The 144,179-nt window shown below is 40.9% G+C and overlaps 3 protein-coding genes across 9 annotated transcripts; 1 reads left to right on the forward strand and 2 right to left on the reverse strand.

The window, feature by feature from the left end:
* Positions 1-432: 432 nt before the first annotated feature.
* TRAPPC11 (trafficking protein particle complex subunit 11) lies at positions 433-40,374 on the reverse strand. 4 transcript variants are annotated; one of them, XM_067722038.1, is made up of 31 exons: positions 39,913-40,139; positions 39,548-39,700; positions 37,537-37,761; positions 35,531-35,700; positions 34,805-34,875; positions 33,891-34,005; positions 32,809-32,908; positions 32,365-32,438; positions 30,446-30,542; positions 28,634-28,767; positions 27,834-27,981; positions 25,856-25,949; positions 24,827-24,906; positions 24,650-24,728; positions 24,513-24,567; positions 24,019-24,164; positions 23,300-23,361; positions 23,076-23,208; positions 22,354-22,484; positions 18,812-18,967; positions 16,873-17,060; positions 16,621-16,769; positions 16,317-16,438; positions 15,677-15,796; positions 12,930-12,995; positions 12,664-12,820; positions 11,737-11,848; positions 8,052-8,143; positions 7,745-7,878; positions 5,932-6,099; positions 433-1,390 (listed from the first exon to the last, which is right to left on the reverse strand). In XM_067722038.1, the coding sequence occupies exons 3-31, from the start codon at positions 37,738-37,740 to the stop codon at positions 1,346-1,348; spliced, it is 3,402 nt and encodes a 1,133-aa protein (XP_067578139.1). In that variant the 5' UTR covers positions 37,741-37,761; positions 39,548-39,700; positions 39,913-40,139; the 3' UTR covers positions 433-1,345. The 4 variants fall into 4 exon arrangements, with proteins under 4 accessions (XP_067578139.1, XP_067578138.1, XP_067578140.1 ...); XM_067722037.1 differs by lacking the exons at positions 39,548-39,700; positions 39,913-40,139 and adding an exon at positions 40,184-40,374; XM_067722039.1 differs by having other exon boundaries at positions 39,548-39,972.
* Positions 40,375-40,533: 159 nt separating this feature from the next.
* On the forward strand, positions 40,534-56,498 carry RWDD4 (RWD domain containing 4). 4 transcript variants are annotated; one of them, XM_067722132.1, is made up of 8 exons: positions 40,537-40,825; positions 43,359-43,439; positions 47,477-47,586; positions 47,692-47,839; positions 49,181-49,298; positions 51,204-51,253; positions 54,718-54,793; positions 55,090-56,498. In XM_067722132.1, the coding sequence occupies exons 1-7, from the start codon at positions 40,802-40,804 to the stop codon at positions 54,748-54,750; spliced, it is 564 nt and encodes a 187-aa protein (XP_067578233.1). In that variant the 5' UTR covers positions 40,537-40,801; the 3' UTR covers positions 54,751-54,793; positions 55,090-56,498. The 4 variants fall into 4 exon arrangements, with proteins under 4 accessions (XP_067578230.1, XP_067578233.1, XP_067578231.1 ...); XM_067722130.1 differs by lacking the exon at positions 54,718-54,793; XM_067722131.1 differs by having other exon boundaries at positions 40,538-40,825; positions 54,718-56,498.
* Positions 56,499-131,309: 74,811 nt separating this feature from the next.
* ING2 (inhibitor of growth family member 2) lies at positions 131,310-137,397 on the reverse strand. The gene is made up of 2 exons (XM_067722081.1): positions 136,712-137,397; positions 131,310-132,131 (listed from the first exon to the last, which is right to left on the reverse strand). Exons 1-2 carry the CDS (start codon positions 136,881-136,883, stop codon positions 131,461-131,463), a joined length of 843 nt encoding a protein of 280 aa, XP_067578182.1. The 5' UTR covers positions 136,884-137,397; the 3' UTR covers positions 131,310-131,460.
* Positions 137,398-144,179: the final 6,782 nt, after the last annotated feature.

Genomic DNA, 144,179 nt, shown 5'->3' on the forward strand with positions numbered 1-144,179 from the left:
ATAAAATATAAGAGCATATAGAAAGTATTATTTCATGAAATTTTTGTTTACAGTTCCTCTTGTGTATTTAATTTTTATCATTCTCATACCAAGTCTATGGGATAGTAGTATCATCATCCACATCTTACAGGTAAGAACAGAGACAAACAAAGGGCAACATGAACAGTCACCGGGGCTGGGATTTGGCCCTAGACAATCCGACAAACTCCTGTGGCCTCCACCTGTAAAGCTGTGATAACAGGGAATTCACGTCCTCCCAGCCCGTCACCGCCCCAGTGTCCCCACAGATGCGCCGCGCCGGCTCTAGAAGGCGGCTCTATTTCCAGTCCTACGCGCCCCACCATCCCTCTGCAACCGTGTTCTTAGTAAAAGCTGCTCCTCGAAGCTGAAATCAAACAAGCGCAAAAGAAATAAAAGATACAGACAAGCATGTCTGAAAGAGAACACATTTATTCACATTATTCTTCTCCTTTTTGAAACTCCTACACTTTTAAACAATAAAAATCTCTGGGAAATGGGGTAGTTTTAAATTAAGATATTTTAACAAAGAGGATTTTCACAATATGATTTATTTACATGAATTTTCAGAAGTTTTAAATAGTTCTTTTCAAATCGCACAACATAACTAAAATCTCTTATTTAGACCTTGCACCTTTCTCAAAAACTTTTAGTTTAGGGAATTATGCTTAGAATCAGAATCTTGTTAACATACTTATAAATACAAACCTGCTTCATAAATGATCCGCCTTTCGGCTGCAAGCTGAACCTATTTGACACATTTTGATGGTAAGCAAAGATATTTTTTAGACATCTTAAATTGCTCTGATTAAAACTTTCTGGAAGTTCTAATCAGTCACGTGCCTGCTTTCCGGTTCCTGTGGATGTATCCTGAGCACAGACTAGATTCACGAGGATGGATTTACCTGTGGTTTAGCCAACTCTGAAAGAGACACTCAGGGATTCAGAACTTTCCTGGGGCAGACACTGGCGCGTGTTCCCCTTGTCCAGTCATATTTCAGATGCTTATCTTTCCTCGGCCACTGCATGTGCAAATCCCTTACTTTGAAAAGACGTTACTACCCATAAAATGACTTTCAACAGTAACAAAGGACTGACATCCTTTCACGTCACACTGACAGATTTCAAATATTTATTAGTGAAAACTGTAAGAGAGGATAGATTTTCCTAATATTTTAAGCATGAGTTCCTCTGAAGAGTTGCTATAACATCCATTAACAAACAGCAAAGATTAACTTGCACCACGATCAAGCTACAGTTCACCATGGAAAACGCATACGTTTCTGTCCGGCATCTCCGTAAGAACAGCCGAGGCCCGTCCTGAACATCACGCGGCAGCAATGGAGGCATCGTCCATGAGTCTGCCCTGGGGCTGCCGAGTGGAAAACAAAACGGGTTTACAAAATGATAATGGCAACAGTAGCGCTATTAATTGAAGAGATTTTGAAGTTCTTGGAACTGTTTCACGAAAACAGAATAGACGTGTGCAAGTACCCAAACAAAATGTGTTGCTTTCCTCCTTTCCCCCCACCCTCTTTCTTCACGTGAGCCGGGGATGGTGATGGCACAGCCTCCGTGCTGCCACACTCCCTCTGTGCCCAGTGGCAGACATCACCAGCCGATCACACCCACCCGCGGAATCTACCTTGTCACTACTTTTCTCTTAACCCGGTGTTCTGGCAGCTACCACCAATCTATCAATGCACCGCGCCTGAAAGGGAACCTGGCCACCATTCCTGCTCAAGCGGTAACGCTCTATCCTCTCTCCCTTGCTCGGCCTGTGTCCCGAGCTTTAAGCCGGCCACAAACCTGAGCTGACAGCAAGCTCTTTGGGATTCAAGGTTTCCCAGTCTCCTGTTTGAGAAAAAGTGATTCACAATGAACTCTAGGGTATTAACAACAAAGATTGCAAGGATTGAAGCAGCAGATAAAAACAAAATTTCCCTTTCTCGAAGTTCAGTGATTGAAAAAATTTAAAACATCACATCAGAAGAAGAAAAACTGAGAGTGATTAAAAGGTATCATGACTGTTTTTAGGTGTAAAATTTCTGACAGGTCAGCAACACCCCAGAGAGTCATCGAGTAGCTAAAAGAATGAAATTCTTGCAAGTGACTACTTTACTGCTGTACGTTAGCAGACCTCTGTGGGAAAAGCATGAGACGGTGTCTGGGACATGAACTAGATTAGCACTGCAACCTCAGCACCACAGCCCACTGCTGTGTTTCAAGCAGCTGATTCCTGTGGGTTCCCTGGAGCAGCGAAGGGGGCGCCCCCGCTCTGATCTGTTGCTGGGCAGCTTTATGTACGTATGTATGTATGTATGCATGTGTGCGTGTGTGTGTGAGTCAACAGGCATCTGAATGGGATGAACGAAAGAACAGGTCGCTGGTCTTTCACACTTCATGTAATTTGTAGGACTCATGGAGGACGTTTAGCTTTAGAAACAGAATAAATGGCTCCACCAGGTCAAATCCTTAACAAACACAGCTTTACAAACAGGGACAGAGAACAATGAATCTGTTTTCTTATCATGCAATAAGAAAACAAATCTATTTTGCGAAGGAAGAAAAATATGGATCCAAGCTTGCTCTAGGCGGCACTGTCCAACAAGACTCTCTGTGAAGAGGAAATGCTCCACATCAGTGCTGCTAGCTGCACGCCTACTGAGCGCTTGCGACACGGCTAGTGCAACTGGTAACTAAGCTTTAAATTAAGTTTTAATTAATTTGAATCTCAATAGGCACATGTGCTCGTGGCTACCATACTGGAATAGCACAGGTCTAAAGGTTAATAAAGGTATGACGGGATGTAAAATTTTAGTCAGTGATTGTTCATGAAGTGGAAAAAGGGTAGTCCTCATTCACTGCCCTTAGTGTGACAGGTAAAACAATTTTAATTATTGAGTTTTCCCAGATGATAAAGGAGCTGGCTCTGAATAATGCAGTCAATGATTTTAGCAGCAGTCAAGTTACTAGAAGATGGTTCTTAAATTTAGAGAAGAGATCATGGCAGTTAGAAAAGGGTGTGCTGATTAGGTTAAAACTTATGAATGTTTACTTTTCTGGAACCTTTCCTTATGGACTTAAAACACCACCACCCAGAAGAGGTTTACTGTGAAAGAAAATCAGAAGACGGAACTAGATTTATCTGGGATTAGTTTGGGTGTTCTGAGCACTTCAGGGAAAGGAATGAAAGAGATTAATTGATGGGAACAAAATGCTGGTTCCTCAACATGACCAACTCTCTCATCTCAAACAAGCTCTGTTTGTTCGGCTAGAATACGATCAGGTCTGTACATCGATACATACTTTCAGGCTGATGAAAGCCATACTTCTGAGTTTATTAGGAAGAGCAAACTTCGGAGGGTCAAACAGCTAAAAGGACATCAGAGACCACCCATCCCACCGCCACTCTCCAACCCAGTCATGACTTCTCCCCTGCAGGGTAACCTCAGACATGACAGTGAGGAACAGCAAGGGAAATGGCTTTAGAGTGTGATGAGGTGGAAATGTTAAAAAAAGCCAGTGCTGTGTGCAGGCGGGCGGTATATGGGAAATCTCTGTACCTCCCTCTCAATTTTGCTGTGAACCTGAAACTGCTCTAAAAAAAATAAAGTCTTAAAAAAACAAAAAGGCCACTGTTTAAACACAGGAGATCCAAAATTATGAGATTTAAAAAATGATAATTTAAAAGTATGGTATAAAAGGGAACCCTTTTGCACTCTTGGTGGGAATGTAAATTGATACAGCCACTATGGAGAACAGTATGGAGGTTCCTTAAAAAACTAAAAATAGAGCTACCATACGATCCAGCAATCCCACTACTGGGCATATACCCTGTGAAAACCATCATTCAAAAAGAGTCATGTGCCACAATGTTCATTGCAGCTCTGTTTACAATAGCCAGGACATGGAAGCAACCTAAGTGTCCATCGACAGATGAATGCATAAAGATGTGGCACATATATACAATGGAATATTACTCAGCCATAAACAGAAACGAAATTGAGTTATTTGTAGTGAGGTGGATGGACCTAGAGTCTGTCATACAGAGTGAAGTAAGTCAGAAAGAGAAAAACAAATACCGTATGCTAACACATATATATGGAATCTAAAAAAAAAAAGGTTCTGAAGAACCTAGGGGCAGGACAGGAATAAAGACGCAGACGTAGAGAATGGACTTGAGGACACGGGGAGGGGGAAGGGTAAGCTGGGACGAAGTGAGAGAGTGGCATGGACATATATACACTACCAAATGTAAAACAGATAGCTAGTGGGAAGCAGCCACATAGCACAGGGAGCTCAGCTCGGTGCTTTGTGACCACCTAGAGGGGTGGGATAGGGAGGGTGGGAGGGAGACACAAGAGGGAGGGGATATGTGGATATATGTATATGTATAGCTGATTCACTTTGTTGTAAAGCAGAAACTAACACACCATTGTAAAATAATTATACTCCAATACAGATGTTAAAAATATAAAAATAAAAAAATAAAAGTTTGGTATAGAATAGAAGCTTAGAGGGTTAATAAAAATGATTTGTTTTGCAGATGCAAAAGAAAAACACAACAAAACTGTGTAAGTCTAGAAAGGTAACAGGTGGGATGATTATGACACATACATGAACACAGGCTAACTTACAATTTACCAAATCCCAGATTATATAAACAAGGCTTCCCCAAAGCCTGACAGATACAAAAACGGAAATTGTAACTTGTCATCCAAAAAGGGGGTATAAACTTAAAAAGAGAACATACAAGGGACTTCCCTGGTGGCACAGTGGTTAAGAACCCACCTGCCAATGCAGGGGATACGGGTTCGAGCCCTGGTCTGGGAAGATCCCACGTGCGCGGAGCAACTAAGCCCGTGCGCCACAGCTACTGAGCCTGCGCTCTAGAGCCAGCGAGCCACAACTACTGAGTCTGCGCTCTAGAGCCAGCGAGCCACAACTACTGAGCCCGCATGCCACACTACTGAAGCCCACACTCCTAGAGCCCGTGCTCCACAACAAGAGAAGCCACCGCAATGAGAAGCCCGCGCACTGCAACAAAGAGTAGCCCCCACTGGCCACAACTAGAGAAAGCCCGCACACAGCGGCGAAGACCCAGTGCAGCCAAAAATAAAAAAACAAAACAAAACAAAACAAAAAACAGTGTGATCCTCTATCAATTATTTTAAAAAAAACACAACAACAACAATAAAAAAAGAGAACACACAGGATTCATATATGTTCATGTATCTCTGGTTACCAAGGGAAACCAGAACTATCTGGAGAAACAGCCTTAATTTAGGCATCAAGAGTGGCTTAACCCGAGGCAAAGCGATGACAATCCTACAGGGTCCTTTACTGAAGGAACCTGGAAATCGTATCACTGTTAAAAAATCAAAATATTAAACCAGAGTATAGTTTCTGACTGGTGATCGTTTTCAGAAAAGACCCAAATCCAGTAGTATTACATAGTTAGAATCAGAAAAGTTCAGGGACTGTATTCAGAAAGTTAATCCATTTTGATTAAAAAATAGTTACAAATTAACTACAATTTTAAAACATACTTTTAAAAAGTAAACAAAAAATTAAAGAAATTTAAAAAAGAAAAACAAAAATAGAAATACACGTTACTAAACGCCAAAGAAAAACCATGTTTAAGGATGCCAGAAAGATAAACCTTTACCCAAGGGAATAAAAATCTTTGAAATTACATCTAGAAATATCTATAAAATAGAAATCTAAAAAAAATCTATAAAATAATAACTTTACAGAAATGAATAGCAATATTGCCAAATTTATACAGTAACAGTCAAAGTCCTATCCTGCTAGTCTCCAAATACTTAGTGAAGTTTACATGAAAAGACATCTTCTTTTGTTTGTTTTCAAGACAGTGAATTTAAAAAGCAGAAAATGTCTAAGCCTCACCTTTACAAAAATCCTGGTGGGTATAAAACGCCTGAGCAGTTGATTTGTGAAGTTGGGGAACCTGAGCAAGTTGATGTTGAGAGACGGTAGCTGCTGATACCCGGCCATCAGAGGGTAGAAATTATATAACATTTCCTGTTCGGTGCCAGGGAGGATACGTAATCGAATCTAAATCACAAAAGTTATAGAGAAAGATGATCAAATATAGATATCAAATATATCTATACGACGTTACCCATACATTACTAGCAAATGATAGGACACCTAAATCTTTCTGGTGAAATATTCACACGCTCTCCTATCCCTTCTTCCAGACAGATACCAAAATATACAGCGAATTAATGAGGTCAGGATCATGCAGTTAACAAACGTAACAAAAACATGTGCATGATTTCTCAGTTTCTACCAACATCTAAAAGGCAACCTGTACCTGCTTAACAATGGGACCACAGGGTGGATCAGTATTTCCTGTGCCTTAGACCAGGCAGGCTTTATAGGCACGGCACAGGGCGCTATGGGATAACGTGCGGAAAAGCATCTTTGTAAACATTATGTCAACATGAGACAAACATTGTTTCCTGTGTTTTGTGTTAGGGACTCTACCTTTGAGGTAAGGTAAGTAACTTCAGGGGAAGAAAAGATGTTTGTACTTTAGGAAAGAACACCAACAGGTAAGGTTTTTGGTATCTTACATTATCTAATTATTTTTAAGTCAATATGTGAAAGAGATCAAAACAATCAAGAAAAGCTTACTCATTTGCAAATGAGTACATATAGGTGCGTGTTGCGTCAGAGATAATACATGTGTGTGTAACCAACATATTACAGCTAATATTATATTTGGTATACACTATAAATTTAAATTACTGTACAGATTTACAGTATACTTCATGTGTAATTCTACTTTCATTTAACTGCAAACACAGCACTAAGGACATGCCCAGCCATGGCATGGCTGGTGAGTCAGGGCGGATGCTACGAGGTGTTAAGACAAGTTTGTGCTCTAATTACATCCTTATCTTACTGACCACTGAGGTGTGTCCCTGTTGCCACTCTTTTTTGTTTTGTTTTTGTTTTTGTTTTTGTTTTGGCCACACTGCACAGCTTGCAGGACCTCAGTTCCCTGACCAGGGATTGAGCCCAGGCCCTGGCAGAAAGCCCAGAATCCTAACCACTAGGCCACCAGGGAGCTCCCCTCTGTGGCCACTTTGAAGAGGAGGACAGTATTCTCACTGCAACATGGTTTTGCCTGAGAGTGTACGTCCCACTCAAAAATCTGATGAACTTTTCTATCCCTGATTTGAATAGATGAATCAAAACATCTTAATCACTTATTTTTATGTATAGATACAAAATTGTGCCTACACGAAACAAAGGTAAGTAAATTCTATGCAAGATCAAAATCTCTTAAAAACTGTACTGATAGTTCAGAAGGGAATTAAGCTTTGATCTGTGTGGTCATGCCTCAAGGCCTCAAATTAAAAGACACACACACACACAAACTCATTAGTGATAAAAGGGATATTTTTAAATTTTCAGGAATTCTGTTGTAGTCCAAGAATTTGTGAACTCCTGTTTTATACGGAGAAAGAACCTATATGTGTGATCTCAAAGCAAAAAGGGTTGCCCATTTAACTCAGTTCTATAGCCAGCTGTAATTAACCTTCAAAAGTGACTGAAGATTCCCCACTATCAAAACAACAGGGACCACAGTCAGCCTTATCAATTCATTTGTACACAAAATGTACAGCTTTCCACTTCCTGGCCATACTTTTGTGTCTTCATAAACAACCCAAAGAGATATGACCTGTACCTGTTTAAGACCTGAGAACATGAAGGCGTCACTGGGCTCCACAGAAATCTCCACATCTTGAACTAAGTCAGTCTTATTCTGGAGGTGATACTTGACTGGTAACGACTCTCTAACACGCCCGAATGATGGCAGATCTGCAGAGAAAGATGACACATTACTCTTGGTTTAAAAAAAAAAAAAAAAAAAGCTCACCATTTATGGGTTCTTTTTTTTTTTTTTTTTTTTTTTTTTGCGGTACGTGGGCCTCTCGATAAAATAAATATTCTTACTGGATTTTTTTGATCAAATAAAATGTGAGTGCCGTTACCTGCGTTCACATGGAGAGGGATATTTTCTACAATCACGTGTGGCAGAGTGATGACAGTGCTGATGACAGGGATGTCGGCCATGGCTGAAGTCCTACAGCAGAAAAAGGTACCTTTTAAATCCACGTTTCATGTGAGAAGTTAATAAATCAAAACCAGGGAACACGTATATTCACCAACTAATTACGAAGGAAATATAAATTATCCCTTTTCTAAAAGTTTATTAATGGAAGGAGTTTTGTGAAGAGCTTTTACAATCCCATTTTTGTTTTGAGGATTTCCGATTAACAAATGTTGTAACTCAAGGCTGCTGTTTGGTCCCAGTGATGAAGTAAGGAGTTGCGTCAGAATGTAAGTCAACTGCACCACGAGCACACCACGTAACACAGTGTTTTGGCAGCAAAGTGTTCTCAATGTCAGCAGCAGTGCGGTGCTTTACATTATGACACAAACACCTTCTCACACCAAGGACCATCTCCAGACGAGCACCAGACCACTGGACATGCCCTGCTGAACTGCACTGTGGGCACACAGGAGAAACTGAAGACTAAAAACATTTTACTATCAGTAGACACAGTGGCATTCCAATATTCCTGAGATAAAGTGAGTTACATTATGAGACTGTCAGATATTTTTCCCTGTAGTACAGTCCGGGTGGGAACTCCAGGGGCAGCTGGCATCTATCTGACTGCTGAGCATGTACGTAGAGGTGGAACCGCTGTGACACTATTACAGTAGTGCAAACCACTGACGGGCAAAAGCACCCAACCTCTCACCATTAAGAAATACATGTCTTTTTTTTTTTGCGGTACGCAGGCCTCTCACTGTTGTGGCCTCTCCCGTTGCGGAGCACAGGCTCCGGACGCGCAGGCTCAGCGGCCATGGCTCACGGGCCCAGCCGCTCCGCGGCATGTGGGATCTTCCCGGACCAGGGCACGAACCCGTGTCCCCTGCATCGGCAGGCAGACTCTCAACCACTGCACCACCAGGGAAGCCCCAAGAAATACATGTCTTTATAGTAACACAGCAGAGTAATTAAGCAGCACCTTCAAAATGCTGTTTTAATTCCTATAAACATGTGAATTAAACTAAACATCAATATGGTAAATTCAAGGGGGGGGGGAAGAAAGACAAGTCAATTTTTTAAAAATAAAATTACCTATTTTTCCTTTCTCATTTTTATTATCTTAATTACTGTCTCAAGACTTATAAAATAATTGAGCCATGCCAAGAAAATAACACATGAAATACCATGCATCTACCTCCTGGCCTAAGAGAACATAAGAACATAGCTGAATCTCCCTGTGTACCCCTTCCCACTTGCATCCCCCCAACCTCCACTCTAGAAGTAACTACTAGCCTGAATTTGGCTTCTATCATTCCTATGTGTTTCTTTATGCTTTTCCAAATTATACGTATAGCCCTAAGAAACATGTTTTACGTGTTTTCTAATACTATATATATGCAATTTGTTCATATTCTGCAGTTGCTTTGTTTCATTTAGTATTAATAGGCTGATAGGTGTAGCTCTGGTTCCCTCATTTTCACTGCTATATAATATTCCACTGTGCGAATGTGCCACAATTTATCCAATTTCCTGTTGGTGGACATTTATTTTCTAACTTTTAACTACCATAAGTAGTGCCGCTATGAACATTCTCAGACATGTCCCCTTTGTGTATGTTTTTGAATCTTTTCTAGGACTGCAGGGTATAGCCATCAGCTTTACACTGCCAAATATATTTCCAGAGCAACTGTTCTAATTTATACTCCTCCTCTTGACAAATTTTGCACTGTTTAACCTTTTTATTTTTTCAAAGTAGTGGGAGTACAGCTGAATCTCAGATAAACTTATAAGGCTGAACTTCTCTCCCCCTACGTTTACTGGCCATCCAGCTTCTTCTGATCACTGTACTGCCTACTCAAGTATTTTTCTCAACTCTCAGTTAAGAGACTTGTGTTTTTCTTATGATCTGAAGAAGTTCTTGATCTGAATTCGAATCCTTTGTCAGTTTTAGATGTTGCAAATAGCTTCCCCCAGTTTGTATTTTCACTTTCTTCATGCTGTTTTCTAATGAACTGAGAAACAATTTTGAGAAATCAAATTTATCCATTTTAGTGGCTTGTACGTTTAGGGTCTTATTTAAAGAAATTCTTTCCTATGCCAAAGTCATAAAATGATTCTCTTATTTTTCTACTAAAAGTAATAAAGTTTTGCTTTTTACTATTAAACTTTAATAAACCTGGAATTTTTATATACAGTATACAGTGGTACAGCAGATATCCCATTTTTTTCCCAAGTCAATATCCAACTCTTTACCACCAATTATAAAGCAGTTGCTCCTTCCCCTACTGATCTATAATGCTACCTCTGTGAAATGTAATTTCCATGTGTGGATCTGTGGAACTATGTCTAGACTCTCTCTTCTGTTCCATTGGTTTATTTACATCTCCCAGAGCCAATACCATAGTGATGACTACTTACAATAAGTCTTAGAATCTGGAAGAGCAAGTACCCTTGCCTAGTTGTACTTCTTCTGGAATATTTCGACTATTACTGCCTCTTTGCCTTTCCATACAAATTTTAGAATCAAGAGTGTCAAGTTCCACAAAAACAAAAACAAAACAAAACAAGCTGTTGGGATCCTGAAGGACACTGCATTGAATCTATAGAACAATTTACAATATTAAATCTTATCCAAACCCTATCAGAGATTATTTTGTATCTCTCCCATTTATTTAGGTCTTCCTTTAATGCTTTAAATTTTTATAATTTTCTCCATAAAGGTGACATCTTCTACTAGATGTATTCCTGTGTATCTTACCATTTTGTTGTTATGTAAATGACACCTATTTAAAAAATATTTTCCCTAGACGTTTATTACTGATATATAGAAATTCAGCTGATTTTTGTATGTTGATGTTATATCCAGCAACCTTGCTGAGACTCTTTATAATTCCAATAACTTGTTGATCCCCTTGGGTTTTCTATGCGAACAATCCTATTCACTGTAAATAAGGGCAGTTTCTCCTAATGTTTTTAATGGTTGGTTCTATCATCAGAATTAATTTGGCTAAAATTGCATCTGTAATAGTTCACAAATTGTAACAAACACAAACGAAAGTTTATCCTTTTAAATCTTTGTGTTTTTGACAGAAGGTCAATGACAGCATGTGACTTCTAGTTTGTTCTCCAGGCTGACAGAAGCTCTCAACTATTAAATGACAATGAGAAGGACTTCCCTGGTGGCGCAGTGGTTAGGAATCCACCTGCCAATGCAGGGGACACGGGTTCGAGCCCTGATCTGGGAATGTCCCACATGCCTCACAGCAACTAAGCCCGTGTGCCACAACTACTGAGCCTGTGCTCTAGAGCCCGCGAGCCACAACTACTGACCGCACGTGCCGCAACTACTGAAGCCAGCGTGCCTAGAGCCCGTGCTCCACAACAAGAGAAGCCACCGCGATGAGAAACCCGTGCACCACAACGAAGAGTAGCCCCTGCTTGCCGCAACTAGAGAAAGCCCATGTGCAGCAACGAAGACCCAACGCAGCCAAAACTAAACATAAATAAATAAATTTATTAAAAATAAATAAATGAATAAATAAATAAATGACAATGACACATAATAAAGGCATTAGAATAACACAAATAATGAAGAAAAGGTAGGGCTGATACAATTTTACCTCTTCCAGGAGATAATATAATGCCCAGTTGCTACTCCACCTTCAACATTTCCAACAGATGGGCAACGAAGACAAAAGCATTCACTGGCACTCTCTGCAGTCCGTAAGACAACTACAAGAAAGAGACTCATAATCCTCATGTAGTGATTTCATCTATAAAAAGAGAGCTTTACATCCAAGAAATACAACAAAAAAGAATACCTTATCAATTATACATTATTTGTAGAAACTTGGAAACTAAGGCTTAGAGATGTTAAATGACTTTTTCAAGGAGACAGGTAAACAGAGCAAATGAAATGACTCACTTAAACAGAGCAAATAAAATGGCTCACTTATATTTGGTCTTAAGAATGCATCATGATTTTTTCCCCTCACAATATCTGCCCTTATAACCTAGTTGAGCACAAGTTTGCTTGGGTTAACATTCAAACTAATTTTTATTCTCTCTAACAGCTCGAGAAATATACAAAATCCCAAAGTACCCTGAACCAGAAAGGTAATATCGCCTCTATAAACTGTTTTCAGTTGGATAATTTAGAAAACTTATCGTCTGCTTTTCTGTACTTTCCAAAGTTTCTTTGGTAAACATCTTTTCCCATTTCAAATTATAAACAACAGTAAACATCAATTAAAAATTATAAAAAACAATCTATAAAAACTCCAAATATGAAAAAACACTTTATTTTCAATTACATTTTTCAGTCACTTTCTTACAGTATCAAGAATCTGATTTTTTAAAAAATAAGGTATACTCAAACAAATTGTAAATGATGCTAATTCTAACTTAATTCTAAATGTACCTGCTTTTTGTGAGTGTACGTCTCAAATTCCCTTCCTTAGCAAAAAGCTAACTCTTACACCACCAGCCTACACACGCACACACACTACTGTCTCCTGCTAGTTAAGGGGGATGGTCCACATTCTCACCGTTGTCCACCTGGGACTCCAGCTGGTCCACGGGTGTCATGGAAGGAGCAAGCTGCAGCTCACTGGAGACGATGGTGAGGGCCCAGGGCGAGGCACTCAACAGGTCCGTCATCAGCAGGAAGGGGATGTCGGCATAAACCCTTTCCAGGTGCTCAAACTGTCACGGATGGAGACAAAGGTCTGTCAGGAAGTAAGTTAATCCATTTTCTCTTTTCTGTTAATTTCTACAACCTCAATGATTTCCAGTATGCTTCACAGGAACATACCTTTGTAGAAACAAATTTAACTGCAACGTCAAATGGAAAGACGGTTTCTATTGTTACAGTTTCATCCTGCAAGGAAATGTAAAGGGCACAATCAATGGCTTTTCTAAATCTTAACAACAAATGAAGTTTTAAAAACAGAAGGCATACAAAACACAATCGATTACTGATCAATAAATAATTCCAATTTAAAAATTAAGAAGCTAGGATCTTTCCCTTAGGTAGTATTTGTAAGAATCTATGCAGAGAGCAGACTAATAGTTCTAATTATCTGTGGTTTTGTAACAGTTCACACTGCAAAGTACTTTCTCATACATTATTTATCTCAGGATCTACCAACAGTGGGCAGGGTAGGCACTGTCACCATTTTACAGAAGAAGAACCAGAAGTTAAGGAAGGTTAAGTGATTGGCCTTAAGCCACAAAACTAGTGGTGCAAAGCCTAGAATCTGGGTCTTCTTTTTGTCTAAGTCCTTCACCTCACCTTGACTCAAGACAACTAAAACAATGATAATAATAATAATAATAATGTAATATGACATAGCATTATAATCACTGCACACATATTAGGAAATGCTCACAGTAACTCAAGGAAACAGACACCAGTATCACTGCCATTTTAAGATGAAGTGGTCACACAGCTAGTAGGTGACAAAGGCAGAAACTGAACCAAATCTGACCCTGGAGCCTGGACTCAACCATCCTGCTCCATCTCCTCTGCACAGGGCTGTTCAAAAACCAGTGGGCTTATAAAGCAGAAACTAACACACCATTGTAAGCAACTACACTCCAATAAAGATGTTAAAAAAAACCCAACAGAGAACGAACAGTGGGCTTACTACATCTTTTTAAAAAACAACCCACACTGTTGGTGAGAAACCTTTAAAAAAGACCACGTTGGGTTAAGACTCCGGCTGTAAGGCCAAATGGATCTGGACTTTATTCCTGGCTGGATACGTACTTACTAGCCATGTAGACCTTGGACACAGTGATGTGACCTTGGGAAGGGTATATGGTCTCTTTAAGTCTCAGTCCTCCCAAGGTTGTTGTGATAATTAAATGAGATAATGCACACAAAACACTCAGTGAAATGCCAACATCATTTTTATTATTATTATATGCTTCAAATTATTTCCTCTCTCAATTATTATCAAGCTATCCCACCCCTCTAGGTGGTCACCAAGCACCGAGCTGATCTCCCTGTGCTATGCGGCTGCTTCCCACTAGCCATCTATTTTACATTTGGTAGTGTATATATGTCCATGCCACTCTCTCACTTTGTCCCAGCTCACACTTCCCCCTCCCAGGTAAAATAATTTTGAAAAATAATCATTACAGCCTTTTGCGAAGCTTCACAATACACACTAGCAAATTTAAATGCTGTGCTAAGTCCTGAAGTAAAAATACCGGTTTAACACCCTTTAACCCAGTATTTTCCAAACATATTTGACCAATTAATTCTTTTCTTGTGTAATATCTATTTCTATTCCTCAGAATTAGCGTCCCTTACAAGCACATCTTGGTAATGTACTGGCTGATAGAAGAATAAATACATTCTTCTCTAAAAAAGTGGCATGTACCTCGATGATCTCATGTCTTGAGAACACTGCTTAAAGATGTAGCAGCACACTGGTTTCGCTCGAGTTCAGGATAGTTCCGAGGTAGCAAACGGTTATTTCAAAGTACATTCCAAGTCTACCATCAGCTTCATTATCAGAAGTAGAAACAACATCCAAGGCTTAGGACTTTAAATGTGCACAGAACTTTAACATTCTTATTTTCTAGATGAGGAGATGGAGGTCGAAAGGAGTTACCTGGCTGACCTGGGTTCAGGATTTAGGAGGCAGTGCTGAGACTGGCACCCTTATCTTCTAGTTCACCAGCAGGGTCTTTTAATTACATCAGGCTGGTGAAATTTTTGACAGTGTATTATATGCCTTCCTCCCTGCCACTTGGGGAATCCTCCTGAACTCTCTTAGGATGGTTTTGTTTCCCAGTGACGTATAAAACAGCCTGCGACCCAGCCCTGTGCAGTGACCAAACTACAAACCCCCAAATTCCTAGGGCTTCTCCTCTGCTGGACTGAGGACCCCATTCCTAAGAAAAGGCTGCCAGGACTAAGAAGATACCAAATATCATCATTTTCCATTAATAAAAGGGGATACAAGCATTATATACAATGTGGTTAAGTCTATATAAAAACACGTCCCCCTGCAATCTCTTGAAACAAAAAAGACCGATAAGAAATTCATCAAGGAGTTAATAGCAGCTGCCCCGGAGTTGTTGGACCCGATAGCTTTCTTATTTCTTCCTCACCAATGTGCACTCACCAAAAAGTGATGTTCAAAAGAATCTTTTTTACTAACAGAAGAAATATTCCACAAAGGGAGACCTCCCTCCCACAAGATCTTCTTCATATTAGCCAACTTACAGATTTTATCTAATGTGTGATTTTATAAAGAAGCAGATAGGTTTAGAGTCTCAAGACTTTTTTGCATGAGATCTTAAAGCTTTTGGTTCTCTGTACAAAAAAACCATATAGGCCAATTTTCTAATGTTTGAGCAATGAATACCATATCATCACATCATTTACAATAAACATAAATGATAAAAAAAATCAACAGATGTTTCATTAAAACTTGTAATGGACTGTAAGCACCTATGCTGTTTATTTTACAGGTTAACTAAGATAATACAAAATAGGAAACACTCCAAATATGGTATTTCTCGAAGTAGCTATGAAATAAATACCTTGTGACACTTGCAAACAATTTCTTTTTCTTCAATAGTTGTATTGATCAGGTAAGAAACATACACAAGAAACATTCTTGAGCCCACTGTTCCACAGCGAACATATAACATTTTTTCCAGCTGCAACAAAATAAAAGTATTTTAGTTTAATTACTATTACAGAGATTGCCTCCTGATATATATTCTAGGATAATGCTCCCACCTTTCAGAGTTTACTGTACCAACTGGCTAAATTCTTGAACACTTTTTATAGCTGTTCCTGTCGCAGCATGAGTGGGATCATTACTACTCCATCTTTTTTTTATTACCATTCTCAATTTCCCAAGAATTCTTTGTGTTTGGCTTGGAAATAAAAGTTGACCGAAAGGTTATTTAGCTAAGCTACAAATTTTGTGTTATTTAGTTATTTTATCAGGCAATGAATTCTCCACATTAGCATCGTTTGTTCTAAAATCCCTTGTATGAAAACTGAAGACATTTTACACATTAAATATGTGAAATGTGAATAAAACGTGCATTAGTTGAATCACTTTTTTAGTTTCGGGATATGCTGTTAAAATGCTCTAAAACTAAAACTCACTACATATTTAACACTACAGCCTAACCGATTTCCTCTCCAATCACAGTTGGCCAAGTTCACCTGCTCCCCGGGATGTAGGTCTCCAACAGGAATGTCAGTGAGTAGAGCCGGGTAGGACTCATCACACGGTTCTGTTCCATGAAGAGTCACATGAGTTTTCTGAGTTAAATTGGCATCCTGTCCTAAAAGTATGAATGTTGGCGTTTTAAAAATACAGGAAATTCAATCGCTATCTTGACAATTAATACTGCATAGAGAGCACTAGATCATAACCATTTTTTAAACAAACTTCCTGAAGTTGATATCACTGATGTTTATTTTATGTTGGAGCAACACGGCTCAAATTTTAAAAAGGCAAGTTTACCGGGTTTTAAACCAGCAGTGAGCTTCACGTCTCTGATGCAGGTCTTCTCGTGGGATTGCACAGTCACAACCAAACAGTACATTTCGTTAGTCAGGGCAGGAGGGTCATGTCGCAGATGGACAGAAATGTTTGGAACTCTGGAAATGATCCTTTGGGAAAAAATGTTAGCTAAGTCACTGATTTTTTAAAAGAAACAAAGTATTCAAAAGAAGTGAGGTGACCTTCTCCCATCTGCCCACCAGGCTGACTCACATGGTGCTCGCCTGGATCACTATGCTGTCCCAGTGAAGCTCGCTGTCGGGGAGTCTGGGCCTTCTTTTGAAAGAACGGGCGGCCTGTAAGGCTTCCTGGGTGGAAGCGGCATCTCCTCCTCCCCCCTGCCAATTCAAGACCACGCATCTTCCTGCCTCGCTGCCCAGAACCAGATCCAAGGATGTGATCTAGGAGGAGGAGGTCTGTCAGAAACGCCATCTCATACCAGTTCGTCACCATCCCCTCCCAACAAATTACAGGGTGGGCTGCTGGGCTGTGGCGTTCCTCGGACCCACGACGTGACACAGGTTGGAACACCTGCTGTGGGAGTCCAATCCCAGACCCTTCTCAGCTGTGACACTGGCTAGCCGTGTGTGGAGTTTCAACCTCTTCACCTTTAAACAAGGATAATGAGCTGACTCCCCAGCTCGGACACGACGGTGAGGTGCTGCTATCCCAGTGCTCGGCGTGGTGGCTGAAGGAGCAGACACTGCAGTAGTGGCTGCTGAGTGAAATCAATGAATGTTCTGCTAACCGTTAACATACTCACAAGCTAACTCCTAGTGGCCACACGTATTCTTCCCGACGACATCAACAGTATTAGCAATGAAATTCTTTATTAACTGAATAAATGTCCTTTCCACTAAATCCCTTAACAAATATACTCAAAATAGTATTATTAATTATGATTTACACCTGGTAGGCTTCCTTAGGTACCTTGTAAAAAATTAAAACATGTCACGAGGGATTTAGCCAAAATCATGCAGAGTTTTTTTTTTAATGAATAAGCAAAAACTCTGGATATTGGTAAATAATAAAATCAACAGATTCACAGAAATTGTTATGAGAACATAGGGGTACAGCCTTAAGTTTCTGTCTTGGAAATGGTCTCTAGTTCACGTTAGCCGACCATTCCCGTTCCAGCCATGGGAGAGCAGCACTTCATGAGTGCTCACCTCGTCCTAGTCACTATCCCAGGAGATTTACGTTAACTAACTGATTTAATTCTCATGAAACACTGAGAAGTAGGTAATGTTACTATCCCCACTTTACAGATGAAGAAATGGAGACGCAAAGAGGTCAAGTGGCCCAGGGCCACAAGCAGGTGAGCCAGAAAGCTGGCATTGAAACCCATGTAGCTTGGCTCAGAGTTTATGCTCAATAAAAATATGACTTCCATCACGTATTTCTGAAAGCCATTTTAATTATCTACATTAAATGAATCCTTTGAAGTATATATCTTCATTTTTTCTTTAAAAATATGCAATCAGCAATGTTTAAAGGTCAAAATGATATAGCTCTTTACTGTGAATTATGTCATATTTTACAAAATATAATTACTACATTATAATTATTAAATATAATTACTATATATATATATATATATATATATATATACAGTTTAAAATTCCTTAGCTGATTATGCAGCCATTAAAAATGAGGTTGGTCTCATGTACTAACAGGAAATGATGTCTAATATATCACTATCAAGTGAAAAAAGCCAACTACTGAATATTACGTATAACATATTCTCACTGGGCTTCCCTGGTGGTGCAGTGGTTGAGAGTCCGCCTGCCGATGCAGAGGACACAGGTTCGTGCCCTGGTCTGGGAAGATCCCACATGCCGCGGAGCAGATGGGCCCGTGAGCCATGGCCGCTGAGCCTGCGTGTCCAGAGCCTGTGCTCCGCAACGGGAGAGGCCACAACAGTGAGAGGCCCGTGTACCGCAAGAAAAAAAAACAAAAAAACAAAAAAACATATTCTCACTGAGGGGAAACCTACCAAAAAACCATAATGAATGGGTTCCCTTGGGAAGTCCAAGTGGAAGATTTTCATTTTTTACTTAATAAACTTCTGTATTATTTTTATTATAATTTTTTCTGACATACACATTATTTCATCACTTAAAATATTTTTTAAACACATTTCATAACTAACCTCAATTTTCTTTCCCACATCTTCAGTTTTTGCCACAAATTTAAATAAAAACTTCCTTGTTTTACCAGGAACTAAGCACATCTTTCCCTGAGTCAAATTTTCTAAAACGTCACTCGCTTTGGATGCTTCTTCGATTACACAGAACTGGTTGTATTCCTGAAAAAGAGGTGAGCAAGGGTCATGGTTTATGAACTCAAATGTCATATGTTTTGCTAACACTAAACACCGAATTACTTGGAGCTTGTTAAGGTTAACTGCACTGATACTGAAGCATTATGAATTTTCTATTAATAAAAGAAAAAGTATTTTTATGCCAGATGGTAGCAGTTAACCACTCACTGCTGCCACAAGATAAAGACGGTTCACACAGAAGCTGACCTCTGAAAACATTTATTTAGCCATCCCTTTCCTGGAGACAGAAACAAAGACTTTTTGTTTTGCGTCGGATGCTACTATCATCTTTTAAAGAGCTTCCTTTTTACCTGGCTTCTGTGACACTATAATAGCTCCTGTTTCTCACTCTCCTGCTTTTCCCTCAAAGGTCTTTTTTCCCTCTTGTTCCCCTAATTCAGAGGTTCCAAAAGTTTCAGTCCTTAGCTTTTGGTTTTGCTTTTCTCTTTATGTTTACTTCACTGCAAAGTCTATCCATGTCTACGTATTCGGCACCTCTGTGCTAATATCTCCCACATAAAAACTTCTAATTCTGACCTATTCCTTAACTAAAAGCTTATATCCACAATTGTCTCAGGGATAATTCCACTATCACTTCAAGCTACCTTCCCAGAAAAGCACACTCCTTACAGATGAATAAACAGAGACATCTTTCATATACATATCTAAGGGATCACCATTCTCATCCTTTCAATAAATACTGAGAACTTTCCAAGAGCCATCTTCTATCCCAGCAGGTGAATTATCTTCACAGAAGATTCTAATACAGTTAAGTTTTATACCTTCCTTCTAATTTTCATTTCTATTCCAGGCTTATGAAGCCTCGTACCCGCTACTTTTTTCTTTGTGATTTGCATCCTGCATTTCAAATAACATATATTCAGAATACAACTTTAAAAACAAATTGCTTTATATTTCATTTTAATATTTTTATTAGTTTAATTACAGATGTGGTCTGTGTTGCTAAAAGGGAAAAAGAAGGAAGGAAAAGAAATGCAATAGTAGGCTATGATGTGAAAGGTAAAATGAGAGTGCCTTCCTTGACCCTCTAAATTCCAGATTTAGAATATTTCACAGTGAGTGAAAAAAAAAATATCTGTCCTCTTGGAGCTTACATTCTAGTAAGAAAAACAAGCAATTTACCAAATAATCACATGACAAGAGTGAAACCACAGCTGTGACAAGTACTATGAAGGGTTATGTGAGCCTGGCTAGGTCAATCAGTCATGTAGGTCAGGCGAGGTGTCCCTGAGGAAGTGAGGCTTTTAAAAGGATAAAACATGAGGAGGAACTAAGCAAATAAAAGAGGAAGGAAGACCAATCCAAGCATAAGAAACAGCACATACAAAGCTCCTGTCCTAATACTGTATGATCTTACTTATATGTGGAATCTACAACTTATAGAAATGGAACTCATAGAAACAGAGAGTAGAATGAGGATTGCCATATGCTTGGCGTTGGCAGAAATGGGAAGATGTCGGTCAAAGGGTATAAACTTCCAGTTATCAGACAAATAAGTTTTGGGGATCTAATGTATGGCATGGGGACTATAATTACTGTATTATTTACATGCATGTTGCTAAAAGAGTAGATCCTAAATGTTCTCACAAAGACAACAACAAAAAGGTGATAATGTCAGGTGATGCATGTGTTAACTAACCTTACTTTGGTAATCATTTCGCAAAATATGTGTATCAAATCATCATGTACACTTTAAACTTACATAATTTTATATGCCATATCTCAATAAAGCTGGAAAAATAAACAAACTGTTTTGGGCCTGCAAAAACCAAATAGCCCATCCTTTATCCATCCTATCCCCATTCTGTATCCTCTGTATACACTCAGCAATCCAAACTTACCTATTTTTAAATGCCTCTTATCCCTTTATCTCCATTCCCATCACTAGCATGCTAATCCAAATCCTCATACTTTTGTACCTGGGTTCATACAAAGAGCCTCTGGTTTCTAAAATATCATTTCTTTCCCTCTATTTTGCTACTGGAATAAAGTTTCTTAAACATAAATTTCATGCTCTTGCTTTAAAATTCTCAAAATAATTGGAATCCTTGGGTAATGGTTTGAAGTTGAATAAAACATACTAATCTTCAAGTGACCCAGGTTCATTTAACCAATTCTATTACAGGGACATTGCTCAGTTCTTATGAGTCAAAAAAAAACCTATTTAAACCGATAACATTCTTTCTTTACCACCATTCAATAAATAAACAGATAGATAACGAATAAATGAATGAATAAATCCATCTTAAAAGGCTTCTATTGATACTTCCCAGACTGACTCTGCTTAACTCTCCAGGTTCCTCTAAGCCACCCAGCCTGACTCCCACTCACCCCACCTATGATCCCTCTGCTCTCGTGAGGCTGCTGTCTTCACTTGCCCAAAAACACAGAACATTCACTCCTGTTTCCATTCAGCGTTTCCTCATTGCCAAACACATCCTTTCCCTCTCATCTTTTTAAACCTATCTTAATTGCATCTTCAATTTTGAAACTTCCTCTTTTCTCCAGCATGCCTGCCATAACAGTATTTCTAGGCTACACACACATTTAGGCCATCTGTGAGCCAGTCCTGGCCTTGCTCCCAAAACGCTTATATTTTAGTGGGGTTGATACATGCTAAACTTTTTCAGGTTCACCATGATGCTAAGAATATTGTAACTCTCAATAAATGCTTGCTGGTTACAGCTCAGTACACTTTCTGTGTGACCAGAAAATTAGAAGTGAGCTTATAACTGAAACAGAATGTAATCAAGCACTTGACTACATCACACTATAAAAATGTTCAAATGTAGGAAATATAGTACGATCCCAATTCTGGAGAAAAAAGTTGCTTATATATGCGTGCACGTAAGATGTCTAGACTATTCACGAAGTTAATTGTGACGCCCCCTAAGGAATGGAATTGGAGGAACACACATTTACTTTCTACTTTATATCCATCTATTCCACTTTCATTGCTTTAACATCAAACATATAACAGTTTTATAATATAAAGCTAATACCAATGTTAGAATAAAACAAATGGTTTTGAAAATTATATTCATTCTGAATATATCTTATTTGAAATTCAAGATACATGTTACAAAACTTTTTGTCTATGTGTAGACAAAGTTCTCAGGTTTCCTAAGCAGGGAGTGAAAACAAAAATTAGAATAGAAAAGTATAAAACTTGAATTGTGGATACAGAAGTTGAGAACTATAAATACAATTATTCTTAAATAGACTCTATCAAAATACATTTGTTAATATGAAACCATTAAGACCTAAAATTCACTAAGCACATTTTACCTCATTTAATAAGCTAAAATAAGATACACACATGGTAAAAACACCTTAAAAGGTGCCATTACCTGATTATTAAAGCTGACACAGAGCTTAGAAAACCTAATGGGATGTGGGCAGTCAGCCTTCAGATAAATATCGAACTGCACGGGAACGTCGACATGAAAACTGGGGGCGTGGAACTTGGCTTTGCATTGCACTAGAAATGAAACAAAAAGGGCCGAGTCAGACACCACCAGACACGCTAGACACACACACATTATTCTCTGGTCCACATCTGCTCTTCAGAAAGAAAACAGCTACACTGGATATTCTTACTGACTTCTGCACCTGAAGCATTTCAAAAGACATAAATCAAGCCAAATTTAAATAAACTCTAGCTCCAAAACCTCTCTAATTTTAAAAACATGGTTCCCCCTAAAATGTAACTGACATAGGATTTTAAAGAAAAAAGAACCATTTTGTTATTTTTAACTTATTTCAAAATACCTGCCTAGACAATAAAGCATAAACTTTTTAAATAACTGTCTTTCCAAATGCATTTCAAATAACATCTGAACTACAAACGAACAGAGTAAACGTTAAGACCTCAACTAAGTATTTAAAATTTTGACCATCTTTAAAGTCGATGGGCAGAAAATTAAAAAAAAAAAAAAAAAAAAAACCACACAGTTCATCTACAAAGTGACCGTACTTGGAAAATTCTTTGACTTCATTATTCTGTGTCTATTTATTTTGTAGAAATAAGGACGATTTCTCTAAAATAATACTGTAGACGTTGGTTACCCACCAAATGGCACAAAGTCCTGTACGCCTATTGTGAAAAGATTGCTGCCGGCCAGAGAAATTCGGTCCGCCCACAGCTTCTGAGCAGTTTTCACAGCTAATATGTCACAGTCAGGTTCAGGAGCAGGACTTTCATTCTGTGCCAACATGGAGTTAAACATCTGTTCAGCTAGTTTTATAATATACACACAACCAGATACAGATGTTATATAAAGAATTCCAGCCTACCATTAAAACGTTTATGAGGTTCTTCTCTATCCGAGATTTCTGGTCATCTTTCAGAGTTGAAGCTAATAGGAAGGAAGAAGGAAGAAAATTAGAACTATAAGACAGGCAAGTAAGCCCACTACCCCCATTTCAGGTATTAAAACCCTGCAGATAAATCTCTCTTCTTTTTTTTTTTCTTTTTTTTTGCGGTACGCGGGCCTCTCACTGCTGTGGCCTCTCCCGTTGCAGAGCACAGGCTCCGGACGCACAGGCTCAGCGGCCATGGCTCACGGGCCCAGCCGCTCCGTGGCACGTGGGATCTTCCCGGACCAGGGCACGAACCCGCGTCCCCTCCATCGGCAGGCGGACTGTCAACCACCGCGCCACCAGGGAAGCCCGATAAATCTCTCTTCTAAGATGGCTAAGCACAACTCTGGAAAACTGACAGCACAGCTTCCTAAAAGTCAGCCCCAATGCCTTATGTATGTGCGTTTGAACTCTATGTGAAAAATTATTTTATGTCATATTTTAAAAAGGCAGATTTTTCTCAACTACAATAAGACCTTCAACTCTAATAAGTTCCAATAAAGTATAAAACCTCTTCACTCCGCAAAGTGACTTGCATGTGATAACAGTACTACCAGATATTTGACACTGAATTATTCTTCCAATTTAAAGAAGCTTAAAGATGCTATGTAATTGTAAAGATTCAGAATTTTACTGAAAGAACATCGAGTTACCTCTTCCAAGGAGTTCTAGGGAATAAGTGATGTAATCTTTCAGTTGGGCCATGAGGTAGGAACACTTCAGAGCTGTGGTCAGTATAGACGTGAGCAGGGTCCACCATCCTTCACTCCGATAATCACACATCACATAATCCAGCAACCTGACAGAGGACAAAATGTCAGACGGGCCAAGACAGCTTCACGAGGAAGGGTTTGAATAGTTCATGGAGAAACTAAAATAAAAGTGCTTTACTCATTTTATATAAACTTCAGAAAATCTTACTGAAATAGTTTAACAGGTATTTTCACATTAGGTAAATGTGAGGTTTCCTTAGACTCTGATAATGACTGTACCTGCAGACAATACTCGAAAAAATATCACGGAAATGGTGTTTAATAGAAGTAGGAATAAATATGGAAATAATAAATCCTTCAATACAGATTTCCATGCTAATTGTGCTGCAAGAGAATCAGAATACTTGTAAAAATAAATAGTGAACAGAACTCACTTCAAAGCTTTGGTATAATCCTTTGCATAATAATATTCCTCTCCCATTTGAACCACTATAAAGGAAAAAAGACTGTATGAACATAATTTAAAATTACTCAAAGTTGCACAAAGTTGTGGCATGTTATGGATACCTACTCAGATGACTTTTCATTCTTGGACACTTATATTTCTTAAATTGTGCAACAGCATTGCTCAGAAGAGTTATTATTATTTCCTGTTAGAAAAGATAAAATGTGAAACATTCCAATAAAAATAATCTCATGTTTTCCTGGAATACTGTAAAAAATAGTTTATACTGGAAAAAAGACTTACAGAGTGAACAACACTTCTCTCCTTCAGCTGAATGGCAAGAATCCCCACCTTCTCTTTTTCAGGATCAGAAAGATCAAAACCTGTATAAGATAGGACACAACCCATTTTAGATAGCTCATTTAACACAAATCCTTCACACGAACACTGGACGGGTACACTCCCTGAGTCCTTCGTATACAATGTACTTAAGATTCTTAAACTTTCTAGAATTCTAAAGATTCTAACAGACAGCTTTATTAGCATGGAATCTTCTCTGTGGTCTCTGTTCTGAAGGGTACGTTACTGAGCTCTGTACTCTTTTGCCCAGTGGAATCAACCACCTCAAAAGTAATACCAATATCATTTTCTAGACAAAATACATTTCCTGTAGATTAAAGTAAATAATTTCTTAACAAAAAGTTTAATGGCCACAGAAATTGCTCAAATTAAGTGTGTATAAAACAAAAAAGATAGAGAAATCATTTTTAAGGTGGTTCAGGTAATGATGTTCTAAAATGTCAAACATAAAAAAATCGTTAAACTTAACTGGAATTAAAATATTTAAATAGACCAGAGTGGCTTACTAACTGTGTCATTTAAGACAACAGATGTCCAAATATTTTAGTCACATCTACATCTTTAATTATAAGTCATTCTAAGACGTAGTGATAAAAACAACACATTTTTAAAGTAGGTCTTAAAAAGTGTTTAAAAAGCACATATTTTTACCTCAACATATTTTTTTTTTTTTTGTGGTACGCGGGACTCTCACTGTTGTGGCCTCTCCCATTGCGGAGCACAGGCTCCGGACGTGCAGGCTCAGCGGCCATGGCTCACGGGCCCAGCCGCTCCGTGGCATGTGGGATCTTCCCGGACCGGGGCATGAACCTGTGTCCCCTGCATCGGCAGGCGGACTCTCAACCACTGCGCCACCAGGGAAGCCCTACCTCAACATAATTTGTTATTATGTTGTGCAGCCATGGAAAAATTATGATAGCAACCTTGTGCTTTTGAGGTTGAGAGGAAGGGAAAGAGGAAAAAATTATTTACTTAGGATTCCTTGTCGCCATGGTCGCTGTCCATAGAAATCAAGAACTCCTGTCTGTGTTTCTAGGGGATCAGGACTGGGGTGCGCTACAGAAGCCTGTAAATCAAAACACAGCCCATCAAGACCAACTCTCCCTTGATCTTTGTTAGAATAAAAAAGCTTTCATAAATATGAATAACACATTCAAATATCAAAGTTGTGAATATTTTAACATAAATTAAATTTCCATAAAATTAAACAAGAAATGTTTCATTTAATATTAGGTAGTCTTATAAAAATTAAATTGAATAAATCAACCTGATTCTGACAAATGATTTCATAGTAACTAACTGCTCTACATTTTCTTTTAATTTATAAACCAGTAAAACTACATTACAAATTAAATTTGATGGTTATTCCATATGTATAAGTGTTTTTTGTGCAAATAAAAATAATGTTATAGGAGTTTTCAAAAGAAGACACTATTTTCCTTTTTTATTGCATGTGTATTAAGTCTTGGTATTGATGGGGGGAGGATACTTTTGGCACCAGAATTTACAAATTTATACCGCTTTTCTTTTTTATAACTTTTCCCTCTAAAACCAAAATGTAATACAAGTAATTGTTAAAAAAATGCAGAAAACGTCCAAAAGGAAAATGATAAAAATTTAAATTACCTATAGAGCTACTACCACGGTTAACAATGTATATACATTATTCTTCCAGATTTTGTATGCAAACGTTTATTCGTCATCAGCTGAAATAATTTTTCAACCTGCTTTTTTCTTTTAAATACATTCTGTATATCTCACCATATCATTAAAGATTCTTCCAAAATGTTATTTTTCTTGGCTGCCTGCTGTTCCACATTGTAACAGATTCCCTATAGCTGTTCACACTGTTATTTTTATTTTACATTACAATTAATAAATCTGTCAGAACAACTCTATAAATAAATTTTAATACTTATCTCTTAGGATCTCTTACCTGTCTTAGGCTTCCTGAATATGAAATTCTGGGTCAAAAGAAAGGCATGATTTTGAGGCTTCTTAATTTATTACTTGACAGAATATTATTTTACATTCCAGCCAATATTTGCTAATGCCCATTTTCTCATAGCCATACAAGACCCAGTTTTAATCACCTTTTAAAATACTGTGCTCAAATATAATATGCCAAACTTTTAAAATATAATACATGCAATGAAATTATACATCATATACAAATAACATGGTAGAAAATAGTCTAGGTATATCATGATTTAAGGGGAAAAAAATCCAAGCATTTAAAGTACTAATATGCAAACTGTTTTTTTTTTTGAAGTTTTTTAAGTAGCACTGTTGTTAAAATTCACCTATCTTCAGAGAAGAAATCTGAGGTTTTAAGTGAAAATAAACTGATATAACTATGTGAATGTAAATATCTCTATCTATATACACACACCATGTTCTTATTTTAAAGGTGCTTATGGGGAAACTGGTATTTAAATATAATCATCCAAGAGAAAGGCAAAATGAAATGTCAAGTTTAAGAAAATATGCAGTTAACATTCTCAAATAGATTCTTTAGAGTTTTCCATGGAGAACCCCAGGAAGAGAAAGAAGGCCAATGTTATGCTCTCCAGTGGGTCAACATAAAGCACATTTCTCAGTGTCCTTCAAACTCTAGCAGTGATCACAGAAACAAAACAATGGATTTACAGTATGGCATGGACTAAACTGTGGCTTTTATTTTAAAGTAACTTTCTCTCCTCTAAATCACTGACTTATCGCTAATCATAAATCAGTTCTTCAAAGAAAAACTTCTGCTTAATTCACAGGTGAAAATAGAGTACTCAGGCTAAAACTGAAAATAATCCTAATTCCTGAAAATATAAAAGATAAAAACTTGTTACATGCAAAGGCTTGGAAAAAATTATCAACACCAATCAGCATTATCTTCTTTCAAGAGAAGGTTAATAGATTTCCTAAATGCCAGCTAATACAGGAGTCAGTGACTTACTTCATGGTTACAGAGGGTTTTCGTAAGCTGTTTCCGCTCCTGGGCATAGTATGCTGCCTGCTGGTAATAGAAACCAGGATTCTGAGTTTGAATAGCTGTCAACCCCAACTTGATAGCTTCATCAAATAAATCTCCAAAGGCCTGGAATCTTAAAGAAAAAAAAAATCAAGAAATAAAAAAATGGAATGAAAAAGAAAAAGGAAAGAAAAAGCAGCTTACTTCTAGTAGTTATTCATCCAGGAACCATAACCTCAGCAGACTGTATCAAAATAATGCTACTGCTGAACTATTAATTGTGGGGATTTCATTGTAAATACTAACACACTAATCGTAGGTTACAGAAAAATTCTTTAAGTCAACTCCTCTGTGTTAGCAGGTCTTTATAAATATACCATCAAGCCAGATGTCAACATAGTTCCCACCACTCAAATACATCCATGTTTCTAGGAAAATTTTCATTTTAGCAATTTTTAGTCATCAGTCTCAGAGGGCAAGTTCCATGTCAGTAGGGATACTGTCTATTCACTGCTATATTCTCGGTGTCTAGACACATGGTGGAAACTTGATATATATATATATTGAATGAAAGAGATGGTCCCAGGAACTAGCTAATTTCCATTAAGAAACTGTATGAATCAGTATCTACCATTACTGGGAACATACTTATGGTGGATCATTAAAAACCTACTTACTGACAAAAATCTTAGTTCGATTTAGAACCAAAGTCCATGCTTACTCCATTCCTCCAAACCCCAAGTATTTGTTTAAAAAACATTCTGAAAATATAATTTAAAACATACTGTTTAGACATCCATGCAGCATGCTCAAAAGACAACTCTGCACTTCCGATTTTTTTCTTACACAAGTCGATGTGCTTTCGGAACTGAGCAATTGCGTCCAGTGGGGTGTTGTGCTGAAAACACAGCCTACAGATCTGGAAGATGTAAAATCAACCCCAAAGTAAAGAAGAAAACCAAAGTCAAAAGGCGTATTCATTTAAAAATATATAAAAATTGAGACTAACTTTAAAAAGAGTATGGAATTTCCTTCTCTGAAGTTCAGTAGAACTGAAGTGCAACAGAACTGATTTTCTCTATTACAAAGGTTATGCTAAAAACAGAGGATGTCCCTTTGATTCATGAATAAAATTATTCACTATTTGTGATGAATCTATTCTATACCTTACAAAGTTTTTTAAAGTATAGAATAAAGAAATATTAAACCCAATGAAGGGCATAAAGACGGGCAAAAATGAAGTATTTGCAACAGGTAACTGAGAAAGGACAGATTAACTTTCTAGTTTTAGAACTGTCAGAAAGCAAAAGATTTTTTGTAGAACAATTAGAGCACAGTAGACTCCATATCAAACAAGGATTACAGAAATTCTTGAAAAATTATCTGGGATGTTATTTCAAAGTAATAATCTATATGTATGTAGGGTAAATGAAAAAAAAAGAAGAAACAAAGCCTAAATTTATTTCCACATGCTTATTACCGCTTTTAATTTTATTTTTTTAGGTATAAGGGAATACATGAAAAGTTAAATCTCTCATCCATCCCTGTCCCTCAGCCATCCAATTCCCCTCTCTAGAGGCAACAAGCTCCCAGCATACATTTGGTGATATATTCTGTCCACAGACAAGTATGTGCATTTACAAATAAACTATTATTTTTATACAAATAGCATCACACTAAATATGCTGCTTTGTGCCTTACTTTTGTCACCTAACAATATACCTTGGATATCATTCCATTTCAATGCACGGAGCTGCTTCATTCTCGATAGTTGTATAATATTTCGTTGTTTGGAGTTATAATTTATATTGACCAGTCAGTTATTGTGGGGTTGTTTCCAACCTTTTCCTATTACAAGAGGCAATAAATATCCTTACATATGTGATTTGCAAGTCTTAGCACATATGTGGGATAAATTTCCCAAAATGGAATTGCTAGGTCAAAAGGAATATCCACTTTAAATCTGCACTGTCATTGCAAAAATAGCCTCTGTAGAAGCTGTACCAATTTACACTTACACATGCAGTGAACAAAGTGTCCCTCTACCCTTACATCACTAACCCAGTGCCAGCCTCTTGAAAAGATGAGTGTGGAAAGATTAAAAGCAAAAGACAAAGCCTCATTTGCCTTCTGGGGGTGTCTATTTCTACCATATACAACTTTAAAATGCTCACATAACAGATATAAAAGTTTTCTCTAAGGGGAATAGGTACACCTTTTCTATGGCTGGCCATTAAACCAAGGAAGGCTTACCCAGTTCTAATAAGTTGCAGCTTATAAAATTCAATACTGTAGGCAGCTTTCTTCTCACTCCCTCCTGCACCCACTTAAAAACAAACAAAAGACCCTCCTCAAGGAGTTTTACCAAGATAAAACTCCTCTAAATGAGAACTCTGGGACCATAGCTCAAAACCAAGCATTACAATTAGGCTGCTAAGAACCAGGGTGCTCCTGGAGATAAAGGACATAAAATAGCATAGCATAATTCATCAAATACTCACTTTTCAGAGCAAGTGAGTCATCTGGATTTCCAAACTTTAAAAAGATACTCCAATATTTAAAGCCAAATTTTGTTTATTTGGAAGTAGAACTATTACCTTGTAGTTTATAAATCCTGCCATGGTCTTAATTTCCAGAATATTAGTTTCATGGGCTCTCAATTCATGTACAAGATTATAGGCAGTCCTGTAATTCCTAATATAGACATGGGGAAGGTAGTTAATTATGATATAAATTAATTTTAAGAAAAGATTCCTAAGAGCAAAATTATTAGAAATAACAGAAACAATATTTACTCAACATTTCTTAGCACTCAACAGCTCAATAATAACATATACATAACAATCTCTGATGTCCTGAAAAATGATATATTGATTCACTATGTGTGGGAGGAATCAATGACTTTTCTCTAAGAACAGAACCACTGTACACTGCTGTCATTAACATCTGCCTATAACTGATAGGAGTTCAGCTGCAAAATGAAAGTGGAAAAGTGTCCAGAGTTACATGACAAAATTAACATTGTTAAAAACAATTAGTATTTTTTAAAAGTACCATGTTGAGCTTCCCAAATAGAAATTGTATTAGCGAAGAAGGTGCTATCAAGACAGAGATGGGTCAACAGCTTTAAACCCAAGTATCTCCACAACTGAAACGGGTGTCACTGGTCTCGGGTAGGGGCTGCAGTGCGGATACCCTCAGGGCAGCTAGCGCTGAAGGAAAGAATAGTGTGAGAAAGGCAAGTCTGATAGAAGATGGAAGGTGATGAGAAAATCTCAGTCTTCTCCAAAGAAAAGTGTTTGCTCCTAACTTCTCCACGTAACATTTTTCTTTCCAGAACTGTGTTTGAACAGAATTGGAATTGAGGGTGTTTCACTAATACCACAGATAAAAAATGAACTACATTAAAACCAACTAAAACTATATGAAGTTTGAGATTTATAGAACACAATTTGGTGCTTAGCACCTCATTAGCAACAAAAGAGAGGAGGTTTCTGCAATATTCCTCTGAATGACAGACTTATTTATTTCTCTGTTCCACCCTCCCATGTATATTTAGCCTCTCCCCAGTTTTAGGATATATAGCTGGTTTTTATCCTTTTGCTACACTGGCACTGTTAATCTTAAAAAACTGAGTTAAAGCTAGAAAGAGATGTTTTATTAAATTGTGTTTAGTAAATTAAAAGCAAAGGGATAAAATGCCTAACCACTGCCAACACATCGCAACTACTCTTCAAAGCTCTAAGCAGAGCCTTAGAATGAAAAATGGGACTTCCCCGGTGGTGCAGTGGTTAAGAATCTGCCTGCCAATGCAGGGGACACAGGTTCGAGCCCTGGTCAGGGAAGATCCAACATGCTGTGGAGCAACTAAGCCTGTGTGCTACAACTACTGAGCCTGTGTGCCGAAACTACTGAAGCCTGCATGCCTAGAGCCCATGCTCCGCAACAAGAGGAGCCCACTGCAACGAGAAGCCCGCGCACCGTAACAAAGAATAGCCCCCGCTCGCCGCAACTAGAGAAAAGTCTGTGTGCAGCAACGAAGACCCAATGCAGCCAAAAATAAATAAATTTTAAAAAGAATGAAAAATGATGCTACTGGCGGGTATTATAAACTGAAAAAAAATTAAGAAATTCAGTCTGATTCAGATAATGTTTAATACACATGAAACTTTGAAAATCAGTCTTAACACAAGGATTTTACTGAGTATACAAAGAAGAAGTAGGTAACAGAATGGGAAAAATTTTAATATGTTTCTTTAGATCATGAAATTTAATTAAATTATACCAGAAAGCTTTCGGACACTATAAAATTTACTTCTGATAATAAAATGGATATATTTTTTAAAAGCTCAAATATATTCCATTTAACTAGAAAAATTAAAGTGAATATTACAAACCTGACTCTAACCAACATAAACGTTTTAAACTTAAAGTTTGGTTGAGATTCAGAAATTGCCACTACTATGTTATTGTTAACATAAAGAAAAAATTAGTTTGACAACTGTTAGAAACTTACTTCAGAGCATTTTGTGTATCTTGTTTCAACTCACTGAAGAAAGCTATTTTGAACTGATGTCTAACAAATAAAAGCTGAAAAGAAGAATGGAAAAAAATATCATTATTACATATATTCTCTTAAAAATGTAAAAATTACAATAATGTTTAAGAGGAGACCTAAAAGTATGAAGGCAAATATCCAAAATTAAAGTTCAAGAATTATTCCAGTAAACAAGTGTAGTTAAGAAGGCTACCAAAATCTGTCTTCAAGAGCTTTAAAGGCAAAGAGGACAAAAGACAAAATAGTTTTTAAACGCTTTAAAAAAAAACTTCAAAAGCACAGAAGCCATTTAAAGACATCAAAGTATTAAAGACATTAAATCATCTCCTCAAAAATAATCAACGATGAATAATCTACTCTAGAATGCCGCTATTATTTCCTTCTTTAGGAAAAGACACGTACCTGGTGTGTTGTTTTATTCAAAAATTCTTTATGAGATTTCACTCTTCTAATCTCAGTGTAGTAATAAGTCTGTGCATGTTCATAAAAGGCGTTTTCTAATCTGTTAAAAGAGACCAACATTCAGTGGGCTTCCCTGGTGGTGCAGTGGTTGAGAGTCCGCCTGCCGATGCAGGGGACACGGGTTCGTGCCCCGGTCCGGGAAGATCCCACGTGCCGCGGAGGGGCTGGGCCCGTAAGCCATGGCCGCTGAGGCTGTGCGTCCAGAGCCTGTGCTCCGCAACGGGAGAGGCCACAGCAGTGAGAGGCCCGCATACCGCAAAAAAAAAAAAGACCAACATTCAAACACTGAAGTTATTTTAAACCAAAGTGTTTCAAGAATCATATTTATAAGACCTGAAAGTAAAATCCTGACAGAGATAATGTCTGCTTTACTTCATGATTAAGATAAAAAGTAAAGCAAAATATAAGCTAAATTTTTAGATTAAAAAATCTAAAAAGAAGACCCACCAAAAGCCATTTAAAATTTTACAATCTAAGAAATAACTGATAAAAATAACTTTCTTGTAATTTGTAAAACTTAGGTAATCACTAATAATCTCCTATTATTTTATAATTTTATAAGTATGAAAGAAACAAATATCTAATACTCAACTAGATTCAATTACCTTTTGTGACTCTGACATTTAGGGTTTAAAGATTAAGGAAAATAATGGGAAAAGGACCAAAAATGAGAACTGGCAAATGAGGTGAAAATAACATTTGTATAAATTAAATCCTGCTTCATTCTATAACTATGAGACTACAGAGGAACCAAGAAAATTTGCCCAGAGATGGATAAACAACTCAAAGTTCTGTTTGTGAAAATAAGTACATATCAGAAGTATCTTCCTAGGCCATGAAAGAAAGCTGAATTCAAAGTCAGATAAGGATTGAACTTCAAGGTTCTTCCTCCTCAGAATAAAACAGAGTTCTGAAGCTGCATTCAAAGGGTTTAAATACATCTAAGAAAAATATGTAAAAAAATGAAATAAAATGGAATAGTCAAAACTTAAAAGATTCAGTATATATTCTAGGTTATTTACCTTATAATATAGCCCACAAGGTGGTCTGTATGGGGCAGTACAAACAAAGACTTCCCCGAGAGTTCACACGCATTGCACAAGGCTGCAGCCCTTTCTGAAGCAATGACATCTTCTCCTGTTGACAACAAGTGCCATAAAGAGAGAAAATAATTAATGCATTTTTTCTAAATGGACATTTCCCCAAATCAGGACAATGTAATTAAGAAAAAAAACCCAAACCACTTTTCACCACGTCTATAAGACCCCTGGAATCCTTGAGAGCTCTGTGGGGTGCTTAGAAGTTACACAGTACATATATGTTAGGAGAAAACTGGAATTTTCTACTAGGCCAAGACAGGCCGAGTAATGCCAACAGATATACCGCATAACTGTAACTAAAAATGGAAGCAACAGTTCATGAAAGTTGTTTCCAAAACTATTTAAGATGCTTCAAGTTTCAAGATAGAAACAAAAATAGTATTTTGGCTTCTCAAGTCTGAGATGGTAGAAGAAATACGCATTTGAAACCAGGCCATTTTCTTATAGGAAACTAGAAATCCTGCAGCATTTTTCTTTGCTCTATTGCAAATTAAGAAAAAAATATTACGTAAGGAATATAATTTCAAATAGATCTCAGATAAGCAAAAAACCTTCTTTTTTAAAAATCAAGTGAATAACTCTTTTGTCAATTGACATGTGCCTCCCTGGAGGGAAGGGGAACCAGGCAGCAGGACTTGAGAAGATCTACACTCTTTAATGTTTTTAATTTTTAAAATAAGCATTTACTCATGCATTACTGGTACTTTTTAAAGTTAACACACCATATTTCCCATAACTGAATGCATGAAAGATTTCAACATTAAAAACTATGCCTCCTGGTAATAAGAATTGGGGGGATACACAAATCAATTGGTTATTAATTAACCTTTTGCTACCTGGGGGCAAAGGGGTTTTCTTCTGAATCAGAACCACTGCAACTTTTGTGTTTCTCCCTTGTAAACTCTGCCTGCAGTGGAAAAATAACAATAAAATTAATTAAGTAATTAAACTGTTTTAACTTAAAAAATGTATTCAAGACTACATAAAATACAAGCTTGACAATTCAAAGAAAAACAAACTGCAACTTAAAAACCCCAAGATTGGGGGAACTCTTTTCCTACATACAAAGAAACACACATGCCACAATGATTTAAAATTTAAAAGTATAATCTCAGATCAAGCTTCTGTTCCTTACAAAAACCTGCTTTAAAGGCAAAAGTTTAACATATACTTCAATGTAAAAGTTACACTGCAACTTGTTTCTTTATAGTGATATATTAGTCATCCAAAAGAATTACTTTGAAATAAATGGTGATAAAGCAAAAAGTGTTTTATGAGACTAAACAGCAAATCACTATATCTCCCCCCCAAAAAAAATTATAAATGCAAGAAAAAGCATTTGGAACTTCAGGTCAATTTGTCTTAGAAATTTCTTCACATTGCTTACCATTCCTTAAGTTAATATTAATGCTACCTGTTGGAAGTGAACAGGTTTCATTGGAGGCCAGTGATCCCCAAATGACCACTGCAGACTTAACGGCACTCAGCTGCCTTCGATAAATGTCAGTAAACTCCAGATGTGAGTTTGACCCAACACAGTCAACCTGACAAACGGGACATACCTAACTATTTCCACTCTGGTCGCGCACTCAGACTGCTTTTCTTTCCACTGGGGCTCATCCCAGTCTAGTTCGTAGAACACAACCACCAGGGCTGGCACCAGATTCAGATGTTTATTCATCCAGCCTGTCTTTAGGATCCCTTTGGGAATGTACCATTCATACGAAGTTCTCTGCAAACATTAGCCAAAGTTGAAAAGAGGTATTCTGACAACAAGAGCAGCAGAAATCACGTGTTATGGAGTGCAGGCACTTTCTCTGTATTTATCTCATTCAGTATACACACGCCGCATTTCTAAGATGAGGACGTTCAGGCTTACAGAGATCAGGTAAGAGCCAGCAAGTACTGGAGGTAGAATCTCAACCCTAGAGCCAGTACCGTTTCCATTTAAAGACTGACCAAAGCCAAAGCATTTCTAATGATGTCAAGGCTTTCAAATACCCTGGAAGTAAACAGCCTTCTTCCCAATAAATTCTACTTATATTCCTCCCCATCCCAGATTCCGTTCTTGTAAAAGCTGCTCAAATATTCTCTAAAACCCAATATGGCTTCATCTGCTTCAGAGTCGTGTCACCAGGATGGCATTACACCTCACTTGTGGGTGAAAGAAAAAAATGAAGGACAATTCTTAAATACAGAAGCGTAAGGGCAGTCACTGGGGGTCAGCGCTAAGTGCCACGTCGTGGGGAGGGGATGCCCTGAAGAAGCCGGGTGAAATCTCAAACTACCCCCAAAGCACCCACACTGGCCAGACTACTCCAGTTCACGCTGGTCCAACGGTTATTCCACGTGAGGAAAGAGAGGACAGGAAGGAAGTCTGACACAAAACACCTTGGGAACTCAGGAGAGAACCAGGAGGAAAATGAGGATTCTGAAGAATGAATCCAGGAGGAAAGGGGTGCATCCTGCTGGGTCGCTGGGCTTCCTTGACACAAACACCGCATTAAAAGTAGTGTGTAAGAGCCAGGGGTGCTATTGCTCCCCCAGTTTCAGAGAAAGCTCATAGTTCCTGGCGCTGGATATATGAAACTGTGTCTGTGGTGTGTGAGTCTCAAACACATGCAAAAGAATCAGCAGGTGACCAAATCTACAGGTCCTATGCTCCCCCGAGTTTAACTGAGGACAGCCAGTATTGACATGCTTAATAAACACCCCAGGTGATGATATACTTGGTCCAAAGACCAGTCTGTCAGAAACATTGCTCTAGGGGGAAAAAAAAGTAGGCAGTTTATTTTAATCAATGTGTCTTATTAACTGACTTTCAGACCAACCTGAAAAGATTACAATAAATGACAAATCAGTCAATGTACACAACTTTCTTAAAAAGCAAATTGACATAATAAGCAATACACGTGTATGAGCTGCTATTATTAATTCATACTATCATCATTCTAAGTATTTTTTTCTAAGTAAATCAGAGTCTCTACCATGATGTTCATTCTAAAAGTCAGTTTTGAACTTAATACCCCTCCTATTCCACACTGAATACACTGTTTTAGTTTATGTAGAACTCATCAAGGACAGAGAGTATGTATTATTTACATTTCTATCACCAGCCTGTTGCATAGTTCCAGGTACTCTAAACCAAAGCAAGTGCTCAAAGTATGTCTGTGAAATCAAACCAAGCTGCAGAGACTATGGATTTGATAATGACACTGGCAATGGTGAGACCTTCCTTTTAGAGAGGCCTTTGTTAAAATTATGGAGCCTTGGGGTCTCTTTTTAACAACAAATAAAAAATGGAAAACCTAGGCTCATAGGATAGAAAGCTTAATAATTATAAAGTAATTATTCTTCTGGAGTAAAAAAAAAAAAGGGATTATTAGATACATCTGTAGCATATTACATACAGGAAAACGTCTGGAGTTTTCTTCATGCACCACTATAACCATACCCTTGATAAACTCAGGGGTTTTCCTGCACAGATATAGGAACAGAAAAGATACACACATGCAAAGAAAGAGACAGACGGAGAAGGAGAGTCCCCTTGCAATCATAATGTCATTACCTTGGGTCTACATTTGGGATACTCATGGTCACCTGGGAGCACCTTGAAAGAAATCGGTACCCGATCAGCCCTCCGATTGGCACAGAAAGCATCCCAGACAGCTCGATGGACAGCATTATAAACCACATCCAGGCCTGTGAGAGTAACAAAAGCCATAGGCCGACAACATAATTCCACAGGGAAGTCCCATTGTGTGGGGCTCATGTTCAAGGTGTCAGGAAAATTCTGAAATACAAATGTTAATACGTTAATAATTAATTTCTTAAAAGCCCACATCCACATCTAACATATGAACCTCCACCATTTGTAAAACATTACAAAAAGACGAAAGTCTTTGAGTGTCTACAAACTGTCAAGCAAATCCAAAAGAGAGCAAAAGGGCAAACTTTAATTCTTGAATTGGACCTATTAAAATTTAATAACTATTGGTATAATATTTTTAAAAATCTTTCATATACAAGGGTTCCAGTCAACTTTAAGACAAATCACTATTTCCAGTAACATCTCAAAACCACACAAAACTTTGGGATAAACAGACCAGGAAAGCAGGAGGGTGATCAAACTTCTGATTTCAGTTATAAAGAAAAACAATGATTGATTTACATATATAATAAAGTGCAACTATCTCTAATTTCTCTGTAATTGCTAACATCTAATTTCTGATTTCCTGAGATATCATTAAAATAATATGCTAATTATCTAAGTAGCTATGTTTTCTCATTTCTCCACAATTAATACAAATGTACTACTTAAAGGAAAATCTACAAGGGAAAAGCTAATAATGAATGGAAACCTCTAGGAGGACATGTTTCTACTGTGCCCTTTAGCTGAGAAGCGGTCTATATCAATCCAAGATGCACTACGTTTTGAAAAGCAATTATATAAAAGTGTTTATTGCGAACAAAATTATTATATTTTAAGAATAATTTCTCATTTTCAAAAACATGTATCACATGGTTGGTTTAAAAGGTGATCTCCACCAGTATATCATACAGGACTCAAATACAACTTCTGTGAGAAGTTAGGAGCACTTAGGCCACCACTTGATTGGCAAAACAGTATTTTTAACTGAAAAGTTAATTTAGTAAAGACTATTAGGCTTCTCACACTTAAGTACTGACGGAACAATGGGTACTAGATAATTGGTTTGCAAAGTCTATCAGAAACGACAAATGTCCACAATAGACAGAAGTTTTAGAAATGCTTAAACAGATATTCTGAGGACAGGATTAAGGTACGAGGGCAAAGGACTGCATGTTCAGAAACAGATTCTAGTTCTAGTGAATTTGGGGTGAAAATAAAAAAGAGATGGGTCAGAACACAATTTAGGTACCACTGCTTGATCCCAAAGAGTCTAGATTAGAGCCCTAAATACCCACTTCCTTTAATAACCCCAGAGGCGCAAGAGAATTCGCCGTGTCCTTTGAATATGGAGTGGAAATAAGGGGAGACAGAAATTACGTTTAAATCACTTAAAATCACAATCCTGTCCAAGAGAAATATAATATAAACTACATAAATAATTAAAAATTTTCCAGTAGTCACATTAAAAAAGTAAAGAAAGGGATGAAATTCATTTTAATAATATTCTACTTAACCAATATGTCCAAAATATTATCATCAATTCAACATTACTATAAAAGTTATTAGTAAGATGTTTTACGTTTTTTAATACTATGTCTCCAAAGTCTGGTGTGTATTGTACACTCAGAGCACATCTAGCCTATTTCAAATGCTCAATAGCTACCTATGGCGACTGGCTACTATACCAGACAGTGCAGCTCTAAATTACGGTAACTCTGTCCCAAAATAACTGTACGAAAACTGTATCAGAAATTCTTGCCACATTGTACCTTAAAAGCTTTGGCATTTGAAATGGTTGTGCCTATTCGGTGGCAAAAAATGGGAAGAATATCAGCAAAGGACAAGTGCAGAGGTTGTATGGATCTCGATGACAGCCTATAGGAGAAATTTCCAGATCTCCTGGAAAAAAACCAATGAAGCAACTAACCAAACCATGACCTGGAAGGAGGTGCAGAAGTAGGAAGCGAACACTCTGGATGGGAGATCGTGTAGTGCAATGGAAGTCGTCTGGAAGCTGGCGTCGTCATAAAATTATAAGGAAGACTCTTAGAAATAATGACGGACTGCAAAGAAAGGTGACCTAATGAAAGTGACAGGTTAAAAAAAATAATGCAGTCACTATTTTTTAATTAACGGAGGTTCGGGATGCAGGACACAAGGCCAGTAAGGATGGGATTCAAAGATGTCCAACTACAAAACAATCAAAAGAGGAAAGACAGTTTGGGGCCGGGATGGCGAAACAAAAGCTGATGCTGAGGATGCGAAGCAACTGCCCAACTTAGGAAAGGATACCGCCCCAGGGTCGCAGAATCCTGCTCCGGTAGCTCCAATGAAGAAACGCTGCAGCTCTAAAGGCAGACGCTATCTTCCTCCACTCCTCCCCTACCCCCCCTTAAACCTGGAGTCCCTAGAAATAGGTGTGTCTTTTCTTTAGAAGCTAAAAGAGAAATGCACTCGCTGATGCTGTACGAAATCACAGGCCCCCCAAACCAGCATCGTTACGCGCTAGCAATCTCTCTCGGCGGTCTCGCCCGGCCCCACTGGTCTCCCGACCCGGACTCACCCAGGCCGCACGTCCCGAGCCCGCTGCAGCTGTGGCCGGTCGCCGCCAGCCGGGGGAGAACCAGGGGAAGCAGGCGGGGGGGTGTGGGTGTCACAAAACGCCGGGGGCCGTCCCTACCACCACCACCGCCCCTGATCCGGTGCCCACAAGCGAGACTTCCCAGGGCCCATCCGCGCAGGCACAGGAAGCACTTTCTGGGCTTGACCGACAGCGCCCTAGGCCAATCGCCGTCCCGGAACTCTACGCTGCTCCACGAAACGTAAGGAAGACGCTCCGCTTCCTAGAGGAGCAGGAGCTGGGGGCGGGGAGAGAAGGAGCCAATAGGAGAAGCGAGAGGGAGGGGGCGGGGTCTCTGCTGTTAACGCCTTTCTCTCTCTCCTGCGACTCGCTGGCTCGCCTGTTGCGGAGGCCGCTGGCTCCTCGCTTGCAATCCTCCGCCGACGGCTTCGCGCTGCCCGGGGATCGGGAACCTGCGAGACTCTCGTCTGCGGTGCTAAGGGTGTGCCTCAGCAGCCCAAGGCGCAGAAGAGGGACGCCCCGGCCTTGGGGCCACTGCCCTCGCATTATTTTCGTTGTCGCGAACGCCGTCCGCCCGGGAGGCGCCCCGTGACCGGCGCGATGAGTGCCAACGAGGACCAGGAGGTGAGTCCGGGTGGACGCTCCTTTCCCGCGCAGGCGGGGTGCCCCTCTCAGGCCCTGCACGTGCCCTCGCCTCTACGGCGGCAGCCTCGCTGAGGTGCCCTATGTTTGCGGGTGTCCTGCGCGGAGAGGCCCAGCGCGCCTACCTGGGTAGGGGACCACCTCTGCCCTTCCTCCCCCGCACTGCAGTTTTGAGTTTTGCAAACCCTGGGGTTCCCCCCAGGTCTCCTGATAACGAGGGCGAGTGTCCTTGGCCCGCGACCCGGTGCACTTGGCTCGCCTTAAATCCCGTGTGTTGTTCAGCGCCTGTGTTCTGAGTTAGGCTCTTTGGGAATCTAATCACCTTTATATTTTAAAATCTGTTGGCTGGTAGAGAAAGTTAATTGAGTTAGTTAAATTTCTGGTGCAGGGAAATAATGACACTAGTGTCTTCTGGCTATATTGCGTGGTGGAAGGAATCATTTAATATATCCATCTGATAGTTGTCCAGTGGATACAAAGTCTGTTTTGACCATCCATGTACTACCGGAATTGTATGGTTTACACTCAGATATTTTCTCGTGAAATGCCACTTTGACATTGAATCATATGATATTAGAGTTGTAAGTAGGTGTTCACTTTTCCTTTAGAGTATACTGCTTTAAAGTTAGTACTTTTACATGACACATGTCATGGAATCGCGGTATTGGAAGTTACCTTTAAAGAAGACCCAAAGTTCAATAAGCTGTGATGTCTGAATCCTTCTAAAATATTCTTGCCAGTTGAGTTTCTAAGCTAAGGCGTGAACAGTTATTACTGTGTAGCATGAAGCGTATAGTGTAAGGTTTCTCAAAGTTTGGCCCATGGACCACCGCCTAGAACCGTTTGGGTGGTTGTTAGAAAAACAATTACCTGCACTCTAGCTCAGATTTACTGAATTGAAATTCCTGAGGTGAGAACCAGCCATCTCCATTTAACAGTAAAATAGCATCTTCTTCCACAGGACAGTTTTTCAGATGTTTGAAGACCATTTTCCTGCCCAGTTTTTCAGACCTCCTCCTCTCATGCCAACTGGTTCCTTTTAGCTCTTCTCCATTTGTTCATTCTTTTTAGTTCCTTCACTCTTCTGGAATTGTGTATCTGTGGACACATTATAAGTTTATTTATGTTCTTTTTTTTAAAATTGGGGCATTGCAGTTTTCTACAGTTAGATTTACTGTCAACAAAAACCCTTAAAGTGCTTTATGCAGAGCAGTTTGTCTTTCATCTTCTGCTCTGTATGTTTAGGTACCTAAGGACAAGTTCTTCTTATCCTGTAAAGTTTCATCTTGTTAGATTGTTTTAAAGGGCTTTTAAAATTCTTCTGCTGCTCCAGCATGATTCACTATCCCATCAAATTGTCATCCACAAATTTGATAAGCCTGCCTCCAACTTTTGTTCCTGTCCAAGCCATTTAATTGAAATATAGGGAAGGATTAAGGACAGAAGGAGTAGCACTACATTTTGAGTAATGTTGTTTTTCTAATCCCATCTCAGTTATTCCTCGATCCAGTTTGAATTCTTATATTTTTTTTTCCTGTGAAGGTAGCAAGAGAAACCCATGGGGCCTTGCTGAAATCCAGGGAGACTGTTTTGTCTCTTTCCCTAATGTACCAATCCAGTCACTCTGCCTAAGAAGGGTTGTGAACATATACCTTGTTTTTCATATTCTTGCCAAGTCGTAGGGGCTACTCCTTAACTCTGCTGGGTCCTCACAAACTCTTTCTTTAGTGATCTGTCTTAAAATGTTGTCCACGTAGGTCAAACTCACCATCCTGTAGTTTGTAGAATTCTCAACATGCATCTTTTTGAAAACTAAAATATCTGCGGAAGTGCAGTCTTTCTTTTCTTTACCTCTTCTGAGGTCTTTGTCAGTAAACACGACAGTGATTGGGTCTTCTCATTTGTAAGCCCACAGCATTCTAAGAAGTATTTCCAGCCAAGGATTGCTAGTTACATTTTCTCTTGCAGTCCTTTTTCCCATCTTGGATAGATACTTGTCAACCTCTTTCTAACTACCATTTTTTAAAAGTTCTTTTTATTGTCCGTAAGTGTTTTTTCAAGTTTTGTGTCCTTCTGTGGTAGGGATTACAAATATAAATAGTATGTGTAAATCGTGGGGAATGACTGTGTTTCATCTCGTCCGCAAGTTTAATGTTCTTTCTACCCCAGGCTAGCCTTTAGCAGAGTGAGAAAGCACAGGCTCTGGAGTTGCTTTAAACTGAATCTTATTTTCCTCCCTAGTAGGAAGGAGAAAACAGTAAGATCTTCATAGGATTGATGTGAGAATTAAGTGAGATAATCCACTGCAAAATGCTTAGCGGTGCCTGGCGCATAGTGTTAAAGAAAGGATTAGGGTTGTGATGTGTTAGTATAGCACCTGGGTCATAAACGTCGAACGCCATGTAAGTCAGCCAAGTTTTACGCTGTTGAGTGGACTTGAACCAGAAACAAAAGATCCTCTATTTCTAATCCGTTTATATGACTAAACAATGCTCCTGTGATTCATTTCTTTCAGATGGAACTGGAGGCATTGCGTTCTATTTATGAAGGAGATGAAAGTTTCCGGGAATTAAGTCCGGTTTCATTTCAATATAGGGTAAGACCTGGCATGAATAGAAGCACTTACTACTTTGTGGGAAAAGACGAAAGTTGCTTTTTAAAATGCTGGGGGGTTTTTTTTGTTTTTTTTTAATTTAGTGGTTTATATTTATTATGTCTTTGGATTTGCTGAAGCATTTAAATGAAAACTCATCACTATGACATGAGTTATTTTCAACTTTTGAAAACTTAATTCAGAAACTTTTAAAAACTAAGATAAACGTTTTTATTGTAAGAGAATTTTAGAATGTTAGAAACAGAAGAAACATTAGAAATTATGTGGTTTTACCTTCTAATCTTAAAGATAACTTCTCAGTCCTTACTTCCCAAGCTCCCACAGCTGATATTGATAAATGTTAGGGTTAAAATCCAGGTCTCTAGTCCAAGTCTAGCATTCTTTTTACTAGCCTATAATTTAGTCAAGAAAAGTTGATATTTTCTTAATTCTGTATTACCAATGTGCATGAATATTTTATGAGTATGTGAAATGTCAATTTTTCTTTAAAATAAAGGTTGCTTATAACTCTTTTTCAACGTGGAACAGTACCAGTATTTTATTTTATAAATAAATAACATAAACCGTTTATCTGAATGATTTTAAGTAGTAGTGGGTGGTATGGAGAACTTTTTTTATAAAAGACTTATGCAAGATTTATGGTTGTTAACATTGTCACCATTTAAAATAAATTGTTTGATGGGCTTCCCTGGTGGCGCAGTGGTTGAGAGTCCGCCTGCCGATGCAGGGGACGCGGATTCATGCCCCGGTCCGGGAGGATCCCACATGCCGCGGAGCGGCTGGGCCCGTGAGCCATGGCCGCTGAGCCTGCGCTCCGCAACGGGAGAGGCCGCAACAGTGAGAGGCCCGCGAACCCAAAAAAAAAAAGGTTTCTCCATTCCTATAGAATGAGGACTAAACTCCTCAGCTTGACACCCAGTGCCTTCTGTTTGCTTTGGACTGTGTCTCCAGACTTTCCTGGCACTGGCATCTGTTAGACGTGATACCTTGTTAAATGTTCCCCTGCACTGTCGTTACTACTCTGTCTTGGGACACGTTGTTTGCTCCTGCCCTCGCCTCTCCTCCATCATGCATCCTACCCTTCCGTTAATGCTTACCCCAAGCCTCCTCTGTGGCGTACGTGCGCCATGTCTCCTCTCTGTCCCCTGACTTCAAAGTAGGATCGACTAGTCCCCATTTCCTCATGCTATGTTCTGTCGCTTTGGAACTTTTCCTAGTGCTGCAGTTTAGTCAGTTGTCTGAAGGTCTGTCTCCCTTGAAGACAGTAGTGCTCTTGTCTCTTGGGTGATGCACAGTGTGAGGCGTGTGACAGTTTGTTTCTACTTATACTTTGAGTAAGGGTTTAGTGACTGCATAAAGCAAGTAACTTTTATTACTTTTTTTTTCCTACTGTACAGCAAAGTAGAGTTCCCTGTGCTATACAGCAGCTTCTTATTAGTTATCTATTTTATACATGTTAGTGCATATATGTCAATCCCAATCTCCCAATTCATCCCACCCACCACTTTTCTTACTTTTTAATTATCTCTACTTAAAACACAAGCATAAACCGATGACGTCCATTATGCAGGTAATCAACTTGTGTAAGTATAGCAACAGATCCCGAAGTTCATTTGACATAATTTCTAAGCCTCACCTTATATTGATGTGGGGTATGATTGAGGGTTAGGAGATGTGAATAAAAACATTAGTGGTCAGAAAATAAAAGTGAGTCAAGTAACAATTTAGGGTGAAAATTTTTTAAGTATTTTGACTGAAGTTTAATATTAAGTATTTAAAAACCCACAAAGCAGCACATATACTAAAAATACTACAGAAGAGATTAGCATTGCCCTGTGCAAGAATGAGATGCCGATTCATGAATCATTCCATAGTTTTATTCGAAAATCATCGTTCTGCAGCAACCAGTGTGATGATTGTTTCAGGCAAGGATCCTTAATGGATACTGAAACCTTTGGGTGAAAAGTTGTTGAGAAACAAGCTATGCACATGGTTTTGTAGTACCACCCACAGATTTCTTCGTAATTACAAGATGAAAAAGATACCTTTCCATTGAAGAGGTCTGGAGAATATCACCCTAACCAAGTGATCAAACTTGGTATCACCACTAATGATTCTGGAAGGTCTTACGTGCCTCATTATTTGGTGCTGGGGGAGTGCACCACATTGCCTCCCCAGTATCTTTATCAAAGCCATTTACCAAAGCCGTTTAGTCTGAATCTGAACAGAGGAAACAGTCAGTCCTGATCTGGGGACTTATACAAGAAAACTGGCCTAGGTTCTTTTTGTCATGAAAGACATTTAGGAGGTGGGGTGGATACTGGGGACTGTTCTAAATTAAAACAGAATAAAGAGATCTGACAACCAGATGTAATCCACGATCCTCAACGGATTATGGATTTGGGGGTTGAGGGACTGCTTTGTTAAAGGACACTTTAGATACAATTGGTGACTTTTAATATAAGTTATGAATTAGATAATATTTTTGTATCAGTGTTGAATTTCTTGGGTGTGTTAATGGTTTTGTGGTTATAAAGGAGAAGGTTCTTATTCTTAGGATACTTTAGTTTAAGGACATTTCATGATGTCTGCAGTTTACTTTCAAATGGTTCAACAAATGCCAATGGAAAACAATCACATACATTGGGGAAAGGGAGTTGGTCCTATAGTGGAAGAAAGAGAAGGCAGGTGGAATAATAGGTATGTGGTGAATAAGATACGTGTCAGTGAATGTTCATTGTTCTTTCAAAATAAAAAGCTGGGGAGAGCAAAAGAAATAGAAAAGACATCTTAAATTCAGGTCAAATAGGTGATCAAAACATACAAACTTCCAACTATAAAGTAAATAAGTTGTGGGGATGTAATGTACAACATGGCGACTGCAGTTGATAGTACCCTATTGTGTACTTTGAAAGTTGCTAAGAGAGTAGATCTTAAAAGTTCTCATCACAAGAAAAAGAAAATTGTAACCATGTGTGGTGATGGATGTTAACTAGATTCATTGTGGTGATCATTTTGCAATATATACAAATATTGAATCATGTTGTATACCTGAATAATATAATGTATGTCAATTATACCTCAATTAAAAAAAATTTTTTAAGTAAAGTTACTTATTTATTTTTGGCTGCATTGGGTCTTTGTTGCTGCACGCTGACTTTCTCTAGTTGCGGCGAGCGGGGGCTACTCTTCGTTGCAGTGCGTGGGCTTCTCACTGCGGTGGCTTCTCGTTGCGGAGCATGGGCTCTAGGTGTGTGGGCTCCAGTAGTTGTGGCTCACGGGCTCTAGAGCGCAGGCTCAGTAGTTGTGGCACATGGTCTTAGTTGCTCCGCGGAATGTGGGATCTTCCTGGACCAGGGCTGGAACCCGTGTCCCCTGCATTGGCAGGTGGATTCTTAACCACTGCACCACCGGGGAAGTCCCTAAAATTTTTAAAAACTTTTTCAGGAGTTTCTGTCCAGCCTAAGGCACTCCTTTTCCTTATCTCTCTACCCTTTCCTTTTTTCTATAAATGTTACATTTCATTTTCTACTTTCTTGGGATCGTGCTAATGCATATCGGTTTACCTGTTCTTAAAGCGTCTTATGATTTAGCAATTGGAAAACTTAAGACAAAGATGAGGTGTTTCAAGTTTGTGGATTTTCATTTTTGTCCATTCTCTTCTTGTTCCCATAGTTGATGTCTTATCTTTGTCCTCAGAAAGCTTTGATGAAACAAAAAAATACATGTGTCAGACATAATCTTGAGGTTCGAAAAGATTGGAGGGCTGATGAGAGAGACAGGCCATGGACATCAGCTAAAGCTGTTTAAAACAGCCTAGGAGTGAGTTAAAAGACAGATTAATCAAAGGCTGAGCCCTCACCCTCTGCTGGGTCTTAGCCCATACCCCGAACTTTTCAAGATATGACATGACTGATCTGATCACGAGCATTGGAAAGAAGTCAGCATTTTAAAGATCATCATTTAATATTCTGCCTTTGTAGCACTTTTTACAAGCCTAAGATTTCCCTTTTCTTCAGATAGGTGAAAACGGTGATCCCAAAGCCTTCCTAATAGAGATTTCCTGGACAGAAACCTATCCCCAGACACCTCCAATCATATCTATGAACGCCTTTTTTAACAACACCATGTGAGTAGTGTTCCGTTTTCATGAGGTGTTTTCTGTTGGGGGGCGGGGGCAGGGTAACTGTCTCTCTTACTTTTCTCTTAGCGATGTATATCTTGTGCATTGCAGATCATCAGCTGTAAAGCAGAGCATATTAGCCAAGTTACAGGAAGCAGTGGAAGTCAATCTCGGGACGGCCATGACCTACACATTGTTTGAATATGCCAAGGACAGCAAAGAGCAGCTCATGGAGAATCACCATCCTGTCCATTCGGCTGTGAGCAGGGCATTCAGTTTCACCATACTTTGTTTGTTTTGGTTTCACTCTGCTAGTAATTCATTTTTGCTAGTTATTATTGTTTAAAAATTGGAGGGAGACTTTGTGTTAGATTTAAAATGATAGTCACATCTGAGTTAAATAAGAACAGTGAATTTTAGATTTCTCAGTGTCTGCTTATCTTTAAAAATGAAATGATATTCTCTAGATTTTGCCCTTCACATAAGCCTAGAACACTTCGTGGGTGTGCCAGAACTGAGCTGTGTACAACCAAATACTTTTTCAAGTGTATTTAACATCTTCATAAAGCTCAGATAGAAGATTTCTTACCTAGTGCTGAAATACATATGAAATTACGTACTTTCTCCACGAGGCTTATTTAGTTGGAAGTAGTCCTGCCACAGTTCAATTGGAAAGTGTTGCAGCTTAAGGAGACTTCATTAAATAGGAAAAAATTATTTTATTTGTAGAATTATTTTAGGAAATAATCATCTTTTATGACCTTAAGCAGGTATGTGTTAGACCCCTCTGCACCAAGTCACGCACTCCAAGACTTTCAGTGGTCAGTATCAGTTGAGTTTTGTCTTGTAAACCAAAGGCCACGAGCAGTTCTGGCTTCCATGTTCCCCATGACCACAAGTGGACGCTGACAGGCAGCTGGAGACGCAGTGGAGGGCGAGAGCTCCTGGACTGCGAGAGCTCCTGGACCGGGGGCCAGACCGCATGGCCCTGAGCATGCACTCCTTTGCTGTGTGATTTCGGGCAGTTTCTTAGTCTCTCTGTGCTCTGTTTTTTCATTTGTAAAATGGGGATTATAATAGTATCTACCTCGTGAGATTGTTCTAAGGATCAAATGAGGGATGCTGTACAGCATTTACGGCAGTGCTTGGCACGTAGTGAGCATTTTAGGTTTTGTCTATCTGACTACATGACCCCAGATATTTTAAAAATTTCCTTCATTTCCTCTGGGAACCAGGAGGTTCTAAGTAGGCATATGTGATTTTTCTAAAGACATATTTAACTTTCACATACTAGCGCATTAACTGAACTGTAACATTACCTTGGCACTTCAGAGCTTCAGCATAATCCTGGGATCAGATCTTGTTTCTCAGGGACCTGGTTATAACAGTATAACTAATATTATGGCCTTCAATGCGAACTTTTAGGAGAGTGAAACCAATAATGTGCTAAGGTTCCTGATCTAATAAACGAATACAATAATAAAGGATTCTTTTACTTCACAAACCTAAAAATTGTCAACTCATTTCAGGATATAGCCATATTTAGTGTAATTCAGTAAGTTTTAAGGCTTGAGTCTAAGAATTTGTTCTTTTTTTCTAGGCGTCCATAAGCAATATCATCTCAGTTGAAACTCCTAACACAGCCCCATCAAGTAAGAAAAAAGACAAAAAAGAACAACTCTCAAAAGCCCAGAAACGGAAGCTGGCAGATAAAACAGGTTTGTGTTATTTTTTTTCTTTGATAACACACGTAACTGGGTTGCTTTTTGGTATGATATGAATGCTTAATAAGTATATTTAGATTTAGAAGATTAGTTCTCTATACTCTTCATTCTTGGAACATTGGGATCAGAGACTGTTTTAGGTCACAGACGTACATTGAAAATATTTACTACTACTTTACCACAAGAGATAAACATTTGAGAAGAAGGTCAAGTGGCAAAGTAACTATAAATGAGTCTGAAGATTGTAGACCATTAGAATAGTGTACAGATGTGTGTCCTACTGGTACCCTCTCTGACATGTTTGGAATTTTCCTGTTTGTTTACCTTTATGACAGATAAGTGTATTTTTGAAATTTTTTTGAAATATAGCTTTTATCTGAAATGAAGTCTGGTATACCATCAAATCTTAACACAATAAATAATTTAATGTTTTCGTCTGTAGTTGACTTACTTATACAACAAGATTTAAGAATATATATTTGGTCCTTTTTCTTTATTTAACCTAAAACTTTGCAAATTGACATCAATTTGTAAACTTTTTTCCCAGTTAAGGAAAATGAGGACATTATCATGTGTGCGTATAGATATTTCTATCCACGTACACAAGTGTGTACCTATACTTACGTCTGTATGTGTGTGTTATTGCTGTATGGTTACAAGCTGCCCTTTATTAAAAGAAGTGACCCCTTTACTTTGATGAAGAGGTTTAAAATAACACCCTTTCTTTTATAAAGTTATGGTAGTTTTTGGTTGTTTATGTTTTGTTTAATGTCATTTGTGGCAAAATAAAAAGAAAGCAACTGTGTTGGCCCTCAAAATACATTTTTTGAGATCGTATTGGTTTATGAAATAGAAAATCTGGGACTCCATTATACCTACTGTCAAAGCAGCATTAAAGTATAAACAACTGAAGCAGTAAATTGTTAGCCATTATAATCTGTTTTTTAGAATTTTGGTTCATCTCTTTCCAGAATGTTTTAGCATATATGTCAGTTAGTTTGTTACTGTTGCTTTCATACATAATGACCTACACTTGTTCCCTTCCATTACTATCTCCCTACCTCCCTCTCCTTGGTGATGCCCACCTAAAGTCCGTATCTTCCTATCAGTGTGGTGCAGGAGCTTGTGACTTGAAACTTGCATTCTAAATAAAAATTTAATGGGACAGTCATGGCACTGTGGGTGAGTTTTGGTTACCAGAATTGGTGATCTGTCCCCGTTCCCCCTTATAACCAGTGAGGTAAGATTCTTATTGGCATGAAGGAGAAAAGAGCCATTAGCATCTAAAATTGAGCTCCAGTGATACAGCTTTTCTCCTGTAAGAATCACAGGGTTAGTTTCTGTTTCTCTTACTATACAATTAGTGTCCTTTATTTGAATGCAGATTTTGAAGGTTTCATAAAATGAGACATATATAGATACATGAAGCAAAGAGGAAATCAGGACAGTTTAGATTGAAAATTTTTAGACTACATTTATTAAACTATTTTTCAAATTTGAATAAAAGAGTGAAATTACTTCATAAACTATAAATTCTTATAAAAGGGTTGAGCTTGCTTTTAAGCGCTCCCAACAGATTAAAGCCCTGATTAAAGAATGTCAGGTTAAATAATGGATATTTTATCAGAGCACAGCAGTTAATAAATAAGTTGGCCCGGCCTCCTCTTAGGTTTGCAGGCAGACGTGTTCAGAAGGCCTCTTGTCTTGAGCCTGCTTCCTGGTATGAACACTAACTCACAAAAGAGCAAACTGACCCAACTTCTCACTTCAGTAAGCAAGGACCTTTTATTATTTAAATTTTTAATAACATTTGTTGTGTAGAGTAGTATATAAACTCTTATTTAAATTTAAATATTACTGATTGGTCTTACATATAAAGTTACTGTTTTCATCCTTTAGATCACAAAGGAGAACTTCCTCGAGGTTGGAACTGGGTTGATGTGGTGAAGGTATGTAATATTTATATTTCAGTCTTCAAAAAATTGTTACAGTTATTGCCGTCAAGTAATGAAATTTATATCTTCCATTTTCTCCCCTTCAACCTTTGGATTTTACTGGGATGTCTGTTTCCTTTTTCACGTTCAGCATGTAAGTATCTTTGAAATATCTTTCACATTTTTCTCTTCCCTACACCCTCAGTTTTAGGTTTTCTTTTTTTAATAATGGAAAATCTGTAGAAATGAGTTATAACTACAGTAAAGTGTGCCTGTTTATGTAAGTACATCTTAAGAATAGATGTGCTAAAATATGACTCTAAATTATAGATAATATGGAATTTGAAACAAGTCATGAAAAGGAGTGCTTTGATTTCTTAGTAGAAGTTAAGTATTTTTTTTACAGCAGACCCTAAATGAAATTTCCCACCATCGTCAAGAAAGATTTTCTGGTTTTGTTGTTGAAAATTGTTTACTTTCCACTTGGAACTTTTTTTTTTTTTTTTGTGGTCACGGGCCTCTCACTGTTGTGGCCTCTCCCGCTGTGAAGCACAGGCTCCGGACGCGCAGGCTCAGCGGCCATGGCTTACGGGCCCAGTCGCTCCACGGCATGTGGGATCTTCCCAGACCAGGGCACGAACCCACGTCCCCTGCATCAGCAGGCGGACTCTCAACCACTGCACCACCAGGGAAGCCCCAAAGCAGTGTATTCTTAAAGTTTATTTTGAAGCCAGCTGTTTGGGCCATAGGATGCCTTTTCTGTAGAACCTATTTGAAGTAATTTTTGTGCTTCTAAAATCTAGTACAAAAATATTACCTGAGAGTAGGGAGCCATGAGCCACAACTGGAATAAAGAAACACAGTACACGCAGACCTTGTTTTATTTCAGTTCACTTTATCTTGCTTCGTAGATACTGTTTTGTACAAATTGAAGGTTTGTGGCAATCCTGCATTGTCAGACGATGGTTTGCATTTTTTAGCAATACAGTATTTTTTGATTAAGGTATGTGCATCTTTTTTTAGACATCATGCTATTGCACAGTTAATAAGCCACAGTATAGTGTAAACATTTATATGCACTGGGAAACCAAAAAATTCGTGTGTCTTGCGATGTTTGCTTTATTGCGGTCGTCTGGAACCCAACCCGCAAAATTTTGAGGTCGGCCTTTACTACTTCTTGCCTTCCTGGGAAGAGGCTGACCCTATACAAGCGATCGGTGTGGGTGAAGCTTCTCTGGCGTTCTCTCATTGACTTGGGCCCCCGCCACTGATCCTTCATAGATACTTACCATTGTCCCAGGTGCACCTGTATTTATCTCACCAGCTAAGTCTGCTCTCCCCTTAAAATGCCGCCTGCTCCAGAAGGAGCTGTCTCCCAAATCAGAGTAAGGATCCATCTTTCTGGTGAGGCCCATCGCAGCCAAGCATGAAAAGGAGAAGAATATGCATCATCTTAAGTGATCATGCGCCTCTTTCCCGAGAGCCAGAAGTGTCGTTTTCAGTTTTTTTTTTTTTTTTGATGTGGACTATTTTTTAAAATCTTACTGAATTTGTTACAACATTGCTTTTGTTTTTTGGTTTTTTGGCCGTGAGGCCTGTGGGATTTTAGTTCCCCAACCAGGGATCGAGCCCACACCCCCTGCATTGTAAGGCAAAGTCTTAACCACTGCACTGCCAGGGAAGCCCCCAGTTTGTTTTTAAGAGAGACTTTCTTAATATAAATTAGAATTTTAAGCCAAAAAATAAAGTAAAATTCAAATAATCCAGTAATCTTGGGAGATGGGAGAGATTTTTAAGGAGCTTACCACCTAGACACGGTTTGGACTCAGAATCCATTACTCTGAGCTAGTGGTTTCCACATGTGGTCTTTGGAGGCCCTCTTGGAGGGACTGTCAGGTTCAGACTATTGGCATCAAAATAGTAAGGTGTTTTTGCCTTTTTTACACTTCCTCTCGCACATGTACAGTGGCATTTACGAGAGGCTGCATGAAGTGTGATGATGCCATCACTACGTTCTCTATCAGAGCACTAATGGAATGTGTGCTTTTACATTCTTGCGTTTTCCAGAATTTTCTAAGATAGTAAGTGGGTTTAGGATCTAAGTACGTTCATTTCTGTGTTCACTCCGTTTGTTCCTAGTACTTGGACTGTGTTTTTGTTGGCCATTTTCCATTATATCTGCCTTACTATAGAAGCAGATTTGTGAGCACCCAGCTATCTTCTGTTGAGCTCGATAATAAAGAGATTTGCAAAAATGTAAAACAACACTACTCGTCACTTTAAGTTTTGGTTTTTTGTTTTAGAAAATGCAGTTTTTCATTTTTTTTTTTTTTTTTTGCGGTACGCGAGCCTCTCACCGCTGTGGCCTCTCCCGTCGCAGAGCACAGGCTCCGGACGCGCAGGCCCAGCGACCACGACTCACGGGCCCAGCCGCTCCGCGGCATGTGGGATCCTCCCGGACCGGGGCACGAACCTGTGCCCTCTGCATCGGCAGGCGGACTCCCAACCACTACACCACCGGGGAAGCCCAGTTTTTCATTTTTAAAATGTGACTGGGTTATCATTATTGTTATTTTTATTTATTTATTTTTAAATTTATTTACTTTTTTTTTGGCTGCGTTGGGTCTTCGTTGCTGCACATGGGCTTTCTCTAGTTGTGGCGAGTGGGGGCTACTCTTTGTTGTGGTGCGTGGGCTTCTCATTGCGGTGGCTTCTCTTGTTGAAGAGCATGGGCTCTAGGCATGCTTGTTTCAGTAGTTGTGGCACATGGGCTCAGTAGTTGTGGTGCATGGGCTTAGTTGCTCTGCGGCATGTGGGATCTTCCAGGACCAGGGCTTGAACCCATGTCCCCTGCATTGGCAGGCGGGTTCTTAACCACTGCACCACCAGGGAAGCCCCTGTTATTTTTATATGAATTAAATTTCTCATTTTTCAAATGCAGGTAGGTATAATGTACATTTTAAAAAACAAAAAATCTCTTTAGGATCCTCAATTTTTAAGAGTGGGAAGAGGTCCCGGAGCCAAAATGTTTGAGGCGCACAGTTTGAGACTTATGTCACATTTTCAAAACTGTAAGAATTATGTAGTTAAGATGATAAGTCTTAAGTGTTTTATACATTGTTAAAATTTTAGAATTTATTGTTTGTAAAAAAACAAAAATAGAAGAATATCATTCATTTTATAAATGGTACCTTTTGTGTACTCTTGGTTCCAATTATTCTTGGAAAGCTTCAAGGGATTTTTTTACCCCTCTTGTTTTGTCGAGGTTATGTTTTCAAAGAATCCTGTTTAAAGTAGCTGAGGCTAAAGTTGAAAAGTATTTCCATATGGTGGAAGCTGTAGATGGTGCAAGTTACTTGAACCTTGTTGCCTGTTGTTCTATTAACTGTAAATGTTGACTTGATATGATGTGGAAATAGTGAACTCAAATAATATGAAAGCTTAAGTTTGTTGACTATTTCTTTCATCTTTTTTTATAGTTAAGCAAAACTGGCTCTAAAGATGATGAATAGCACTTGGAATTTGAGACGAGGGAGGAACAGCATCCTTTAAAAAGTAAACTGGGTTCAAAATCTTTCATTACTCTTTTCTGGTATTGAGGTGGCTTTCTATAAAACAATTTTTTTTTGTATGTTTCTTATGTAAAAAAATGTTTTAAGCTGAAAGTTCATGAAGAGATCTGGTTGTATTAAATTACTTTCACAAACTTGCCTTAATAAAAGGTGAAAATGCTACTGTTTAGTATACTTTATGAAGCCAATTGGCCTTTATAAATGGACAAGTATGGAGAATTATAAATCATCAGTGTTAATTTATGTGATCTTATTCTGGTGGATGTGATTTTTTTTAAGGAGTATGAAGCGCTTTTCAAATTCTCATCCCAATGGAGCAGAAGACTGAGTGAACAGTGAGTTCACAGCGTGATCCATATTAATAGGCTTCTCGTCTTTACGTCTTCATCCCTTCTTTCTCTTAATTACTGAAGCATAAATTGCTTCAGAGAAATTTAAATACTAGTATTTGAACTTTATACATAATATTCTTTGTAGTTCCTTTTTATTTTTCAAGGGTGAACTGCTTTTTAATAAATGAATATCTGTTTATGCTTTCCTCCTGGTTTGGGTTATGTTTGATCATGAGAGCTTTCAATGGTATGTGGAATAGGAGAAAGAAGAAAAAACCAAATCTGCCAAATACATTAGAAAGCATTTGACTAGAAGTGCTGGTTCCTATTTAAAACCGTTCCCTTTGCTGCATATACCAAAATGGGAGTAAAAGATGCCTTAATATTTAATTTTTATATTGTTAGAGACAGTGGTTTTCGTAAATTCCTATTTATCTGTTGTTGTGTATTTTTAGTTGTTTGATAACTGAGTTCTTCTAAGTGGTTTCACATAAAACCACATTTCAAGCATTGTTTCTTTTCAAGTATCCAAATGTGCGTCTGAGCCCACTCATCTTTGTAAAAATAGACATAGAAGTCTTTCAAATGCTGTTTTAGCAGGAAGTTACTGGTGTGTATGTGCGATTTACAGTGACTCTGTATATACTCCCCAGCTTGGAAAGCACTTAGAACTACTGCTGTGGTTTCTGGAAGAGTCAGTTGTCGGTTCCTCAATTACACCTGTGCAGCTCGGGTCTGAGTTTTTAAAGAATAGTTAACTTTTAAAGAAATTTCTTTGAGTTATATCCATGGTTTTTGCTGGGTTAACATTGGCTTCAGTTAAATCGTTTCAGTTATAAAGTAAGTATAACTATGGTGAAGAAGCTTGTCTCATTTTTAAATGCTGAGTCACATTTTATTTCTTGAATTAATACGATAGAAACGTCGAAATTCAGGGCCACTGGAATATGCCAGCTTTCTTGTTTGGGGTTGTGTGTATAGTTTTGTTGTGCTGACTTGTTTGCTTGTTTTTTAAAGAAACTGAAACTGCCATGTCTGCTAGTGGAAGAAAATGCTTTGTTTTGCTCTGAAGATTCTGAAATTATTCAGGCATATTGTGGTTCATAGATTACAAAGAATAATGCTAGTTAAATGCCAATGAACTATTTTTACTCTTTTTATACGAAATGTACAAATTTCGGGGCGGGGGGGGGTGATGGTGGCAGCGGTGCCTCTTACTACCTTATGTAAAACACTTGAACATTCTCATCAATATTGCCATCATCTGTTTAATACTCCCAGTATATTTTCTCAACGTCTGTTTACCTAAAGTTGTATGGAATGACATAATAAGCAATAAAATCTGAATTACACTCAGTGATGTTTCTACATGTTTTATTTCACATCACTTGGAGAGAGAATTGTTGGTTCTGTAACTGCACAGACTTATGGTACAAGATGTACCATCCAGCTAGAAACTGTTCCAAATGTTGGACTAAAAAAGGTTTTTTAAATGAACTGATGAGGGTAAGATATACCCAGAGTCTACAAAATTAAATGGAAGTTGGAGGTTAAGGACAGCTTCAGCTTTCACAGCCTCAGGGGGCCCAGAGACAGGAGGTGAAGTCCAGGGTCACCCCAGGGTAGGGAAACATAACACACGCACACGTGCACAGCATGCGTGAGGCTGAGACCTGTCCCCCGTGGGGGCCCTGAGGAAGAGTTCTGGTCTTGAACTTTGGTTCTGGGTATAGCAGAAAATGTCAGTATACATACATGTACTCTCCTGCACCCATAACAAGTTATCTCGTACTTGGATTTCAGCCCAAATTCCTCCCCCATGTGGGCAATCTCAAAAAAACCCTCAAGCCAGGATGGTACCAGGTGGGTAGAACCTCTGGACAACTGGTAGAAATGACCACAAATCCACTCTGAAATGTTGAGCCCACCTTCAATCCAGACCTCCAAAGAAGCCCCATGGAGTGAAAACAGAACAGGAGGTGTTATCTGGTAGGAATTACCTGGTAATCTATGATTCTGAATTTCAGTGTTTTTGATTATTTGACCAAATCAGGAAGTGATGTATGGTCTAAAGTGTTTTTCAAACTGCAGTTTGTGATCCATTAGTGAAGAAATTAATTGAGTGTCTTTACCAGAAGTTTTTCTAATGGAATGGACTAGAATAGGATTACACAGAAAATACCAGTATATACTACATGTTATAAGGGTATTTGGGGGTGTGTATGTGTAAGTATTATGTAAAATTTATTTCTTAAAGTGAGTAATGGTGAAAAAAAGTTTGAAAACCGCTGATGAAAGTATACAAAAGATGGAACAAATTTTATATGAAAACCGTTAATTTTTAAAAAGACAAAATATGCCTTTCAGAGTGCTAATAACATTTGTCATTAATTTTGCATTATTACCGAAGACCAGTTAAAGCCACATTGCATAGTATAATGGGAAAGGAGCAAAACGTTGGATTTGGAGTAGGACTTTTTTAATGACTTTGTCCTGCAAGAATTTTCATTATTACAGATTTACAGTGTTTGCTTATATGAAGAACTGAAGAGAACACCTAAGAGCTAATACCTGAGTAAATAAATAAATAATTTTAATAGCTTTAATTTCATACTGAAAAGAACCCAAAATAAGAAAATTAGTTCAATTTTCCCACCATTTCTAGAGGTGTGAGCCTTTTCTTCCTGGGTTTCCTGTATCACTCCAGTTTCCAAAATAAATTATAACCTGCTGATGGTGGTGATAAGATAGACAGGAAACACTCCCACCCCTGCCCATTTTCCCCTATTTGTTACTGCTGGCAGCTGGGAAGTTCGAAGTGACCTTGCTCGTTTCTCTGCAGCCTTCTGGTGCTATAAGAGGTCTTTTTAGATTTGGCCTGTTGGGACACTGTTCTTGATGCTTTAAACAGCAAACCGTCTCTATGATCAGTTCTTAATTATTTCATTCATAAAAGAGAATGCAAATTATAAAAGGAGGAAACTGTCCCCAGGGTTGGGGGAGGATGCAGATGAAATCATTTTGCTTCATAATTAAGTGGTTAGAAATTAGCCTTGAAAGGTTTAATCTATGACAGCGTTTAGAATGCAGAAGGAGATAAGAAAGGTTTTCATGTATGGAGTTACAGAGGACAAGCTTCAGCAGCCTCACTGTGTGTAGACCGAAGAATCCTTTGCCCTTACATGCTCCAGAGTTTCATTCTGCGGCTACCGCAGGGTGACACTGCATGTGTTTCTACGGAGGGCAGTAGGTGCTCTGGATCACCGCCCACCTCATTTGCGAAGGAACATACTAAGACTTGGACCCTTGTATCCTCGGAAAATCTGAATCCCTCTGAGGTTTCAGTGGATGCAAACACTTTATTAATTCCTACATTCTTTTCACTGTTTTGAATTCTTAAAATCACACCTTTTTCAAGTTCTACCCAATAGTGTGATTTTTTTTAACACAAATGTGAAAAATTAAAAGTGAAAACTTTTCCTCCTTTTTCTGTCCTATTTCTCTGAAGATTGCTAAATCTAGGATTTGTCAGTTGGCCGTTTCATTCGATAAATGCAGACTACACTAAATGTTCCTCACCTTCCAGGGGCTGCTCAAAGATAAAACTTTAATTGGTAGATGCTATTTATTTAAAATTCTCATGATAACGGAGAAATCATGGAGTGGTTACAAGAATGGCCATCCATCTGCTAAGAGAAAAACTTCACTCCCACTGCATGCTGACAAATGCCATCTGTTAAGTTTTTCCCTTAGTATCTTTTTCTCCAAGTCTTTTTTTTTTACTCTGAGTAAGGTGGACAGCCTCTAGAGGGGTTTTTTCCCCCAGCTTTATTGAGCTGTAATTGACATATAACGTTGTGTAAGTGCAATGTGATGATTTGATACACTTATCACACTATGATTATTTAACACCTCCATCTCTTCATATAATTATTTTTGCGTGTGGTGAGAACAGTTAGGATATCTATTTGCCTTGCTAAGTATAAAATACAGTATTGTTATAGTCACCATGCTGGACATTAGATCCCCAGAACTTATTCATCTTATAGCTGGAAGTTTGTACCCTTTGACCAGCATCTCCCAACCCTCCAGCCCCTGGCAGCCACCATCCACATTGTTTCTACGCGTTGAGCTTTTTTCGGATTCCACATACACATCATACAGTGTTTGTCTTCCTCTGTCTGGCTTATTTCACTTAGCACAAGGCCCTCAAGTTCCATCCATGTTGTCACAAATGGCGGGATTTCCTCTTTCTCATGATTGAATAATATTCCATTCTGTAGAGGGCTTTGAGCAGAGGAGTGAGGCTATCTGACTTTTGTTTCAACGGTTTATTGTGGCTTCTGTGTTGGGGATGGACTGAAGCGGAAGGGACGGCAGGGAGACACCAGTGGGGAAGCTGTCGCAGAAATGCGGGTGAAAATAATGATGGCTTGAACTAGGATGGGAGGTGGAGGTGGGTGAGCAGTGATCAGCTTCTGGATGTGTGTTGAGAGAACTGCTCACGGGATTTGCTGACAGATCACATGAAGGATGTGGGAGAAATAAATAGATGTGTATCAACAATGATTCCTAGGGAATTCCCTGGCGGTCCAGTGGTTAGGAGTCTGCGCTTTCACTGCTGAGGGCCCGGTCGGGGAGCTAAGATCCCACAAGCCCTGTGGCGCCAGCCAGAAGTCATATAATAATGACTCCTAAGCTTTTGACCTGAGCAATTGCAAAAAGTCGGTTTTGTCCGAGACATTAATTCTCCCTAAATTATCCTAAAAATTTAAGGTAATCTCAGTGAACTCGCAACTTGATTTTTTATTTTTTTGCAACTTGATTTTTAAAAGGAAAAAAAAAAAAAGCTTATTCTGAAGTTCTTAAGGAAAACCAAGCACACTAAAACAGCCAGAAAAAAATATTGAAAAGAGTAATAAAGCAAGATTAGTTCTACCCATTAGTAAAACATACTTCAAGCAACAGGAATTAAAGTGATAAGGTACTGGCACCTTCTGTGTTCAATGAAATAAAATAGAATCCAGAAATGGACCTAAATATATACAGTAATTTATGATATCTCTGTAGAAAATACAGTTTCTTCAATAACTGGTATTAGAACAACTGGATAGCCACCTGGGGGGAGGAAAGGAAAGGCATTCCTGTCTCACTATTTACATCATAGTAATTCCATAGGTCAAGAAAAAAAAATGATTCTTAAGTATATAATTTCAGAATGAGACGACCTTCCTTATGTTGGCCACAAAACCCTGAAGCCATAAAGAAAATGCTAAGTTGGATGATGTAAAAATGAAAAAGCTCTGCATAGAAATAATTTCCATAAATAAGACAACAAACTTTATTTTTCTTTTTGAAAAAAACTTATTTTTTGAAAGAAAAATTACTTTCAATATATATACATAGAAAAAACTCTTAGAAATGATCAAGAGAAGAAATTATCAATAGAAAAATGAGCAAAGAATGTGACAGTTTTAGAAAAGGAAATGTAAATGACTTAAAGAAGAAGATGTTCACTCATAATAAGAGAAATGAAATCTGCAGTGAGATTCCATTTTTCTCCTATGAGGTTGGCAAAGCCTGAAAAGTTTGGTAATACCATTTTGGAAGGTGTGAGGAAACAGGCTTTCTCCTACAAAGTTTTTTGAGTGTAAATTATACAACCTTTATGAAAGACAATTCAGCAATGCCTGTCAAAATCACAAATACCAGAAATTCCAGAAATTCCACTTCTAGGAATTGTTCCCACTTCTGTGCTTGTCTATGTGTGAAATGATCCGTGTGCATGGATAATGTCCTTTACTATTACTCATCCATAATCAGTAACAGTATCTTTAGGTATATCCTGAATGAAAGGCACCAGATTGGATTTGGGATCAAATCCAATGTGGTGGAGTGACTCTTAAGCTTTGACCTTAGCAACTGCAAAGAATCAATTCTTAGAGATATTAATTCTCCTTAAATTATCCTATAAATTTAAGGTAAACTCAAGGGTAGAGTGAAAAGGGCATTTGCATCAGAATCAAGCAGATGTATTAAAGGTATGCCCTTCTGCATTATTCGTGTGAATTTAAGTAAATGATGTCTCTCAGCCTCAAGTACTTCAACTGTAAGATGGGGACTTCCTGGGAGAAGCAGACCACCATGAGGCCCGAGGGCCCCACGTGTCTTTGCTGAGATGCCAACCTACAAGGCCTTCCCATCCTCCATCCCGAGCCCTTTGTGTAGCTGAGTCACACGGGCAACCACAGCATGACTGCAGTGCACCCTGCTCGCCCTGCTGGTCGTGGGACTGGCTTGTCCACTCTTGCTGTAAAGGGTGCTGGGCCCTTGGCCCTGGACCTCAGCTACAGCACAACCCACAGCTGCCGTCGGGCCCATCCCATGGGATGTAGGGTCAGGGACACTGGTTCCATCACGCTGAGCTGCTGTCACTTGCTGTGCTGAGAATAACAAACTACCTCACTCTGGTCCACGGAGTCTTGTTTACTTCCCAAAACTATGGCGTTATGGCCAGTCGATCGGCTGGCTTGCTTTGTCACTCCTTTGGGGGCTCGTTACTTCTTGCCGTCCTCTATGAGGCTGGGGTTCTTCCCTTGACAGGAGTAATAAATAGTACCTTGAACTGAAAAGTTGTTATGAAGATGAGAGGAAACATTTGTGAAGAGCCTAAAATCGTAATGGGTACAGAGTAAGCAACAAGTGGTAGTTATTATTTTAAAAACAAATACTTTGTCAACTTGGTTCTTCAAATCAGATGTCCTTGAAGATCAATATCAAATGTTTTCTAGTTTATAATCTTGGCTATCTGTCATTGCCCTGTATAGATAAATGAAGTAGAGAAAAATGCATTTTTTAAATTTATTTTTTATCGAGGTGACATTGGTTTATGTTTCATGCGTCCAACATTAAAGTTCTACTTCTGTATACCCTACAGCCTGCTCACCACCAAAAATGTGGTTTCCATCCATCACCATACAGTAGACCCCCTTTACCCATTTTGCCCTCCCCAGCCTGGCCCCTGCCCCTCTGTTAACCACTACTCTGATCTCAATATCTGTGCGTTTGGTTTGGTTTAGTTTGACAAATACATTTTCCAAACCTGTGTTTTCCTAACTGGTTCACAACCCAACGCATGAGTGGGTATAAATTCAATTGTGGGCTTCCAACAGCAAGTTTTTTTAAATGAACAGAATAGAGTAGAATAGAATAGATCAGAATACAATATACATGTAAGAGTAGATAAAGTTCTGTGAAACATTTCCAGCTTGTTTTAGAAACTGTGTGTTTATATTCTGGGCTGTGGTGGAAGATGTACTGTGAGTTCTGTTTTCTAGAAATCGAAAACCACTTTTCTAAATCCTAAATTGCTGCTTGCCTTAAACGCCTGTGAGGATTTCCATGGAATTCGATCAGATAATCCTGTGTTTAACCAGAACACTGCTTAGTTGGGACCAAAGATGGCAGAAAGTCTGCAGGAGTGAATTCTAACAAACCAGCTGACCAGAGCGTGTCTGGGGTGCTTTATTCTGATACCAGTCCGTCTAACAGAGTCCTGAGAGTTCAGTTTAAGAGATCGCAAGAAACATTCTACCACTTTCATTGTCAGCAAATGGATCCTTGCTTTGAATTTTTAGTTTCCTTCAAATTTATAGCAGAATCATGCATTTTATTTAAGCTTCCTGTGTCCTTCATAAGCTGCAGAATTAGCTAGTGTCCCACGGTTTCCCACCTGAGCTGTCCCTCTGAGTCATTCTAACCACATCATGCTTTATGGCAGAACTGTTACTTTACTACTGGGTTGAGTCAGTGATTAAAAAACAAAAAAATACTCCGTTCTGCCACCCACACTGTGATTCTGCAAGCAGAAGGAGAATGTCATTCCGGAGCAACCTGATAATCAGTTTAACATTTCTTTCTCCGTCTTTCTAAATCTCACCCTTCAACAGTGTGCTTTTTCCATACTCACTGGTTTTATTGATTAGTGAAAGGAATGCTGAGTGACAGTGTTTTAGTAGGAAAGGACTGTCAGGCATCTCCACTCAGAGAGCTGTCCCAGGCCTGTCTGCAAAGGAAGCGCTTGAATCTGTGTCCATACATGGTGACATGGACTCTGGTCCCTCCTCCTTGGGCCATCGGGCTGAGGCATGTGCCCCAGCTCTTGTCTTATCTTCTCTCCCCCGAGAGGACTATACTTTCTTGACCTTGTTGATTAACTCAGTAGAATTTGGTTTCTGCAAGGATTTACAATTTAGATCAGGAAAAAGCAGTCTGTGGGCACTTAGGTCAAAGATTCTGGCGAATATTCATTAGCTCAGCCCTAGCATAGGCAGCCCAAGTAAAACCACAAAGAGAGGGCTTCCCTGGTGGCGCAGTGGTTGGGAGTCCACCTGCTGATGTGGGGGACGTGGGTTCGTGTCCCGGTCTGGGAGGATCCCGCATGCCGCGGAGCGGCTGGGCTCGTGAGCCATGGCCACTGAGCCTGCGCGTCCGGAGCCTGTGCTCCGCAACGGGAGAGGCCACAACAGTGAGAGGCCCGTGTACCACCAAAAAAAAAAAAAAAAACCGCAGAGAGAGAACTGTACTTCCCCCCGGGGTCCCCCCTTCCCTGTCTCCCTCCTCTGTTCCATAGACAGCGCCCACATGCTACTGGGGAACCCCAAAGTTCCCACTTCCCGTCCCCCTCCTCATACCTGCCCATATCCTAAGTTCCGTGTCAACATTCCCCATGAAAACTCACATTAACGCCTCTGATTAAATGCCACTCCTCAGTTTAGGGGAAAACCACTTGCTTAAAGTAACTCATCTTCCCACCATCACACTACCCCCTGGGCTGCGAGTATGCTCAGGTTCACCTATGTTCACTGAGTTAAGGACCTCCGTTCTAGCCGAGGCCCACCTCCCCACTTGGGTTCTAAATCCTGTTGCCTCTCACAGTCTCCAGGACTTCGCTGTCACCCCTTGCTTGCTGCGTCATCAGTTGCTATCTACCGGATCCTTCCCTTGGGCCATTTCACTGGGTGCCCACTGCACCATGCTGACTAGCAAACATCTTCTTTGATTCAAAACGAGACACATTTGCATACACAGTGGCTCCTGGAAGGCTTGTGCTCTACAGAGAGCGCTGGAATACTGGGGAGCCTGACCTCACCGGCTTCTGGATATCCCCTGAAGGCCAGGGAGTGTTAAAGCCCATAGGGGGTCAAAGTCAGGTCTTCCTTCTCTAGAATAAATTCATTTTCTTGTTTCGTCTTCCGCGGGAGATCCCTAGAACTTGGCCTTCAGCCATCGGGACAGATGGCCTTTATTTCGGCAAATATTTCTGACTGAGGCTTACAGAAGACGTGCATCGCAAATAGCTTCAGTCTCCGTAGAGGGAGGAAGAAAGGCATCGCCAGGAGAGTCTTCAGGAGTGCCGGGCGCTTGTTCTCCTTCGCCACCCTGTGCACAGATTGTGCTTCCTTGTCCCAGCCCCTCAGTCTGAAATAATCATCCAGCTCCTAGGTTCCTTCACCTTCGCCTAAATATAGCTCAGGAACAATGCCCTCCTAGAAACTTTACTCTGCCTGAAATCTAAACACAGTGTAAATCCATTATCCTTCCTTTAAGCCACCATCCCTTAAAGATATGAAAAATGTGAGATTGCAAACAAATGGAAGTACAGAAATGCAACATTCAAGACATTCACGTGCTGTTGTAAGGTTTGGTCTGGCCCTACTAAGAGCCAATAGCATGCAGCGAGATACGGCAGGACTCAGAGATGCTCTTGCTTTTTAGCCTAAAACCAAGAGCCTGTAAGGTTCGAACTTGCTGCTGTGTGTCACCTTGTGATCAGAGAGACAGATTGTAACACGGACGGGATGCTTAAAAGCCTACGGGGGCTAGGCAGTCACAATATGAATGAAGCTGGTTGGGTTTAGGGAAAACAATACAAAGCATTAAGGAAGGACGCTTTCTACTTGGCCTTTGAGTCTTCTGCAATGGGCTGATGGGAAGCACGGAGGTCTGCAGAGCAACACGTTAGCAGCACGGCTTGACTCCAGCCTGTTTTTGCCATGGGAGAAGGAAGGTGCGGTGTTACTAGATCTTTAAAGAAAAGCAAAAGTCTGTACTTTTACATAGGGTCTCCTGAATTTCGACCATTAGTAAGTAAAATATATTTAAAACAGGCCAAATAAACCTCGCCATGGGTTAGGGCCTGGGCCATGAGTTTGTGATCCCAGCAAAGCAGAGCCATCCTGTGTGTTTGTGCTTTTCACAGGGCCTCAAGTGGGGTTAAAATCCGTGTCACACACTAATCGCCAAGCTGCATGCCCAGGCTTGAGACTGCCTTCCGCCAGCGCGGGAGAAGGAGGACGCTTTTCTGGTCGGTCTGCCAGAAGGAGGGATCCTCTTTTCCTAATTTGCACGAAGGTGCCTGTACGTACCAGCAGTGATCCTGCAGCAAAGATAAACAACAGAATAGTAAAGCTACTCTGGGACACAGGACTTCCAGTGATACAACTGGAAAATTCACAGACTGGTTACTCTATGTACAGCTGTGGCCAGCCTCTGTTCCTGGTGTTAATTTCTTTGGTGCTGAGCATAGCTTAGTTTATATCTGCACAAGCTTTTATGTTGGAAATGAATAGAAGTGCTTTTGCTTATAATTATAACTTACAGTAAATTTTAGAGGAAGAATCAGGGTTTTATGAGCTAGATTGACCGGAAGGTCCCGCTCTTGTTAGGCGATGGCCAGGTGGCAGGGTAACTGCACTCCAGGAAGAGAGAAATAGGTGCTTTGCCCAGCCCTTGGATTACCCATCTTTACACCGGGAAGGCAGCCTCTTCTGTGGGTACCTGGGACTCCAGATGTGCCAGCCTGGCTGCTGGGGGAGACATCCAGAGCTGATGAACTAGTAAATGCACCGGCTGTTTCGATTGTCAATTGTAGGTTCCAACGGTTGACCCCAAAACCACATTTCTCTACTCAGTCTCTTGGCTTTAAGTTTGCAGTTTGTATCAGTCTTTTTTCCCCAAAGGACAATGAGGGGGGAAAAAAATCACCACTCATTCTACCACTTTGACATCTTTACAGCATTTGTGACTCCCTAAAAATTTTTTCTAGCCTGACCCAGTTCTTCTCCAATATGATACATGAGTGCATCATCCGTGAATGTAATTGGTTTGAACTATTTATATAAAACTTTCAGGGAAAATACTCTTTATTTTGCTAAAGTTCCCTCTCTCTTATGATGTATTTCCACATGCTAATTTTATATTTATTTCCCAGACGGTTTAACTCTTGCCTGAGAACAAACTCTGTGCGGAGAGGACCTTTGTGCGTAGATGAAATGACTTCCCTCCCTCTGATTCTCACCTTTCAAGAAGCAATACAGTTCCACTTTGTTAACGGCTGCAGCCGAGGGGACCAACTGCCTAGGTTCAACCCGCGGTCCCCCCGCTTCCTAAACTCGTGAGCCTGTGTTCTCCTTAATACCTCCGGGCTTCAGTCTCCCCATCTGCAAAATGGGGAGAGAAGTATTAGCAGCCACCTGGTGGGGTTGTGTGTCCATTAAATAAGACAGAGGGTGGGCAGTACGGAGAGCAGGGCCTAGAATCTAGTGATGCTGAAATTGAAGTTGTCATGTACCTGCTGCTTCGGTCCACAGAGGATTCGTGGCAGATGAATAAACACACAGACAACCAAAAAGACATCAAATATAAAAAGCATAGCACCAACGGGGATAAATAGAACACAGAGAATTTCCTATAGGGTCTTATATCGTGGCTACAGTTGGCCAGAAATTTAGCTCTGAGCTTTCTGCAGCTCCAAGTGAAAAGGAAAACAGGTATACTTTTAATAGGCAACAAGAGAAACGAAAAAGTCTTTGGGGGGACACAAAGCTTTTCTAGCTTTTAACTCTAGAAGAATTTTCTCATATTAAGTTTCACAGCAGAGATGCAGAGAAGCTTAAACCTCCCACAACAAAAATAGTAATGGATTTTCATGAGGTCATTTTTTTTGTTTATTTCCATTTTGACGTAATTTCAGACCTAGAGAAAAATGGCAAAAACAGTACAAAGTCCTTTACACTTTCACCCAGACTCTCCGAATGTCGCGTGTGTTATACTTTACCATATATACTTCATCATTCTCTCTCTCTCTCTCTCCCCACTCCTCCCTCCTTCCTCACCCCAATTTCTCTATTTCTCTCTCTATGTATGCATACATATATACAAATATATTTCTAAACCATTGGAGACATTATGCCCCTTTACTCCTAAACACTTCAGTGTGTATTTTCAAGGACAAGGATGTTCTCTTTTTTTTCTGCGGTACGCGGGCCTCTCACTGTTGCGGCCTCTCCCGTTGCGGAGCCGCAGGCTCAGCGGCCATGGCTCACGGGCCCAGCCGCTCCACAGCATGTGGGATCCTCCCAGACCAGGGCACGAACCCATGTCCCCTGCATCGGCAGGCGGACTCTCAAGCACTGCGCCACCAGGGAAGCCCGACCTTGACATTTTTGAACAGTACGGGCCAGATATTTGTAAAATGGCCCTCGATTCTGGTTTGCCCAGTGTTTCTTCATGATTATATTCAGGTCATGTTTTGGCACGAGTATCTTGGTAGTATCGCGTTCTCAGTGTGACCCGTCAGGAGACACAGCATACCTACTCTTCTCATCCTGATGATGTCAACTCTGAACACTTGCTTAAGGTAGTGTCCGCCAGCTTTTCCCCACTGTGAAGTCACTATTTCTTTTCTTTCCTTTTTTTTTTTTTTTTTGGCTGCACCGTGTGGCCTGTGGTTCTGAGTTCCCTGACCGGGGATCGAACCCGTGCCCCCTGCAGTGGAAGCGCAGAGTCTTAAACACTGGACCGCCGGGGAAGTCCCTGAAGTCACTGTTTCTTATAATTGAGAAATATTTTGTAAATAGATACCTTGAAATTAAGCAAATATTTTGTTCCAACTTTCCCCCTCTAGTTTTTATTGCTGATTCTTGCTTGAAACAGCTATGACCATGGAGGGTGTCAAGTGGTGATGTTCTAATTCCATCATTCCTTCTGCATTTATTTGTTGGCATTCTATGGTCCAGCATTTTCCTCCACACATGAGTGTGGACTCATTTCCATGCTGGATTTATTCTTTAATCCATTTTATCCTGTTTAATTTACTGCTCAGTTTCTCCCAGATTTGGCTGGTGAATGCCCTCACACTGGCTCTCATCACACCTGAGTGATTCTTCACTTTCTGGCACAGCAATACACGCGGTTATAGCTTAATGAGTTCTTGGACAAAATCCCAAAACGTGGTTCAGTGCAAGCAGCTCTGTAGAGAGCCAGGACGATGGGATCCAAAAATGCTGTTGACGGTCTTGCTCGGTTCAAGGCTAAAGCTCAAAGAAACCATAGGAATGGGGCTTCCCTGGTGGCGCAGTGGTTGAGAGTCCGCCTGCCGATGCAGGGGACACAGGTTCGTGCCTTGGTCCAGGAGGATCCCACATGCCGCGGAGCAGCTGGGCCCGTGAGCCATGGCCACTGAGCCTGCGCGTCCGGAGCCTGTGCTCCACAACGGGAGAGGCCACAACAGTGAGAGGCCCGCGTACCGCAAAAAAAAAAAAGAAACCATAGGAATGAACCCTCTTCCACCAACCTTCTGTAAACATTGCTTCTCTAAACAGGCTTTTGATAAGATCTGGACATTGGACAATTCAAGGTTTTGTTTCCTGGCAAAGGTCAGTAGCGCTATCTAACATAACTTTCTGATGATGGAAATGTTCTATAGCCACGTTATCCAGTGAGGTAGCCACTAGAGACAGGTGACTATTGAGCGCTTGAAATGTGGCTCGTGTGACTGAGAAACTAAATTCTCAATTTAAATGAGTTCATTGTAACTTTAATGTATAGAACCGTATGTGGCTAGTGGCTACCATATTGGACACACAGGTCTAGAGGGAAGGTTTCCTATGGCATTGATAGAGGATGGATTTAAATATGTTCCAGACAAAATGATGAAACGCGGCCCTAAATGATTAAATAGTTAATTTTGCGAAGTTTTTCAACTCAAACCACTTGAGTAGTTCTATTTATGCATCCTATAAGTAGTAGATAGTGAAATCACCATGCTCCACTGAGGCTACTCCTAATTTGGGACCATATCTTCACAGCATAGGCTCAGGGGGTCCATTTTTTTTTTTTTTTTTTTTTTAGAATTTCTAACAATGATAAAGTTCTGGTTTAATTCCTCCTTTTGCATTTAGGTAAGACTGTTTCCCATACCAGTTTTACACCTTCTAGTATAGCTTCAAAAACTATAAACACACTAAAATTAAAACATGAACTATTAGGAATCAAAAATACCACAAGGGCCAAAGACCATGGTATGAGGCAGTCAGTAGTGTAGCCTATATGCACATCACCCCAACCCCCGTGGTCTCTCTTGAAGTGACTGTGTGTGCAGATCATCTAAAAGTTCTTTCAAATCTGTAACCTCTGTGAGCAGTAATGGAAGGGAGAGAGGCCCAAAAAAAGTCCTATATAATGTTCCCTCAACAATCTAAACTTTACTTAAGGTAGGCTTTCTTTACGAATTGTCTATATACTTTGCGGAAAGACAAACAGGATTGTCTGACCCTGAAGACTCAGGTTGCCTGACAACAGTCTGAATGGGTCCAGAGCCTCCCCTTCCCCCAGCAGGAGGGGCTGTGCCCAAAGGCAACTTCCCACAGGTCAACAGGTGCTGGCAGCAGGCGCTACAGACAGCTAACTTCCTGAACAGCTGCCATCTAACTTCAGACTGCCCGATGCCCAGGCAGACACTGCATCCCAGTTGGCAAGGCCACTCCCATGCCTGCTCTATAAAAAGGGAATGCAACTGAGTGGGGGTGGGAGACTTGAGTCCTTCTTCTGGGGTCCCAGCCCAAGCATCCCTCCACAGAGCGCTGAGATCACAGACCGTGCATCTGCCCCACATTTACCCGTACATTCCCACTTGTTCCGAAAAACTCTCACCTTGTTTGCTCAAGGACAATGTGAAGGACACATTTTTAATAAAAATAATCTGTATTTTCTCCCAAGTAGCTGACATCAAGGAAAATCGTCAATGAAAATTCAATATATGAATCATAGAGAAAAGAATGCACTTGAATGAGGTCCGTGGAGTAGATGGTATGAAGATTTCACTGTTAATTTCCTGGTTTTGATGGTGGTCATTTCGCTTAGGTAGGAGAATGTCCTTGTTTGTAGGAATTACAAACTAAAGAATTCAGGGGTGATGGGGTATCGTAACAGCATCTTACTCTCAAGTGGTTCAGGAAAGTTTCTTCTATTCTTGAAACTTTTCTGTATGTTTGACATTATTTTAAAATCAGCAGCAAAAGAAGTGTGCCAAATAAAAGGGAAATCTATACCCCTCCCCAGGGAAAGCCCTCTGCCTGGTCACACGCTTCCACTTCCTTTCTGCAGGAAGCCTGTTTGTGTACCCCCATACTTGTTCCCTTCTCTTCCTTTCCAAAAGAACCTTGGTTGGGTTTAGAGTGGAGACCTGCGTGCAGGCTGGGTTCCTTTGCGGCAGGGACTGGGCGTGGGCCTCTATTCTGGGCAATGAGATGTAACCTGAGGCTTTGTGGAAAAGCTTTTGTTTTCTTGATACAGGTGACACCTCTAACTGTTACCCTTACCTTTCTTCCTTCATAAAAGGTGGAAATGAGGTTGGCAGTGTAGCCCTTATCTCTGCATTTCCCCCTAGTCTCTTGGGTCATGGTCAAGAGCACATTTTGAAGTCGTGTAGTAAAGTAACGGAGTGTTACCCCCAGAAGGAAAGTAGTTCAAATACCAAGAAGAGCTAATTTGTGGATTTTTCAGAAAAGAGGGAAGATAAAAGTCATTTCATCCTAAAGGCTACTATATGCTCAAGTGGTTAATAATAGACTAATACATTATTAAATAAATGTCTTCTCCGGTTGTTTTTAATTAAATGTGAACATCCCTGGGATACTAATAGTGGGTCCGATGTTAAAATTTCCAAATGATGGTCAACTTGACAACAAGATTAGAATATCAAAAATTAAAACTAAGGTACATGACTGAAAGTCTGTACCAGAGTTCAGGCAATAACTTGAGGAGAACGAAAATTCACACTATGAAGTCTTTATATCTGTGCCTTAGAAAGAGAATTTATTTGAACATAAAAATGTACTGATTTTTTCCAAAAGGTGGTCTTTATGATAACTCTGAAGGTGATTAGAAACAACGGCTTCCCTTAGAAATGTGTTCCAAAGCCTGGGGAGAGGACATAAGACCGATGCTAATGGCCCTGAAAGATGAAGCGCAGGTGTTTAGGACAAGGGGCATTGTCCAGGTAGCAGGAGATATGGGAGCAGGGGACAGAGAGACGTGAGAGAGTGACAGCACACGTGAGAATGACCTGTGTATGCACAGGACCAGCCCTCACTGAGGTGGAGAAGATACAGCAGACCCCATACTCCGGTGGTGGCCGGGGAAACAAAGGTACCCATGAGAGGAGGGTGGGGGACATGTAGGTGTCACATGGCAGCCAGAAGAGTGCGTGCACGTATGTGCTGTAGGAAACGGGGCCACCCAACCCCTCCCATATTAGTCGGTTTCTCCAGAGAAATAGAACCAACCAGATATATAGAGGGACAAATTTACTTCAGGGAATTGGTTCACACCATTGTGAAGCCTGGCAAGTCCAAAATCCGCAGGGCAGGCCAGCAGACTGAAGGCCCAGGGAAGAGTTAATGTTGCAGCTCAAGTCCAAAGGCAGTCTGCTGGCAGAATTCCTTCTTCTTCAGGGGACCTCATTCTGTTGACTCTTAAAGCCTTCAACTGATTGGACGAGGCCCACCCACGTTATGGAGGTTAATGTTCTCTACTCAAAATCTACTGAGTTAAGTGTTAATCTCATATAAAAAATACCTTCACAGCAACATTTAGACTCGTGTTTGAACAAATATCTGGATACCGTGGTCTGGCCAAGTTGACACATAAAATTAACCATCATCAGATTTAGGGAGGCCCTAAATCCAGGGACTGGTGTCCGAATAAGAAGAGGTTAGGCACAGAGAAGAAGGTAATGTAACGATGGAAGCAAAGATCGGGAAGCTGCATCTACATGCCAAGGAACGCCAAGGATTGCTGGCGAAGCTGGGAGAGACACAAGGAAGGGTTTCTTGCTCGGAAGCTCCGGAAAGAACCAATCCTGCCAACACCCTGATTTCAGACCTCCAGAGCTGTGTGACAATACATTTCTATTGTTTTAAGCTGCTCAGTTGGTAGGAAACTAATGCAGAGTGTTTTGCAGAATTCAAGGAAAAGTTGAACAGAATGGGCGTCAGGAAAGGTGGGAACCAGGGTCACCTCAGCAGGGCCCCTGCAGCAGGCACGTGGACCCTCGGGATCATGCTCCTCTGTGTCTTCTGCTCCAGCTCTTTCAGCCTCCGTGACTCAATTTAAATAAAATGAGAGAAGCAAATATGGCCCAAGTTATGCCACAGTCCTTCCCTTGGTCAAATCACCATGGCCTAGAAGAAAGTCCAGTACTGAAACTATACTAGTCAAGACCCACCCCTTGTGGCTAAGGGAAGAGTCCTCAGTAAAGGGGGTCTCAGGAAGGCTGGATATTCCTAGACCTCACCTACTACACTTTTGTCAGGTAACAGATCATGGAGAAAGACCAGTGGCTTCTAATTCTGCCTGATCATAATCCCCTAAGAAACTCTAAAAATTATGAATGACTGGGCTCCACCCCAATATCTTCTTATGGGAGTCTCAACAAGTATGGCCTGGGATTTTTTTTCCTCCCAAACTCATTTGGTGATTATCATGATGAGCCGGTAGGAACAGTGGGCTAGGGCTAAATTAGGTTGTTGAAGAAGATTTTTTTAAAAAATAAATTTATTTATTTTTGGCTGTGTTGGGGCTAGTTGCGGTGAGCGGAGGCTACTCTTCATTGCGGTGCGCAGGCTTCTCGTTGCGGTGGCTTCTCTTGCTGCGGAGCACGGGCTCTAGGCGCGCGGGCTTCAGTAGTTGTGGCATGCAGGCTCAGTAGTTGTGGCTCTCGGGCTCTAGAGAGCAGGCTTAGTAGTTGTGGTGCACGGGCTTAGCTGTTCCGCGGCATGTGAGATCTTCCCGGACCAGGGCTCGAACCCGTGTCCCCTGCATTGGCAGGCAGATTCTTAACCACTGCGCCCAGGGAAGTCCCAGAAGATTCTTGATAAGTGTGACTTGAACTTCCTTAGAGGAAGCGTAGGATGGCTGAAGGATGGAATTCCACGCACATCCTTAAAAAGATTCTCTGGGTCCTCATAAATTAAACTGCTGTATGGACCCAAAAATAGCTTCACAGGAAAGACACATGGGCGTGCAAGACATATTCGTGTTTACAACCTGACTTTCCTGCATGGGTTCGTCTTTGGATTTATTGCGTGCTGTCATACTGAAATGGAGCAGGACCCTGTGGTCCTTGCCTCTCTGTGTCCTCAGCCCGCCTTTTGTCTGTGGAAAAACTTTAGCCAAAGTTTAATCAGAGAAGTGAGATAATGCAGAAACAGAGGAACACAGTCAAAGGGAACCAAATAATAATAGTTTAGTCATTAAGCATAGTCAAGGACCTCTAGTTTCTCCTCCAGGGCTATAGATAATATTCTGGGCCGTATCCTGTGAGCTGTCTTGTAGATACTGAAACCCACACCAGGTGGAAGAAGTTAACTACATGATGACCAGGCTGTAGCCATGACCTAAGCTGCCACAATTCCAAGAATCGGCTTCAAAGAAATGGAAACAAACCAACCCTGGAACTGAAGATTAACTGTACCTAAAACAATGGAGATGATGCTGGTCAGACCGCCAATGACCAATTTCAAGATGACTGTCAGAGCTGACTGTGCTGTTTCTGCACGTAGCCCCTCCCTCCGTCTATAAAAGCTCCTGTCCCCTGATTGTCGGGGGGTGGGGGAGGGAGTTGGCCTTTGGACAGGGATCTGCCCTCCGTCACCCCCCCCACCCAAATATAATTTTTTTTTTTTGCGTCCAAAATAAAGCAAACTTTCCTTTCCACCAAACTGACCTCTTTATTTGCTTTTGAGCAGCGAGCAGCCAGACCCCACTTTCGGTTACAATATCGTCATGAGTTTAATGAATCAACCGATTTTATCCCTGTTTCAATGAGAATTGTGTCACACCCTGGGAGAAATCAAGGTACATGTACCCTTGAATTCAAAGGCATTAATGGAACACAGTGATCTCTACCCTATATCATCTGGATTTGATAACATCTTCTAATGGAAATACTGACATTCTGCCAGCAACCAGGAACATAATTCACTTAAATATCTTGGCCAAAAATCATTCATCAATTTCTGATTTGGAAAGATATTTTTTCTTCATGCTTATCGAAAGCAAGGGTTTAGAACTTATCTGTACATATTACTGTACTGATAGTAATAACTGAAAGCCTAGATATACTCTGTCTAAATATTGGCATAATGGAGGGTGGAGTTCTCTAAATGTCACTCACGCACTTGCACACACACACACATGCACACACACACACACACACACCCTACGCTATGCAGTTTCCCCATTTAGAAGAAAGGACACGCTAACCAAACTCACCTCTATCTAACACTTATTAAACTACTTGCTGTGAATAATATGAAATTGAGGCTTTTACAGAAGCCCTTTGGAATTTAATCTCTGGCAACAGAGGGGTTAGAATTTTATCTTACAATGGGGTGAACCAGGGAGTGTGAATAGCAATTCAGCACTTTCAGATTGCTTCCTGTGCGGCACTGTTCTAAGTGCTTTTGTTAACCCATTTAAACCTCACAACAAACCTGTTAGGTTGGTTCTATTATTATTACGACCATTTAACAGATGAGGAAACCGGGGTACATGGAAATGACTTAATGCTCCGGAGTCACTCAGTTCATAAATCGTGGTGCCTGGATTCAAACTCAGGCAGTCTGGCTTGGAGACTGTGGTATAATAAGAAATACGTTTGGTCTCTGTCCCTGGTCCTTGGAATTTCCTGAATGATAGGGATGTCTTTTGTTATTTGTAATGAACCCTCTGCCACCTTATCTAAGTTTATGTTGCTGCGGTGATATAGGGTGGAGCCCCTACATAGCCTCAGGATGGGGCTGGTCACCAGAAAGACCAAGTTATTAGAAGGTTGGAACTTCCATCCCACCCAGCAACCTCTGGGAAGGGGAATAGTGGCTGGAGGTCAAGCTCAGTACAAGCTCTGGAATAACAAGATTTGGTGAGTTTTCCAGTTGGTAAACATACTGAGGCATCGGAAGGGTGACACCCCAGGGAGGGCAAGGGCGCTCTGGATCCCCCATCTCGCCACCTTGCCCCGTGCGTTTCTTCCATCAGGCGGCTTCTGAGTTGTAGCCTTTATAATAAACCAGTAAACCTAAGGAAATTGTTCCCCTGGGTTCTACTGTTCTACCAAATGCTTAAACCTGAAGAGAGGGTCATAGGAAACCCTGACTTATAGCTGGTCAGTCAGAAGTACAGGTGGGTAGGACTTCCAACTAGCATCTGAAGTGAGAGTAGTCTTGTGGGACTGAGTCCTTAAATCTGCGAAATCTGATGCTAACTCCAGGTAACTCCGGACGCTCAGGCCCAGTGGCCATGGCTCACAGGCCCAGCCGCTCCGCGGCATGTGGGATCCTCCCGGACCGGGGCACGAACCCGTGTCCCCTGCATCGGCAGGCGGACTCTCAACCACTGCGCCACCAGGGAAGCCCCTATTTTTTTTGAAGATGTTGGGGGTAGGAGTTTATTAATTAATTTATTTATTTTTGTTGTGTTGGGTCTTTGATTCTGTGTGAGGGCTTTCTCTAGTGGTGGCAAGCGGGGGCCACTCTTCATCGCGGTGTGCAGGCCTCTCTTTTTGCGGAGCACAGGCTCCAGACGCGCAGGCTCAGTAGTTGTGGCTCACAGGCCTAGTTGCTCCGCGGCGTGTGGCATCCTCCCAGGCCAGGGCTCGAACCCGTGTCCCCTGCATTAGCAGGCGGATTCTCAACCACTGCGCCACCAGGGAAGCCGAGAAGGTCTTATTTTAAAAAATAAATCCACAGTAAATTACATTAATCTTCATTCATGATTTAATCTATTACCCAGGAAAGGGGTATGATCAAGAGAAGCGTTAGGGAGAAAGCCTTGCAGATTTATAAGGTAAAAAAGCATTATTTTAAAAAAAACTCTCTTCTGCACCGCTGTATCCTGAGCACCCAGCACCCTGTGCAAAGTGAGCATTCCAGAGATACTTGCTGAAGAATAAATGAGTAACTCCAAGCCATAAATTATTATAGTCTGCTTGGTAATGTTTATTGATGCTGACATACTTTTTAGTCGTGATGAAAAGGAAAAAGTCGTGAAAGAGAAAAGTAGCTCTTTTTTTTTTTTTCTGGTACGCGGCCCTCTCACTGTTGCGGCCTCTCCTGTTGCGGAGCACAGGCTCCGGATGCGCAGGCTCAGCGGCCATGGCTCACGGGCCCAGCCGCTCCGCGGCATATGGGATCCTCCCGGACCGGGACACGAACCCGCGTCCCCTGCATCGGCAGGAGGACTTGCAAACACTGCGCCACCAGGGAAGCCCAGAGTAGCCATTTTTCAAAAGTACCTTCCATAACTTCTTGTTTCGTTTTTCATACGAAGATTACTTCTTTAAAGCATCTAAATCTAAGGGATATTCCCCACTGTCCCAGTCTTAGTCCGTTCGGGCTGCTGCAACAGACACCATAGACTGACTGGCTTGTAAGCAACAGGAGTTTATTCCTCGCAGCTCTGGAGGCTGCGAGTGCAAGCTCGTGGTGCCGGCAGATTTGGTGTCTGGTGAGAACCCGCTTCCTCATCCGTGGCACCTTCTCACTGTGTATTAACGTGGAAGAGGTGAGGGGTCTTGCTTAAGTCTCTTTTCTAACCACTAATCCCATTCATGAGGGCTCTGCCCTCCGAATTAATCATGCCCAGAGGCCCCACCTCCAATACCATCACCTTTGTTAGGATTTAAACACATGAATTTGGGGGGACATGTTCAGACCATGGCAATCTCCAGTTAGTTTCCGGTTTTTTCCTCCCCTTAAGTGTTACTTGCTGTGTGTCTGTGTATGCATGGTGTGTTTTTTTTGGTTTTGGGGTTTTGTTTTTGTTTTTGTTTTTTCCCTAAATGATCTATGTTGCTGAAACAGCAGAGGGAGCTAAAATTAATGAATTGAGGTTGCTGCTATCATCCAATGCTTCCAAGCACAAAATATTTCAAAACCAGTCCATTCCACTAGAAATGAGGTTTGAACAGGGAGTAGGGGAAGTGCGGCAGCCAAAATAAGGTGCTAGAGTTGAAGTATTGCTTTCCTGGGTTGAGAAAGCCTAACTCATCCAGCAATACCTTCCAGAGGGGACCTGAGGGAGCAGTACTCTCACTTCTAGACCTGCGAATCCACACACTAAACTTCACGCATGTGGGAGAGAAGTTAGGCCCAGAGGCCTCTGTTAGTCGGCTAACTCACCTCCAAAGGATATAGTGGTCAAGTTGGGCAAAGAGTTCTGGGCCACAGAAGTCCTTTAACTATACATATAGTCCACTTAAGTGTAATGTAATGACGACATATTTGGGTTTAAATCTACCTTTCTATTTGTCCCACCAATTCGTATATTTTTGTGATGGTTAATTTTATGTGCCAGTTTGACTGGGCTGCAGGGTGCCCAGGTATCTGGTCAAATATTATTCTGGGAAGGTTTCTGGGAGGGTGCTTTTGGGTGAGATTAACATCTGAATCCACAGAGTAAAGCAGGTCATCCTCCGTAATGTAGGATGGGCTCACCCAACCAGGTGAAGGGCTGGATAGATCAAAAGACCAACCCTCTCCCAGTGAGAGAGAATTAGCAGGTAGACTGTCTTCGGATTTCATCTACACTGTCGCTCACCTGGGTCTCCAGGCCGCTGATCCACACTGCAGATGTGGACCCGCCCGTCTTCATAACCTTGTGAGCCAGTTCCTCATAATAAATTTCTTATCTCTTTCTCTATATATCCACACCTTCTTGGTTCTGTTTCTCTGGAAAACCTGAATAAGAATATATATGCATATATCTGAATCACTTTGCTGCTGTGCACCTGAAACCAACACAACATTATAAATCAAATATACCTCAGAATAAATAAATGAAAGCAGTTACCTATGTGATGTTTTAGAGAAATTTCCTTCAAACTGATAAAATTAACATTTCAGAGCTTACAGAAATAAGCTTCAGATATTGGGAAATCACAGCCTGTTTGTGATGCTGACTGCCTGAGCTGTTAGTGCCTGCTTATTAGCCTATTTATTGGTCCATAGCCCTGTCTCACTCCAGGAGGAGCATAGCTGAGAATTATGAGGTCACATCATAAGTCTCTGGTGGAGTAGGGGGTATTGCTTCAATCTTTTGATTTTCCATTTACTGATCCAGACACTAAACTAACTGAAGACAGTGAATGAGCCTATTTTTTCTTGCTCTATCTGAGAGAGTTCTCAGCATTTTTTATCAGTGCCATCCCTGCTATTACAGAAAGGGCCAGTGCATTGCTCTTATTAATATGCTGAAAATATTTGCTTCTGACATCTGCCATTTTGCAAAACTATGAATACAAACCGTAGACACCATCTGGGATGTCAGAACAAGGGGGAATGTGACTGCTTGAAATTCCCTTCCAATTTAATTTCACAGTTTTTGAAACTCTTGTTTTTCTTCTGTGATAATCATAGGGGAAGATAATTAACAGTTATTCTCTGAGTGATAAAATTACTACAAATTAAGAAACTGTTATGAGTATGATTTACAAATAATTATGTGACAGGAGCATGAAAAATGCAGAACTAATGAAATAAAATTAATTAAAGCTACTAAGAGATCATTTTGTTTTTTATTTGTTTTGGTCCCTTGAGGGCAGACTGTCCCAAGATGCTTTACAACAGTGAGAACCACAGTGCAAAAAGAAATCTGAGGAACTTCCCTGGCAGTCCGGTGGTTAGGACTCCGAGATTCCACTGCAGGGGGCACAGGTTCGATCCCTGGTAGGGGAGCTAAGATCCCGCATGTTGCGTGGCATGGCTAAATAAATAAATAAGAAATCCGAACAGCTTGCTCAGAAATGTATGTGGCAAATGTGTTGGGTTGTATTGCCCGTGGTGCATGGTATAGGTCTCATCAGAACCTTCAAGAAAACAGAGGTATCATAATGCAAAACGTTAAATTTATTGACATGAACATGAGATGGGGGTGAATGTGTTGATATCTAAACCAGTGCTTTCTTATTGGGGGTTGACATCAGGAAAATAAAGTAAGACCTCTGAAAATTATTTCCTCTATAAAAGCAATGAGCAAACTGTTAAAAATTTGTCAGAATATAGTCTTTTCAACAAACGGTGCTGGAACAATTGGATATCCACATGCAAAACAATGAATCTAGACACAGACTTCATACCCTTCACAAAAACTGAAAATGGTTCATAGACCGAAATGTAAAATGAAAAACTATAAACTTCTAGATGATAACATAAGAGAAAACCTAGATGACCTTGGGCATGGCCGTGACTTTTTAGATACAACATCAAAGGCACCATCCATGAAAGAAATGATACGCTGGTTTTCATTAAAATAAAATAAAATAAAATTTAAAACTTCTGCTATGTGTAAGATAGTATCAAGAGAATGAGAAGACAAGCCACATTCTGGGAGAAAATATTTGCAAAAGACACATTTTATAAATGACTGTTTCTGAAATATACAAAATATTCTTAAATATTCTTAAAACTCAACAATAAGAATACAGTAACAGACACCTCACCAAAGAAGATACACAGATGGCAAATAAGCATATAAAAAAATTGCTTTACATCATGTGTCATCAGGGGAATGCAAATTAAAACAATAACAAAATAGTTTGTTTTATTTTTCCTCCAGCCACCTTCGAGATTTTATCTTTCTCCTGGTTTTTAGCAATTTGACCACGAAGTGCCTGGGTGACCTTTTTTCTTTCTCCAGCGTGGAGTTCTCTGAGTTTCTTGAATCTGGGATTTGTTGTCTTGCATTAATTTTGAAAAATTCTCAACAATTATTTCTTCAAGTATGTTTTTTTTGTTGTTGTTGTTATTCTCTTTCTTTTCCTTCTGGGACTCCAACTTCACATGTATTAAGTTGTTTGATATTGTCCAACAGCTCTTGTTACTCTAGGCTTAAAAAAAAAAGTTTTCTCTTTATGTTTCAGTTTGGATAATTTTTGTGAAACTCTCTTCACATTTCTTGATCCTTTCCTCAGCTCTTCCCAATCTGCTGATAAGCCCATTATAGGAATTCTTCATCTCTAATATCATGGTTTTTATTTCTCGCATTTCCATTTTACTCTTTTTTTTAAAATTTATTTATTTTATTTAATTATTTTTGGCTGTGTTGGGTCTTCGTTGCTGCACACAGGTTTTCTCTAGTTGAGGCGAGTGGGAGCTATTCTTCATTGTGGTGCACAGGCTTCTCGTTGCGGAGCATGGGCTCTAGGCATGCAGGCTTCAGTAGTTGTGGGCACGAGGGCTCAGTAGTTGTGGCTCGCAGGCTCTAGAGTGCAGGCTCAGTAGTTGTGGTGCACGGACTTAGTTGCTCTGTGGCATGTGGGATCTTCCTGGACCAGGACTTGAACCCGAGTCCACTGCATTGGCAGGCAGATTCTTAACCACTGCACCACAAGGTAAGTCCCCCATTTTACTCTTTTTTTATAGTTTCTATCTCTCTGCAAAAATTTCCCACTTGTTTATGCATGCTGTCCACATTTTCCTCTAGTTCCTTTCCTTTAACATATTAATCATAATTATTTTAAAGACCTGTTTGATAGTTCCAACCTCAGGGCTATATCTGGATCTGGTTTTTCTGATAACTTTACCTCTTAACATATTGCTTCTTCTTGCTTTTTTGTGTATCTCATAGTTTGTCATTGTTAACCAGCTTTTTAAAAATAGACTATTTAAAAAAATTTTTTAAATTTTACTTATTTGGTTGCACCGCATCTTAGTTGCAGCTCACCAGCTCCTTAGTTGAGGCACACGGGCTCCTTAGTTGTGGCATGAGAACTCTTAGTTGCAGCATGCACATGGGATCTAGTTCCTTGACCAGGGATTGAATCCGGGCCCCCTACACTGGGAGCGCGGAGTCTTATCCACTGCGCCACCAGGGAAGTCCCAAAAATAGGCTATTTTTTTTTAAAGAGAAATTTTAGATTTACAGAAGTAAAGAGAGTTCCCACATACTCCCAGCCGCCCCAACACATACACAGCTTTCCCCACTATCAGCATGCCCCACCGGAGTGGTGCATTTGTTATAACTGAGGAACCTACACTGACACACCAGTATCACCCAAAACCCGTGGTTTGCATTAGGGTTCACTCTTGGTGTTGTACATTCTGTGGGTTTTGCCAGATGTATAATGATATGTATCCACCATTATAGCGTCCTACTCTGAAGATCCTCTAATAATCGCTCCCTCCCTACAACCCCTGGCAACCGCTGATCCCTTTATGTTTTTATGTTAAACTTCTATGGTTTTGCTTTTTCCAGAATGTCGTATAGTTAGAATCATACTGTATGTAGCCTTTCGGATTAGCTTCTTTCACTTAGTAATATACGTTTAAGATTCCTTTATGTCTTTTCATGGCTTGATAGCTCATTTCTTTTTTGCGCTAAATAATATCCCATTGTCTGGATGTACCACAATTTATTTATCCACTCACTTACTGAAGGACATCTTGGTTGCTTCCAAGTTTGGGCAATTATGAATAAAACTACATAAACATCCATGTGCAGATTTGTGCGTGAACATAAATTTTCAAATCCTTTGAGTTAATACCAAGGAACATGATCGTGTGTTGAGTATCATACGTTAAGCGTATGTTTAGCTTTGTAAGAAACTGCCGAGCTGTCTTCCAAAGTTTCTGGACCGTTTTACATTCCCACCAGCAATGAATGAGAGATCCTGTTTCTCCACACCTTCATTAATAGCTGGTGTCATCAATGTTTTGGATTTTTACCATTCTAATGGATGTGCGGTGGTCTCTAATGCCGTTTTAATTTGCAATTCCCTAATGCCGTCTGATGCTGAGTATCTTTTCGTATGTTTATTTGCCATCTGTACGTCGTCTTCTTTGATGAGGAGTTCAGATCTTTTTCCCACTTTCCCCCCTTTTAAATAGACTTTATTTTTTAGAGCAGTTTTAGATTCACAGTATGTATGTAGCCCTTTCAGATTGGCTTCGTTCACTTGGTAAAAATACATTTAAGTTTCCTCCATGTCTTCTCATGGCTTAATAACTCATTTCTTTTTAGCCCTGAGTAATATTCCGTCATCATAATTTTATATAGTATGGTAAATAATGATACTTTTAAAATGTGATACATTGACTTAAGATTTTTCTGGCTTGCTTTTCTGTAAATTCATTGATTAGATCATCAAAAACTATCCTTTTAGCAATTTCACTTTCAATCAATATAATTGAAAGCAACATCAGTCACTACTACCAGATGCAAGATCACTAATAATTTTTGATGATTTTTTTATTTTGAGAAAGAAGAAACTATTTCCGGAGCTGTTAAGAGAATTTGCAGTCTGTAACAACATGATAAATTTCTGATACATTATTTTGAAATTTAAAGTTTAGCACATCTAGAGATTATTTTCACAGGATAATTTTTCTAAAAGAGATTTTACTCAATACAAAATCAATTTTGTGTAAGTCTGAATTCTATTAAGTTTTAAATTTCCCACTGGCATTTTAAGGTTTTCCCTGGTATTTCCTCTAACTTGTGGAGGTTTTTGAAATTGCCTTCATGATTCTTATATAACTTAAAGCACTTATTTATGCATTCTATACTTATATCTTCAATTACAATGAAAATTTAAGAACTTCTCTCTTATTGATAATTGGTTTACTTGAAGCTTCTTATGAAAGCGGTGTTCTTTTCCGCTGAACGCAATGACCTTTAAATTTAATTTTCAAGCCTGTGGATGTTTGCTTTGCTTTGCAATGTTCCAGCAGTTTTAAAAACTGGAGATCCTAAACTCTGAGACTTCTAATAACTTCCTGATATGCTTTGCTGCAGTTCCCATGTCTATGATTTCCTTTTGTAATAATTTGCTGACAAGCTTTACTGCTCCCCGCCCCAGGTGCTGGCGCTGGCTGCATACCGAGCCACTATTTTCTCCCCACGGCTGCAGCTGGTACCGCTGCCACCACTGCTTCTGCCACAACTGCTCATCACCACCGATCAGGGCCAGGTCTTGGCCTGGCCACCTTAGGACCCCATGGGGCCCAACTATCCACAAGGCATACGTAGGTGTGCTTGGCCGTGAGGCTCAGAGCCTGGCCCCCGGCCTATCTCTGCTGCTGACACGCGTATTCCATTGTCCCGCAGGACTTCCTCGCAAAACACAAGCTCAAAGAGGCAATTATCAAAAATTTCAAGGTGGCAACAGCAGAGCATAAACCCCACACCCTAAGCGAAAGACCACGTATCACGTGAAACCAAGTCGCGAACTCAGGAAGGCAGCAGTGGCTTTTGCTTGACCGTTTCCCAATGTGGGACCACCTCCCATCGATAGCACCGGAGGGCCACGGGGTTGCTGGCAGGCATCCTTTACCCTGTGTAAACTTCTGCTGTCCCCCAGGGCAGTCACCCTGTCTCTTCCATAGGCTCCACGTGTCAGGCAGTCCTCCACAGTTCTCGTGCCCAATCTTCCCCACGGGCTTTCAAGACTATGACTCCATGGTGCCAAAGGGCCCCTCCAGTACGACGGCCCTTCCGATCCATGTTCTCTCGTGCCTGCAATCCACACCCTGCCGGTTTTGCCAGATAAAGGACTGACATTCCTGGCATGAACTGGTCCGCTCTTCTCTTCCTGCCCACGGCCCCTCCCTGCTGGTGGCAGTGTCTGGAAGGTAGGGGTGCAGACGACATTCAAAGAGATCACATTCTAACAATGCAGGGATTACAGTGTAAGGAGTGCAAGAGAAGACCTGTTCAGATGATGAGTTGTTCCATGTTTAAGCTGTAACATTCCAAACAGAAAAGCCGACCTGGCCAGAGAACACATCACTGTTCATATTTTCCTGCAAATGCTGGATCAGACTTGCATTTGTGGTCACCATCAATGAAGCACAGTGACAACCTTTAAGGTGGTCATTGGAAGCCCAGTGGATTAGGCAGCCTCATGAGTAATGACGTAGCCAGCGTTCCCTGTGGGGAGGAGCAGAGACTGAAGATCTATGCTGTTTCAGTGCATTCCGGTTCTGAAGAGCCGTGCGTCGTGAATAAGAACAGTGCTGTTACCTTTTTCTCACGATGAGAGATGTGAAGGTGGTCAGGAAGGGGGCATCTGGCAATAGAGAACACAAAAGATGATTCCTGGACGTGAACAGAAAGAGATGGGGCTTGGACGCTAAGAAGAATTTTTATGTGCACTGACTGGGCAATAAGCAAATACTTTAATATCTCTCCTCCAACTATTATTCTGAATCTTCACTAATAAATCACTGTAGCTCATGGGTCCATAAATTTTCTAATACTTTTTTTTTTTGGCAGTACGCGGGCCTCTCACCGCTGCAGCCTCTCCCGCTGCGGAGCACAGGCTCCGGATGTGCAGACTCAGCGGCCATGGCTCACGAGCCCAGCCGCTCCGTGGCACGTGGGATCTTCCCAGACCGAGGCACGAACCCGTATCCCCTGCATCGGCAGGCGGACTCCCAACCACTGCGCCACCAGGGAAGCTCATCTAATACATTTTTAAAATCAAATTGTTTATATAGACAAGGAGCTTGGAAAAATGTATTTGCCCAGAATGTGCACAGAGTAGGAATAACCTTGACTTTCGGTGAGACTATAAGCTTCTTGAGAACAGGATTTTTGTCTGCTTTGTTTATATGTATCCTTGGTTCCATACTGGATTGAACTGATTGTTTATACTAATCAACTTCTAGTGAAATTCCTGGGTGTCTCTAAATGATGTGATATGTTGTGTAGGAATTGTTTTGCTGGAAACTGTTGCAATAATCAGGATTTAGAAATTATTTTGTAAAACAGAGATTGCTATATTGGTCTTTGCATAAGCCCAATTGGAATCATGTAGCTTTTCTCCGATTCAGTTAATGGTTTACAGAACGCTTGCCAGATTTCAGGCACTTCTATATCTATAATTTCAGTTCGCCACTCTGACAATCAGTACACCATCCGAGTGTACAGTGGAGTAAACAGACATGACAGCTTGGTGTCACCATGTCATTAACAGAACAGGCGTGAAAGCAGAGCACTCGAGTTTCTAGGGCATTCATTGCCTGAGAGCTGCTGGGCAGCCCCCTGTGCTTGCCTCTATAGCCTAGGCTACAATATTTTATTCATAAGTCTTTCAAATTAATCCAAGAAGCCTCTAACTGCTTTGAGGGTGTCATTTCGTTCATACAGCAGGTGATGCCATTCACTCGGGGATTGTAATGATGGCTATTCATCTGCTCCTGCTGCCGCTACAGCCAGTGCCATAAGTACTAATCTTCAGTCAATGAAGTAGCATCCTTTGTGAAAATGATTATTGGCAGGTAGGCTACACCTCTCTGCAAAAATTGTTTGAGGTTATGTTTGCAAATGAGCCCCAAAGTGCCCTTTATAGACAGTGAGTCATCACTTCTGGAAGGGCCCCATTCAGACCCTGCATCTCTCTGCAGCCTAAGATTGCACGCAAATCTTCCCTCACCAGGGTCAGAGCAGGGCAGCCATTTGAAAGGCTTGAATCTAGAGAATGGGTTTCGTTTGGGAGAGTCTGGAAGTTCCTGGCTACTTAGAACAACCTGGATGAAGCATGGACTTAGCTTGTAAACTAGAACCAGAGACTTGTTGAAAGTGAAGTGTGCAAATGTCAGAGGAAGGACTCTACTAATTCAGAAATGCCTGAATAAAACGCCACACATTCTACAACTCATTTTCTGTATCCTAATTCATAACCAGCCTTCCAGGTAAGTTACACTTCAACTAGGATTTAGACGTTGCAACAGACAACCAAGATAAATTTCATGATTACATATGCGCCACTATTTTTCTTATATGGATTTTTTTATTGACTGTCCACTAGCTGATGAATGGAGAAATAAAATGGGTGTACCCACAAAACAGAACAGTTATTATTTTGGCAATAAAAATAAATGAAATACCGACACATGCTACAACATGGATGAACCTTGAAAACATTATGCTCAGTGAAAGAAGTCAGTCACGAAAGACCACATATTGTATGGTTCCATTTCTGTGAAGTGTCCAGAATGGGCAAATCTGTACAGACAGAAAGTAGATTCATGGTTGCTTGGGGCTTGTGTATGCGGGCGGCAGATGGGGGAGTGGAGGGAGTGGAGAATGACATCGAATCGGTACAGGGTTCCTTTTAGAAGGGGCGAAAATATTCGAAAATCTGATAGTGGTGGTGGTTGCCCAATCTGGTGAAGGTACAAAAAAAACATTGCGTTGTAGACTTTGAATGGATGGATTGTATGATATGTGAATCATATCGCAATAAAGCTATACAACTTTTTGTATTTGGGTTTTAAAGTATTCATGGTTTATTACAAATTACAGGCAACCCTCATTTGATCGCACTTTGGAGACGTTGCAATGTTTACAGATTGGAGTTTCATGGCACAAGCCTATGGGCACCACTCTTCCAACAGCATTTGCTCACTCTGTGTCTCTGTCTCACATTTTGGTAATTCTCACAATACTTCAAACTTTTTCATTATTCTCATAGGTGTGATGGTGATCTGTGATCAGTCCTCTGATGGTACCATATAATTGTTTTGGGGTCCCATGAACCGAACCCGTATAAGACAGAAAACTTAATTGATAAATATTGTGTGTGTTCTCACTGCTCCACTAACTGGCAGTCCCCCATTTTTCTCCCTCTCTTTGGGCCTCCCTATTCCCTGAGACACAGCCCTATTGAAAGTCGGCCAATTAATAACCCTACTGTGGCCTCTGAGTGTTCAAGTGAAAGGAAGAGTCCATCAATGTGACAAACTTCATTGTTGTCTTATTTTAAGAAATTGTCACAGTTACCCCAGCGTTCAGCAACCCCCACCCTGACCAGCCAGCAGCCACCAACGTCAAGGCAAGACCCTCCACCAGCAAAAAATTATGACTCGCTGAAGGCTCAGATGATGGTGAGCGTTTATAAGCAATAAAGTATTTTTAAATGAAAGTATGCACATTTTAAAAAAATTAATTAATTTATTTTGGCTGTGCTGGGTCTTAGTTGTGGCATGCATGTAGGATCTAGTTCCCCCACCAGGGATAGAACCCAGGCCCCCTGCACTGGGAGCATGGAGTCTTACCCACTGGACCACCAGGGAAGTCCCCTGTACATTGTTTTTTTAGACATAATGCTATTGCACACCTGATAGACTACATTATAGTGTAAACATAACTTTTATATGCACTGGAAAGCCAAACAATTTGTGGGCCTCACTTTATTGCCATATTGGCTTTATTGCGATGGTCTGGAAGTAAACCTGCCATATTGGTCTGGAAGTAAACCTGCCATATCTCCGAGGTCTGCTTGTATAACTCTAAACATTAGAAGACTCTCACTTCAGAACTGGGTTCTTTAGACCAATAACTTAGGTTAAGGCCATGTTCATAGTACAGAACATGACCAAAAAAAATGGGCAAAGTTATAAATAGGCTGGTTCTCAGGCTCCTCCCTCTCTGGAACTTTACTACTGTTCTTCCCTGACGTCTTGTCAAATTCCAGCATGAGGATCTCGTGAAAGCTGTGGGGACACTGGGGAAGGCGGACTGGTGTAGTGTGGCGTGTGCCTGGCAACTGCAGCTTATAAATCAAGCTGAGAGCTGGTGGATCCACGAGATTTATAGCTCATGTGAAAATATGCTAACTCAACTGCAAATTGATACCACACCAAACTGGGCTCCATCTTCTTACGTAACACCGCTCAAACTGTCAGGCAGTCTTTGGGAGAATTTATTGCAGCATGTTCAATGGAAATGGAGTGTCTGGAGACTTGACTGAGCCTTTCAGATGCAGCTCAAAATGATCTCCAACCAGCTTGCAGAAGAGATGGACAGAGCCTCCAACACATGCCTTCAGCCAAAACAGCAGAAGGGATTTGAAAAAATTAATGCATGGAGTCCATAAAAAAGCGATGGGAAATTTTGGCCTTAAATTTAACTTCATTTAACCCTTTAGGACAAGTGTAAAGGCACCCTATGCCTTTACTTATGAAAGCACAACTTGGCTTTAAAATCATTTGAGCACGATGCGAAAGGATCACAAATTAGGACGGTTGAACAAATTAGGAATCATGAATGTCTTTCTCTATCACTCTTCTTTTCCCCTTCTGTTTCTCTAATGGAAATTACAGCGTTTGAAATTCCTTCTTGAAATAGCTGGAGTTCCAGCCATCTTTCAGGAATCCCCATTTTCTGAGCAGATTTTGTCTCCTAATCCTAGGTCAAGAGGGCGTGAACTCTCTCTGTGATGAGCCATTCAGAACTGGCTAAAAGCCCACATCCTCTGGTCTTTGTTTGTTTCTGGCTCACTTTTGGGGGGACTTCTGTCCCATCCATAGAGTGCCTTTGTGTCTCTTGGTGACGCCCGGCCTCCCCTCATGATAGTCAAGAGTCATATGAGCAGCAGCTCCGCTTAAATCAGAAAGGGCCTCCACGGAACCCTCTGCCTCTGAATCTTCTGGTATTTTGAGTAATGACCTCAGATCTAATCTTGTTCATGCAGTCCTTCTGCATCCTGAATTCATGGCATAGGTCTTAGGATTTGATAGCCTGCATTTCAAATGCTCACTTTCTGTAGTTTAAACTAGTTTATGGTCTTATGCTATCAATCACGAGGTTGAGTTATTTAGTAGGACAGTCTGCTTTCTTTATATACTATCTCTGACAAGAAATTTGAGAGCTGTTTTTCACAGATTCATGTTCCTTCCGCCCTGACTTGGTTATATTTTAAGCTGTGTTTTAAGGTCTGATGAACACTGGGATTCCAAGATTCCGGCGATCCTCTTCTTCCCTCTGTCTCCCTATCTCCTATGTGTACAGCTCTCATTCTCTTCCTCTGCCTCTTTTTTTAAAACTGGTCATAAAATTTAAAATATAGCTCACTATTTTATATATGCCCTAGGAGGTTTTGTGTTCCCTATTCTTTTTTTTTAAAATTTATTTATTTATTTATGGCTGTGTTGTGTCTTCATTGCTGCACATGGGCTTTCTCTAGTTGCAGCGAGCAGGGGCTACTCTTTGTTGCAGTGCACAGGCTTCTCATTGCTGTGGCTTTTCTTGTCATGGAGCACGGCCTCTAGGCGTGTGGGCTTCAGTAGTTGTGGCATGCAGGCTCAGCAGTTGTTGCGCACGGGCTTAGTTGCTCCGCGGCATGTGGGATCTTCCCGGACCAGGGCTTGAACCCGTGTCCCCTGCATTGGCAGGCGGGTTCTTAACCACTGCGCCACCAGGGAAGCCCATGTTCCCTATTCTTAATTCAGGAAATGGGTTGATTAAACACTGTTTACTCCAAACCTTCATTTATTAAACAAACTTCTAATCTAATTTGATCTTCTGAGTGGGTTTATTCACACCATCACATTAGACTTATCTTTCATTGTTAGTTAATACATGGGGAGTCTTGTTAATTAAACTTTAGAACGTGGAGAAAGAAGATGTGAAGGACAATAAAGAGATAAAAAGACCAGTTGACTAAAAAATCCGGTCTAACCTTGACATTCTCTAATCCCTAAGAGTGGACGAGTGGAACGTTTCGTGTCTTTAAAGCAATGCTTATTCAAAAGGCTTGTTGTTATTTGTTTCTTACAATAGCATTATCAAGATGCATTTCACATACCACATAATTCACCCACTTAAAGTGTATAATGTAGTGGTTTTTAATACAGGCACAGAGTTGTACAACCCTCACGAAGTACGTTAAGAACTTTTCCTCACCGCAAAAGAATCCCCGTGTAGATTAGCAGTCAGTTCCCATCTCCTGGCCTCGTCTCCCAGAACCGTCCCACTGGCCCCCCGCCCAGCTCTAGGCAACTACCAACTTACTTTGTACCGCTATGGATTTGCCTATCCTGTGCACTTCATATGAATGAAGCCATACTATATGTGATCCTTTGTGACTGGCTTCTTTCACAGAGCATAATGTTTTTAAGGTTCATCCATGTTGTAGTATGTGTCAGTACTTCATTACTTTTTGCTATTGAATAATATTCCATTGGATGGCTATATCTCATCTTATTAATTCATTCGTCAGTTGATGGACACTGGGCTGTTAAATCTTTTGGGCTATTATTATAATGCTGCTGTGAACATTTGTGTACAAGTTTTTGTGTTCACATATGTTTTCAGTTTTCTTAGGTATATACTTCGGAATGGAATACTGGGTGACAGGGCAACTCTATGTTTATAACCTTTAAGGAACTGCAAGACTATTTTCCAAAGTCTGCACTATTTTACATTCCTACCACCAGTGGTTGAGTGTTCCCATTTCTCCACATCATTGCCACCACTTGTTATTATTTCTTTTTCATTGTAGCCATCCTAGTGGGTACGACATTGTGACTATTTTTAATGGGTTGATAAAAATAAGCAGACCAAAGCAAGTAAAAAGAAAAGAGACTTTGCCGATTATGATCACCTTTGTCATCTGGTAGAGTTTATGTTCTCTGTGCTGATTCCATCGTCTTTTAGACTAGCGTTTCTCAATCTTTTTTTCTTTTTCCTAACCTATGCCCCCTTGGAAAAATATAAAAGCTCATGACACCCCAAGTTTCTCATATACCTCCTAGGTTGAGGATCATCTTAATCTGATATCTGAGACTTTCTGATTTCAAAGATCAGGAAAACAAATTTGCCAACTTTGTATTTGGTCAATTATCAAATACAGTAAACATAATTTCATCAATTAAAGGACAATTTAACCCTCAAAACAGTAGAAGAAATACTTCAGGCTAAAAGATAGTCTTTGCAATTTTACCTGCACACACACACACACACACACACACACACACACACACACACACACCACCCTACTGTCCTTAATTTCCAACGTTAAAATGCTAGTTTCCCGTATGGATTCCTATGAACCCCCTGGTGAGGACTTACATTAGAACAATGCTGTTGCTACTCTAACAGGCCGGTGCCTTTTTTGACAAGTACACCCATCTGGAGGCAGGCAAAGGGGTGAGGGAACAGAGAGGCCGTGGAGAAAGAGATTTTTCCTACACCCAAGCAAAGACTACTCCTACAGCCATGTCCATACTACCTGACACAGCTCTGTGCTGAAAACACTGGCCCTGCTTATCCTCGTAATCTGAGTACAAAATGGTCCTTTGTTGACAGAGGCCAAAACCATTAGATGAAATGTTGGTAGGAAACTTCATAATGGACGGATCAGTCTGACAATCTGGCCCATAATGATCAGTCTTGGCCTTTCTAAAAGTGGAACAATAAGCCATTATGTACCACATAATGTGATGCCAAAAGAAGTACACAGCACCTCGGATAAAGGATTCTTGACCGTAAAATTGAACCTAAGTTCATGTACAGGAAATACACGAGTTTGCAGAGTAAATCAAATGACGCCATGAGGAAACAGTCAGCCAGTACAGATTGTAGGAGAGTCTATAGTCAAATGACTCATTGTCTTTTACGTACCATACACAGCATGTAGAAAAGAGTCGGCTATAGAATAAAAGAGAGACAGCGACCAAACGTAATGTGTGATACTCGTTTGGATCCTGATTCAAAAAATAACCTGTAAAAAAAGGCATTTTTAAGATAAAGTGGGGCATTTCCAGTATGCTCTGAATTTAGATTATCTTAAGGAATGGTTAATTGAGGTATAGTTGCCATACCTCGCTATATTAGTTTCAGGTATACAACATAGTGGTTTGACATTTGCATATATTGTGAAATGGTCACCACAGTAGATCTAGTTAACATCTGTCACCATACATAACTACAGATTTTTTTCCCTAAGGAATGGTTATTAATAAATGTGGTAAATGTCAGAGTGGTTATGTTTTAAAATCCTTTAAATTATCACTTAGACACGCACATCGAAGTATTTATAAAAGGACACATTGTTTGAGATCTGTTTCAAAATGCTCCAGAAAAAAGAAAAAGAGAAATATATGGGGAAATAGATGACGTAAGATTGGGAATGTTGTGACAATAGTTGGAACTGCATCATGACAGATATATGGGGACTCATTATACTATTCTCTTTTCTGTTGTGCATGTTTGAAAGATTTCATAATAAAAAGTTAAATAATAAAATAAAATAAGCTTTCCTCCTAGGAAATAGATGTAGATTCAAATTTTAAAGTACATGGTTTATTAGGGAAACAAGGGAACACTGAGTGGGGAATAAATTTCTCTATGCATTATTCTTTTTTTTTTTTTTTTTTGTGGTACGTGGGCCTCTCACTGTTGTGGCCTCTCCCGTTGAGGAGCACAGGCTCCGGACGCGCAGGCTCAGCGGCCATGGCCCACGGGCCCAGCCGCTCCGCGGCATGTGGGACCTTCCCGGACCGGGGCACGAACCCGTGTCCCCTGCATCGGCAGGCGGACCCTCAACCACTGCGCCACCAGGGAAGCCCACTCTATGCATTATTCTTTTGCATTGTTACAGGGAGGTAATTCGGTGTTAACTCACTGATTTAAATATTATAAGAACTCATAACTCTACAAGTCACTGCAAGATTAAAGTAAAACAAAAGTCCCTCCGACTAAATGGAAGGTAAAGTATAGAAAAACTCCCAATGATCAAGCCATGAAAAGGAGGTGTTGTGACTGAAAGCCCAAGAGATCCAGCTGTGTAGCCAAACGGAGACAGGGGAAATAGCGTTTTTACCCTGGAATTATACAATTAAACGGTTTTTAGTTGATGTTTTTCACACTGATCCCCTAATCCTGTTACTCCTGACAATGAAGCTTCCTGCTCTAGGCTAGAGTTATACTTTCAGGTGAGTAGAATGAATGCCTTGGACTGCAGCACGCACAAGCCCTGAATTTAATTTTGTTCCCCTGGTAGTTGCATAACTTACAACATGTCCAGTAACCTCTTATGCAACTGGCATCTCATGCCAGGTAGGCTGGAACCAGAAGCTAGTCATGGGCTCTAATCTCTACTAACACCCAGTTGCTTGCTTGGACAATGTTTGACAGAGGTGATTAAGCCACAGGAAAGAACTCACACCAGTGTGGACGAGATCAAGTGTTCTGACTGAGGTGACCGGGCAAGGAATTGATGCCAGGACACCCAAAGCCAGCTTCTAGATCAGTGTTGTCTACAAGAAATACGGGAGCCACAAAAGCAATTCTAAATTTTCTAGTAGGCATACTTGAAAAAGTAAAAAGGAATAGGTAAGGTTAATTATAATAATATACTTTATTTAATCCAATATATCCAAGATGTTACCTCTTGTACAAGTAATGAATATAAAAACCATTATGAGATATTTTACACTCTTTTTTATACTAAATCTTCACAATCTGGTGTGTACCTTATGCTCTAAGCACATCTCAGTTTGGACCAGCTGCGTTACACGTGCTCAGTGGCCACATGAGGATATTGGCTACCATATGGGACACGTTTTTAAATGACTGATGGTGGAATTGTACAGATAAAACCCAGAAAACTTTCAGCAATGCATCAGTACAAATTAAATATTTTTATTAGCAAGGAAAAACATTCAATATTAAATACACATTCACTTCTGTCTCGTGGATAGTGAGATGAGGAAGGAAACTCTAGTCAGTGTTAGACACGAGCTAAGCCTTCTCCTCTTAGGTCAGAGGACTGTGCACTGGATATAAATAACCTCAGGAATGACAAAACTTGTTCATACAGGCTTATAAACGTGGGTCCTGCTGAAAATATAATTTGTAAGTCCTAGGAGGAAAAAGAATTGGTAATAGCTCGGGAATTACTAGGAGAGAATCAGACGGAAACTCTTCCCAAACTTTATGGTTTAATAACATTTACAGAGCCTGACCTCTGGCTAAGAACCAAGTTCTACCTGGAAAGTTACAATACCCAGATATACTCTCACAAGGGTCAGCTCATCCTTGTTATTTTAGTTTTATTAAATTCACAACCGTGCCCTCCTCCCACTGGCCCACTGAGCACATCTGCGACACTGTGTGTACACTACTAGTTTCGAAAGAGTGTGTTTTACAAGATGTACTCTCATGCCTGGCATCCTATTTACTGAGATTCAGGAAAAGACATCTACCTCTCCTGCAGGAGTAGTGGGGTACCATGTCAGCCCATTGCCGGACAGTCTGAAAAGACCAGGCAATTCCAAGTTGTGGTCAAGAAAGTATCTGCACCAATTAAATTAAACCTAATGAAGTTGCCAACAGTGCCCCTCTGAGGGCCACAGCCTACCAAGCTACGAAAACTCTAAGTAATGACACTTTTTTTTTGGCTGAAGAAAATTAGCATGTATCAGAATACAATGCTTAGGTAAAATTCCTGAGGACCGGACGTGTCATCTTTGGACTCAATGAACTATGGCAAATTGGGAGCTAATTTAGTTTGAAAACCATTTTTATCAAGATCCAACAGAACTAGAACAATCTTACCCAGTGTTATGTTAAAATTTAATACAAACATCTGCTTTCCATTTGTGAATAGTGGCTTGCTGGGCGCTATTGTCATTAGCGGATTGAGTGTCATTATTTTACTAGTCCTATGATGTTGCTGAGACAAAAAGACACAAGCCTCCTTCTTTGATTTTCTCGTGGGAAATGTCAAGTACAAGAACTGGCCATATCTTAAGAGAATTGCGCCCGAATAGTCCCACTGCATGGGAAATAGTGAAGGTAGTATATGGCCGGGGAACCCAAGGAAAAGCCCTTTTAGGGACTCCTAAGCCTTTTGCTCTCTGTGACTCTCTCCTTCATCAGGGAAAACCTTGGCTTGATAAAGTGTTGCTAAAGTCCCGAGAACAAGATGTTGCCAGGCCTGGGCTGTACCGCTTCCCAAAGATGATTAACAGAATTTTTAGCGAAGGAAGGTGTACGAAGTATTCGAGGTTCTGCAAAACTTGTTTTTTAATTCTAAAGAACTTAGATTTATTTCCTGAAGTATAGTTGATTTATAATGTTGTGTTAATTTCTGCTGTACAGCAAAGTGATTCAGTTATTTATATATATGTATATATAGACATACACACATTCATTTTTTATGCATATATTCTTTTCCATTATGGTTTATCTCTATAAAACTTTTTCACCTAGCCATGCCCAAGTACTACTTTGTAAGCACAAGTAAGCATGTCTTACTTACTACCTCTATTAGAAAATAGAGTGGGCCCTCCTGCCAGTGTTCCTAACGAGAGGAAAAGTTCTAAGTGGATGTCGTCACTGTCATTGACCCCAGCTATTTATTTTTAAGGGTCAGGGACTCACCCAGAAAGGCAGGGACCAATTCATAGCCTCTAAGCTTGACCGTGGATGACTTCTTTTTGCTGGTTCTACTCCTGAGACAGAAGGAGCCTTCAGTATTTAGACTTTTAAGACAGAAAGAACCTAGCAGAGGGCTGAGAAATTGGTGTGTGTGGCAGAATATTGCATAGAAAATGAAAGGGATCTATGAAGAAAAATGAAATTGGGTTCTAACTTTAGACCATATACTAAGGTAGACTCCATATGGAAAGAAGTCCTAGGTGTAAATGATAAAAGCTATACAGTTAACAGAAAACAATATAGGGGAATATCTTTGTGACTTCGAGATGAGAAAGAATTTCTTAAGCAAATCCCCAAGAGCTTTAGGCATAAGGCAAAAAATGGATGGAATTGGGGACATTAAAATTAAAGGTTTCGGTTCAACAAAGAACACCAAAAATAAAACTCACAGACAGATCACGAATTAGAAGAAAATGTGTACAATATTAATATCTTAACTATTTTAGAAAGTCCTGCAAATCAACAAGGAGGCTGGGGACCTCTTTCACACCATCTGTCGCTGGTGTGAAGCACCATCTCAAACCAGGAGAATTTTCTCCTTTCTGATCTTGCTAAACACAAGCCTTTTGCTTAAAAACCCATCTCGGCCTTCAGCAGGCTCACTGGTGAGTTCATAACTGCAACGGGCTCGGAGGGACGTCACATAAACAGTAAAATAAACCCTGCTGTGTTGCAGAAGCACAGGCTCGTCCCACATTCTGATGAGGTGGGAGGTGGAGCAGGACAGCCTGGGGAATTCCCTGGGAATGGCAGTCACTGGGGAAGACCGTGTGGGGAGAAAGGATTTCAGTCGAAAATCTGTGCAATGTCCCGGAAGGGAAAAAATGTAGGACGTGGAGAGAAGGCAAGGGATGGGATTCTAAATTATGAGAGGGTAAAGAGCAGAGCCAGACCGGCTTTCAAACCCGTGTCAAGGAATTTGGACTTTATCCTGAGAGCAGTGTGGTGCGGCTGAAGGATTTTAAGCAGGGAGAGATTTATTTGTATCTCAGAATGTTGACTCTGGCGAACGTGCACCGCAATGATCTTTAAAGCGCAGCACAAGCAGCCTACGAGGTGTGCAGAGCAGTCTGCTGAAGAGTGGGAAGAAGATATGAGATCTCCTTTTTCTAAAAAAGGAATCCGTTAAGCTTCCTTGAAGTTTAATACCTACAGGTTTCAGCATATAATTGTATGCATAATTTAGAAATAAATACTGTTAATCCTTGAGCAACTCAGGGTTAGAAGTGCCCACCCTCTGCTCAGTCAGAAATCTCTGGGTAACTTCACAGTCGCTATTCTGCATCCAGGGGTTCCACCATAGATCAGGTAGGTAGTGCGTATTTGTTGAAAAGATTCCGCATATAAGTGGACCCTCACAGTTCAAACCTATTTGTTCAAGGGTCAACTGTATACATCGGGGGTACATGCTCAAAACATTTTCGCTGATAGGGATGTAGCATCAAATACATTTAGAGACCACGGATACAGAAGATGACCTGGAAGGATCCACGGGACGTTGTTCCTTTTCAGTTCCTAGTAGACTTGATCCTACCTTTGGGAAGAAGGGCCGTAACCAGGGTCTTGTTCACAGCTGAGGCCCGCACCAGATGCCACCAGGCCCCAGGATGGAGGGACGACGTGAAGGGGTTTCACGGCTGCCATCCCAGCAGTGGCCGCAACAGAGAACTTTCCAGGGAATGGAGGAACCCCGCTGATGCAAGATAGAAAGGACAGACACAGGCAGTCCTGGTGGGACCCACGGAAGGAAGCTAGCGGGGGCATTTGGCTGACACCCCCAAGGTTGAGGGAGTCTCAGACTTTAACAGCTGTTCAATGACAACTTTGTGCGAGGACCAGGATAAGGCTTCTTCACAAACATAGAGTTTGACCTTGAAGTATATTTTTTTCTAAGAGGCGCACTGCTAACCTTTACAGAGGCTGTTGTCATGGTTACTCATGGCTGGTCATTCAGTGCAATAGTGAAGAGCTTTTGGTGGCCAGGCTGTACGGCAGGGAGAGAGAGGGTTTTTTCATGTGAAAAACACTCCCTCACATTCGATAACCTATCTCCAAGAGAGCACTCTGAGATACGAAAAGACTGATTTAATTGTCTGCGCTACTGCAGACTGTGATAGCATTGCTTGATGAGGCCCCTTGGAAAACACATATTTTTCTCATTTGAGCCTGCTTTGTATTAGGTTTTCACTTACTATTTACTTTTCTCTTAGCTTTAAATTGAGGATTTGGAAAATAGGATATTGCACTCAAGTTCTGTTTAATGGTGGCTTCCCATTTTTAAAAATCTGCTCTGTGTACGATTTTCAGCCTATTTAAGCTTTATAATACTTATCACTTGCCACCTAGTAATTAATTGTTGTCAATCAAACACTAGTTTTTTCAAATGTCAGCCTTATTCAGAATATAATTTAAGTAAAATGTAACCAATGAATAATGCAAGGATTTAGTTATTGCAGGTTTATAATTTTTCAATTTGTTCATAATATAAAGTCATTATGCAATGACTTTATTGTTATCTCAGGGTTCATTATTAGATCCTATGGAAACCCATGACCATTAGTACTAGCTAAATGTGAGGGTAGAAGGATAGTTTTGAGAGAGCGGGACCTCAAAAAAACCTGTATGCTACCTGGTTTCATTGAAGTTCCTTAGAAGTTGTTTAGACTAGCATGTGACAGTCATGCTAGAGGAAAAACAGAGGAAAAATCCACTATTTAGGAGGTTAAATCAGCAGAATTCTGTTGTATTACATTTGGAAGATAAAGATAAGTGACAGGTTGGGCATGACACCTAGGTTCTCGCTTGTATACCTGCCTGGTGGTTCCAATCACAAAGCTAAGAAACTGTGGAAAAGAACCAGCTTTCAGCAGGAAGATAAACTCAGTCTTGAACATGTTGAACTTGAGAAACTTTCGAGATATTCAAGTAGAGAAGTAAAGTAGGCAAGATCTAGTGTTGAGAAGAGAAGCTTGAAGACGTCAATTTGGGAGTCATTAGCATAGACAGTGATTGAAGATACTGGCAGAGCTGAGATTTACCCAGAAGAGTAGAGAAGGGGAACAGCGCTTATGACAAAGCCTTAAGGAGTCCTGAGATTTAATGACCAAAAGATGAAAGTGTTAAAAGAAATAGCTATTGTGTTAAATGCTGTTCAAAATGAGGTAAAATGAGCGTGGAATGATATCAAGGGCACTGCAGACCCTGACGTAAGCTGCATGGATGTGACGGCGGCGGGTCTATACACATCTGTCAAGAAATCTAGCTATAAAGGCAAAAAGAGAAACGCGGTGGTTGTTGGAAAGGGTGCAAATCAATTGGAAAGAGAGCAAATCAAAGCAGAGATTTTTGGTTTAGCTTTGCTTTGTTTTAAGATGGCGGAGCACGTCGTGGAAAGACTGCAGTTGAAAGCGAGAGGCTGAACCAACAGAAGGGCAAAGGGATCCGTGCAAAAGGGATAGGGATGGAGGTCTCCAGGTCAGGAAGAAAGAACGCCTCCTAACGGAGAGCAGGAGAGGCTAGATATGGGGGCAGGTGATTAATTCACAGCGTGTCAAGAGAGTTCTTGGCTGATGACTTCAATTGACTCTAAGAAGCTGAAGAAGGAAGGTGAAAAGATTAGAGGCTGGAGGAAAGTGGGAAAGTTTCAAGTCTTTCACTGAATAGACAGGGAAGATGAGTAAAGCAGAGAAACGTATTAGGACGTCCAGGTAGCACTGAGAGTCCATTTGAATTCGGTGATGATTAATTTATAAACGCCCCTTTTCACAGCCCTTGTGAAAAGACTGCCAGAAACTCATTAAATAAGATAATATCAGGAATTCCCTGGCAGTCCAGTGGTTAGGACTCTGCGCTTCCTTTGCAGGGAGCACGGGTTCAATCCCTGGTCGGGGAACTAAGATCCTGCATGCCACTTGGTATGGCCAAAAAAAAAAAAAAAAAAAGAAGTTAGTATCTTTCTTGATGATTACTCTTAATAAGGGAACCATACTGTTTTCTTCCACACATATTCTATTGTCTATATTTGTCTTTTGTCATTCTTGAACATCAACTTCAAATCCATGAGAAAGAGTTAAGGTACCTGAATCTCATTCTTTTTTTCTTTCCAATTAAAAAAAAAAATTACATACCAGAGTGGCTGAAAAGCTAATCCTTGAAACCTCCAAAAATATCAATCTTAGAATTCGTTTTTAGAAGGTGGATGAGGCTTCACAGATAAAACCATAGCAGAACAACAGCAAGACGGGCTGCCAGAGGAATTAGCTAAAAGTGTGCAGAATTCAATAATTCATGAGGAATAACAAAAGTCATTAAGATGCAATTAAGGATATAGTATGGAAAACCAAACCCAGAAAATTAAATAAACCTAAGAATTTGAGTGTGTGAAAGCAAAGAAGCTATGTGGCCTTGAAAAGGACCTTACGAGACAAGCAGTAAGGGGCAGCATGAGAGCGACCGAAGGCTGATAGGGTGAGAAAGGCAATGGAATCCACAAGGAGGGGAGATGGTGAACAATGAAGGCAAACATTCTGGGAGGGGTATAAATACAAAATGAAACAAAGTCAGGAAGTACAGAGAACATTTTAAATGTACCAACACTTATTGTATCGCTTGGTCTCTCACTATTAGGAAGTTCCTGGGGTCCTGGGCAGAGAAACAGTGAGGGATCTTCTACCCAGGGTTTCCATTCTAACCTTCACTGTTGAGGTCTAGGCAACATCCAACACGAGCTGGCCATTTTCATGTTGAGCTCTGCTCCCTCCTCTGTGTCCTCTGCTGGGAGATGACGCTTCCCTTCACATGTGCACATCTTCCTCCTTTTGGGTATGTCCAAGAAAAGTCTAAATAAGAGATCAGCGTCTAGGTCAGGAGGTTCCCTGGCCACCCACTCGGCTGCCCCTGACAGCAGCCTGCTGCTCTCAACTCTACTATCTCCCCACCACTTGCCCAGATTTCATCCATCTACAGGCCCTCTCTCATCTCAGCCACAAGTTCTACCTCTGAAATGTCTTTCCAATCCCTACGCCTCTCCCTCAATCCCACTGTTTCTACCTTGGACCGCCATCGCTTCTCACACAAATTACAACCATTACCTCCAGATTGGCTTCCCTGCCCAGGTTTCGTCCATTTTCACCCTCTCTTTCCTAGTTCGGTTTCTTTGTGGCCAGAGAATTTCCCCAAATGCAAATCCAATCATGCTAATTTACTGCTAAGTCATGCAGCGTCTCCCTATTGCCCGAAGGATAAAGTCCCACATCCCAAAGCCTTGATCTCTCGGCCCTCTGCAAGCATTTGTTGAGCCTCCCGCAAGCATCTAAAATTCCAGCCTAGGTAAGTTCATTTGAATCCTATTTTAGATTCCACATATAACTGCTATCATATGGTATTTGTTTTTCTCTTTCTGAGTTACTTCGCTTACTATGATGATCTCTAGGTCCATTCATGGAGCTGCAAATGGCATTATTTCACTCACTTTGCTGTGCACCAGAAATTAACACATTTTAAATCAACTATACTTCAATAAAAAAAGTTAAAATTAAAAAATTAAAAAAATTAAAAAAATAAAAGGCCATCCTAACTGAACTCTCTGTTGACTTCACCGTGCTTCTCCTTCACCTGATTTCCTCTGCTGTCTTCTACCTCTTCCTGCCCCATTCACTGCACTAACTCCTAATTCTAGTTTCTATTTAGGTACTGTTTACCCCAGAAAGACTTCCTGAACCTAATCATTTCTTCTAGACTCAAAATTTTTCTTTTTTTTTTTAATTTTTCTTTTTTTAAAACATTGATGCCAAGAAACCCTTGTCATATGTTATTCTAACTATTGTCTTGAAAGCTCTCTGTCAGGATCACATCTATTTTGCTCAATGCTATATTCCTAAGCAAAGTAGTTGGGCTTTAAGACGCTTCCAAAATATTCAACTGAATGAAGAAATGATCAAATGAATTCCCAAAGCAGTCCACAACTTTTTGGAACTCAGAAACTAGATTGAGTCAATGTTCTGGGTTTGATCAGGTTTGGGGAAATGCCTGACAAGTCATTGAATGATATTAATCAAAATTCCAATGTATTCATTTCAATAAGAAATAATACTGACAAGTACGCCCAGAGTTCATGTAGTTCTTATTTTCTCTGTGGATTTGAGAAACCAAGTCACAGAACAGTTTTTGATTAACATAGATTCAGAGAAAGGGAAGTGATGATTCAAATGTTTATGACATAAGGCTTTAATTGCCTGAGTCCCTCACTTTTATAACTGAAGGGCACACCTGCCAAGTAAAGACTCTGGATATTTTTGAATTTTATTTTATTTATTTTTTATACAGCAGGTTCTTATTAGTTATCTATTTTATACATATTAGTGTATATATGTCAATCCCAATCTCCCAATTCATCCCACCACCACCACCACCCCGCCACTTCCCCCCTTGGTGTCCATATGTTTGTTCTCTACATCTGTGTCTCTATTTCTGCCCTGCAAACCAATTCATCTGTACCATTTTTCTAGGTTCCACATACAGGCATTAATATACGATATTTGTTTATGTCTTTCTGACTTACTTCACTCTATATGACAGTCTCTAGATCCATCCACGTCTCTACAAATTTTGTTCCTTTTTATGGCTAAGTAATATTCCATTGTATATATGTACCACATCTTCTTTATCCATTCGTCTGTCAATGGGCATTTAGGTTGCTTCCATGACCTGGCTATTGTAAGTAGTGCTGCAAGGAACATTGGGGTGCATGTGTCTTTTTGAATTATGGTTTTCTCTGGGTATATGCCCAGGAGTGGGATTGCTGGGTCACACAGTAATTCTATTTTTAGTTTTTTTAAGGAATCTCCATACTGTTCTCCATAGAGGCTGTATCAATTTACATTCCCACCAACAGTTCAAGATGATTCTCTTTTCTCCTCACCCTCTCCAGCATTTGTTGTTTGCAGATTTTCTGATAATGCCCATTCTAACTGGTGTGAGGTGATACCTCATTGTAGTTTTGATTTGCATTTCTCTAATAATTAGTGTTGTTGAGCACTTTTTTTTTCTTTTTCTTTTTTTGCGGTACGTGGGCCTCTCACTGTTGTGGCTTCTTCCGTTGCGGAGCACAGGCTCCGGACGCGCAGGCTCAGCGGCCATGGCTCACGGGCCCAGCCGCTCTGCGGCATGTGGGATCTTCCCGGACCGGGGCACGAACCCGTGTCCCCTGCATCAGCAGGCGGACTCTCAACCACTGCGCCACCAGGGAAGCCCACATCTCATAGGTTTTGGATCATCGTGTTTTCGTTGTAATTTGTCTCTACGTATTTTTCAATTTCCTCTTTGATTTCTTCAGTGATCTCTTGGTCACTTAGTAATGTATGGTTTAGCCTCCATGTGTTTGTGTTTTTTACATTTTTTCCCTGTAACTGATTTCTAATCTCATAGCATTGTGGTTGGAAAAGATGCTTGATATGATTTCAATTTTCTTAAATTTACCGAGGCTTGATTTGTGACCTAAGATGTGATGTATCCTGGAGAATGTTCCATGTGCACTTGAGAAGAAAGTGTAATCTGCTGTTTTTGGATGGAATGTCCTATAAATATCAATTAAATCTATCTGGTCTATTGTGTCATTTAAAGCTTGTGTTTCCTTATTAATTTTCTGTTTGAATGATCTGTCCATTGGTGTAAGTGAGGTGTTAAAGTCCCCCACTATGATTGTGTTACTGTCGATTTCCTCTTTTATAGTTGTTAGCAGTTGCCTTATGTATTGAAGTGCTCCTGTGTTGGGTGCATATATATTTATAATCGTTATATCTTCTTGGATTGATTCCTTAATCATTATGTAGTGTCCGTCCTTGTCTCTTGTAACATTCTTTATTTTAAAGTCTATTTTATCTGATATGAGTATTGCTACTCCAGCTTTCTTTTGATTTCCATTTGCATGGAATATCTTTTTCTATCCCCTCACTTTCAGCCCGTATGTGTCCCTAGGTCTGAAGTGGGTCTGTTGTAGACAGCATATATATGGGTCTTGTTTTTGTATCCATTCAGCAAGCCTGTCTTTTGGTTGGAGAATTTAATCCATTCATGTTTAAACCCCCATATTACAATGACATATTGTTCAGATAAGCAAACATCTTCTATGTATTACTAGGGTCCTTAGCGAGCCTGAGAGTCATCAAAGAGATTTGCCTATCTCTCTTCGGATCCCTTGGAAATTTTGATATTTCCCTCATTTCTAAGTCCTCGGTGGTAACCTGCCCCAGGTAACGTTTTCCACTTGGGTATTCCAAGATTGTACCAGTGATCGCTGGAGCTACAGTCTGCATTAGGTAATTTACTGGGTCACTGACTTGTTTGAGGGCTTCTTGGCAATGATATTTGAAAAGAGAAAAATGTTGAGTCTAGGAGACAAGACAAGCATTAGAATAGCTTTTGAGGGATAAAGCAGCACGGTGGCTAAGGCTGAAGAGAAGACAGGCTGGTGGCAAAGTACCAACTCTTTGGAGCTAGAGGATGGTTATTTCAAAATAAAAACCCTGGGGTTGGGGGAGATAAATTAGGATTTGGGGATTAACACATACACACTACTCTACATAAAACAGATAACCAACAAGGACCTACTGTATAGCACAGAGAACTTTATTCAATATTTTGTAATAACCTGTAAGGGAAAATAATCTGAAAAAAATATATATACGTATATATGTATAACTGAATCACTTTGCTATATACCTGAAACTAACACAACATTGTATATGAACTATACTTCAATTAAAAAAATAATAAAATAAGATTAAGAGCCTACGCTTTGTAAAAATGCATAGGTAAATACCTTGTTATTTGCATTTCCTATCATTATTTCTTCTTATTCTCCCTTAATGTGTGCCAGTTCTTCTTGTCAACCCTGAGTGGTCTTTCAATGGTACTTATGACTAACAATAACTAACTTTTCTACTTAAGTGTTCACTGTATATTCTCCCACTAAAATGACAGCTCCATTAGGGAAAGAATCTAGGAGTCCGCCTTACTCACCTCTGCTGTTCAGGACCTGGAAGAGAATCCAGCACAGCGAAGATGCTGAATTAACTATGATCAAGTGAATGAATGAATGAATGAATGAACACCCAGGGGAGCCAGAGAAAGATCGTTTTGGTCAAGCTTGGGGTAGAGTCTGCAAGTGGAATGGCGACACTTCCTTTTGGCCCAGATTGGGAGGTGGTAGAGGCAGCAGTGCGATTCAGAGAGTCCCCTAGGAAAGTGAAGCCCCCAGAAGGAAAGAGAAGACAGGTTACAGAAACAATTCAGCCCAGATTGAAGATCATCTCCCAGGATCCCCTGAGCTGAAGCCTGTGCTTTGTGTTAACATAGAGGGGGCTCCCTTAAAAGTGCCACTGGGGCCAAATATAGTGTAGGATGGACACCTTACCCTCACCCGGCAGCAAACACCACAGGAGCGTTCTGTATTTGAAAAACTTTTTACTTATTTATGGTAACAAAATGTTACATAAATAATTTACTTTTTAATCCACAAATAAACCAAAATAGAACAAAGGGAAAGAAAACTGGAAAAAGTGATAAGGTAGGTAATGGCTTTGCTGACTTGACCTCTTGAAACTCAGTTTTGAATCACTTTTTCACCCTATTTTCATCTTGAGAAAAGAAAACCAAACAACCCATGAAGTCCTCTTCATGACCGCCTCTTCATATTGCTGTATCAGAAGGTTCTATAGATTAAATCACTTGAATTCCCTGTCAAAATAATGTACAGAATTATCTTGGCACATTGTCTTGTGTCTTGACAAGAAAGGCCATATATTTTTGAAATTTCTAATGAAGACCCTGCCTTAGCTGTTCAGTGTCCCAGGACCAGCTTCTCTCACAGTTTGACGGTGGAAAGAAGTTCAGATCCAAAGAAGTGGTGATTTTTTTCAAAGTCAAATAACAAAAGACACATAAATCAGCATCTTTCCCTGGCTGCCATGGAGCTCAGAGCTAAATACTGGGCTCAACTGAAGTTACCTTTAGCGTAGTCCCTGACTCAGGAATCCCTGCACTAGATGTATTCAGACCACAAGCTTGCACGCCGGTAACTTTTATACTGTAAAATCATAGAAGTGTATGAACAATGAATATTTTTTTCATGCCAGTTGCTTTTGTCTCACAGTGAGCTCCAGGAAGATTCCAGTTCACAACTATTTTGTTTTCTCTAGTCTGTTATGGATATTCATATTCTCTTATGAATATCTATACTCATCCACTTATACAAGTCAGCATTCAGAAGAGGGTATGCCATACGATACTGTGCTTTATAATTATATTAAAAGTAACCTATATAGCATATTTACACTTATAATGATACATGCTTTTTTAAGATATGAGGGACAATGGTAGTGGTTACAAAAAAAATAATCTTGGTTGGACGTTACTCTCTTATCTTGTGCAAGATGTGTATTCATATGAACAGTTACGTTATGTTCCGAAAGACAAAAGGTCACATATCAGGAAAGTAACCCTTCAACAATCTGTAGACTAAGTTCTAGATACAATTATCTCCCTCCTTCACTACATGATTCTTATTAATCTATCCACATTTTTAAAAAAATGTATGTAGCTTTGATTGCAAACTCTCAGAATCTTCTTGAGTAGGCTGGCTTTTCAAAATGCATGAATTTTAAAACAAAATTAACCCTACATATACTATATATCAATTAAGCAAAAGTTTCTCCACAGACTTGAGTTGAAATCTTTGGGTGTTCAAGAAGTTTTTGTGGTGGAGAGTCCCATGGCTTACTGATCATTATAACGGTGATTTACTCCTGTACTTATTAAGTACCTACTGTTTCCACTAGGTCTGATTAGGCTCAGAGGTAGAGAGAAACATTAAAGTTATCGAATATAATTTCCTTTTCTTTGTAGGATTATAATCTGTAGTGGCTGAGGAGACGTAACCTGGAAAAAAACAATTTTTGAAGCAAAATAAATATTAATTATATAGTTTTGAAGTTTGGTTAGTTTTGGAAGGTTCTGTGGACTTCAAATTTGACCTTAAAGCAAGTGTAGGATTTAGGTGAAGGAAGGTAAGGAAAGAATTCTTGTTCAAGCAGAAGAAATGCATAAACCAAGTTTACATAAAGGAAATCAGTAATGAGATATGGGTGTGTCCATGTCCAGAAGTGGGCAGGATGGAGAGAGGTCTCAGGCGCAGTTAGAAACAGAAGGCAGACGCTCCTAATAAAACATTGGTTGGAGGGCTGCCTATGGGGCTGGGGAGTTGGGGGTTAATCCCTCAATCTGATATAGACTGGAGAGCCATTATAAACTCTTGATGAGAGCAGAGAGATAATGGAAAGTGTGCTTCAGAAAGAATCCAGTTGTGAAGGTGAGAGATTTCATAATTACAAGATACGAAGAGGATATAATGGTTTTCATCAGCATCGAGAGCTCTCTGGGCTACAGAAAATCTCTAGCTTGCATAGAAAATGAAGGCTTAGGTAAAGAAGCAGAGAGGAGAAGAAAAAGTATTTAATGAGAATTTGTATTCAAAAGAGCATACTTCACAAGAGACTAAAGTTTCTAGCATAGTACTAGTGACAGAGTAGAAATTAACTATGACATTATTGTTAACATCATTGTAAGATTATTTTGCATTATGTTTTCATACAGATAGAAAGTGAGGGAATCTGACATTTGTTGGGTGCCAGCTGGATTAGAATCGTATTTCTTTTGATCCTCACAATAACCCTGAGTTGTAGATATTAATATTCCTATTTTTTTAATAGTTGAAGATATAAGCTCAGAATGGCTAAGAACCATACAGCCAGTAAATGGTAGAGCCTAGATTAGGACCCGGGTCTGCCTGGCTCTGACAGCCATGCTTTTTCTACTCTGTCTCTGAATTGGGAATCAGAAGATCTGCCGGGAGATAGAAGAGCAGATGTATAATTGAAAACTGATTAATACCATACACATACCTAGAGAATAGTGTCAGTGAGAGGGAGGATGTTCAACAGTGGAGCAGAGAAAGGGCGTCTGAGAGGCAGAATCGGGAGTAGATTTAGCTCTTCACAGCAGAAAGATGGATGGCCCTGACTAATACACACAGTCCAGTGGTTTCCTTTAAACACTGTTGGTGCTCTACCTTTACAAGACTGGGAAGCTATTTCCCTCAACCTTTTACATCTACCCAGTGATTTCATCATGGGTTTGCCAGATACTTTGTTAACACGTACATGCTCTTTGTACTGTAGAAATACTGCCCAATCATTTCCCCAAACTTCGTTGCTACTTGTGCTACCAACATTTTCTTAAAACACCAAGCCTGCCGGTGACAGCGTTCATTAGGACAGACTAAGGATTGCTGTGTTGGGACTTCCAAAATGTGTAAGCCCTGATCTCACCATCCAGAGGCATGTAGTCTGGTGGAGGAGTAAACACCCAACATATGGAACAATTAAGAAACAATATAGAAACATAATTAAGTGTTAATTGTTTGGGAAGGGCTGCATATTTTCCGAAGGGGGATAATGAACTCAGCCATATAATTGGTGCATAATTTATAACATGCTGTGCACACCACCAGCGAATTTAGTGCAGCAGCAAAATAACTTTTGATACAACAAAGAAGGCTTTGCCCGCCCTATCATGGAGAGGGGTCAGAGCTGTGGAAAAACAGACCTGTTCATCTGCTCCTAATGTGAAAGGGGCCTCTCTCGTGATGGTATGTGAAAAGAAACAAAAAAAATTCTATAGATTGGGAGTTTGGGATTGACATATACACACTGCTGTACTTAAAATAGATAACCAACAAGCACCTACCGTATAGCACAGGGAACTCTGCTCAATATTTTATAATAACCTAAACGGGAAAAGAACTTGGAAGAAGAATAGATACATGTATATGTATACTGAGTTACTTTGCTGTACACCTGAAACTAACACAACATTGTTAATCAACTATACTCCAACATAAAATAAAAATTAAAAAAAGAAAAAAAAACAGAAATAAAAAAAGTACTGCCAAAATCCCGATTTCTGGAGTCCCTTCCACGGAGCATGGAGTCCCCAGGGATGGAAAGAACTGGAATTTTATTTATTTATTCATGTATTTATTTAACTTATTTACTTATTCCTAGGGGAGAAATTTGAGAACAGTTCGGGGGTTCATCCAGGGTCCCAAGGTCCTCACTGCCTCCAAGAAGCTCTCATTGTCAAGGGCAGTAAGGAAACACCAGCCATAGTCTGAGTATTTGTGTTCTCATATAAATGTTTTTCCCTTTGAACATCCCTTTCCCAGACCCCTATTGTCGCTGCCCCCAAACCTTCGTAAGCCCCAAGCCCGGTGTGTAGCTCCGATAGGAACCAGCACAGCGCTCAGACTTTCTTTCCATCCCCACCTTCCCAAGGGGCCAGCTTGGCTCTTCCTGTGGGTTGCGGGCCAGGTCAGGAGACTGGGTTCCAATTCCCGAAGTTGTCTGCAACAAATCTGGCCTCTCGGAAATCCCCTCACTGGGTTATCCAGAGGTTTATTCTGAGGAGCTCAACCTCTACCAGAGCGAATCGTCCTTACCTTTTTCCTTCACACCATACCTTCCCCCAGGGAGTTTAACTGCCTCGGACAAACCAACCTGGTACAGCACAGACAACACAGGGACCGCTGCTTAAACATGTTAACTACATTTGTGGGACTATTAGGCCTTGGGCACCAAGAAACAGAAAAATTAGATGTGATTTCATAGGCATAAAGTGTCTATATTCAAATGCCTTAAAAGATCATTGGAAAGACCTTCTTTTATCAAGACTCTCTGTCATGTCCATCCCACATTACTGTAAACAAGAGCAATTAAGAATTTATGAGAGGTTGTATCGAGTCAAAAATGTAGACACAGGGACTTCCCTGGTGGCACAGTGGTTAAGAATCGGCCTGCCAATGCAGGGGACACGGGTTTGAGCCCTGGTCCGGGAAGATCCCACATGCCGCGGAGCAACTAAGCCCGCGAGCCACAACTATTGAGCCTGCGTGTCACAACTACTGAAGCCCACAAGCCACAACGACTGAGCCTGCACGCCACAACTACTGAAGCCCGTGTGCCTAGAGCCCGTGCTCCGCAACCAGAGAAGCCACTGCAATGAGAAGCCCGCGCACCGCAACGAAGACCCAATGCAGCCAAAAAAAAAAACAGTAAACACAAAATCTCTGAGACCAAGAAGGGCAGATTCTCATGGTAACCCGGGTCCGGGTTCAACACTTGCAGTTAAGTACTGAAAGCTTCTAGAAGGCTTACAGTGAAGAGTCCAAGACTGAGTTCAGCCCAGCAGGCTCTGCAAGGAAATAACACTGGAATCCCGCTGACATCAGTGGGCTTGGATTTAAGGATCTGTTAGGACTAAAGACTTGTCGCTGCTGAAGGAAAAAATTTGACTCGATTTTTATTCTTCTCTTAAATAAACACTTTTTTCCCCCATTTACTTCTGATATTACGATGACTCAATGGACATTTGCAAACATGATTCTTTTTCTCTTGTAGCACAATAACTAGAATCTTCTCTAAAAATCTTTCTTCCAAAAAGAAAAAAAAAAAAAGACTTGCATTTGAAGGAAGCATTAATATTTCCCATCCGTGTTGGCTCCTGAGGGTGGGAACTCATATCATTTCAGATTCAACCCATGTGGATTGGCGTGTGCAGGCCTGTAAGTCCCCAGCAAGTTCCAGATGCGGGAGTCTTTAGCTACTCAGCAAATCCACCAAGTTCAAGGGTGTGAAGTGCTGATGAGAATTAGCGGCTTAGCTCTGAAATCAAGCCTTCAGCCTGTCTTCAAGTTGAAATTTCACAGGCGATGCTGATTGAAACACCTCCTCCGATAGAAAGGTCGAAAGATGCGTTTTCACTTTGTGAAATGAATAGACATAAGCATTCATGGAATGTCCAAGCTGAGAGGGGTTAAGGAGATCATCCACGTTCCAACATTGGACAGAGGATGGGGGTGAAACTCACCAGAGCCCCAGGATCTGCCCAAGTCTGGGCAGAACCAAGGGCGTCCATCACCAACCTCAGTTCTAGGGCCCCCACCTCTACGTCCAGGACCACGAACACGTTCCACCATCTGCAAAATATTTGCCCATTTTGAGAAAAAAAATATTTAAAATTTGCATATTAAATTGCAGTAAGCGTAAAGAAATAGATGTAATTTTTCTGGCCGTTTCAAGCTGTCATTTTACAACAATTAGCTCCGTATGAGCAGACAGCACGTAAACACATAGAAGATTCAAAATATATAAACGGATGTAGAGTAAAAATACCTCTCCCTCCCACTCCTGACCTCCAGGCCTTTGGTCCTCTTCCCCAGAGGCAAGCATGAGTTTCCTGTGTATCCTTTTAGACAAAACACTAACGGCAACCTTTTAAAAGTATTTAAAATGCATTTTTGTACTTTTCCCTTGTGATCAGAAATGCCTTACGGATACTCTGGCCAAATAATACATAGTTGTTGCCAGGTAATTTCTCAGGAAGGCTAAAGAGCGACAACCTAGAGGATTTGAACGTTAGAGGGGGAAGATTGTTGCCTAAGTGCTGCATTCTCTCCATATTTTGTCTCTAACATCTGTATTTTCCTCCCAGAGTTCCTGTGTCCGTCAACAAGTGAACACACAGGATGAACAGCTCACAACAAGGCTGTTCAGAGTTTGTGGCTCTCAGTGACCACCTGCCTAGATTTAGAATATTCAACAGAAAGCCAGTCCTTTACTTCTGAGAGATGAAACTTCACAACATTGCCTTTCCAGATAATTCGTCATTATCTGTGATCTAAACTCAAGGTCCACAAAGAATTAAAGGCAGAAATCAAGGACAATCCCTATTGCATCTCCTTTTGAAATTTCTATAATATTTGCGCACATGAGCATCTCCTCCCTACCCCCAATTCCAGACCCACTGCTCCAGGTCAAGCCCTCTTTCTTTGCTGGGATTATTAATGTAGACTCCCTTTTGTTATTCCAGCATAATCCAGTCACTGGAGCTGAATCCTGAGAGCCAGCAGGAACAGGCTGCAAGGCAAAGTCAGAGGTTAACAGGGGCCACACATCATAAAGAGTTTAGCTTTCATGGTACTGACACTGATGTTGAGATGCAGGATTTGAAGCAGAGGATACACACACACACATATCACATACATATAGCATATATTTAGATCATTCAGGCTGCCACGTGAAGAATGGCTTTCCGGAAGTTTAGCTGGAGGGGGTCTTGGGGAAGAACAGAGGACTAGATGGTTGTGGGTGAGAGGTAGAGTTATTTTCAGAGATGTGTGCGATCATACTGGTTGTAGACTGAGAAGAATGGTCCAGCAGAGATAAAGTGATGAGGTAGGGATGAGAGCAGCCTCCTGGAAGAAGCAAGTCATTAATAAGGCAAGCGAGGGGATGGGACACAGGTGGAGAGGTTGGCTTAGGATAAGAGCAAACAGGAAGCAGAACAGAGGGTGTAGCTGAAGGCACAGGTGGTGGGGGGTTTGGGTGATGGGGCGATGAGGACCCCATCCCTGATTACTTCCCTACAGTTGTGTGTGTGTCCGTCCCTCCTATTAGGTTATAAGCTGTGAAAGGACACTTTTCTCGGTCACCCCTCTCCCTGCTCCCCCTCAGAACTAACGTGATGTGAACACAGAGAAGACTCACGGGGTGAGGGGTTATTTGATTGAAGGGTGACATTTTGGCAGAATGATTATCTTAAGTTAAAAACATTTGAGATTTTTTTTTTCTCTCCTTTGGCCGCACCGATCAGCTTGCGGGATCTTAGTTCCCCGACCAGGGATCGAACCCTCGCCCTCGGCAGTGAAAGCACCAAGTCCTAACCACTGGACCACCTAACCATATGCCTTAAGTTAAAGGCATATGAAAAACAGCAGATGTAAGAAGGTTGCTCCAACCTTTCTCTCCCTGAAATCAGGAGATGAAGCTCCCACATGAAAGATGACCTCCCTACCCCAGGAGGAAAAGAACATTCTAATCGCCAGAGATGGGACTCAAGGCCAAGGGGAATCTGTACAAACAAAGCTTGTTAAACTAACCCTTATCTTCCTAGTCAGTTCTCCACGATGGGCTGCCTTGACAAAGTCCCTTTGTCTTGTCATGTTTGCACAATTTTACTACTCTTTGTCCAACTTTTCATATAAGTATTTGGTTCTAAGTACTTCTGTGGGTCTTCATTTTCCTATGGGGGCTCCCACGCACATATGAAAATCTGTCTGCTTTTCTCCTGTTAATGTTTTTTTTTTTTTTTTTTTGCGGTACGCGGGCCTCTCACTGCTGTGGCCTCTCCCGTTGCAGAGCACAGGCTCCGGACGCGCAGGCTCAGCGGCCATGGCTCACGGGCCCAGCCGCTCCGTGGCATGTGGGATCTTCCCGGACCGGGGCACGAACCCGTGTCCCCTGCATCGGCAGGCAGACTCTCAACCACTGCGCCACCAGGGAAGCCCTCCTGTTAATGTTTTATGTCAACTTAATTCTCAGGCCCAACTGGAGACCCTAATAGGGTAGAGGTAAAGTTTTGCCTCCTGTATATCACTTCTGCTAGCAATGTTCCACCTAGCAGCCCTATCTGGAAACAACTCCAGCTCACACACCAAAAAATCTCCTGGAAAAAAAACAGGGTGGATGGAAAAAAACACAAACTGGCCCTACTCTAGCCTGGAACTGCACTTAGAATGGCCAAGCTTCTTTTTTTTTCCCCCCGTTATTTTTAGTTTGCTTGCTTTTTTGGTTTTGTTTTGTTTCTTTGTTTTTTGGCCACGCCGCACCCTGACCAGAGATGGAACCCGTGCCCCCTGACGTGGAAGCATGGAGTCCTAACCACTGAACCACCAGGGAAGTCCCAGCCAAGCATTTATTAACTGGAAATAAATACAGTGCGAGACCTGAAATGTCAGCGGCAGCATGAGGGATGAGACATGATTAAACCAAGCAGTGGGTACAAAGAAATTGGGAGCATGACTGTCCTCCCTGCTGAAGCCAAGCTGCTTGGTTGAATCCCCCCGTCTCTCTGCTCCATTATACACTCTAACAATACATGAATTGTCTACATACTACATGAATTGTCTCTAAGCAGAATATGCTAGACTAATTAGCTCTGTCCCACTGCTGACAACCTGCTCTTCCCAGAGTTCTGTTCAGTCTCTAGTGGTTGCAGCCTGTTTGGAGCAGAGCCTGAGGAGGAAACACAAATCATGACCCCCCTCCGGAATTCTCCTCCTTACGGGCCCCCTCCGCTGGGGTGGGCGTGTGACTGACACCAAAACAGAAACTCATCTGCCCACAGGGAGGACACTTCAGAGAGTTGTCCAGCTAGCTCCCACGAGGATTAAGACATCTGGTTTTCTCCAGCTGAGTAATTGCTAGGTTTCCTCATTAGACAGGTTCCTTTACCGCAGGGCTTTTTCAGCATGGTACCATAGCAAAGGAGTCCCGGTTTCTGGTTAGGCTTAGGGTCAGCGTCTGGGCACCTCATACAGAATCATCTGGAAGGAATTCTCCAGGCCCAGCCAGTGAGAATGCCAGGTGTCCAAAAGCAGACTCCTCACCCTGGATGGAAAGAGCGAGGCTCTGACCGGGCTGAAGGGGATCGTCCACTAATCTCAAGTGTCTTTCACAGGCTTTCAGAAATCAGGAGGTTTCTGAGCCAGGAAGCTGAAATAAAGTAACGCAAACAGTAGGCTGGAAAGCAGAATGGAGGTTGTTCTAGAGCAATCTCTGTAATAAAGCAAAACAACTCTCTCTTCCAAAGGTTTGAAACCTCTTGCAACATTTCCAAAAGTAACGAACTTATTAATCACATTCTTATAGAACAAAGAACATCATACAACTCATAACCATGTATCAGTCCTTATTATTCCTGCCTCGATTGAGAGAGGCCCTTTGGCTCCATAAAATGAATATATTTCCACAGTTCAGGGTCTTGGAATCCTATTAGTGGTGTGTGTGCAAGACCAGGCTGTTTCTGTGGTCCAGTGTGGAGAAGATCTCATGCAAAAACAGATACACGAAGTCTGCAGCACGACTTGACTATGCTGGGAAAGGCAATTGTTATCTTTTGGAAAGCAGCCCTGCTTTTTGGTTTTGTTTTATAAACTCTTCTCCCCCAACTTTTTTTTTTTTTTTTTTTTTTTTTTTTGGCGGTACGCGGGCCTCTCACTGTTGTGGCCTCTCCCGTTGCGGAGCACAGGCTCTGGACGTGCAGGCTCAGCGGCCATGGCTCACGGGCCCAGCAGCTCAGCGGCATGTGGGATCTTCCCAGACCGGGGCACGAACCTGTGTCCCCTGCATCGGCAGGCGGACTTTCAACCACTGCGCCACCAGGGAAGCCCTCCCCCAACTTTTTATTACACACTATTGTAATAGTTATATGTATGTGTATACTATTTTTGTTGTTTTTGAACCATTTGAAAATAAGTTGCAAACATTATGAAATTTCATACCTAAGTACTTCAGCATGCATCTCCCAAGAGTAAGGACAGTCTCCTACGTAATCGTGATCACAACTAAGACAATTAACAATAATTTTGTGATATCTAATATCCAGTTGTGGTCAAATTTCCCCAAGAGTGTCTTTTATAGCTTTTTTTTTCAAGCTAGGATCCAATCAAGGTTCACACATTGCATTTGTGTAGGTCTCTATTACCCAGAATGACTCTCCACCCCCTTGTTTTCTAAAACATTAACTTTTTGAAATGTCCATGCCAGTTATCTCACATTCTGGAATTTTCTGATTGTTTTCTTATGTTGTAATTGAACTTGTTCTATCCCCTCTAGATGTTAGATCTAGATACATTTGATTTGATTTAGATTCAACATGTTGATAAAAGTCTTCATAGGTGTTGGGTATTTCAGATTACATCGTGTCACAAGGTACATAACAGGGAACTGTCTCCCTGTTAGTCATGATGTGTTTGGCTAAAGTGCTGACAGCCAACTCTTTCCACTGACTTGGTACATTTCCTTTTTTTTTGGTCCATGCCACGTGGGATGCAGGATATTAGCTCCCCGACCAGGGATTGAACCCGTGCCCCTTTCAGTGGAAGCACGGAGTCCTGACCACTGGACCACCAGGGAAGTCCCGGTACGTCTCCTTTTGAAGTGAGTCAATAATGTGTGGGGTTTTACTTTGGCACCATGTAAATATCCTCTTCTTATGAGGATCGTCTTGGTTGGGTGGATAAAAATTCCAAACCCTTTCAACTTGACTTATTTAGTGATACCCGAGTTGTGGGTCTCCATGTCTGTATTTCAGCAAAGACCATGTGGTGACCTCAAAATTCCATCTTGAGAACTTTACATTCCTGGGGAACTGAGAATCCAAGAAGCAGAACTGTTATTATTGGCTGGAGGCAGTGAGCTGATGACTCCAAATTTAGGAAGAAGACAGAGGTAGGAGGGATACAATAAATACAGCACTGCTGCAAAGTCGAGGATCAGGTCAGAATGACCATCCTCCGTCACTAGGTGCAGATGCATATCACGTTAGTTGTTTATATTGAGGGTCCTCAAGAGTGGGCCTGATACAGCTGACAGCAGTTTTGAGATAAAGGAGTTAGAGGCATCCTTCCTATTCCTGGGTGGGCAGAAGAGATGTGAAATTAGCTGACTGTATCAATCCCTGTGCTGCTATAGGCCTCTTCTGGAAACTCCAGGCTTGTGTGGATGGGCCACTTAAGTGGAGGGGCCTCTTTAAATCACTCTCTTTTATCCCCTGTATTGTTTCAGCTTTTTTGGACTCCTTGGGACAGGAAAACTGAAAACAAGGCAACTAGAAAATGAGCTGAAATAGAAAATGGAAAATTTTCAATAAGTATCGAACGAAGGCAAAATCAGACAGCTTAGAGAAATGACAACACTGTCAATCATGACAAAAGTCAAGGAGACTATGGGGTATTTTGAAAGGAATCAGGAAAGATGCCAACTCATTTAGAATTCCTTACCACTACCACCAAGTCTTTAGAGCACTCTAAACAAGGGCAGAATAATGACTAAGCCTTGCACATCCCACTCTTCGCAATCTGTTGATGATGAGCCTGTGTTTGACCTGGGATCTAATCTAGAAGCATGGATCGCTGCTTCGCCAACTCGATGTAGCCCGAAAATTTCCAAGTACTTCACTCCATACTAAGAAAGTGGGGAAAACCAGCTTTGGAACCCAGCAAACAGAAAGGTAAATTCTCTTTGTAGATCCTTTTTAACCCAGTCTGTGATGAGTTGACCAACAATAACTTGTTTTGATCTTGTGCAAAATTATCTGCATAGAATAACAATCAGAAAGCCAGACGCCTGTCTGTGAAGAATGTCTAAGTTCCATTAGAACTGCAGTAGCAAATGGGTTTGATCTTCAGTACTACCGCTAATCCACTGATGAGGGATCCTTCAAACTGATTGGGAAGACTTTTGGAGGTCACTGTAGCTCAGCAGTAAAGAATCCATGAAACACTTAACTCTTGTCTGGCATGGGAAAGTAACTGCAGCACTTTTGCCAGATATTTTGTTACTATTCCTCCCTTTCCCCAAAACAAAAGACTGGTGTCAGTACCTTCCTGGAACATAGCATTTTGTACACTTCTTCTAACCTACTGTGACCTTGCACATTTGCTCTTTGATCTTCGGCTTCTTTATGTGGAGAACAATACTCTGGAAAAGAAAGCATTTGTACACTGACAGAGGCCACCCCTGGGAAAGGGCCTCCCTGATCACAGTAATACAGTTGTGATGTCTGCATAGCAGAGGATGGTTTCCTACATCTTGACACAGGAAATCAAAAGCCCTAAGCTGACCCTTCAACTTTCCCAGCGGACAAGCAGCAAGCCTGGTGTGTGTGGCTTGATCACTACAGAATCTGACAAATTTTGTTTCTGAGGTCATAGTAGGTTCAAGTAAAATTTCAGAGAGCCCCGCCTTCCTTTATTCAGACCAGACTTCCAGCAGGCAATTCGTATTTTGTAATACTGACTGTCCATTTAATGCCTCCATAACAGGGGTTTGTGTTATAGAAATACGCTTTATTAAAATTGATTTCTCATTTCCTCTACTCAACATAAAAGTTTACTTCTTGCTTTGGAACCAAATGCATTCCTGTGTTTTTCTCCAAAACATGTTTTCTCCCCAAACTTGAACTAAATGCATCAGCCTTTAAATTTAGAGAAAGAAGGCATGAACTAAATGCTCCCATCATGCCCTGACAAGCAGATTCCCCAACCAGAATCACTCAGCATTACTTAGTGACATGTACAAACACCTGGGCCACTCAGCATCTTCATCCTAATAGGCCTACTGAGAAGGAATGATATGTTTAAAAACCAAAGACACTGGACTAGATTAACAAAAGTTTCATGACATTCATTCAAAAAATATTTATCAACGAGTTTCGCATGTTAGCACTGTTCTAGCCCTGAAAATACAGCTGTGAAAAATCAGACATAGTTCCTGCTCCCAAAGGAGCTACATTCTAGTGGTAGGAGACAACCAACCAACCATATGTTATGAAGAAACATTAAATGTAATAGGAGGATAACACGTCATTGGAACATTTTCTCTCTTCATTGGTGTTTTTTCCTATTCTGAATCGTCTTTATTTATGATCTCAAATTTCCACAGATGCAAGTTTTGCTTGGATTAATGTCACATTAGCAGAACTAACCATATAACAATAGTAAAGTTCTCTGACAAGGTGAAGCTCTGATAACCCTCCTTTAGTTAGAGTTTCACAGACTGTGGTCTTCCTCCTAACCTAGACGGCATTGGGTAAGAGCTTTGATGGGTCAGAGGAACATTGGACATTGCAAAGTATAAAACAGGTATCTGTGGAGAAGTTGGGTGGCAGAGGCAGCCAGTGAAATGGACATCTGAGAGCGCAACCTTGCAGCGGAGGGTAGAGGATGTGCAAAGACCTGCGGTCGGACAGCGGTGAATGTGCTCAGGACACAGCAGTGGCCGATGTGGCTGTAACAGAATGAGCAGAAGCAGAATTGCCAGGAGAAGTTGGAACTCGAGCCAGATTAAGTGGGGCCTTTGAGGCTATCTTTAGGACTTGGATTTTACTGTAAGATGGGAAGCCACTGAAAGAATGACTTGCTAAATCTCTTTAGCTGCTCTGTGGAAAAGAAACATAAGGCAACAGTGGAAACGGGAAGATGGGTTAGGAGGCTGTTACAATGGTCCTGGAGGTCGTGACTGACCCTGGTCTGGAGGAGGCGAGGACCAGGGAGCAGCAAGCTGTCCACTACATTTTGAAGGTCAAACTGAGAATTTACAGGGACTTCCCTGGTGGTCCAGTGGTCAAGACTCTGCACTTCTCAGGGGACATGTGTTCGAGCCCTGGTCCAGGAAGATCCCACATGCCACGGAGCAACTAAGCCCGTGCGCCACAACTACTGAACCTGTGCTCTAGAGTCTGCGCGCCACAACTACTGAAGCCCGCATGCCGCAACTACTGAGCCTGTGCTCTAGAGACCGTGCTCCGCAACAAGAGAGGCCACCGCCATGAGAAGTCCGCACACCGCAACAAAGATTAGCCCCCGCTCGGAGCAACGAAGACCCAGCGCAGCCAAAAATAAATAAATAAATAATTAAAAAAAAAAAAAAAGAAACTCCAGGGCAGTCACACACACACACACACACACACACACACACACACACACAGACTCTGTACCTCCACTGCAGGGGGTGCGAGTTCAATCCGCTGTTGGGGAACTAAGACCCTGCGTGTCATGTGGCCAAAAAAAAAAAAGTCCTGAGAATTTACAAACTTGTTTTGGAGTAAAAGAGAACAAAAGGAATCAAGTCGGCCTCAGCAGCTAGAAGATGGAATTGCCCTTTACCGTGAGGAAGAAGACTGGGAAAGGGTAAGTTGGTGGCTGGGAGGGCATATGGAAATCAGGAGCTAACACATCAAGGTCTGAGATGTCCATTAGACAAACAGCAGAGAGTGTTGAGAAGGCAGGCAGATGTGGAAGGCTGGATGTGAGGGCTGGGTTGCTCATTACAGCTGGGAGTCATCAGAGTATAAAGGGTGTTTAAAGCCACCGTACGGGACAAGATTCCCTAGGAAGTGAGTGCAGATGGAAAAGACCTCTGAAGCCTTTGCCTAGGACACTCTGGTATTTGGAGGACAGGAACCGGGGGCCTATCCAGCAAAGCAGGATGAAAAGGAACAGTCTGTGAGGTTGGAGGAGATTCCAGAGCAAGTATACTTTGTACCCTGGTGGCCAAGAGGAAAACAAAAAAAGTGTTTTAAGAAAAAGTGATCGTTTGTGTTAAATGCTGGCAGGAAACGATAATGACAGAGGACTGACTTGAATTTGGTACCGTGAAGGCAGTTTCGTTGGAACGCTGGAGACAAAGCCATTAGGGAAAGAATGGAAGGAAAGGGAGACAAACATAGACAACACTTTTGAGGAGTTTCTCCATAATGGGGAGCAAAGAAAATGGGACACCTAGTTGGCAGGGAATGTGGGCTGTTTATTGTCACTGTTTTTGTGGTTATTGTTTTCAGGATTGGAAGTATAACAACATTACATGGCAATCAAAACGTCCAGCAAAAGGGGGAGCATGGATAACTGAGACAGAAGGGACTTCCTGTGCACAAGCAGAGGGGTTGACCTAGAGAACAGACTGTCATCCATCATGGGGACACGGAAGCAGGGAGGCCAACGGTTCCGGGAGAATTGGCAGGTGGGGATCTCTGATTAACTTGGTTGTTGTTGTTTTTAGTGAAATAAGAAACGAGTTAATCACCTTGTGAGTGTGGAGGGAGGACGGGTACTGGAGGTTTGAGAAAAGGAGAAAAAGTAGAGTAGGGGTCTCAGAGAGTGAAAGAGCAAAGTGACTCAGAAAATGTAGCAGGGTTGCTTGGGCTTTGTCATGACCGGAAGGAACGAATGGTCAGCACAGTTGTGTATTAATCTAGCTTCTCTCTAGAGCCACCCAGCTGCAGAAGCCAAGTGGGGTGAGTTGGATTTAATCAGGGTTGAGGGAGGGAAAGAAGCAAAGGAGCTGAGAAGGTATGCAGGCAGGTGATGGGCACGATGGGTCATGGAATCTGAGTCAGGTAAAGCGCAAAAGGCAACCTGAGAAGCTGAAAGGGTGGGAAGATTTGGTGGGAATATTTTGGAGGTCCTGGTGGTGCTGAAGAATCGCTCAGGTCACGGTGGAGCTGGGAGTGAGTTAGAATGACGGGAGGTGGTGGTCAGAGGGTAGGAGGCTAGAAACTGAGAATTTATTTGGGGTAGTAGGTAGATTTTGGTAGTCACAAAGTCTGAGATAACACCATGCAAGTGCGCGGCTGAGGTGGGCTAGATCATTTGAGGTGAAGCGGTCAAGGCTCTCGTATCCCCTACATTTTTGGGAAAGACCGTGTATATTCTCACACACATGAGTTGACCTCTAAGATGTTTCATCATAAGCTTACATGAGTGCAAAGAACATCATTTCTGGCATATTATCTATACTGGCATTTTAAAATAAAACCATTACATCACTCAAATATAGTCAATGGAATATAAACCCCACACCATACATTTAAAAAAATACCAACAAATAGAAGTTTAATATTTTTCCCTGAAATTATATTTCCATTCCGCTTCCCCCACAAGATAGTATCCTAATGATGTATTTTTATTCTTAAGAGTCGTTTGATTACCCTATTATACTTCTTTGCAATAAAAATAGATATTCCTCTCAGTTTAAAACTTTCTTCTGAACTGAGTATTGCAGTCATTCATTCACAATTGATTAAAATATTATCAAGGTGATGTTATTAAAAATAAGCTTAAATTATATTAAACATGACAAAGAGTTGGGAGTGAATTTTATGATACTTTGAGAAAAGGAGGTTTCTCAATATCAGTATTTCAAATGTTCCCTATGGTGCCCCAGAAGCTTTAAAAATTTGAGGCAACCAAATGGGTTACTCTCCAATCTGGCACGGTGCCCAAGACTATAACAAAAAGTTACAGTAGAAAGTGGGTTATTTCTCATTGTTTTAGAATATATGGCAGCCCAGAAGCTATAAAACTGGAGGTCATGCATCACAGGAAGATGGCGGTAGGTGGAGAATTTTGCCTTTTTTTCTGTTGTTGTAAAGTGAACACGACTGTGAAAGGCGAGAAGGAAATTTTCCCTTTGCACATCATCCTCTCCTGGACTTGACACTTTATTCCCTTCAGAATAAACATTAAACTATTCTCAAACTAGCTTTATCAAACACATTTATAGGGACTAACTGGGAGCCAGTTACCTCTCAGTATATGGACATCAGCACATTCAATATGGCTGTAACTTAATCTTCTGGTTCCAGGAATAATTTAGTTATCTTATCCTTCATGGCTATTGATCTTCCTGAAGACCCCAGCTAATGACACGGTGAAACAGACTAAAAGATTTCCCTCTCTCCCATTGATCTGTGCTAGAAGTGGTACATTTGGAACTTTGTCAGTGACAGTGTCTGGAGTTGTGGCTCTCGGGCCATCGGCGACCCCTTTCTGTAGAGGCCGTGTGCCTCATGCACAATCCAGCGTTTTGTTCTATCTATGGGAGATATTTCCCGACCCTCTCATAGACATTGTTTGACCATGACATTGGTTAAGCAATTCTGCCTTTTCAGTAAATGCGTTTTACAGAAACAAATTATATTACTTTGAGATAACAATGAAAATCTCCAAGGAAAACAGCTTAGTTGATCTTTACAGGTTTTAGAAGCACCACGACGTTAATTCTAATAAACTTTAGAGCCCACAGGGAGCAGAGGTCAGCTCTCCCAGCTACCTGACCCATATGGTAATAATAAAATGTGGCTTCACTTCAGATGCTCATTATTACTTGCCTTTTGTAGTCCATGTTTTCCCAGAAACGGGTACAGAATTATTAATAGTGGTCTCTTCTAGGGTTTCTCTGATCAAAATATGAAGGTTACAGTCCCTGTGTACCTTAGAAATCTAGGCCAATTCTACCAATCGAGAAACTGAACAAGTTAAATTATTTTCAAGATTGAGCTAATAGGCTACATAACCCAGTTACATTTGACAGACAATTCGTATTTGGACAGTATTGTTATTTGTTGCATCAGATTCATCAAGGAAGGCTTAAAACACGTACACTTCCTCAACCCAATTGAGTATTACTGTCTAACAAACAGAAAGAAGGTGTAAGTCCCTATTCCTGACAGATACCTCCTAAACAATGGTATGAATGGTATCAATACTGAGGATATAGGAAGGGGAGGGGCTGGGGTGTAACTCCCTCTACAGTGCGATTACCCAGAATATTTGAATACGATCCATCTTCTCCTAGTATATGGTTTAGGGCAATATTCCCCCAAAATGTGAAAGGCCTCCTACTGCCTCGGGATAGGAGTGGGTATTCTGGGGGAAGTAGGTATTATGAGTTTGAACAGGCATTATAGTGGCAAGATTTCTCAGAACCTCTAATATGTACCTTCTGAATCTCTAAGAGGTGGGGTATAACATGCAAAGTACCCCAGCTTTCTTGGGCAGATTAGCACTCTGGGACCCATGGAACACTTTGGGAAACTCTGGTTTGGAGCATAATCCCACCCCAAGATGGAAGATGTTGCCTAGTTACCACAGGAATGCTCTTCTAGTTCTATGTTCTATGTGGTACACTTTTGCAAATTACTTTTTCAGGTTACTTAAATTATCTTTGAACTGTCTTATTAATGGCAAGAGTCAGGATGAGGTAGGTCTGAAATGGGAAAATATGTCAAGGAAATAAATGACACTCAGTTTATGCCTGGGGATTATTTATAAATGACTGTAATATCCTCTTTTAGTGCATAACATTTGCATCCTTGCCCCCTCAGAAGGACAGAACTCAGTGGAGCGTCACAAGTAAAACAAAGATTCAAGAATCTGGTAAAAACAAATAAACCAAAAAACCCAGCAAATCGTCTACCGTAACCCTACATGTAAAGTAGTAAAAAAATCTACCGTTAGCTACTATTTTGCAACTCACTGGATTAACAAACGACTTGCTGAGGTACTGCAAACTCTCTCACACATAAAGTACTTCTTCACAAAAGCACTTTCCCACAATCCTAAATGTACTCTTGTTAGCTCAAAAGGAGCCACGTCTTGTTTCAGATCTTCAAATGGTGCGAACGTGACATTTTAAAAAGAGTTTTAAAATCTCTCAGTTCCAGATCATTCAGAATTTAATCTACTACTGGAAAGAGAAATCTAATTAATTTAAGATGAATTTTAATAAAGACTTAAATAGAAAGAAAATAATCTAGATTCTTCTGTCTTTTTTCCTTCTCTTAACCAGCCATTGGAAGTGTCTGCTTTTCATGGTGCAATTAGAAAAGTTCCACTAAATTACACCTTAAATTTAGTCAGAATTATCCTGAAGCAACACTAAACTGATGTAGATGTAGAAAATATTCAGTGCAGTACTTAAGCACCATAAATTCAGGGCCAAACCTACTACAAACTTTTTGTGGTCAAAACTGAGTAACTTTTCAGTCATTATTTTGCTACAGTTTGTAGTCATTTAATCTGTGAGAATTTGCCTTTTTCAAATTGATAGGAAATATAAATTTATAAAAGCCAAAAGGCAAACGTGCTCTAAAGATCACAGAAGAAATTTTCTGCCATTTGGAGCATGTTATGTCTCAAGAAGGCACAAAAGTACAATAAAAGTCTGTCTAAAGGCTTGGGATTCTTATGTGCTACCATGTTACATCCTTGGTAAGTAAGATGGCAAGTTATCCTCTCGGTACCAAAACCATTACTTCCCACTGAGGCCACGATCCCACATTACTCATCCAGAACCTGAGGCCCTGGGGAGAAAACTAGCCAGTTGGTCCAGCAGCATTGTTTATATGTGGGTAGTTTCTAAGATTAGTGTCCTATATAAATAAGTTAAGGGCCCTGGTCAAATAATTAGATCTTGCTGTTCAAAGCAAGTATATAGCAAAAGACTGCTATCTGAACACAATTGAGAACAGCAAAGAAAAAAAATTCACATATTTGAAAAAAAAATCCATACATTGATGCCCAGGCACTAGATCCTCTCTTCGAATCTATTTATTTTTAAGCTAGACACAAATTTGACCGAATGCTTTTCCAACACACAATAAACTGAAAGAGGGACACAAGCTACCAGGCAGAGTCAAAGGATGAAAGCATCAAATCTTTATGTCCTACCATATGCCAGAAAGGATTGAAGGACATACTTAAGAAGGCAAGACATTTTTTTATCCAATACAATTCACATGTGAAAGACTACCTCAGTGCTTATAGGTACACAGCTACCCAATATACCAAAATATACTGCTACACCAAACATCTCATTCCTTCCGTGTTGATGGCAGGCACGGACATAGTGGTGTTATCCGATTCATAAGGAAAATGGAATTTTTTTAAAATAACGGAGACTTCTAAATCAAGAATCCACTAGCAAGGGGGTGACTGAGGAAATTATCTGGAAAATTCTAGGGATTTCTTTGGGTCTACAGGTCCAGCAGTGACTGTGGACAAGGCCGCCCAGAAATCTCTCTCAACTCCCAAAGAGCGACATTGGAGGGGCTGCAGTGTTTTATCCTCAGGTTAGAAAACAGACGAAAATAAAACTTCTGTGGAGTCAGGATCACATCAGTTACTCTTAATAATAATACAGATAAGGCTGGTCAATACCTCATGGTGTTTACAGAGACCTTTAGCAAGAGGCACGTTGCATCTGCATGTAGCTAGATAAAGGCCTTTAAATTAAGACATGCTAACATTTCTGTTTTCTACTGATAGACAAGACTGAAACTGCAGTGGTTAATCTTCGGTTGATTTAGGTGTTTCCCAGAGTAGAACGGTAAAGAAGTGCTCAAAATCCTCTTTAAATCCTTTCAATTACATCATGCAGAAAGACTCAATTTGGTGCTTATTATGTTTTTTTACCCTTACCTAATATTATTTACTAATCACACCTTTTCAAAGAGAGGTGATTTTGGCCTCTGCTTTCACAGGCAATACTACAGAGGTGGAATTTAATAACACTGCCTTGTTTTCATTATATTTTAGTCTTTAAAAAAAATAAATTAAAAAAATAAAATAAAAATAATTTATTTTATTTATTTATTTTTGGCTACGTTGGGTCTTCGTTGCTGCGTGCAAGCTTTCTCTAGTTGCGGCGAGCAGGGGCTACTCTTCGTTGCGGTGTGCCGGCTTCTCATTGCGGTGGCTTCTCTTGTTGCAGAGCACGAGCTCTAGGCACGCAGGCTTCAGTAGTTGTGACACACGGGCTCAGTAGTTGTGGCTCACGGGCTCTAGAGCGCAGGCTCAGTAGTTGTGGCACATGGGCTTAGTTGCTCCGTGGCATGTGGGATCTTCCCGGACCAGGGCTCGAACCCGTGTCCCCTGCATCGGCAGGTGGATTCTTAACCACTGCGTCACCAGGGAAGTCCTACAGTCTTTTACTCACAGAAAGTGATACTAATTTTCCATTTACCAAAGTGATATGCTCCCTTTTAAAAATAAATTGACATCACAAAGTGAGTCGCTTTTTAAAGAAAAGTATCGAGTAAAGACTTTTAAATATAAAATTAGAATGGTTTATGGAAAAGGCAAAAACCCATCAGGCTCATTCTGCGTCTGGAATTTAGAAATGCTGCTTAAAAGTCTAGTTACCACATACACGAATTAAAAGCTGTTATTTTAGGGACTTCCCTGGCGGTCCAGTGGTTAGGACTCTGCGCTTCCACTGCAGAGGGCATGGGTTCCATCTCTGGTCCGGGAACTAAGATTCTGCACGTGATGCAGCCAAAAAAAAAAAGCTGTTATTTTATAAGCTAGTTAGTGAACTAAACAGTTAGTGAACTTTGTGACCAGAACTGTTTCCTATGAGTAATGTTAAGGGGCATGAATAATAACCAAATTTTCAGGATAACCGTATCTGAAATCACTCGTTTTACAGCTGAACAAACTGCAGGCCAAGGACAGGTGAACTGTGAGACCGGAGGAGCCCACAGCTGCAATCCTGGTCCAGAGCCCTGCCTTCACATTTAGGACGTGATAAAGGAGATTTGGTTTCTCAAATTGATATAGAGTTTAGGCAACATAGTAATTTCAAGATAACTTGTACTTTACTTAAAATAGATTTTGAATGACATCAAACCAGGACTTGATTCAAGGGCTGAAGAGCTGTCCAGCTTATTAATACCAACTGCTCCTGGAACACGGGCTCCTTTTATTTCAGGTGGGGGAGATGAGAACAGATTCCCTCAGAGGAAGCCACCTGCTGGGTATAGAAAAAGGATGGGGCAGCTGCCATTTTTCTGGCTTACTGTGCAGAGATTTTGAAATTTTAAGTTATTTTGTACACTTTTTTCACACCTGCAACCAGGCGACAGAATGAGTCCATTTGAAGTTACGACCAAAGACTCCAGCTGCCCCTCAGCTCTGACTGGCACTCTGGGCCCATTCACTTGCCCCATCTCCCCAGTGAGAGTTTACACACACCTCCCACCAACGGCTGCAGACTTCCAACCCTTTTTCCGTCTCAGCCCTTCACTGGCAACGCGGAAGCTTTGGAAGAGAACGATCCCATTTTCCCAGTACAAAATCTAGCAAGCTATCTGCATTAACATCCATCCATGCACTCCAGAACCTACGCACCACTAAGTTAGAGACTTTTCTTTTGGTCACTGCTTTCTCCTCAGTACCTAAAATAGTGCCTTGTAAATAAGAGGTACAACAGGTCCGCAATAAATACTTGAATAAATGAGCAAAAGCACTGCCCTCCCTTCTGACACGGGAACTGGCACTGTCCCTGGGCCTGTTGGAGGCTAACCTCGTCCTAGCTCTCGCTCTTTCTTGCCTGCCCACTCGAGTCCAATCGGCATGTAATACGTTTTTCTCCTTCCAAGTTAGAATCCTCCCTGAGCTCCCCTGCCCCTCAGCTGCATCCCACTCCTATTTCCCTTTACATGAGAACCGGAGCCGCCCCGTTGCTGGCTCTGCTTCAGTCCCCTTCTGCTCCCACTCCCTTCTTGAAACACTTTCTTCACTTTTGTTTCCGGTGTGTCCCATTTTTCCGGTTTATCTCACCGAGAGATCTGGGAGTCTCCTTCGGCTGGCCCCTTTCAAATGTCGGGGTACCACAAGGCCCACGCCTCCCTCTCCTGGAACTCTGTGCTTGCTACTCAAAATGTGGTCCCTGAACCAGCAGCGTGGGCATCACTGAGGAGCTTGTTAGGAAGGTAGCGTCTCGGACCCCATGCCAGACCTACTGAATCAGAATCTGCATTTTTGGAAAATTAGGTGACTCACATGCTTATTAAAATTTGAGAAGCACTGATCTAGTTACATGAGTGATTTCAGTCACATGACTTTAAACTCCCTTCACAGGCTAACTCCCAAATATTTATCCCCTGTCCCTTCCCCTAACTTCAGCCCCCCAACTCCACACTGGAGTCTCACTAGAAATCTATCAGGCACCTCGAACCTAAGTGCAAAACAGAAATCTTGATCCCTCAAGCCCAAAACCCAAGTCATCCTTGTCACCCCTTTGCTTTCCAATCTCTGGACCAAAGTCCTGCTGATGGCTGTACCTTTAAACACAGGCAGTCCTACCACCTACCACCACCTCCGCTGCTCCCACCCTAGTCTAAGCCAGCAATATTTTTGGTACAAAGACTTCTGACAGTCTCCTATACCTCCCTATCTTCACCAAGGCTCCCTATGATAAGTTTGCACAAATTTTCCATCATGGCTTCCAAGAAGCCCCTCCCACATTACATCAAATGCTCTAGTCAAACTGACAAGACTATTCTGTTCCTCCCTCCTCTAAATCTTTGCCTGCCTCACTTCACTATTTCTTTCCGGTCTCAGCTCAAGGATCACTTCCTTAGAGAGACCTTCTTTAACCACATTAAGTAGAAGACTCACCTCCCTTTCTACTCATTTCCCCTCTCCTTACTCTGCTATCCTTCCCTTTTGGGATTTAACACCATTACCTGGAGATATATATATATATATATATATATATATACACATAACTCTGCCCCTAGAATGTCTGGTCCATGAGCAGGGACTGTTTCCTGTTTTTAAACCATCCTACTTAGAACGGTGCCTAGCACACAAGAAGCACTCAAGTACTGAGTCCTCAAGTATTCTTGGTAGAACTTTTGGGGACAGGGGACAAACTCTCATGTACGTATCCACACTTATATAGGCTTCAGTCACACAAACCTGGATGGAGAGAATCCACTAGTGGTTTTCAATAAGTTCAAATTTTCATAATATGGCAGTGGTTCTGTAACTTTTCTGTACATTACAATCACCTAGGAATCTTTTAAAAATTCTAATATTAAAACTACATTCCAAATGAATTAGGTCACAACTGCTGGGTGGGACACAAGTATCAGTATTTTTTAAAGCTCCTGAGGTAATTCCAACGTGAGACCAGTTTGGGAAGCACTGGTATATAGTATGAGTTGGTAAGCATGGTATGAAATAGTATATGAAATCTATTATACTTAAAAAAAGAGGGCTTCCCTGGTGGCGCAGTGGTTGAGAATCTGCCTGCCGATGCAGGGGACACGGGTTCGGGCCCTGGTCTAGGAAGATCCCACATGCCACGGAGCAACTAGGCCCGCGAGCCACAACTACTGAGCCTGCACGTCTGGAGCCTGTGCTCCGCAACAAGAGAGGCCGCGACAGTGAGAGGCCTGCGCACCACGATGAAGAGTAGCCCCCGCTCACTCCAACTGGAGAAAGCCCTCGCACAGAAACGAAGACCCAACACACCCAAAAATAAATAAATCAATAAATTTATAAAAAAAAATATATCAGTCATTCTCAAAGAGAACACATCTTCCAGGACTTTCCATGCTTGTTTTCCTGTCAAACCTAATCCAAATTTTGGGACTTCTGTTTGTAGGTTCATTTTTTCCCCATATGCTGATGCAAATTTATGTATGAAAGTGTCGACCTGTATGTGAGTCACATCTGGAAGCTTTGGGGGGCTTTGCACATACTGATATTTTTAATGGTGTCAGGTGAACAGCTCTATCCTGGTAACAAGGATATAATCACTAAGACAGAATGCTATATTCTCAAGAGAGAAAAGGATTTCTTCACAACTCAGTATTTCTTGCTCAATATAATCAACTCCAGTCATCAATCAAAATATCCTTAGGACAGAAGCTAATAAAATACCGTGCATTTACCCGTCTCTAAGCTCACCTTTAAACTGTCTTCACACCACAGAATGAAGGACAAAATTAATGAAAGAGAAAAACAAGTCCTTTGATTATTAAAATCCTCACTACGGTGCAAATACTGTAGATTTCAAAAGAAACTTGGAGATATTTAAGCCAACTGCATACTACTGATGAGTAGCCTGACACCCGGATGAGGTGAAATGATATGCCTAAAAGTCACACAGGAGAGCCAGAAGAGAAAAACACACTTTTTTTTTTCTTTTTCCAAACAAGCAAACAGGATTTTTCACATGTTAGTCAAAAAGAATCAAGATCATCAGATTAGGAAGAAATGAGGAATAAAAAGTATGTTACACATAGATTTTAAGGACTAGTCAATCCACTGCCCCCCACCCCTGAAAAACCAAAAAATTCTCCAAATATACGGACATATATCCATCAAGATGTTTACCCTTAAAATATCAGAATCTTGGAAAATTCAATTTTAGAATCTTGGAAAATTCAATTTACAAATACATTAAACGTGAAGACACCAAACAGCACCAATACCAGAAAGTTAAGAAAGTAAATACACTATTACTTAAAATAATATATAATTTCTGATTGGGACAGAAATGACCTATAGCTACTAGCAAAACTATTTCAACTACTGTCTGACATAAAGGCAATATTTAAAGACTAGTATATGCCATTTTCCCGCTGATAGGCCTGTGCCTAGGCATCCCATCCATGGGTCAACATGAAAAATATTATTAAATGTCTTTTTAAAATTGCTCAACCTTGAACCATGATACTGCACAACCCAAATTTTGCCAATATAAGCCAATGGCAGCATTTTTGGTATCCTAACTGTCCCTACCTGTCCCAATTAAAACAAAACAACTCCCTTATTAAGCACTAGACTGAATGCAGCTATGAAGCAGCAGCAAGGTATTTATAAATGGGCTACTGACAGTGTATCAAAATGCTACTATGGAAAATAGAGCAGCAAATACTCTAATAAGAGCACATTATTCCACATGGAATCCCAAATTATTCTTATCTCTAGTTCCTTAAATTCTTGGAAGACTAGAGATGACCAAGTGTATGTATAAATGGGGCCAGGAAGAGAGAAGCTCTGAATGGTATAGTGTTCATATTTTAAATTATCCAAGATAATCTGAATGCTTACAGAGAACTCCAACTATATCTAAATTTTTTTAAGCACATAGACTAAAATGCTAGCAAAACTTTGGTGTTTACCCCAAAATTAGCATTGCATTTTCAGTGAAAAGGAAATAGGCATGGTTTGTGAAGTTACTATGTTCACACCACCCTTCCCTACTCCCTGCTCCTTTCATCAGGTGATCTGAAGATTACCTGGCTTAAAATATTTGGTAATTCAGTGCAGAAAATTAAGGTCACAGACAAAGTACAACAACTTTTAATACACCATTAATACTAATGATTAAAAATTATTGCATAGTCTTATGCATTTACCCTAAAACATTTTCTGAAAGTAAATTCTGAAAGAATTATATAAAAGACAAATAACCCTTTAAAATACAGATGGCCTTTACTACCTCGATCTTCTCTCCTTCTTTGTCTTTTCAGTACTTTTGTCCATCGTTTTCTCATTATCTCCCCTGCACTTTGGGCAATACCATTTCCCCTTTGGTTTATAGGTAAGTGAAACACATGAAAAGTGAAACCATTCAATTGGACACTGTTCATTGTCACATCCGATCATTTCCCCATAAGACACTTGGTTACATAAACAATATGTAGGTTCGTTGGGATCTATTGCAAACTCAACAGGCGAAGCTTCCCTTTCCTGCTTGGCCTTGGAACGTTTCTTTTTCTTGGCTGACTTGGATTTCTTTTCTTTAGGTGGCTGATCATCACAGTCTTCAATCCCATTCGTCATGTGACACAGATCACGGCTTTCACTGGTTCGCTGTCGGCGGGGTCTTCTCGAAGATCGTTCTGGTTGGCTGGAATCCATCTTTGCTTTATCTGAGGCTCGCTCACTTTCAGCAGGATCTTGAAAACACTGTGAATGTAGCTCCATTTGCCTTGCCCGATTTTCCACCAATTCGAGCATCTGTGTGACAATCTGAATTTTTTCATCTCCCAATTCTTGACTATTGATTAATGCTCTCTGGAGATGCTGCTGGAGGCGTTTTTTCTGGTTTGAATCATCTTCTTTCTTATATTTTTCATAGACATCATCAATTTCCTTTAATGTTTCTAAAAGAGGAAAAGAAAATATATGGTAGCACATATAACATTTTTCAAGTTAGTTATTTTTCACAGAATTGGTACAGTTAGAATGAACTCAAACCATAAAAGCACACTCCTCCATAGTATGAATACATGAGAAACATTTCATTTCCCTTACAAAGACCACATATTATCCAACATGAAAGTACAGAGATAAACTAATAAAAAGAATGAACACAAAACTCTCTTAATACTCATTAATCTATATTAGAAAGGATAAGAGATGTGTGGCTAATGATTAATCAAAAGTCTTTACTTGGGCAGAAACACGCTGTGCCACTTTAGAGTTCACCCAGTGCCGTATCACCTATACTTCAGGTAAACCTCAAAACTACCCTGTATATAAAATTTCCAGGCTGGACTCCAGCCGTAAAACTTAGAAAGGTTCCAGGACTACTCTAGATTACTGTCCAACTGTGTTTACAGGGTTTATGGTTCAATCGATGACTCGCCACAGAACTCTAGAGAGACGCTATACCTTGACTTTCATATCATCCCCTGGACGTTCTTAACAAAGCAGACACAAGTAACTCTTAGCTTCCCATCATATTAGCCTGAATGGCTCTTTTATTTCATCACATGGGAGAGTCTGAAAATCAAGCTATTTCCGGAGCAGGTTTAGGTTCAGGTTCTGGCATCAATTGACTAAGCTACCAACAAAATTATAGTAAAGTTGGCATTGGATCACTGTGCTTTTGTAGATAACTCAGCCGTTGGTTCTCAGCCTTTTGAACTGCTGATTTAGATATTGTATAGCATGAGGACCCACTTACATCAATTAAAAATGGCCGAGTCATTAGAAGGTATACAAATATCTGAAAATATAGTTCCAGATGTCACCAAAATTTACATAGATGTCTTATTCAAATCTGTTCTGTTTCTCATCCTTATGAGATACAATGCTATCTGAAAGAGTTCTGTCTTAGTAAAGGTGGAGAAACAAAAATTAACTGGAATTTATCACACCCGATGCCATATCACTGTTCTATCTTCTAATATCACTGCTCTAACGACAACAGAAATGTTAGACGACCAAATACATACACTGGGGGTGTCTGTGAGTAAGGTAACATAGAGCAAGTATTCAACACAACTTGTGAATTCCCGTCGCCCTGGAGAGTGTAGGTACTCACACTTGACGGACAACTATTTAACCCGGGATTCATGACAATGTGCTCCCACACATTTGAGGGTAATCATACCTGCAGAGCATATTTTTAAACAATGTTCACATCTAGCCCATTTCCCCAGCTAGGTATGTAAGTGGATTTCTTAAGAATCCAATTTTCCTCCAGGAAAAATAAGGAAATTATATATTTTCCCCTCAAACACACAAAATGTGAGGTTTAAAAAATAAAAGCAGGGCTTCTCTGGTGGTGCAGTGGTTGGGAGTCTGCCTGCCAATGCAAGGGACGCAGGTTCGTGCCCTGGTCTGGGAAGATCCCACATGCCGCGGAGCAACTGGGCCCGTGAGCCACAACTACTGAGCCTGCGCGTCTGGAGCCTGTGCTCCGCAACAAGGGAGGCCGCGATAGTGAGTGGCCCCCGCTTGCCACAACTAGAGAAAGCCCTCGCACAGAAACAAAGACCCAACACAGCGATAAATAAATTAATTAATTAATTAATAAAAGCAAAACTTATTCCAAACACTCTGTATCGAATAATCAGGAATTAGAAGCTAAATATATTATTTAATAGCAGCACATTGATATTATACATGAAGTAAAAATTCACATTTTTAAGACACCTTAATTACCCGGTGAAATAACACTTACTGAGCCTCTTCCATGTGACTTTCTCAGTAATCCCCACAGCAATCCCATGAGGAAGCCACCACTTTTATATGTGAAGAAGATTAAGCTCAACAGGTATCAACCCCAGACTTTGAACTCTGCCATTATCTGTCAGTCTGGCTCTGCTCTTTAAGCACTTTCTACTCAGCTGCATGGAAGGCACTTAAAATTAAGTACGAAATTTTAGTTCAAAGGTTATTTACCTTTGAACTATGAAAGAGAAATACTGGAACAAGAATACTGGAACAAAAATTGACGTTCTCTAATAACCATACCCCATAATAAATACTTCATTCAATTGTGAAATTGTTTTCTTCATTTCTCTCTGTTTTTAAGGCTACTTTTGAGGTTCTTCAGTAACTTCTGAAAGTGTCTCAAATAGGTAGGAGAGAAATTTCTTTGACTACCTATATAATTTATAACATCGAATTTTGCTGTAGGTATTAAATCTAAAACCAGGAAATACTTAAGAACTAGCAAAGAAACAAAAAACATGAAAAACCAAGAACACACAAGTATATAAAGCTAATAGAAAACTGAAAGTTGAGCTTAGTAAGCATGTGCAGAGTAAAAACTAGATCACTGTTTTTGTATTACTCTTCAAAAGAACTACAATTTTAATGGGGCTAAAATTTTTTTAAATCTCTCGATCTTTCAAGGCCTAATACTGTTTCTCATGTTACCAAAGCTACTTCTGTCAACTTTAGATGGTCAAGATGGCAGATTTCCCTGGAACAAATTGCCCCCCCAGCAATTCAAATGAAAAAAAAATAGCTTAACTTTCATGAAGGCAAACATGTCTTTAAAGAAATGTAAAAGCCTGCAAGGTTTACAAACTTCAGAGTTATGATTATTTGAAAAACTAAAAATGTTCAACATACAATTTTTAAGCACACATGTACAATATATAATATTTTAAGGTTACAATTCAGGTATGTGCTCCATGTCTATAGAAAATACCTTTGGAGAGCTTTTATTTAAAAAAACAAACAAAAAAAGATTTAAATAATTTAAAAACGAGCATGTGCACCTGCAGCAGCCAGGCTGTGGAGTCAAACATTCCCCACTTAATTGGACAAGTTACTTAAACTCCTTGTAAATTTTAATTTGTCTGCAAAATGAATTTTTACTTCATTGAGTTGTGAAGATTAAATGAGATAATGTTCTGGACGTGGTGCAGCAATTGACACACAGTAAGTAATCGTATTAATTCTCTTCCCCCCAACAGAGATCAGTCCTGTCAGTCATATGGGTTCAAAAGGCAGAAATAAATTATAGGTGAAAAAACAGAGACACTTAAATGTTCTATCAGGCTACAGGCCCGAAAATATCACCCCAGAAATGCGTTCCTTAGACACTAAATCATAAAACTAGCGACGTGTCGAAAAACAGAGAATGGGTCCAAGAAGTTATCTTTTTAAAGTCCGTATGGCTGATTCCACATTATGTCTAAGGTCTGTTCCTTGATTCAGACCTCCTTGTTCCTTAAACCAAACGGCTCCCCATTTAAACTCCTCCCCTTGTAGTTACAGGCGAAAGGGCCACCAATGGTAAATAGTAAATGTACTCTCTGTAAAAAAGCTGATTCCAGGGAATCAACCCTAGCTCCTTGGGTCTGACCACAAAGGGTGGCTTTTGCCTCCGTACTTAAACTTGGCGAAGTAGGGATCCAGGGGTTAACAGACGCCAGGCGGTTGCCCAGTCAACTAACCCACATCCTCCAGAGGCCCGGAAGTGACGCAAGGCCCGGAACCTACGCGGTGCAGAGGCCAGCGACGATCACAGTAGCTGTGTCTTTGTCGTGATTGAGTGATTGGGAAAAAGTCGAAAAATCAAACAAACATGTCCCAAATCCCAACACTGACTCCGCTCAGGACGAGCTAATGTCCCGCACGGTCCCCGCCCGAACAGCCAGTGTCGCCCAAGCCTTCGTGCAACCAGCCATTTTCCAGACGGGAGGCAGCGCGCGCGTCCGCGCCCCGCCTATGTCCTTCGTCACGACCGCAGGCCCCGCCCCCAGGGCGGGCGGGGGGTCCACCCCGCCACACACACCCCTCTCCCTTCCCCCGCGGGGACCCCTGGCCTTTTAACCATTTGGCTGAAAGAGCTGTGAAAAGCTGCGGCCCAGAACTTTCCCTGGGGTGGGAGAGGGAAAGCCTCCTCTATTCCCGATGCGGGAGCCGGAGAGCCGAGGGAGGGACCTCCCCGGAGGCCGCCTTCGCAGCCCTCTCGCGCCCCCTCCCCCCTGCACGTTCCAATGCATCTGCTCTCAGGGGGTGGGAGCCCGAGGGGGGGGTGGGGAAAGCCAGGCCCCGGAGGCCAGCGGGAGTCCGGCCGCGGCCGGCCGCTCACTCCCCACAGTCCCCGCCCGGCTGCACGCTCCCCGGCCGGGGCAGGAGGGTCTGCGACACCGAGCAGGCGAGGGCCGGAACAAATGCTTCTTAAAATGGCTGATTCCTCGCCACACCAGCTGCAGCCGCTGGGTCTGCAGCGGGGGCTGACAAGCGGCCACCACCCTCACCCTTGAGACCCCCGAGAAGTCCTCGCCGACCGCAGCGGGGAAAGAGAGGGCCGCGAACCCGGTCTCCAGTCCCGTTCCCCCGTCCCACACACCAGACCCCCTCTGTGCAGTCGGGGAGACTGTCACAGGAGAAATGGAAAGTGGCACTTCCCCGGGCAGGCTCCGAGCGACCGTGCCCGGCGGCCAGCGGACCCGAGTGGGGGAGGACTCACCGGCAGCCCCGCGGCCCCTACCTTGATATTTGTTGTCCAGCTCTCGCAGCACGGACACGTTCCTCTGCATGTCGTGGGGCAACGACTCCACGCACTCGAGGTAGTCCTGCACATAGCAGGTGAGGAGCCGGCTCCGCTCCCCGGTCAGGAGCGCGGCCGACGAGTAGAGTTGCTGTTGCTGCTGCCCTAACATCCTGCCGCCGCTGCTGCTCCTCGCCGCCGCCGCCGCCGCCGCCTCCGCATCCAGCAGCCACACATGCAACAGCCACGGCCGCCGCGGCTCCTCTGCTCGTCAGCCCGGCGCCGCGGGGACACCGGCAGCCGCTCGAGAGGGCACAGCCGAGTCCCCCGATCTCTACTCCCCGCAAAAGAAGCCCTCACTCCCCGCCCCCGCGGTAACAAGCCCAGGGGCGGGGCGAGATCGGGGCTCCCTCCTTTTCCCCCTCCCTCCTCAGGACTAGAGCAGCGGGGATCCCCCCAGCGGAGCTGGCGCCGGGGTCCCGGGCGTTGACACTTCCTGTCCCCCTCGGAGTCACCAGATGCTACCAATGCCGTCTCGTACCTCGGATCCCCATGACAAGCCTCTCGCTGGCCTCTTTCCTCCCAATCACCCTCAGTGCCTGACGGAGAGTCTCTCACTGGACCGCCCCCGCCCCTCAGGCTGCGGCCGCCTCTGCGCCTGCGCAGGACTCCCTCCTAATAAGGCCGGGGGCCCGCCCCTACCGCCCAGCCGAAGGGTTCGCATTCTCCCGCCTTCCCTCCGCCACCCGGGCGATTGGTCTGTCAACTCTTGGCCCGGGGGGAGGGTGCGGAGAGCGGCCAAACTGTAGGCTGCGCCCCGCCCCCTCTTAAAGGGGAAGCACTGTCGGGTCCGCCTCTTTGCTCAATGTCTGAATGGGACTTGAGGGGGCAGGTGGTTGACCCCTTCCTTCCGTCCTTCCCACAGGGAGGGGGAGGCTTGGCCCAGCTCCCTTGGCCCGGTGTTACCGACTTCTTCCCCATCAGATGGATGTAGCGCGGCCCCTCGCGAGCCTTAAAAGGAGCAGCAGGCGGCCACCTTACGCAGCGACCCGGAGGGAGTCCTGCGGGGACTACGCGGCGGGCTTGAGGCGAGCGCGGCTCCGGGCATGCGCGGCGGCTGTGTGCCCGCCGGGCCGGCACCGCCCTCTGGCTGTGTCTTCCTCCAGCCGCGGCCTTCGGGCTCCCGGAGCACCGGGGCTGATCGCCGAGGTAGGCGGTGCCCTCGCGGCCCCCTGCGTTTCTTTCTCCCTTAGTCCGTCCGCTTTTTGAATCTCCCTCCTGGCTTCTGCGAGCTCCCGCCCTTCCGCAGACGCGGGGGTCTCCCGCCGCACCAGGACGTGCAGGTTTTGTCCACCCTAGGGCTCCTGAGGAATCGCGTTTAGTTCAGGCTCACTCTGCCCCATACCTGTTTGTCCGACAGACAACCTTTAAAAAAAAAAAAAAAGTTTTCCCCCTGGGGATCAGAACGTTTAAACATTAAACGTAGGCAAGGGCTTCCTGGCGGCGTGAGGGGCACCACCACCTTAACATCTACGTAAGACTGAAAACCACTGGGGGCCGGGGTCCAGGGGTGATGGAGACGCGAGGACAGACCGAATCCGAAATCAGGCCCACGTCCTCATCTACGTGACCGGCCGACAGGGTTTAATTCCTATCTGGGGTTAAATGAAATGCCAAGCAGAGGAGTTGATTTTAATTCCAGATGGACTCAGTGTATATAACAGCGTGTATTTTTCAAAGAAATGGGTGTAAAGAGAACGAATACGCGGAGAATTTTAACGGAATGCCTATCTAAACAAGCACTATTGTGAGTAGTACATTTGAGTTAAAAAGAAAACGTGAGGGGGCGATAAATTGGGATTTCTTCTTATATCCAGTTGGTTTGCAGCGGTGGGGCACCTGTATGATGACCTATTTAGGGCAGTTTTGAAACAGCTGTTAATAGTACGTAACCACTGACAGGGAAAGAGAAATCTAGACCTTGATCTAGAGGATATTTTAAATTTCAAACCGAAACAAAGCACTATTGGAAATTTGAGTCTTGGGAACAAGATAATATTGCTCAGGACTCAAAGATTGTCTTGTATTATTATCCTGTGACACTTGGAGGTTTTGACCACTTGAATATTATTAAGTCAACCCAGGCAATCCAGTGTCTTGTATTTCTGAGAACCGTCTAGGGATTTTCTTGTCATTTTTTAAATCAGATTAAGCAGCCAGGTCTTGTCAAAAAAGTCACTGTTAAGAATTGAATTTTAATCACATTTTACTTAAACCCTACTATTTTTGTTTACTCATAGATTTAAATCAGCTAGTTTTTATTGAAGGCCTAAAATAATGCAAGATGCCTTATTATTTACAAATTCAGATTAGACACAGAACGCACATATGGATTTTATTCAGCCTGAGAAGTGATCTGCAGGCAGATATAACACATGGTTAGAAACTAGAAGTGAGAAAACGCAATGATTTATAATACCTAGAGCACTCCTTCCAGGAACCATGAGCCGGATGAAGAAGGAAGGATGAGTATGGAAATGAAGACCTTTTAGAGCATTATTTTGACCTTTCATAATTCTGTTGAACAGGCTGAAAGGAAGCAAAAAGTCTAAATAATGATTTTGCAGCTTGTGTTGATCTAAACCTATAAAGAACACTCTCATATGGTAATCTATGTGTGTATATGAATTGTCAGACATGTGCTTTTATTGCTATATTAATTTATAAAAGTTAATCAAAGACTTACTCCTGTGGTACTTGTGAAAGCAGATTGTGTGAAGAGAGTAAAAAAAAAAAAAAATCACTGTACTCCCCAAACTCAGCCCTTTGACTTCGGTTATTTATCATGTCCTTTTCTTTTTAGTAATCGCTTAACTGGAAATTTGGGGCCTTTTGAAATGGGGTTCCTGTACCCTGCTAAATGCAATATTTAAAAGTCTCCAATTCTCCACAATATAGAAGTTAATTGGTGACATTTAATTGTATGAATAAAGCAAAAAGGCATCTTATTTGCTCTTAAGTATATTTTCTGAAGTAACCCTAAAAAAGATAAGTAACCTACACCCCCAAATTAGTAGAGCTATCTGAGGTTAACTTTAATTTCTAAATCAGTTACTGTGAGACATCCCTGGTAGAAATGTTTAAGAGATCTCTGGTAGGCCCTTATTTATACTGTAAAGGGAGGGGGGACCACTTCAAACTCTGATGGAAAACAAACTAGCAAGTAGTTCTGAAGGTTTCCTAGAGATACCTCCTGAGAAGATTCAGCTACTGCTTGAGTCAGGACAATTAAATATGAAGTCCTTTTTTTCTTTTTAATATTTTTTAAAACTTTCTTGTGGAAAATTTCAAGCACACACAAAAGTAGAGGTAATAGTACAATAAACCCTAATATACCATTCACCCAGCTTGAACATTTATCAACATATGGTCCTTAATATCTCACTCCCTTATCCTTGATGGATTATTGTCATTTTCTCTGTACTTTAAATGTGAACGGATAAGAGAGAACTTTTTCAAAACATCCACAATACCATTATCCCATCCAAAAATTATCTTACTGTCATTTAATATCCAGACAATTGAAATTTCCCTATTGTCTCATTAATATTATTTTACACTTGGTTTGTTCAACAGGATCTGAACAAATTCCACACTGCATCTGGTTAATGAGGTCTTTTCTAAACTAGTAAAAGGTAGTTAATTCCCTGTTTAATTAAGGGAAGCAGATAGCAATGTTTTTTCTAAGGAAGGTATTTGGATTGTTAAAAAGCACTGTTCAAAATGTAGGGAAATTCAAGAAAATCACTTTAAACAAAATCCTCATATTGAAAGGTCACCAACTGATAGCCCACTGTAGAAATGTAATTGTACCTAATGCAAATAAATAAATCCTTTAAAAATCTAGACATTTGCTTTAGAGTGTAATTTGTTCTAGAAGGTCCAAGCATTTTAAATTGTGCTGAAAAAACCTGAAACTTTAAATCAATTCATTAGTACAATAGGCGACAACAATAACCACAAATACTAACAGTCTACATCTCCACTGAGCTCAGTTTTAAAGCATTTTTGATTGCTTTATTGCATAAGTAGTACACCTTAATTGTAGAAAAAAATAAAAAAGAAGACATATAAAATCACTAAAGACTGGAACTAGGTCTTCTTGGTATCTAAGTATACTCCCAAGATGATTCCATTTAGTTTTTTGTTTTAAGGAAACACTTTGTCTAGGACTAAAGGACAAAGTTAAGAAAATACCAGATTCTCGAGATGGAATATTGCTAATATGGGTACTGTTAGCCTGTACATTTAGTTTATGAGGTAGGCAGCGCAGATGGGTGTATACAATCAATCTATGGGTTATAGTACTGTGCAGCAATTAGAATGACCACTAACAGCAAAAGAGGATCCTAAACCTTTTAATGAAGGTACTGTGAATGACTGGGTCTATAGTCATAGAATTTTCAGTATGATAAAATGTCATTCCCATAACCAAGAAGAAGAGCAAACACGTATTACCCACTTTGGTTATCCCAGAGAGAAAAATAACACGTATGGTATACTTTGCATATTGCTGACCAGAAAAACATTCAATTTTCCCTGGATGGTTACCATAGTTACATGAGCCGTTTATAACATCAAGAGGAGGAACTAGGTCACAGTATTAAAGGAGTTTGAATTATGCAATTATGTTTCCTAAAAGAAGGGGAAAGGGTTTAAAATTTAGGGAAGAGAGATTTATACTAATGTTCAAAATTGAAATTCTAGTCTAATTTTGCTGGTGAAACAATAAATCTAAAATTAAATGGTTGATATTGTAGGTGTAAATAGTTTATCCTGTACAAATAATGTAATAGCTTGATCCATAAGTGTGATAAAAGAGATGCCAGCACATTCTGTCCTTGTCGATACCCCTTTATCTTAGTGAGCTACCTTACCTTAAAATGTTTTTGTAGATAATCAATAAACCCAACAATAGCCTAGAATCTTGGAGTAGCCAAAACATGTAAACTGAAGCTTTGACCTCTTACCTTTGCAAGTTTGAGATTAAAGCTTGGTACAATGCCTGTCATATGCTACTCTTAATTTGTTGTAGAGATTTTCCTATTAATTTCATCAAAGGGACAGGGAAGGGTGGTAAAGAGGGAAGGTGTTGAAAGCCATGTTAGCATAGACTTCATCCTCTTTAAATTATGTGTGGTTTTTTTTTTACTAAGAACCTCAAAAAGATAATTTTATTCAAGAACTGTGTCTGTTGTATCAGAGCCCTGCACAGTGCTGAATAAATAGAGGTTGGATGAAGGAAAAGCAAAGAAGGGGCTTCCCTGATGGCGCGGTGGTTAAGAATCCGCCTGCCAATGCAGGGGACACGGGTTCAAGCCCTGGTCCGGGAAGACCCCACATGCCGCGGAGCAACTAAGCCCGTGGGCCACAACTACTGAGCCTGCACTCTAGAGCCCGCGAGCCACAGCTACAGAGCCTGCACGCCACAACTACTGAAGCCCGCGCGCCTAGAGCCCGTGCTTCACAACAAGAGAAGCCACCACAATGAGAAGCCCGCGCAGCACAACGAAGAGTAGCCCCCACTCGCTGCAACTACAGAAAGCCCGCGTGCGGCAACGAAGACCCACCGCAGCCAAATAAATAAATAAATAAATTTATTTTTAAAAAAAGAGAAAAGCAAAGAAAAAACTTCATCTCAAGGTTGCACAATTTCAGATGGTCATTTTTAGTCTTCTGATCACTATAGACTCAGACTTTGTATAGCTAAAACTAATCTTAGTTCAGTGATTTCCCTCAAAGGAAGAGAGAGCAGGCAACAGGCAGCCTCACTGAGTAGCTGGATGAGCCACTGCTGCTGATGTTAATTCATCGTAACCATCATGTCTGTAGGGAAGGATGGGGAAGAGGTTGAGAATCCCTATTATAACGCACCTCTAGACCAATTTTTTTTTTTTTACAGGTGATAATATGGGGACCCAGAGAAGTTAAGTAACTTGTCCAGGGTCACACAGCAATTCATGAAATAAGGGTACACTAAAAAATTTAAGAGTAAAACAAATATTAGTTAATCTTAGCTGATAATCATTAGAAAGGAGAAAAGTACCCATAGAAAAAACAAAAACTTGGGATATTATAAAATTACTTTTTCTGAGAAGTCTTGCAGCAAATTTGACAAAATTACCTCTAAAGGAAAATCAAAATTTCCTGAACAATAATTTCCAAAATAATCATAAAATCAAAAGTACTAGAAATCATGTATCCTTTAGACATTTATTTTCAAGGGCAAATGCCTTATGCCTTCAGCTCTAGTTAAAATAAGAATGGCCTTTTAAAAATAAAACTCATGCTACTGGCCAGGAGCTTTTTGCTGAATCTTTTGTTCCTTGTAATGATTCTAATTGATTACTTAATGAGGCTTTATTGGAGCTGTTGTTACATTAATTGTTCTTGGTAAGGTTAATTTAATCCAGCACTTTGGTGAATATTGATTTAGCTTCTGAGGGTAAATTTTAAAAAATTGTTTATCTAATTTATTTCCGTAAATTGGAGTTCTCTGACTCTTATCTATGGGAACCAGTATATCTAGCTTTATTCAATATATCTTTCTGCAAAATTGTGTTAAAACCTTATTTTGCTACAAGTAATTTTATAAATTTATTTATTTTATTTATTTTTGGCTGCATTGGGTCTTCGTTGCTGCGCGCAGGCTTTCTCTAGTTGCGGCGAGCGGGGGCTGCTCTTCGTTGCGGTGTGCGGGCTTCTCATTGCGGTGGCTTCTCTTGTTGCAGAGCTTGGGCTCTAGGCGCACGGGCTTCAGTAGCTGTGGCTCGTGGACTTCAGAACGCAGGCTCAGTAGTTGTGGTGCACGGGCTTAGTTGCTCCACCGCATGTGGGATCTTCCCAGACCAGGGCTCAAACCCGTGTCCCCTGCATTGGCAGGCGGATTCTTGACCACTGTGCCACCAGTGAAGCCCCTACAAGTAATTTGAAATGTGCTGGTTCTATAAAATAAAAGACCCACATTTTAGAAATATTTAACAAATAATTTATCTCATTTTCTTTTGTTTTCTAGACTGCCCTCAATTGTTTTCTGCTTGAGATAACAGGTTGTGTTCTTCATTATCTATCTGCAGCCACGGTGTGGCATCTTTTGCTTGTTCTAACTGTGGTATACATTCCAGATCTTTTAGCATAATACCCTTTGGTCACAGAAATGACATCTTCAGGGAGACGACTTTGAAGAAATGCCTGAAAGTGACAGTAGAAATACTTTCTTCTGTTACCTGCTGAAAGTAAGTACTAGAATTAGAGAGATTAAAAAAACAAAGATATAAAAGATATGGGGAACAATTTCTATGGAAAGTATTAGAGGCTAAAAAGCTTACTGTTATGGGAAAATAGAAGAAACAGAGAAAGGAATGATTACTTCAGCCATTAACGGTGGTGGTACAACAGAATTAAAGTT

The sequence above is a fragment of the Pseudorca crassidens genome, chromosome 21 (genome assembly GCF_039906515.1).
Source record: "Pseudorca crassidens isolate mPseCra1 chromosome 21, mPseCra1.hap1, whole genome shotgun sequence".
In the NCBI taxonomy this organism is placed as follows: domain Eukaryota; kingdom Metazoa; phylum Chordata; class Mammalia; order Artiodactyla; family Delphinidae; genus Pseudorca; species Pseudorca crassidens.

What these genes read in the sequence shown, in the direction of transcription:
- ING2 (XM_067722081.1), bottom strand. Translation starts at nt 136,883, where the DNA reads ATGTTAGGGCAGCAGCAACAGCAACTCTACTCGTCGGCCGCGCTCCTG. An exon ending in GCTGGACAACAAATATCAAG is followed by an intron (nt 132,132 to 136,711) that starts GTAGGGGCCGCG and finishes TTCCTCTTTTAG; the next exon opens with AAACATTAAAGGAAATTGAT.
- RWDD4 (XM_067722129.1), top strand. Translation starts at nt 40,802, where the DNA reads ATGAGTGCCAACGAGGACCAGGAG. An exon ending in CGGTTTCATTTCAATATAGG is followed by an intron (nt 43,440 to 47,476) that starts GTAAGACCTGGC and finishes CCTTTTCTTCAG; the next exon opens with ATAGGTGAAAACGGTGATCC. An exon ending in GAAGCTGGCAGATAAAACAG is followed by an intron (nt 49,299 to 50,973) that starts GTTTGTGTTATT and finishes GCCTCCTCTTAG; the next exon opens with GTTTGCAGGCAGACGTGTTC.
- TRAPPC11 (XM_067722037.1), bottom strand. Translation starts at nt 37,740, where the DNA reads ATGAGCCCCACACAATGGGACTTCCCTGTGGAATTATGTTGTCGGCCT. An exon ending in CCTAGAACTCCTTGGAAGAG is followed by an intron (nt 23,362 to 24,018) that starts GTAACTCGATGT and finishes CCTTCCTATTAG; the next exon opens with CTTCAACTCTGAAAGATGAC. An exon ending in ACCTCATAAACGTTTTAATG is followed by an intron (nt 23,209 to 23,299) that starts GTAGGCTGGAAT and finishes ATGTTGGCACAG; the next exon opens with AATGAAAGTCCTGCTCCTGA.